This window comes from Rattus norvegicus, chromosome 11, assembly GCF_021556685.1.
Source record: "Rattus norvegicus strain SHRSP/BbbUtx chromosome 11, alternate assembly SHRSP_T2T, whole genome shotgun sequence".
In the NCBI taxonomy this organism is placed as follows: Eukaryota; Metazoa; Chordata; class Mammalia; order Rodentia; family Muridae; genus Rattus; species Rattus norvegicus.
The window spans coordinates 379,281-523,459 of record NC_141544.1 but is presented as its reverse complement, the minus strand read 5'-3'; the positions used below and the strand labels follow the sequence as shown (position 1 = coordinate 523,459).

Here is a 144,179-nt window from a genome sequence, read left to right as displayed (position 1 = left end):
ATTCAGAGCCTGCCCCACATGTGGCCCATACATATACAGCCACCCAATTAGACAAGATGGATGAAGCAAAAAAAAAAAAAAAATCCCTGTAACCATGGGATGAACTAAATTGTAATGAAAGATGTTTTAAATGTGTTCCTACATTAAATATTTTGGTGTTTTTTTCAATATGCAAAAGAGAAGTTCATTTTTTTACTTTCATTTTTTAATCCTTTTTTTACAGTTCAGATTTTATCTTCCTTCTGGTCTGCCACAAGACTGCTCCCTATCCTTTACCTCATACCTTCCGACACCCCATCTCCAAAAGGATGTCTTCACCCCATCCACAACCAACCATACCTGCCTATTACTTGTGGTCTCAAGTCCCTCAATGGTGAGGTGCATCATCTCTTACTGAGGTCAGTTCAGCCAGTACTCTGATGTCTGTATATCTGTGTGTGTGTCGGGGGGCTAATACTACCAGGTGGTCTATGCTGCTTGGTTGTTGATGCAGTGTCTGAGATATCTCCGAGTTCCAGGTAAGCTGAGACTGCAGGTTGTCCCACTGGGTTTCTTACCTCAGCTTTGCCCAGGTTTCCCCTAGTTTAACAACAGTTTTCCCTGGTCTGTGTCTATTGGTTGAGTGCTAGCATCTGCATTTGACTTACCTGATTTGGGCCTCTCATAGAGTAGCCATGCTATGCTTCTCTCTGCAAGTGCACCACTTTCTTTCCTGCTCCTCTCTCTTTTTGTCTGTGTAGTTCATTCAGACAGGCAAGTTTGTGTCAGAGCTTTTGACTGTGGGAGAGAACCACAGTCCTCCACTTGATGTTTAGTCCCTACACAAGAGGTGGAATATACAAGTTGGCCCTTCCAACCTTACAGTATTTCATACTAAGACCCTCCTTTTGAGTCCTGAGATGCTCTCAAATTTCAGTTCTCTGGTACATTCTAGAGAGTCCCTTACCTTCTACCTCTGGAGGTTGCCTGTTTCCATTCTTTCTGCTGAACCTCATGATTTCAATTCGGTTCCTTCCCCAATATCTGATAACGTTACCCCTTCCCCTCCCTGTCTCATCTCCTACTCAGGTCCCCCTCTGTTGAGCTATGCCCTATGTATACTTTCTTCTCCCTTGAAAGTGAGTTTAAGACATCCTTAATTGGGTCCTTTAGCTTGTTAACCTTTAGTCCTGTGGCTTGTGTCCTGGATATTCTGTAATTTTTTTGGATAATATTAACATATTAATGAGTACATACAATGCATGTCTTTTGTGTCTCAGTTACCTCATTATGATTGACACTTACTAGTTCTATTAATTTGTCTACATATCTCAGGACATCCTGATTCTAAACAGTAGTGTAACATTCCCTTGGGTAAACAAATAATATATTTCATATCCATTGTTTCATTGTGCTATATCTCTGTTATTCCCCTTCTGGATATCACAAATAAGGCCACTATGAATACAGTGGATACATGATCCTGTGGCTTGATGGGGCATCATTAGGTAGAACTATTTCAAATTATCTGAGGAATCTCCAGATTTATTTCCCAAGACATTGAAACAGTTTAAAATCCAATCAGAAATATACGAGTGTCCACTTTCTCTACATCTGCAACAGCATGTTCTATCATGTATGTTTTTGATCTTAGCCGCCCTGATTGGTGTAAGGTTGAATATCATTGAATCTTCTTTGTGAAAGAGTTTCAAATCTCTCAAGGAAGAAATTGAAGAAGACTTAAAAAAATGGAGAGATTTTCCATGCTCAAGGATTAGTAAAATTATCAAAGTAAAAATGCCTTCCTACCAAACACAACATACAAATTCAACACTAACTATCAATATCCCAACACAATTCTTCAAAAATTTGAAAAGAAATTCTCAAATTCATCTAAGATCAAGAATTGATAATTGGGACCTCATGAAAGTGGAAAGCATCTGTAAGGCAAAGGACATAGTTCATAAAAGAAATCAGAACCTTACATCTGATAAAGGGCTCATTTGTAAAATATATAAAGAACCCAAGAAGGTAACCACCAAGAATCCAAAGAAGCCAATCCAAAAATGGGCTATGGAAATGAACAGAGAATTCACAATAGAAGATACAGGAAGGGATGAGAAGCACTTCAAGAAATGTTCAACGTCCTTAGGCACAGGCAAATGCAAATAAAGTTCTACTTCTACAGTAATGTTTTGTTTAGTTTAGGGATCATAGTGAGTGCAGCTTAGGAGAATGAGTTCGGCAGAGTTCCTCCTGTTTTATTTTGTGAAAAGTTGTGGAGAGTTTTGTTATTAGCTCTTCTTTGACTGTTTGATAGAATTTTGCATTAAAACTATGTGGTCTGGTCCTCTCTTGTAGGGGGTGTTTAAATCTATTTCTTAGGAGTCATAGTGATCCTTTTATAATTTATATGATCTTGATTCAACTTTGGTAAATTTTTCTCTTCTGGAAAATCATTTATTTCATTAAGATTTTCCAATTTTGTGTTACACAGGCTTTTGAAATAGTATCATCTGATACTTTCAGTTTCCTCTGACAGTTCTTATGTCTCCCTTTTGATTTATGATTTCATTTCTTTTGATATTATCTGCCTGGCTTTTCAGATTTGCAAAGAATTTAATTACTATTTCAATTTTCTCAAAGAACCATTGCTTAAATTCATTGTTCCTTTATTTTATTTTCTTTCTTTTTTTTTTTTTGGTTCTTTTTTTTCGGAGCTGGGGACCGAACCCAGGGCCTTGCGCTTCCTAGGCAAGCGCTCTACCACTGAGCTAAATCCCCAACCCCTTTATTTTCTTTCTAAATGATTGATCCCTGGACTGCTCGTAATTATTTCTTCACTTCTACTCCTTTTGGCAATTTGGCTGCTTTTTCTTCTAGTTCTTTCAAATGTACTTTCAAATTTATAATAAGAGAAATTTCTAATTTCTTATTGATGCAATTACTGCTGTTAACTTTCCTGTTATCAATGCTTTCCATAGTTCTCCCATAAATTTGGAGACAGTGTGCCTTCATTTTCATTGAATTCGAAAACGTTGTTAATCTTTCTTTATTTCCTCTATGACCCAGAGATCATTAATTACAGAGATATTTCATTTCAATGAATATGTAGGTTGCCCAGTGTTTCTGTCATTCTTAAAGTCAAACTCTAATCAACGGTGGTCTTCTAACAGCAGATACATTATGTTTTTTAATTTCATTTTATCTTTTTAGTCTTGCTTTGTGAATAAGTACATGGTCAGTTTTGGAGATTGGCACAGAGGTGCTAGAGAAGTGACTTTACCTTTGTGTTTGGATGATTAAATCTTAGCAGTGTATCTTTGTACAATTTTAGATGCCCTTGTGATTGGGACATAATTGTTCATATTTGTAAACTCATCATTGTAGATTTTTCTTTTATTAGTTAGAAGTGCCCTTCTATGTCTCTTTGGATTAACTTTGGTGAAAACAATCTATTTTATTATATCTTAAAATTATTGCTAGTGCTTACCTCTTGAGTCCTTTTGCTTGAAAAACATGTTCCCAATCTTTGAGCTTTGCCTTTCTTTATCCAGCTTCCATATTCATCCTAAATAATATATAATTGGCAAAGCACATCCCTCATTCAGTAACATGTCTTTGTTTCCTTTGCTATTTTCAAATGCCATAATTTCATGTACTCCAATTGTGAATTCTTGTGAATAATGTCTGGGAAGAGCAGATATTTAAAATGTGATACATTTAAACAATGGAGTACTACTCAGCTATTAAAAACAGTGTCTTTGGGGTTGGGGATTTGGCTCAGTGGTAGAGCGCTTGCCTAGCAAGCGCAAGGCCCTGGGTTCGGGCCACAGCTCCGAAAAAAAGAAAAAAAAAGCCATAAAAACAGTGACTTCATGAAATACTTGGGCAAATGAATGGAATACATATATATATATATATATATATATATATATATTTCTATCTCCATCTATAAATCTATCTATCTATATCTATACATATACCTATCTCTCTCTACATATATATATATACGTATATATATGTATATACATATATATATATAAGTGTGTGTGTGTGTGTGTGTGTGTGTATAGGTAAATCAATCACAAAAGAACACACATGCTATGCATTCATTGAAAGGTGGATAGCCCCAAAGCTTGCAAAATCCCAGATTCAGTAAACAGACCATATGAAGCTCAAGATGGAAGATCAAAGTAGAAATATTTCAGTCCATCTTAAAAGAGGAAACGAAATACTCAAATAAAGACATACAGAGACAAAGTGTAGAGCAGAGCCTGAAGTAAAGGACATTCACAGGTGGATGCTCATAAACAACCGTTAGACTGAGCATAGGGTCTGCAGTGGAGGAGAGAAAGGACTGAAGAACCAAAAAGGGTTTTCAATCCAAAGCAGGAACAATATTATAAACCAACCAGAGCACCCTAGAGATCCTAATAACTAAACTGCCACTAGGTTTACAAAGAATCTACATGGAGGGAATCTATGGCTCCACTTGAATATGTAGCAGAGAATGGTCTTGTGGCACGTAAATGGGAATAAAGTTTCTTAGTCCTATGAAGGCTTGATGCCCCAGTGTAGTGGAATACCAGCACAAGGAGATGGGAGAGAGCATGCATGGGGCTGCGTCAGCAACATCATGGAGATGGAGGGAATGGGGTGTGGGGTTTCCAGAGGGGAAGCCAGGAAAGGAAATGCAATTTAAAATGTAAATAAATGAATGTCAACTAAAAATAACAAAAATAAATAAATAGATAAATGTCTGGTTCCAGTTTTCAGTACCAGATGAATAAATGAAAAACATAAAATAAAAACAAAATGACATACTATTTCATTAAGTTGTGAAAAAAAATAAGTGAGTTATTGACAAAATGGGGAACATAGAGACAGTCCTCTCTGAGAGATTCTAGAATGAACTTATAAAGATAGGTCGGAAGGAAAAAGAGATTCAGCCCAAGAAGCCCAGAGGATGAAGAATAAATGGAAAAAGCCAAATGATCAACAGTAGCACTATATAGAGGTGGATAGCTGGAGGAAGATCAGTCCAGAACCTAAGCTATATAATTTTAATTTAAAGTGTAGGGCAGTCTCTACAAAAGCTAGGGATTAAGTACTTAGGAACGAGATCTGCTTCGAAATGTTAATGAAAGCCTGAATTAAACCATTGCTTCTAGGTCCTACATATTTATTATTTCAGTAGTGCTCAAGGACTGTGATAAATCTTTTTTTTCTTTTTTTTCTTTATTAACTTGAGTATTTCTTATTCACATTTCGATTATTATTCCCTTTCCCAGTTTCCAGGTCAACATCCACCTATCCCCTCCCACTCCCCTTCTATATGGGTGTTACCCTCCCCATCCTCCCCCCCATTATCTCCTTCCCCCCAACAATCATGTTCACTGGGGGTTCAGTCTTAGCAGGACCAAGGGCTTTCCCTTCCACAGGTGCTCTTACTAGGCTATTCATTGCTACCTATGAGGTTGGAGCCCAGGGTCAGTCCATGTGGCTTAGTCCCTGGAAGCTCTGGTTGGTTGGTATTGTTGTTCATATGGGGTCTCGAGCCCCTTCAAGCTCTTCCAGTCCTTTCTCTGATTCCTTCAATGGGGGTCCGGATCTCAGTTCAGAGGTTTGTTGCTGGCATTCGGCTATATATTTGCTGTATTCTGGCCGAGTCTCTCAGGAGAGATCTACATCCTGTTCCCGTCAGCATGCACTTCCTTGCTTCATCCATCTTATCTAATTGGGTGGCTGTGTATATATGGGCCACATGTGGGGCAGGCTAAGCATGGGTGTTCCTTCTGTCTCTGTTCTGAACTTTGCCTCCCTATTCACTCCCAAGGGTATTCTTATTCCCCATTTAAAGAAGGAGTGAAGCATTCACATTTTGATCATCTGTCTTGAGTTTCATGTGTTCTGTGCATCTAGGGTAATTCAAACATTTGGGCTAATAGCCACTAATCAATGAATGCATACCATGTGTGTTTTTCTGTGATTGAGTTACCTCACACAGGATGATATTTTCCAGTTCCCTCCATTTGCCTATGAGTTTCATAAAGTCATTGACTTTGATAGCTGAGTAATATTCCATTGTGTAGATGTACCACATTTTCTATATCCATTCCTCTGTTGAAGGGCATCTGGGTTCATTCCAGCTTCTGGCTATTATAAATAAGGCTGCTATGAACATAGTGGAGCACATGTCTTTTATATATGTTGTGGCAACTTTTGGGTATATGCCCAAGAGAGGTATAGCTGGGTCCTCAGGTAGTTCAATGTCCAATTTTCTGAGGAACTTCCAGACTGATTTCTAGAATGGTTGTACAAGTCTGCCATCCCACCAACAATGGAGGAGTGTTCCTATTTCTCCACATACTCGCCAGCATTTGCTGTCACCAGAGTTTCTGATCTTAGCCATTCTCACTGGTGGGAGGTGAAATCTCAGGGTTGTTTTGATTTGCATTTTCCTTATGACTAAAGATGTTGAACATTTCTTTAGGTGTTTCTCAGCCATTCGGCATTCCTTAGCTGTGAATTCTTTGTTTAACTCTGAACCCCATTTTTTAATAGGGTTATTTGTCTCCCTGCGGTCTAACTTCTTGAGTTCTTTGTATATTTTGGATATAAGCCCTCTATCTGTTGTAGGATTGGTAAAGATCTTTTCCCAATCTGTTGGTTGCAATTTTGTCCTAAACACAGTGTCCTTTGCCTTACAGAAGGTTTGCAGTTTTATGAGACCCCATTTCTCAATTCTAGATCTTAGAGCATAAGCCATTGGTGTTTTGTTCAGGAAATTTTCTTCAGTGCCCATGAGTTCCAGATGCTTCCCCACTTTGTCTTCTATTAGTTTGAGTATATCTGGTTTGATGAAGAGGTCCTTGATCCACTTGGACTTAAGCTTTGTACAGGGTGATAAGCATGGATCGATCTGCATTCTTCTGTATGCTGACCTCCAGTTGTACCAGCACCATTTGATGAAAATGCTATCTTTTTTCCATTGCATGGTTTAGGCTCCTTTGTCAAAAATCAAGTGATAGGTGTGTGAGTTCATTTCTGGGTCTTTGATTCTATTCCACTGGTCTATCCGTCTGTCTCTGTACCAATATCATGCAGTTTTTATCACTATTGCTCTGTAATACTGCTTGAGTTCAGGGATAGTGATTCCCTCGGAAGTCCTTTTATTGTTGAGGATAGCTTTAGCTATCCTGGGTTTTTTGTTATTCCAGATGAATTTGCAAATTGTTCTGTCTAACTCTTTGAAGAATTGGATTGGTATTTTGATGGGGATTGCATTGAATCTGTAGATTGCTTTTGGTAAAACGGCCATTTTTACTATATTAATCCTGCCAATCCATGAGCATGGGAGATCTTTCCATCTTCTGAGGTCTTCTTCAATTTCTTTCCTCAGTGTCTTGAAGTTCTTATTGTACAGATCTTTTACTTGCTTGGTTAAAGTCACACCGAGGTACTTTATATTATTTGGGTCTATTATGAAGGGTGTCGTTTCCCTAATTTCTTTCTCGGCTTGTTTCTCTTTTGTATAGAGGAAGGCAACTGATTTATTTGAGTTAATTTTATACCCAGCCACTTTGCTGAAGTTGTTTATCAGCTTTAGTAGTTCTCTGGTGGAACTTTTGGGATCACTTAAGTATACAATCATATTGTCTGCAAATCGTGATATTTCGACTTCTTCCTTTCCAATCTGTATCTCATTGATCTCCTTTTGTTGTCTGATTGCTCTGGCTAGGACTTGGAGAACTATATTGAAGAAGTAGGGAGAGAATGGGCAGCCTTGTCTAGTCCCTGATTTTAGTGGGATTGCTTCAAGTTTCTCTCCATTTAGTTTAATGTTAGCTACTGGTTTGCTATATATGGCTTTTACTATGTTTAGGTATGGGCCTTGAATTCCTATTCTTTCTAGGACTTTTATCATGAGGGGGTGTTGAATTTTGTCAAATGTTTTCTCAGCATCTAATGAAATGATCATGTGGTTTTGTTCTTTCAGTTTGTTTATATGATGGATCACGTTGATGGTTTTCCGTATATTAAACCATCCCTACGTGCCTGGGATGAAGCCTACTTGATCATGGTGGATGTTGGTTTTGATGTGCTCTTGTATTCAGTTTGCCAGAATTTTATTGAGTATTTTTGCGTCGATATTCATAAGGGAAATTGGTCTGAAGTTCTCTTGCTTTGTTGAGTCTTTGTGAGGTTTAGGCATAAGAGTAACTGTGGCTTCATACAAGGAATTTGGTAGCACTCTATCTGTTTCCATTTTATAGAGTAGCTTGGATAGTATTTGTATGAGGTCTTCTATGAAGTTCTGATCGAATTCTGCACGGAACCCATCTGGACCTGGGCTCTTTTTGGTTGGGAGACCTTTAATGATTGCTTCTATTTCTGTAGGAATTATGGGATTGTTTAAATGGTTTATCTGCTCCTGGTTTAACTTTGGTACATGGTATCTGTCTAGGAAATTGTCCCACACTACGTCTCGCCAGCAAGAATGACGCAGGACACAAAGGATCCTTCTGCAGAAAATAGCTTTAATGCATCTTGAGAGCGAGAGCACAATCTTACAATACAGAGACCCCGAGTGAGGGAATGACCATCCCTTATATAGGAAACTATCCTCGCCTAGGACGTGTCACTCTCTGGCTGGTCACTGCCAGATGTGCCAGATGACGTACCACAGCATACGTGTCCCCCTGAGTGAGGAATTTACCAGGCGCTTGCGTATTGCCCTTTTATTAGGTGCATCCTGCCGGATATCGGCGCCATCTTACAATGGAGAATGTGAGGACGGCCCTCCACATCTCCCCCTTATCTGTTTTTAAGCAAATAGGACACCCATAAATAGGAGGGTGAAGGCAGAGGTCATATCCTCGCACAAAGTTGGTGAACCTGTACAAGACAGATACCCTTAAGCTGTTGTTGAGACCCAGGGCACTCCCGACCCGTCACACTGCCATTTTTTCGAGGGAGGGAAAACTGGGGCAGATACCCTCATGTAATATGACATGCCTTCCAGGGAGCGTGTTTGGTAGAGCTTCCCTGTGCGATGCTAAGCTCGTCATCCCTCATGGGCTGCTCAAGCCGGACACTGTAATCCTGTGCAATGAACCGAGGTTCTAGGAGTGCAAGAGCTGTCCAGCTGGTGACCTATTGCTTAAGCATGGTTAACCAAATATCGGCTGATGCTCCTTGTTCAAGGGCTATAAGCGCCTGGGCGATCACAATTTTGTCCCTCTTTGTTTGAAATCTTAATTTGCAAAGCAACCAGAGGAGTAACACTAATCCGCAGCAGAGGACTGCTCCAAAAAGTCCCACCCCCACCCATTCCTAAAAATAAGAGACTGCTGAGGTGATCCAGGATGACAATCCTTCTGTCAAAGACATATCCAGTCGGGTAGAGTTTACTTGAATGATGGCCGCTCTCAATTCCCTGAGCGTCTGTTCAAAATCCGAGGTCCAATTCTGTAACAAATGCTGTGAAAGGGTTTTACACAAATTGGCAGCTTTGGTAAATTGTTCATACTGTATAGACGTGACACAAAGGCCGGGGAGCTTTAGTTCACAGCCAAGCTGGGCCAGTTGCCATAGGATGTCTAGTTGCTCTTGGACCAGATCTATACGTTGGTTAACAAGCATGAGGCCTCCTTGTATCTGAGTATTAGCCGAGGCATGTCTGTCCAGAGCCACAGAGATGGTAGCCGATAAATCACTGATAGTTTGGGTTGTCTGTACTGTGTTTGACAAGGCCAATGCTGAAGCAGTAACTGAGGCAGCAACTGCCGTTGTAGCAATATTGCCAACAATGATCGCAGAAATGCCAAAATCTCTCTTTCCTCTAAATAAGGTCAGGGTCCCCGGAGTCTCAACAGGGACCGGGATAAAGCGAGGCATACGGGTAACTACCGCTATGGGATATTGGCTAGCATCCCAACACAGGGCATAAAAACATGAACCGTCTGTACAATTCAATTTAGAAACTTTAGTGGCATTACTTATAATCCACATAAATGGCGGCCAGACACAAACCGGAGCAGGGTTAAACCCCGTGCTCCAGTAAGGTTTATATTTTATATGAGTAGTTGTCCAGACAGCGGCTGAAGGATGGATATTCCCCGTCCAGGAAAATGATTACCGTCCCTTTTCGCCCTTTCCTCCAAGTAGCATCGCCATGGGCGTAAGATCAGTGCAGCTACCATTAACGCCACAAAGCATCCATTGATCAAAGGGATTATTATTGGACCGTCTAGGATCAACGGTGGTGAAGTTCACTCCACCTCCCAAATCAGGGGAGAAGGAGAAAAAATTCTGGACTGCCCAGGCAGAGTCCCGGGACTGGCAACCAGTCCACGGCAAAGTAAGTTTTTCATCCTGGGTCCCCCTACAAAAGGGTGCCAACTTTGGTTGACGGAGAGGGCAGGTGGACGAGTTAGTGTAAGGCCACCAACCATAGAGAACTGTGGCGTTAGCCACAATGTCTTCCTCACCAGTTCCCCATGTGGCCTCCCTTAACCAAGCAGAAGATTGATTACTCAACATAATGCAAGGAAGATCAGAAGATATTTTGTTGAATATGCCAAAACAAAGGCTGCCCTTAAGGGGAATAATCCGATTTTCTTTTACTTGCTCTATTTGGGAATCTAGTGGTAAATAGGCTAGTCCCAATTCTTTGTTGGTAGTAAAGAAACGTGGAAACACTTAGGCATTATACATCACCGGCATCGGGAGGGGGAAGGTTGACAATATTCCCCACCATAGTTTGCTCTGCACTTTTATTGGCACTCCCTGGATCAGCATGAGGATCACGAGAGTTGTCATCTTCTTGGTCCTCTGTCTTGATATTCTGAGTAAGTCGTCCCGGAACCCAAAACTGGATTTTCATTATCCTGTGGAAAAACACAAACAGCTCCCCTGGATCTTATCAAAACAGGATCCAGGCCCTTCCATTCGTTTGTCAATACATCCTTCCATTTAACTAATTCTTTTGTCCTTTTGGGCTCTGAGCAATGTCGCTCAGCCGCTGTTTGTCCAGCTTCATTAAGATTTAAAAAATTTAAGGTAAAAAGGGACAAAGCAGTGGCCACTCAGGGTGATGGGGGAAGTTCTATCATAATCCCCCCTCTTTGTTTTATTGAATATGATTTGAGCGTCCGATGAGCGCGCTCTATGATTCCCTGTCCTTGAGGGTTGTAGGGCAGGCCCGTCAGATGGGTAACTTGCATCTGAGCACAAAACTGACGGAATTTTTGAGATGTATAGGCAGGGCCATTGTCAGTTTTTACACATCTTGAGTTTCCCCAAGCACTCCATGCTTCAAGGCAGTGCTGAATGACATGTGTTGTTTTTTCTCCTGTAAGTGGGGTGGCATGTAGAATGCCAGAACATGTATCTATAGATACATGCACATACTGTAATTTTCCAAAAGTAGAATTATGATAACATCCATTTGCCAGATTTGCAATGGCTGTATTCCTCTCGGGTTGACCCCGATGTGAGGAACTGGGAGGAACTGGCAGCACTGTTGGCATTGGGTGACTATATCACGTGCCTCTTTTCTAGTTATAGAGAAGCGGCGGTGTAAAGTTTCCGAGGTAACATGGAAATTGCCATGAAAAGTTTTAGCGGCCTCTAGAAGAGAGGCCAGGGCCACAGCTATCATTTTTGTGGCTTTGTCAGCCAAATCATTCCCTGAACTCATTGGACCAGGGAGTCCAGAATGGGCCTGTATATGAGTAATATATACAGGGAATCTCCTATTTATTAAAATAATTTGGATTTTTTGGAAAATCTCTGCTACCTTGCTAGTTGTCTTAATTACGCCGGCAGTTTCAAGGATATTAACAGCATTGACCACATAGGAGGAATCTGAAACAATATTTAGAGGCATCTGGAATTTTTCAAGGACCTCCATGTCCACTAGGCATTCTACCACTTGGGGTGAAGTTTCAAAATATTGTTGTGAGAACACTTGGGAATTTACCACATATGCTCCCACCCCTGTTTTTGACCCATCCGTATACACTGTTATCCCTTCTTTTAACGGTCTGTGGGATGTGACGCGAGGGAAAACAACAGGTTGTGATCTAGCAAAACATAATAGGGGGTGTTTAGGATAATGATTATCTATCTGTCCAGCAAAGGAAGTAACTAACACTGCCCAAGCATTTGAGGTAGCAGCTAATGTTTGAACCTGAATGGCTGTATATGGTACTATCAAAGTTTTGGGTTCTTTCCCAAAATGAGTAATAGCTGCCTTCAACCCTCGGAGTGCAATCTGAGCGACCGCATCGGGATACCAGTCAATAATCTTAGCAGGAGATGCATTGGGATGGATCCATAATAAAGGCCCATTCTGCCACAAGACAGCTGTTGGTAATTGCATAGTTTTGAAAACGCCCAAATCAAAAGGTTTGGTTTCATCAATGCGCTGCAATTGAGCATCCTGTAAGGCCTTTTCTACAACTTGTAAGGCCCGGTTTGCGGCTGGGGTCAATGCTCTCGGAGAGGAGATATGAGAGTCCCCTTCCAAAATATCAAATAAGGGCTTCAACTCAGCAGAGGAAATCTTTAAAAATGGTCTCAGCCAATTTATATCTCCCAATAACTTTTGGAAATCATTTAAAGTATGCAAATGATCTCTGCGAATCTCTAATTTCTGGGGAACTATTTTTTCAGGATAAATGACCGATCCCAGAAATGAGCCAATTTCTGCAATTTGAACCTTTTCTACAGCGACTTGTAGTCCCCATCGTCCCAATGTTTTGAGTAAGATGGAATATGAGGTCTGTAAGGTTGTTAAATCTTTATCACATATTAAAATGTCATCCATGTAATGAGCCAAAAGCAAAGATGGAAATTGCTTCCTTATAGGTTCAAGGGCTCGTTGCACATATAGCTGACAAATAGTGGGGCTATTGGCCATGCCTTGAGGTAGGACCTTCCACTGAAATCTCTTATTAGGTTCAAGATGATTAGTAGGTGGTATAGTAAATGCAAACCTCTGTCTGTCCTGTGGACACAAGGGGATGGAAAAGAAACAATCCTTAATGTCTATAATTATTATCTTCCATTGCTTAGGTAAGGCGGAGAGTAAGGGTAGGCCTTGTTGGATCGAGCCAAATAAACGCATCTGTGCATTAATGGCTCTCAAATCATGGAGAAGTCTCCATTTTCCTGATTTTTTCTTTATCACAAAAATAGGAGTATTCCATGGTGAAATGGACGGTTCTAAATGACCAAGCTGCAATTGTTCATTAACCAATTTAGTGGCAGCTTCTAATTTTTCAGAGGATAGATGCCATTGAGGAACCCATATAGCTTCCTCTGTAAGCCAGGGTATGGGCATAGAACCCTCAATGGCACCTAGGAAAAACCCAGGCCTTGTTTATGGGGGTTTGCGACTGGTTCAATGGGCGTGAGACAGCCCTGTTCTAATCGCCCTAGGCCTTTCCCTTCCTTATAGCCCATCCTTGATATCATGTGGGCCACTTGTGGGGGGTATTCGTTAGATAAGGTTAGTTCCATGGTCTGCATAACATCTCTCCCCCAAAGATTAACAGGTAGGGGAAGTACATAGGGAACAAATTGTCCCTGTTGGCCATCGACAGTCGTCCAAGTTAGAGTGGCAGAGCTGATTTTAGGGCACGACTGGTAGCCTAAGCCTTGTAGCGAGTGAGAAGATCTTATGGTAGGCCATGATTGAGGCCACCATTTTGAGGAAATTATACTTTTATCGGCCCCAGTATCCAGAATGCCTTCAAATTTCTTTCCATTAATTTCTAAGCTCAATTTTGGGCGGTTGTTAAGATGAACCACCAAATATGCCAAATCATTACCAGTGGACCCCATGGGCCCCTTGGTTTCCTGTATTGTGGTTTGGGAGCACGGAAGGAGTAATAACTGTGCTATTCTATCTCCTTCACTTATGGAAAAAACCCCATTGGGACTTGAACAAAGAATCTGAATATCAAGAGAGTGCTGAGCTTCAACAAGGCCTGGATGGACTATCAGTCCTTGTAGGGTGAGAGATCCTCTCCCAAGGACAAGGCCTATGGTTCCTGGGGGCAAAGGCCCCACAGTCTGAGCAGGAATTGGCTGAATGCCCATCTGGGGCATTAGAAAGAAGTCGGAGGTGGCACACAGGTCCAATTTTGTGTCACCTCTTGGGGAGTCTCCTCTGTCAGGGTCATGGCTTTCTGAAAGCGGTTCCCATATCTTTGAGGGCCCTGGGACCGGGGGCCCAACGATCCGTTTTTTTGACGTCCCATTAGGCTGAGCTTCCAAAGGAGGGAGTAGTTTTCCCTTAATATCCCTCACTGAGTGGCACTGGTCAGGCCTATGGTAGCCCTTGCCACATCGGGCACAGATAGTTGCAGGCCTCCTGTCTCCCTTGGTTATCCTACAGTCTCTTTTTAAATGGCCCATTTTTCCACATTGAAAACATGATCTTGTATCTGTCCCTTTAAGGGGGCGTTGCCAGGACTGGAGAATGGCGGCCGCCAAGCCTGCGTTAGTAAGAGGCCCGCCGAGTTCTCTGCAGACTCTGAGCCAGTCCTGTAATCCTTTGTTTTTTCTGGGTGCTATAGCCGCCCGGCATTCCTGGGTGGCTTGCTCGTAAACGAGCTGTTCTATGAGCGGTGCTGCTTGCTCCGCATCACCAAATATTCGTCCTGCAGTTTCTGTCATTCTGGCTACGAAATCTGAGAACGGTTCCTGAGGTCCCTGGATGATACGAGTAAGTTGATTATCGGCCCCGCCTTTCCTAGTGAGTGCCTTCCAGGCCTTAATGGCCGAGCTGGAGACTTGAATATAAGCGCCCCAATGGTAATTAGCTTGGTCCGCTGCAAAGCGACCCTGTCCTGTCAAGAGTTCAAACGTCCATTCTCGCTGCTCAGGCGTTAACGCCGTGGCATTAGCTCTGGCCTGTGTTTGAGCCACCTCATACCAAAGCGCTTTCCATTCCATATATTGGCCCATGTTCACAAGGGTCGCTTTTGCAATCATCTGCCAATCGGCGGGTGTCAAATAATTTAGGGCCAGCCTTTCAAGAATGGTTAGGGTGAAATTGGCTGTAACTCCGTACTTTCTGACAGACTCCGCCAACTCTTTTATTTGGTTATATTTGACTGGGGCATGAACCCGCTCACCCTCCTGCGTTTCAAAGACCGGGAACGTCATCTGCAGCTTCCTTCTCACCCTATCGGGGACTAAAGAGAATGCACAAGAGCGCGCCTCATACGGAGGGGGTGCGGTTGGCGACTGCCGCGGCAGCTTTTTATTACCTTTCTTTTGTTCCTCGGGGTGATATTTCTCTTCCTCATATCTAGCTGCTTCCTCATCTAACTCGGCCTCCTCCTCTGAATCTAAGATTCCAGTCTCAGAGCTATCAGAACTTCTAGCTCTTTCACTGGGTATATGCTGGCTCCCCCTCCCGGTTGCTGTGTAGAGAGGGAAGTGCCGGAATCTGAAAGCTTTAACACTCCCTTATCCGCGGACTTAATGTGAGGGCTCTTTTTCTTTCTCAGGACGTCCTTTTTCTTACGCGCGCGCCTAATCTCTCACTACATTCAGTTTCTGACATACTCTCTCGAAATACCTCGAGTGTGGTCTGCCCTCCTACAACTGCTGCCTTGCACACTTCATCTGCTAGTTTTGGCTAGTTTCCATATGGCTTTAGTTCCTAGACGCAGATCTTTCTCCGCCAATTTTCTGTCTAGGTCCCTTCCAAGTTTGTCCCATGAGGCAATTGTAAACGAGCCTGAACAGGCAAACCACGGAGCCACCCTGTCCACTTCTTTCACAAAGTTTTTAAGTGTTCTTCCTCCAATTTTAATGTCCCTCTGCTTTAGCACCGTTTCCAGAGCCGTGATCACAGACTGTGAGGATCCCATGAGGGACCAAGAACGCCCAGCGGCTTATATACGTCCGACTGACAAGGCGTGAGTAGAAACAGACATGCCGCTCTCTTATATACGGGAGTCTTACGCGCACTTCCCGGGCGGTGCTATCGTGTCCCTGCTCCCCAACAGTAAAGGGGAGCTGCGCGAAGCTCACTTATTTACGAGAGACTGAGACGCGCCTCCAGCTGCTGTCCTTTTAGCAGCGGAAATGGTGAAAACAGTACATAATAATAAGAAAGAGTAGGGTGGCTCCGAGAACAAATACCATAGCCTCAACAAATCCTTCCCAAGGCGGCGACAACCCAGGCCAAAATCCAAGAAAGACATGCCTCTCTGAACGTATATTTTTTTTTACCTGCAGTTCTGAATCCTCCTTGTCACCAAGGAGTCTCCGGAGGTGCTGATGAGGTCTTTTTCCCGGGTTTCTGGCACCAAATGTCCCACGCTATGTCTCGCCAGCAAGAATGACGCAGGATACAAAGGATCCTTCTGCAGAAAATAGCTTTAATGCATCTTGAGAGCGAGAGCACAAGCTTACAATATGGAGACCCCGAGTGAGGGAAAGACCATCCCTTATATAGGAAACTATCCTCGCCTAGGACGTGTCACTCTCTGGCTGGTCGCTGCCAGATGTGCCAGATGACGTACCACAGCATACGTATCCCCCTGAGTGAGGAATTTACCAGGCGCTTGCGTATTGCCCTTTTATTAGGTGCATCCTGCCGGATATCGGCGCCATCTTACAATGGAGAATGTGAGGACGGCCCTCCACAGGAAATTGTCCATATCCTGCAGAATTTCAAGTTTTGTTGAATATAGACTTTTGTAGTAGGATCTGATGGTTTTTTTGAATTTCCTCTGATTCTGTAGTAATGTTTCCCTTTTCATTTCTGATTTTGTTAATTTGGACACACTCTTTGTATCCTCACATTAGTCTGGCTAAGGGTTGATCTATCCTGTTGATTTTCTCAAAGAACCAAATTTTGGTTCTGTTGATTCTTTCTATGGTCCTTCTTGTTTCTACTTGGTTGATTTCAGCTCTGAGTTTGATAACTTCCTGCCTTCTACTCCTCCTGCGTGTATTTGCTTCTTTTTGTTCTAGAGCTTTTAGGTGTGCTGTCAAGCTGGTGACATATGCTCTCTCCTGTTTCTTTCTGCAGGCACTCAGAGCTATGAGTTTTCCTCTTAGCACAGCTTTCATTATGTCCCATAAGTTTAGGTATGTTGTAACTTCGTTTTCATTAAATTCTAAGAAGTCTTTAATTTCTTTCTTCATTTCTTCCTTGACCAAGTTATTATTGAGTTCAACTTCCATGTATATGAGTGCATTCTTCCCTTATTGTTATTGAAGACCAGCTTTAGCCCATGGTGGTCTGATAAAATGCATGGGATTAGCTGGAAAGAACCCAGATGCCCTTCAACAGAGGAATGGATACGGAAAATGTGGTACATCTACACAATGGAATATTACTCAGCTATCAAAAATAATGACTTTATGAAATTGGTAGGCAAATGGCTGGAACTGGAAAATATCATCCTGAGTGTGCTAACCCAATCACAGAAAAACACACATGGTATACACTCATTGATAAGTGGCTATTAGTCCAAATGCTTGAATTACCCTAGATGCCTAGAACACATGAAACTCAAGAAGGATGACCAAAATATCCGTGCTTCACTCCTTCTTTAAATGGGGAACAAGAATACCCTTGACAGGGAATAGAGAGGCAAATATTAAAACAGAGACAGAAGGAACACCCATTCAGAGCCTGCCACACATGTGGCCCATACATATACAGCCACCCAATTAGACAAGATGGATGAAGCAAAGAAGTCCAGGCAGACAGGAGCCGGATGTAGATCGCTCCTGAGAGACACAGCCAGAATACAGCAAACACAGAGGCGAATGCCAGCAGCAAACCACTGAACTGAGAATAGGACCCCCGTTGAAGGAATCAGAGAAAGAACTGGAAGAGCTTGAAGGGGCTCGAGACCCCTTATGAACAACAATTCCAAGCAACCAGAGCTTCCAGGGACTAAGTCACTACCTAAAGACTATACATGGACTGACCCTGGACTCTGACCTCATAGGTAGCATTGAATATCCTAGTAACATCACCAGTGTAAGGGGAAGCCTGGGTCCTGCTAAGACTGAACCCCCAGTGAACGTGATTGTTGGGGGGAGGGCGGCAATGGGGGGAGGGTGGGGAGGGGAACACCCATAAAGAAGGGGAGGGAGATGGGTTAGGGGGATGTTGGCCCGTAAACCGGGAGAGGGAATAACACTCAAAATGTAAATAAGAATTACTCAAGTTAATAAAAAAAAAACACACATGGGATTGTTTCTATCTTTCTGTATCTGTTGAGGCCTGCTTTATGACCAATTATATGGTCAATTTTGGAGAAAGTACCATGATGTGCTGAGAAGAATGTATATCCTTTTGCTTTAGGATAGAATGTTCTATAAATATCTATTAAGTCCATTTGGTTCATGATTTCTCTTAGTCTGTCTACGTCTGTTTAATTTCTGTCTCCATGACCTGTCCATTGATGAGAGTGGGGTGTTGAAATCTCCTACTATTTTTGTGTGAGGTGCTATGTGTGTTTTGAGCTTTAGTAAGGTTTCTTTTATGTATGCAGGTGCCCTTGTATTTGGAGCATAGATATTTAGGATTGAGAGTTCATCTTGGTGATCTTTTCCTTTGATGAATATGAAGTCTCCTTCCTTATCTTTTTTGATGAATTTAAGTTGAAAATTGATTTTATTCGATATTAGAATGGCTACTCTAGCTTGCTTCTTCCGACCATTTGCTTAGAGAGTTGTTTTCCAGCCTTTCACTCTGAGGTAGTGTCTGTCTTTGTCTCTGAGGTGTGTTTCCTGTAGGCAGCAGAAGGCAGGGTCCTCATTGTGTATCCAGTTTGTTAATCTAAGACTTTTATTGTGGAGTTGAGACCAATGATTTTGAGAGATTTTAAGGAATAGTGATTATTGTTTCCTGTTATATTCATATTTGGATGTGAGGTTATGTTTGTGTGCTTTCCTTCTCTTTGTTTTGTTGCCAAGACGATTAGTTTCTTGCTTTTTCTAGGGTGTAGCTTGCCTCCTTATGTTGTGCTTTACCATTTATTATCCTTTGTATCACTGGATTTGTAGAGAGATATTGTTTAAATTTGGTTTTGTCATGGAATATGTTGGTTTCCCCATGTACATTAATTTAGAGTTTTGTAGGATACAGTAACCTGGGCTGACATTTGTGTTCTCTTAGGGTCTGTATGACATCTGTCCAGGATCTTCTGGCTTTCATAGTCTCTGGTGAGAAGTCTGGTGTGATTCTTACAGGCCTGCCTTTATATGTCATTTGACCTTTTTCCCTTACTGCTTTTAATATTCTTTATTTTCTGCACTTGCTGTTTTGACTATTATGTGACAGGAGGAGTTTCTTTTCTGGTCCAATCTATTTGGAGTTCTGTAGGCTTCTTGTATGTTTACGGGCATCTCTTTCTTTAGGTTAGGGAAGTTTTCTTCTATGATTTTGTTGAAGATATTGACTGGTTCTTTGAGCTGGGAGTCTTCACTCTCTTCTATACCTATTATCCTTAGGTTTGATCTTCTCATTGAGCTCTGGATATCCTGTACATTTTGGACCAGTAGTTTTTTCCGTTTTACATTATCTTTGACAGTTGTGTCGATGATTTCTATGGAATCTTCTGCTCCTGAGATTCTTTCTTCTATCTCTTGTATTCTGTTGGTGATGCTTGTATCCACAGCTCCTTGTCTCTTCCTTTGGTTTTCTATATCCAGGGTTGTTTCCCTGTGTTCTTTCTTTTTCTTTCTTTTTTTTTTTTTGGTTCTTTTTTTTGGAGCTGGGGACCGAACCCAGGGCCTTGCGCTTCCTAGGTAAGCACTCTAACCACTGAGCTAAATCCCCAGCCCCCCCTATGTTCTTTCTTGATTGCTTCTATTTCCATTTTTAATTCCTTCAACTGTTTGATTGTGTTTTCCTGGAATTCTTTCAGGGAGTTTTGTGATTCCTCTCTTTAGGCTTCTAATTGTTTTTTAATGTTTTCCTGCATTTCTCTAAGGGAGTTCTTCCTGTCTTTCTTGAAGTCCTCCAGCATCATGAGCAAATATGACTTTAAATATAGATCTTGCTTCTCTGCTGTGTTTGGTTATTCAGTGTTTGCTTTGGTGGGAGAATTGGGCTCCGATGATGCCATTTAGTCTTGGTTTCTGTTGCTTGGGTTCCTGCACTTGCCTCTCGCCATCAGATTATCTCTGGTGTTACTTTGTTCTGCTATTTCTGACAGTGGCTAGATTTTTCTATAGACCTGTGTGTCAGGAGTGCTGTAGACATGTTTTCCTGTTTTCTTTCAGCCAGTTATGGGAACAGAGTGTTCTGTCTTCGGGCATGTAGTTTTTCCTGTATACTGGTCTTCAGCTGTTCCTGTGGGCCTGTGTCCTGTGTTCACCAGGCAGGTCGCTCGGAGCAGAAAAGTTGGTCTTACCTGTGGTCCTGAGGCTCAGGTTTGCTCCTGGGGTGTTGCTTTTGAGCTCTCCGTGATGTCGGCAACCAGGAGGACCTGTGCTGCCTTTTCTGGGAGCTCCCGTGCACCGTGGTCCCAGATGGCATTAGGTGTTTTCCTCTGGAATCAGAAATGTGGGCAGATTGTAGTCTCTTCTGGCTTCCCAGGCGTGTCTGCCTCTCTGAAGGTTTAGCTCTCCCTCCCACGGGATTGGGGTGCAGAGAACTGTTGATCCAGTCCCTTCAGGTCCTGGCAGTGTCTGGAGCACAGGGTACTTGCAGCTCCAGTCCAGTCTCAGATTCTTAAGAGAATCTGACAGTACAAGTCAGTCATGTTACAGACAGCCTCCTGAGTTTCAGCTTCTAACCTTCTGTTAACTTCTATCATTTGCAATTGTTTCCCCTTGTGTATTTAACTGTTTTTTAATTAAGAATACTCAGGACTGGAGAGATGGCTCAGTGGTTAAGAATCACTGCTTTTGTGGAATGTTGACATTCAATTTCCAGCACTGAATGGGTGCTTCACAGCCACCTCTAACCCCAATTACAGGAGATCATACGTCTCTGTCTTCCATGGGCACTTTAAAGCATATGTATGTATACACTGAGATACACATGCATACAATTAGAACTAAAAATAAAATAGTTTTTGAAAAGAATCCACTTCACTAGGGAGTAGTTATACATGCGTTTAATCACAGTACTTATAAGGCAGAACCCGGTGGATCGCTGGGAGTTTGAGGCCAGCCTGGTTTATAGAGTAAGTTCCAAAACAAAAAATGATGCACACAGAAACTCTGTCTTAAAAAATTAAAAAATCAGTGCTGGAGAGATGGCTCAGTGGTTAAGAACACTGACTGCTCTCCCAGAGGTCCTGAGTTCAAATCACAGCAACCACATAGTGGCTCACAACCATCTGTAATGAAATCTGATGGCCTGTAACTCATGAATAATAAATAAATCTTAAAAAAATTAAAACTAAAAACAAAGAAACAAAAAGTATACATAGTAATATTTTGTTACTTAGATAGTATACGAAATAGTCTGTATTAAACATAATTCAAAAGGTAGTCACCCTTGGTTGTTTCTTCCTTATAAAGTGTGACTATTATATACATGATCAACTTGATCATGATCAACTTTGACCTATCTTTGAGGATTTCCCCAGAAGTCTAGCTGAAAAAGGAAAACTCACCATGATGGTTGGCATGGAGTAGGCACATAGGCTGAACTGAAAAAGAGAGGAAGATAAAGCCAGAGGAGTGGCCATATTCATTTCTTTCTCCTCCTTGACTGTGAATTCTACATGCTGTACTCATTTAAGCTCGTGCCACCATGTTTTCACCAGGATGAGCCAAAGGAAGTTCTCTTCTTTTTACTTTCTTCTTGTCAGGAATTTTGTTCCAACCAAAGAAACCACATGAAAAACATATATGTATTATACACACACACACACACACACACACACACACACACACACATATGTGTGTGTGTATACATGAGTATATACATCCTTCCATTCATTCATTTCTACATTCACTTTTTTGATTGACAACTGATTACATTCAGTTGCTCAATTACTCATTCTTCAAGCTTACATTGGGTGGTAGATTTTCTGCTTTCTGAAATAAAACAAAATTATGAAGTGGAAACTTTACGGTTCTTTGAAAATTCTTTTGGATGGTGTTTTTCTGTTTTCCAGAGATCATCATTTCAATTTGCCACAATGACATGGTGTCTCACAACCATCTGCATTTTGTCTGATGACTTTTTCTGTTGTGTCTAAAGAAAGTGACAGTGTACTCGTAGACATTAAATAAAAATAAATAAATAAATAAATAAGGCAAAGTCAAAATAAAGCTAGCTGACGTTATTTATTGCTCAGTTTTTATGTATTGAAAAAAGTTCATGGTTTTGCTGCAATGTTACTGAACAACCCATGTAAAAATGGTTGGGACCAAAGAGATGGCTGAGCAGCCAAGCGCACTGGCTTCTCTCTCAGAGGACTGTGGTGGGCTCCATCACCAGCACCCACATAGTGATTCACAGCTGTCTTTAACTCTAGTACCAGGAGTACCCAATGCTGTCTTCTAGCCTCTGTGGTCACCAGGCAAGAATGTGGTGTAGAGACATGCATGCAAGCAAAAATACCCTTAGACCTAAAACGATAACTAAAAAAGGATCATCAAAATGTTACATTTTTATCCTTTAAGCATTTTAGCACTTCACCACAGTTTTAAATGCTGTATTTAATGGCTTAAAAATAAAAGTGTGGATCAGAGACTGGCCACTAAGAGAATACAGAGCACTCAGGAATGGTTAAATAAATGGAAAACAAACCCAGAGGTCTAGGAGAATTTTGAGAGAGTCTGTACTGTTATTTTCTATCTTCCTTTCACACTTCCTATATCTTTAATAGGGTACAGAGTTGGGAACTATGAATTACATTTCCTCGGTGACTATCAAATCAAGAGTATGCATGTGACTAAGTTCTAGCCAGTAACATATGAACAGAGACCACAGTCAAAATGTCTGCCATTTTCTTCTTTATGTTTACCCTCCCTAGTACTGAGGATCAAATTCCTATATTCTTAAACATAGTTTCTTTATTCAGTGTTAAGAATGTATGTGTAAAGTACCAATATCTGGTGTTGGGAATTGTCTTATTTTGGCTCCCAAAAAGCCACACTTCCAGACCTGAGGGTCCCTGAGAGCTACAACTGATAATAAAGAGTTGCCATAGCTAATAGCTGGGCAGAAAGACAGAAAGACAGGGCAAGGGATTGGGAGAGAGGGGAGGATGAAGAGAATCACCATGATCCAGAGTTAAAAGGATCAGAGTTAAGAGCTACAGGAGAGAAAGCAGCCTACAATGTAGGTGAAAGAGAATAGAACCCTATTGGTGAGTGGGGTGTTTCCCAGAAGGTAACAGGGCAGCAAAGATAAAACATACATTTAAAAGGTGTTAAACCTGGGATGCTGGGTAGAAGGGAGATGTATGGTAGCTGTCAGGAAGATCAGAAATGTCCAGACATTAAGTGTGTGTGTGTGTCTGTCTGTCTGTCTGTCTGTCTGTCTGTCTGTCTGTGTCTGTCTGTCTGTCTGTCTGTCTGTCTGTCTGTCTTTCATCCTAGAAACAGAGAACTCTTGGGCAGGTGCCATGACTGCACTACAGAGCCAAAGCTCTTTAAATAATTCACTACAGTCTGGTACTTTGAGGTGCCAAGTGAGGGTCGCATTAACCTGGACACAGTGGTTACACAGCCCAGTCAGCCAATGCACAGTTTATTCAGTTTCAACTTCTTTTAAAGGAAAATCAGGATAAAAGTTTCCTACTGTTTCTAGTTGTCACCAGAAGCAGTTTTTCTAGCAATAGCACATCTTGGATCAAAGTGACGCAAACCGCCTTGCAGACTGAGAAATCTGTCAGCAGTCCAACTCTTAGACGTGTTAGAGTTGCTGCTGTCTAATTAAGCTATAAACAAAGTTACTTACTAATGAGAAAATGACCATGAAGGCCACGTCCTCAGGTTTACAGCTGACTTGGCAGACAGAGCACCAGGATCCTCTGTTTAAGGAAGTGTGTCTCCTCAGTATCTCAGTGTGGTGAGAGTGATCTTATCATCTTAGGGTGCACTGCAACTGGCAAGCTAGGAGCAGTCGCCTCATGACATTTCTCTAAATTAAAGAAAAATATGTCAACCCTAATCCCTAGAGAATGGCTAAGCAGACAGAGGGACCCGTGTCCCTGAATAGCCAGAGAAATGCTGCCCTCTGTGGATTGGCTGCCTACTTTTGGGCTTTCACAGGCAAGGGAAAAGTCTCAATATTTACACCAGATCCAGTCTTTTCCAATAGCTTGGTCTGTGCCCCAATTAAGTTAAGAACACTTAGTAATTTTAGTATTAGTAATTTGTTCCACATTTCGGCTACATAATTCAGACTGTCTTAAACGGGAAAAATGAAAGGAAGTAAATTCTTAGTAATCTTGGATGTAAGAATCAGGAACTTTAGAGAGTTATACAACCCTTGTTGTATAAATAAACCTTCAAGAAGATCCTCTTAAACCTTGAGTGTGATCAAGCAAGACTGAGCCGGAAAGCAACATGTTCATTCACTTTTATACTAGACTCACATACAATCATACACAATACACACATCAATCACAGACATTTTCTTCTGTCCTCTCCTGCTTACATGGAAAGCAATGGAGCCAGAAACTCAGATGATAAACTTCAGCCCAGACACAAGAAGCCAATTAAAATAACAACAACAATAAAGAAACCTGGTTTGGGGCACACACCTTTGCTGGGCAGAAAGAGACTCCATGTCCTCACTAGCCAGCCAGCCGAGCTGACCTGTCCTATTCCAAGTCAATGAAAACTCCCGTTTTATAAAAATGGTGGATGGCACCTGAAGAGTAAACCCCAAGGTTGTCCTCTGGCCTGCACACATGCAAACTCACATATGCAGAGCCATAGGACCAAATTAGCCTGTAAAAGGTTTTTCATGAGCCAGGAAGATATCTCAATGGGTAAAGGTTCTTGTGTGGCCAAGCCTGATGTAATCAGTTCAATACCTGGGACCTACACAGAACCCTGACTCCTACCAGATGCCCCTGACCTCCATGCTTTGAGGTTTGGTCTGCTGCTCTGTATTGTAATGCTAACTGCAGACCTCTACGGCCTGATTGTCCCAGAGACCAGAGACCTCACATGCAGACCCAGGTGATACTATGTAAACTTGTGTCCCCAAATTATTTCTGATAGGTGAATAAAGATGCCAACAGTCAACAGCTGGGCAGAAGACACACAGGCAGGGTTTAGCAGCCCAGGACTTCTGGCATCAGAGAAGAACCACGAGTGGTAAAGAAAGTGAAGGGAGGAGGAAGCCGCCATGGGTCACGTCGGTTGGCTAATTGGAGTTAAGAGCAGCCCAGATGAAACACAGCAAATTATATAGTGGGAACATTAGCTGGGAAACAGACATAACAGCCGCAGGATCAATATCTGCCCAGCTCCGGTGATGATTAAGGCTTAATGTAAACATAAAGCTTGTGGATGTCTTTTATCTGGGAACTAAGTGGTCAGAGACAGGGGAGAAACCCTGGGTTGGGATTAAATAATTTCTACAACATCTGTACACACAACTCCTGCCCCTCTACACACACAAATAATAAATTTAATTTTTAAAGGGGGCATAAGGAACTTGTCATCAACCATGAGGATCCAAGTTCTATCACTAAAACCCATGTGGTAGGAGGACGACCTCCTCGCTCATTGTCTTCTCACCTCATACACGCACACTAACACATATAGACATATGCACACAGAATATGATAATGCATTAATTAACAGATTAATTAATTAATTATTTAATTAAAGGTTTTTCAAATCATCTGTTCTTGGCCCCCACTCACTTCTGTCTTTGGTTTACCCAGCTCACTTCCCCACATCTGCCTCTCCTTCTCTCATGCCAGTCATGCTTGCATCTGTATTTCTCCTCCCTTAGTGTCTATGTTTAAATCTATGTTCACCTCTTTATAAACTACAGCTCTGATGACTAGACAGGTGGTTCCCAGGTTAAAAGAATTTGCTGTGCCATCATAAGGCCTGGAGTCCAAATCCCAGCATCCTGCAAACACCAGTCACTGCAGCTGCCAGGAATCAGACAACATCTTCTTAAGTAGAAATAATGAAATACTGCCAGTAATTTGAGGAACACGCACTTACAAATAAATGGCAAAAATGCAAAATTTGTCTGTTTCAAATGAAGTTCACAAGAGTTAGGACCTGGGTCATGAATCAAAGGGAAGTAGAAATTCTGGTTCCTTTTATACCATGTGAGACAACCAAGTAGTGTTATCTCTGTAAACCTGTTCCTTTCTCATTTGCCAAGTTTAAATAGTGCTTTGAGATGTTAAATGGGAAACCACTTAGCAGAGAGTCCAGGAGCATAGTCCATACACAGTAATTTACCAAATATTTTTAAATTTTGGAACAAATGTTAAAAAACAAGTAGTGTTTCATGTTCATTTTTAAGTGTCAGGCACAAGGCTTTCAATCCTATGACTTAAGGTTGAGACTGAGATATAAAAGGAATTACAAAACGCCATTTGCCAAGGCAAATGCTAAGTAAAAATACCCTCCAACTTGAGAACCAGAATATAACACATAGGAAAACTCCTTGTACAAAATGGTAGAAAACATCACACTAAAGATAATAAGACAGCTCTCATTCCTGAATGCTGAAAGAAACAAACTTCCCTCAGATCTTCTAGGGTTTTCCTGTCTGGATAAAGGAAGCCCCGGTAAGTTCTGTCATCACCACAATTCCATTTCCAGTAGAACATCAAAGCAAAACCTAGGAAAGGAAAGGCATCTGTAGCTTTCTCATTTTCAGCAACTCATTTTTATTTCATTCTAGACTTACAGAGAAACTACTTAGAAAGTCAAACAAATTTTGGTAGGCAACAAAATTTCACTCAAAAAATAAATATGAATTCTATTTTATCTTTTGACAACAATAAAAAATGTCAGAGAACAAGAAATGGTAACAAATCTTTAATCCCAGGACTCTGGAGACAGAGGTAGGTAGGCAGATTGCTTGACTTTGAAACCAGGCTGATCTATAGGCTACTCAGGAAAAGTTCTTGCATCACTGAAAAATCCAGCCTCTAGCAAAAGAGAGAGAGGGGGGAGGGAGGAGAGAGGGGGAGAGGGAGAGGGAGAGGGAGAGAGAGAGAGAAGAAGAACCAACTTTATTAAAATGTTTGGATTTTCTGTTTATGTTTCTTTGCCTGGGGACTGGAGTGCAGAGGGTTTTCTAGCAAAATAAAGCAAGCAGAATTTACTTATGAAGCCTGCAGTCTCATTTCCCACAGCAGTAGCTATCCACTCCACTGCTAAACTCGGTAGAGCATCAAAAGATTGGATATGAAAGACCTCTAGTTTTCTTTCAAGCTGTAAACTGCAGGCAAGTAGCATCCTCAACGCTGCCTCCCAAAATGGCATCTCCATCTTATACCATTTCATCACATTGGTTGGGGGAATGAGAAGGACACGCAGGCTCTGATGCTGTTTCCAATGTGTTTACTTTCCAAATCCTTTTATACCCTTTTTGTTTTCATGTTCCCCTTATAACAAAAGCTTCTGTGACACTATTTCTATGTAATTGTCTCTAGCTCTTCACTACATGAGTACATGGTGGCCAGACTCTGCTGATTTAATAGATACCAGAGAAAATTCGAGCTCCACACCCCAGACCCCTTCTGCCTTTATCTTACTAGTCTCCACCCCAACTAAGTAGTGCACTGTGAGAGGATTCTCACAGAGGTGTGTGGATAGTCTAGTTTCTGATGAACAAGCTCTGTCTTCTGACGAACAAGCACTTCCTCAATGACAACCCCTCAAACCCTATGCATCCTAGTAATATGAGACAGCCAGTATGAAGTCCCTAACCATTGCTTAGGGCAAACATTTAAGCAGGGCATCCCCTGATCTCAGGTGCAGGGAAGTTTGTCTACAGGACAGGTGGCTTTGGGTATTCATTAGTAATCCCTACTTAAAGGTGGATTTGTCACAAGAAAGAGACCAGAGTTGAGTCTTACAATTCTTAGAACTTCATATCTTACCAATTACACTTCTGGGTTGCATGCTTTCAGTTGCCACATATTCAAGTTACAATTTTTGTTTGTTTGTTTGTTTGTTTCTAGTATTGGAGAGAGAGAGGTAGCAGTTCTACAGTGTTCTGTGTTTCAGACATATGACTGGATGGTTGATTCTCTGTCTCTACTTCTGCAGTTAGACCATCAGGTTGGCTTAGTAAATTGAAATCCTCATTTTGTGGTTCAAAAATGACTTCTTCCCACTTTTAATTGTAGCATCAGCATCTCAGTACAAGTTTAGTTTATACATAGTCTAGAATTTAACAGAAAACATTGATACCCTCAATTTTAGAACTGAGACATAAAGCTTTGCTAATTTTCAGTTCCTGTTCTTGAGGCCATTGTGTTTGGGGAATATCATGTGATTAGTAACTGCATGTCAACTTGGTCAGACATGGGATGCCCAGGAGCTGACCAAACAGTATATCTGACTGTATCTGGAAGAGTGTCCTAAAGAGCTTAGCATCCACACTGGTGGACTGACTGAAGCACATAACTGATTCTGTGTGTGTGTGTGTGTGTGTGTGTGTGTGTGTGTGTGTGTGTGTCACAGCTGATCAGTTGCTGGCTGAATAGAATGAGGAATAAAGATGAAGGTTTATTCCCAGCTTGATTTGGGGAATTGATCTGTCAGTGACATTTTTGATTCTCAGGCTGATAGGCCGACTAGAATCTCAACTGTGAGCTATTCAGTTTTGAGATTTCTTTCAAATATAACACTGACTTTACATGTAGACACACATAGAGAGCCACATGTAAATCAAGGGCTGGAATACAAACAGAGAAAGCTGTTCCTAGGCAGTTTTGTAGCTTGAGTGTGAAATACACTATAGACAAATACATTGTGCATCATATGACTGTGTATACAGAGCACAGAGACAGAGACATATACAATTGGTTAAATTTCTTTGAAGAACTCTAATACTTATTACTTGAAATCTAAAATTCATAGTTTTCCTTTATGGATCTGTAAGTCAGAGTCTTTGGAAGGCAAGTTACTTGCTGTAGGTCACTCTTCAAAGGAAGGCAAAGATAAACGTGAAGGAAAGGAGAACTACGTGGAGGAAGCGAACACTGGACTTGCATCATTCCATTCGCAGGATTCCTGTCTTTCAAAACACTCAATCTTTACGTCTTGATTTCTACACATGTCTAAATGTTTTCTAAGAGAGTTTTCTACGAAGTCCATCTGTGCCTGGTAGTAAACTAGACAAAGCTCACACCATTCACTTTAGCAAACAGAAGTTGCTGAAACCTGGACATTAGATTTAAAGGATGTGGACTGTCATCCACACAGTCCTGTGAAGTTTCTATTTTGCTGGCTATTGGATGTTTCCTATCCTCCAGCACCATCAGTCACTTTCCTTGGTTCTCGTTTTGAGCCTGAACCTCATTGAGGACCTGCTAGAATGGCAATCAGAGTAGATCTCCAGTCATAGAGGATAGCAAGAAAGATCAGAACCAAGAAGGTAACCTAAAACACATTAAGGACTGAAGCCTTTGAGGACACACTGGATGTGCACATGCCTTACAGTCTCCAGCCTTAGTAGCACCAGTATCCTGCAGAGGAGTTCGATGATCTGAAAAGTACATGACATGAGACTTGAAGAACCGTTGATGAAGACTGAGGAGTTCCAATTACAGATGATGTCCTATGCAGCAGGATAAACCAGCAGGGGGAGTGTGGGATGCCACCAGCATGCCCAGAGACTTGCATTTTGTCTTTAGAGTAGGGACACCATGATGATGCTTCTCTACTGCCTTTCAGATGACAAACAACATGACACTTGTGACAAGCACTCGCCTGCGATTGAACAAGAATTCTGGATGGTATTTTCTTCTCCTCTGGAAGACACAGGAAACTCTACCATTCAGCTCCTCCAAGGCTTCAGGCATCTGCATCGAAGGCACAGCAAGAGGAGGGAGAGAAAGTGTCAGTGAATCCACTGCTCCACCACAGTCTGCTTCTCATTAGGAAAACAAAAGGCCTCCCAAGAATTCTGAGACCTGCAAAGAAGGAGGTAGAAACAGCTTTTGAATGACTCAAAAGCATTTTTAAAAAATCTATTGAGTGAGTTCTCATTTGAAGTTCATAGAACACTCACTTCCTAGTTTGAAAATTGGTATTTGAGGAGCAAATTAAACATCCAAACTTCCTAAAATCTTCCTAAAAATGTATCTTAAGGAAACCAAATAGATTCAAATGATGACTGTTCTACTGTATAGAACACTGTTAATTAAGAATATGGAAAGCCTTCCAGGGACTAAGCCACTACCTAAAGACTATACATGGACTGACCCTGGGCTCTGACCTCATTGATAGCAATTAATATCCTAGTAAGATCACCAGTGGAAGGGGAAGCCCTTGGTCCTGTTAAGGCTAAACCCCCTGTGAACATGATTGTTGGGGGGAGGGTGGCAAGGGGGGGAGGGTGGGGAGGGGAACACCCATAAAGAAGGGGAGGGGGAGCGATTAGGGGGATGTTTGCCCGGAAACCGGGAAAGGGAATAACATTCGAAATGTAAATAAGAAATACACAAGTTAATAATAATAATTAATAATAATAATAATAATAAAGAATATGGAAAGCAAGACAGAATCAGAGAAGCTCACATTCTGTAATTCCTATTAAATTTAACAATTTAGGTACTATGTTGAATTTTAGTTAAAATGTTTAGTTGTTGGGACCTAGAAAGTCACATAGGACCAAAAGTAACACTGCAGAGATTGTTTTCTTGTGACTGGTGGTGAAAGAGGGGCTAAGGGTTCAGTGAAAGCTCAGACTGGACCAACAAGCTCATCAGGTAAAGGAGCTTGCCACCAAACCTGTTGACTTGAGTGTGATCCCTGGAATCATGTCCAAAGAAGAGAACTCCTCCCTAAAGTTATCCACTGATGCCACACAGTTCAGAGTGGCATTCATGTGCACAAGTGCACACACACACACACACACACACACACACACACAGAGAGAGAGAGAGAGAGAGAGGCAGAGAGAGAGAGAGAGAGAGATGAATAAATAATATATTTTGTAAAGGCTCAAACGTCACAATGCTTAAGAATGAATCTTAGCCTCCAGTCAGTGTTGCTGGAGAAAGCAGAAGCAGGCCATTCATCAGGAGCAGCAGGGCAAGTCTTCAGCAAGCTAGCATGTTTCTAAGAAGGTGTGTCCTGAGGCAAAACAAGGTTTGGAACCTGGGTGTGTCTGAACAAATGGACCATCAAAGGATTTTTTGAGAACTTGATGCAGACATTTGCACTTGGACCAGAATTACTGTTAATATTGGCATTCATTCTACATTCCACCCAACAGTTACCTAGCAACAGCCAGGTAGGCCTGTCTTGGTATAAAAGGGACTATTTGGACTCTCTTCTGAAAGAACCCCAAAATTTGGGGAGACTCTTGCTCCAGTTTCGGGATGGCGGAGTGCCCCAGGAAACTCGAGAAGCCGATCTTGATGTAATAACAAGAGGCAGCTTTATTAACGAGATCTCGGGCCGACACCGAGGTCTTGGGCCAACAAACATCTCATGCAGGAGATAGAGGAGCCGACCACGAGCCTCTTCAGGCAGGGGTTTATATAGGGAAAGCCAGGGGATTTTGCACGTTTACACATGATTGGCTGATTCAAATGGTGCACAGTTACTTTTGGCTCGGAGTTACATCAGCAAAGCATACGTGCAACCTAGTCTCAGCAATGTGACTAGGTAGAGTGACTCATCTCACTCAGCAGGGGGATGACCCATCCTCAGGGAGTGAAGGAAGGAGAGGGGGCGGGTCTTTTTGAAATTTAACTCTTCACTTCCATTCTCTGATTCTCTAACCCTCATACTCTCCCCGACCCCTTTCACTTTTCTCTCCTTCCCCTCCCCCATCTCTATTCACATGTTCCCAGCCAGCTTCTTCTCCTCTCCTCTCTCTCTCTCTCTCTCTCTCTCTCTCTCTTTCTCTATCTCTCTTTCCCTCCCCCCTCAGTCTTTCAGTCTTTCTCACTTCTTCCTCTCTCTCTGTCTCCTCCTTTTCTCTGCCTGTACTCCCATCTCAACTCCCCTTCCCATGCCCCTAAATAAACTTTATTCTATACTAGTCCCCATCATATGACTGGTATCTGGGTGTGCAGGGGAGGATGCCTCAGCGTAGGCCGGCTGAGTTATGCCCTCCCTGTACACTCTATAAACCATACCCTTGGCTTTTTTGACCAAGCCAGCTCAGTCATTCAACAGGTTCTCCAGGGCAGGAGTGAGGATTAAAAAGAAAAGGACAATTAGGCAACATTTAACATTACTCCAGCCAGTTCTGAGGCTGAAGCAGCTTTATTTTTCTCAGTCTGCTTTTATGTCACTTTAATTACATGCAGAATGGTCAGATTAATTCTGAGTCAAGGTGATAAACAAAATCCTGTAAATACCTTTTGGGGACTAATCAGGATGACTAAGACAAAAGGACTGCCACACAAGCTTCAGCTGAGCATGCTCTGAGCTTTGCATTAACTCAAATGTAAATGTTCTTAATCAGGGCCTATTTTCTAAGTCCAAGCCCAGAGCAAGATTTCTGCCCCAGGCTTTTTCTTTTGTTCTGATAATATCAGATTCCTGCCAAGGGTCTACAAGCAAGTAGCAAGGAAAGGTTCTCTACACTTTTTATAAAACACATCAATTCTAACAGGTGGAACTGTGCTGTATGGAAAGTTAGAGAAGCTTGAGTGAAGCAAGCAGGTAACAGAACATTGTCATACTTCAGTGACACCTCACCCTCCAGTACTGAGGTGGAGCTGAGCTAAAGTGTCCATAGCAGTAATTTCTCAATGGTAGGGAGATACTATATCATTGGATTTCTCTTTATTTTAAACAGCCATGATTTTTTTTTCAGGATGTGCACATGATATTTATTTATTTGATTGTCAGTTTTTATTTATGTAATGTGTGTGGGTATTTTGTCTGCATGTATGTGGTGTCCACATGAATGCCTGATGCTTAGAAAGCCAAAGAAGGTGTCAGATCATCTCGGTTGTGAGTTGACAGGTACTTGCTAGAATTGAACTTGGGTCCTCTGTAAGAACAGCCAATGCTCTCAACCACTGAGCCAATCTCCCTGGGCAAGCCATCCCCAAATAGGACTTGGAAGTGCCATTTCCACATCTAGCTACTAGGATAATGAGTCCCACCTCTAAATCCCCTGCCTGTGAGTTCAGAGCACTCCAGGGGTATCTGAAAAGATCTTCCCAGTACAGGCCCAATACCTCTGAGACTTTCACATGCTCACCCCAGCTTTAGTCACCTTGATGGTGGCCTGAGCTGTTGAAAATAAAAGCAGTAAAAAGTTCTTAAGAAGCCGTGGCTTTTTGGTAAGCTTCTGGTTCTTAGTGGCTTTGATGAAAAGCTGGATTATAGGAAAAAGGTTTTGCACATTAATTTGGGATCATAGAATTCACATCCAACAAACTGGCGAGACTGGGCTCAGAGCTGGAGAGGGGAGACTCGGATGGAACTTGAGAACTGTCCAAAGCTACATCCCATTTCCCTTTGCAACTGCAAGAGCGGGAGAGACCCATTTCTGAGTTGTGCTGATCTGTGCTATAGTAGGCTTGGTAATGAGAAAGCACAGTGCCTCCCTTTGTAGCCTTAAACTCCAGGCTCTCCTGTCTCAGTTCCCCAAGCATCAGGAGGGCAGGTGTGCACTGCCACAGCGCTAGCAGGAACAGGAAGATTTCTGTGCTCTGTTATCTTCTTCATGGGCTGAGGCTCCATGTCAGTAGCATCTTTCAAGGCTGTTCCTCTGCAGCTCTGGAACCTTTTATAAAATGTAAACCAAGTTTATTTTGCCTTTTAAGTAGTGTTCTTAAACTACCACAGCTTGGTAAACAATGTGAATAAGTATAAGTCATCTTAAAAGGCAGAGTTTTGCTTTCGTTGTTCTTGTTTTTTAATGAGTTGTTAAAAAGATGCAGCCTATTCTAACAGGATAAGTATTTTTAACCATTTCACATTGAGTTAACGAAGGCTCACAAATGAGCAACAGTCCTCATTGAGGAAAACAAAAAGCTGTTGTTGACAAGGGACAGCTCACACACACAAACAAAAAGAACTGTGGAAAAATAACTAACTTATCTTGGACACATGGGCACTGGAGAAAATTTCCTGAACAAAACACCAATGGCTAATGCTCTAAGATCAAGAATCGAGAAATGGGATCTCATAAAACTGCAAAGCCTCTGTAAGGCAAAGGACACTGTTGTTAGGACAAAATGGCAACCAACAGATTGGGAAAAGATCTTTACCAATCCTACAACAGATAGAGTGCTTATATCCAAAATATACAACGAACTCAAGAAGTTAGACCTCAGGGAAACAAATAACCGTATTAAAAAATGGGGTTGAAAGCTAAAAAAATAATTCACAGCTGAGGAATGCTGAAAGGCTGAGAAACACCTAAAGAAATGTCTGATCTGGTCCCTTCAGGTTCCGGCGGTGTCTGGGGTGTAGGGGACCTGCAGTTCCATTGCCCCTATCTTCCGTTTCCCAGAGGCCATATACAGTTTCCTCTTGGGCCAGGGATGTGTGCGGGGGTGGGCAGTATTGGTGGTCTCTTCTGCTCTGCACCCTCAGGAGTGCCCACCTGTCCAGGAGGTGATCTCTCTTTCCCATGGGGTTTGGGAGCAGTGAGCTATGGGCAGGGATCAGCGAGGTAGGCCGACTGTGATAAATCTTAATGATATTATTTTTAACAGAGTCAATTTTTCAGGTTAACCTACAAGGTCTTGATCTAGTCTGCATCAAAGTGTATTGGGCTTAGAGACAAATTCTGCAGTTTTATATTTAATTTAGAGGACTGTAATGTAAGTTTTTGTGCTTCAAAGGATTCCCTTGTCCATGAAACTCTACTATCTGCAGAATGTATAAATTCTTAGATAAGCCTAGTATTTCTTTGCAATTTCCCCAATGGTATCTAAAGATTCCACCATCTAAGGCACAAATTTCAGACAAAAGCTATTTTCTAAATTTATAAAATATTTCATAACAGTGACTGTGTTGTCTCATTTAGGAAAACCAAATCCTATCTTTGAGATGAACTAATAGTGTAAATCTGCCATATTACTGTTTTTTTGGCAAATCAGAATATTTAGCGGTTTCTAACAATATAGAACATAACTATGTTTATAGAACCAATGATAATTATCACTGATAATCTTTGGATCCATCAATATAGATTAAATTTTTTTCTCCAGCATTCATAGTGAAAAAGCTAATCATTAAAGTCATTTTTATAAGACGTGGAAATTACTCCTACTGAATAACTTTAGTTCTCTAAACATATTTAAACAATATCACATAGAGTTTTCTTTAGAAAATTATATTTTCTGAAATAATGGAAATCACATTTTATTTTCTTCTTTTTTGTTATTTGGTTTATTTTTATGATGTGCTCACTGTAGTTCAGTCTGTGTTAGACCTGAGGAGAAAACTGTCTTATTCAAGAAAGCTATATTTAAATATGTGCAAGGCAATGGCCTGGTAACAGCCTCACCTAAGTCCAGGTTTCAGACAGCAATCCCTGACATTTGAGTGTTGATGTAGAGTTTATAAAAAGTAACTTTTGGGATAACTGACTATTAGTACCTGAACAGAAGAGATCCAGTCTAAGTCTCAGGTCTCAAGATTCCCTGTGGTGAAGGCAAGTGCAAATACACATCAAGTGCCAGGGCAGTCAAAAGACAATTGGGAAGACACTATTTTATAAGGCTTTGGGAAATTATATATCACAGGTTCAGTAATGTAACAAGGAAAGAGGGATGTGCATACTACATAGAGCTAAAAGTTGAGCAAGATATGAAAACACAGAATTTTCATGTTATTAGGCTCATGAAGCTAAATTCTTCTTGTATGATATAGAGATTTAATAATGAAGTATGATCCTGAGACTACTTAACAACTATTTGCCTCAGGATTATGCTTTATATCTGAAAACTAGGTGCTTAACAACATTGAATATAGTCCAACATCACAAGTTTCATGAAAGACCCTTTGAAAAGATATGTTTTTAAGAAATTTATTCTATCTTTATGAGAGTGTAAATGCATGTATGTATGTGCATTATGTTCATCCTCTTTATATCAACAGAAATTGGGGCTACAGATAATACTTATGTACTACGTAGTACTGTGTATCAGATTTTGAACCCTACAAACAAAAGTGGCATTAATCACTTAGAAATCTCTCTAACCCAGGAATTAAATTCCTTTGTCATTTAAACATTGTAAATATCCTAGGAAATGACATGATTGATTTTTTTGACCTGTAATAATAAGAAAACATCAATCAGAATAATTTCTATTCATTTATTTATTTATCTTACTGTTTTTGATAGGCTCACTGTTATTATTTCTGATAAAAGCATTTTAACTTCAAATAACTTTATTCCCTCTCAGCAAATTTGACTGCATCATCTATATTAAATTAACTTCTAACAGTTATGCTAATATATAACTCTCCTCGAGTGTCTAACAAAACCATGAAGTTCTTAAATATTTTGTATTCTATTTTTATGGTAAAATAGAGTTCTTATGAGATACTTCACATTGATTTATTTTTTTCTGATTTTCAATCTCTTTGTGTATGGAATGTTGGCTTGTTATTGTGTTTTGCTGTTCTTTATGTTCTTTAGGATTGTATGGCCTTTTTCAAATTATTAGTGTGTATAGGTCACTTGCTAGTACATGTGTATATGTTTATATTTGTATAATCTCCTGTCCCCTGCTCATCCCTTCTCAGGCATGTTGTCTGTGAGATGGGGTTTCATTTTATACATTTACCAATCTAAATCAGACTCCTTTGTTTTCATAATCCTGCCTAGAATATTACAGGTTCTTACTATGTTAACATCTGTGCATATTGTAGTCTTTCATATATAAGAGTTTTGTTATTGTAACTGAGAAGAGAATGGGAAATGGCAGCAGAAGTAAGAGCAGCTAAGTTCTCTGGGTGTATAATTTAGATTGTGGGTCAGGTAATTCTAGCAAGGAGGGTCATTAAAAGGGAAGGATTTGAGAATTGTGGGGAGAACCTTTTGGCCAGGTCTGCTTCTAAACATGAAATAGAAATCTAAACACTTTGTCCCATATTTTAGTCTTTAAATATCCCATACCCTATGGTTACTTTAACACATAATATTAGTAGTTACCTTTTATTTTATTTATTGCATGACGAATATGCAGTTGTAACAAAAAATGTAATGCTGTAGTGGTTTCTTATGGTACAGAGTGAAGTCAGATGAAAATTTTGCCATCATAATGTGATCATTACACAGTGCCGACCACACAATGGTCATCTAACTGGTGCCATCAACATTAACTATGTCTTAATTGGCATTACTCAATCGTCCTCCCTCAGATCATTACACAGGTACCAGCATATTGCTGGCCATCACCAAAGTGGCCAAGATTTAACAGTAATTACATTGTGACCATCCCTGTGTGACCTGTATACACATATACATCCCAACATGGGAATCACTATCTGAACACAGTGCCTGTTACCATCCAGCCACCACAAAGTAATCAACAAATAAATAACTGTTATGCGATGTCCACCACATTGCGACTATGACTCAGTGATAATCTCACATTGGCCATTTAATATGGCAATAATTGCTGCCATGATAATTGCTATCACTTTATGAATTCTATATGGTGACAATCAATGATCACATTCTGACCATATTACATTGACCGTCACATAGTGACAAACATATGAGAGTAATCACACAGTTGTCAGCCCACATTTGACAACATGCAGTGACCACCACATAGATACCACCACTTAGTGACTATCACAAAGTGTCCATCACAGAGTAGACATCAATTGGTGGTTATCGCAGAGTCTTTATCACTGATGTGCCATCATACATTGCCCATGAAAGAAGACCATCAAACAGTATCCACAACATAGGGTACTTCATCATTAGGCATTCCACCATGATACCATCAAACATTGGTCAAATAAATGTCAATATATATGAGTTGATATATATGTCTATCAAATAATGGCTATCAGATTGTTTCTGTAGCACTGTGGTCAATGAATGTGCTGCCACACACTTACCATCACACTAGGACCATCATACTGAGGTCATTATATTTTCAACATACCAAATGACCAGATACAATGACCATCATACAAGCTCCATCACAGATCAGACATCATACAATGATCATTATATGGTGAGTAACACAAAATCGGCCATTGTACTATGCCAAAGATAGAGTTTGATACTACCTTACACAGTGGACATCAACTATATTCTTCATTTGTTGGAGATCATATATGTATAGATATATATGTATATCTATACATATATATATATATGTGTGTGTGTGTATCCAATTTTATTAATTGAAATACAAATTTTTATTTCTATTAGATTTAGTCTACCTTTTTGCACTTGAACCCGAGCTTTGTTCACAAAGAGCATTATACTTCTATTTGCATTCTTCTACATACGGATCTTCAGTTAGACCAAGAGAGTTTGTTGAAGACGCTTTCTTTTCTCCACTTTTTGGCTTTGATTTCTGTGTCTAAAATCTATTGACCATAGCGGTGAGAGTTTATATCTGAGACTTTTATTCTACTCTATTGATGACCTAATTTTAATTAATACTATGCGGTTTTTGATCATGATTACCAAGTTGTTCTGTTCTTACTATAATATTGGTTCTTGGTGATCCTTATTAAATTCATTCCTTTAAAGGACTTGTAGTCTTTGATCCATTAATGGGTTTAAAACATGTTTCTGTATTCAAGTGTATATTAAAACTGAAGGACATATAATTTATACAAGTAGTTCATCATGATTATTAAGATAAGACAGAAGGCCTTTTGTGTTTCATTACACAATGCTACAATTTCATTAGCATCTTACATAATGATGTTAATTGTATCATGTGTAGGTTCTGGGAATGTGCACATTTTCTAGGATTGGTATAAGGCAGAAATTCTTACACCTATGTGCCAGCAGACTACTATGGATTGTGGCTAAAAACTTCTCTGCCCCTAGTTAGAACCTGAGCCCATTCCTGTTCTTGATAAATCCTGTGATTCCTTGTTCTATGGTATTATCACTAACTTTCTATAAATCTTTCTAAAATACAGAAATATTGGAATAAACAGGTTATATCCTATCAGATGAGCCTTGACGAAGGTAGATGTCAAAGTCCAAATAATACAAAACAAAACTAAAAAAAAAAACAAAAAAAAAATCTAGAAAGCCCACATGCCCATGAAAAGTGAATACTTATCTCTGATAACATTGTAAGGAAAGAAAAAAGGAAATTAAAAACTTTCTAAAATTCAGAGAAAAAGATAATACAGTATACACAAACAGAAAACACAAAGAAAGCCATGCCATAGCAATATGTGCCGAATTAAGCAACTGGAGAGATCCGATACAGGCAACTTAACAGCACACATGCAAGCCCTGGAAGAAAATAAATAGCAAACCCGTCCAAGAAGAGTAAATGGCAGGAAATAATTAAACTCACAGTTGAAAGTAAACAATTAAAAACAAGAGAATGATACAAAGAACCATCAAATCCAAACATGGTTCTTTTAGAAAAACAACAATATAGATAAAATAACTAAAGAGGATGACCTAATTTTAAAAATCCAAAGGGAAAAGGGAAACATAACAACAGGGACCCGGGAAATTCAAAAAGTAATTAGACTTTACTACAAAGCCATTTACTCAACAAAATTAGAAAATCTAGGTGAGTGTGCGGACAATCCTGGGACCTCAGGGTATACCACCACATTTGCTCACATTTCTGGTCAAGAGGAACCTGTTCGAGCTTTGTACATGGCTGTTAGAATAGCTGAATTTGCAGTCCTTTAGACGCTGATCACCAGGCAACCCAAACCACTGGTTGTAAATGCTATCTTTTTTCCACTGGATAGTTTTAATTTCTTTGTCAATGATCAAGTGACACCAGGCAGTTGCTGAAAGCATGTACTTGATGAATGGGAGTAGCTTCATCCACAATAGAAAAAGGTAGGAAGGGGCAGTGGCAATAGACTTGAACTTTGACACATGTACAACTGCTTTGTCACCAGAAACTTCGGTCCAGAAAGCAGTACTAAAGGCTCTTATGCAGGCTTTAAAATAGGCAAGGGAAGCCATCGCTAACATTTACAGTGACAGCAGATGGAACATAATGAAGGGAAAATTATACAGATTTGGGGTTTAAAAATATGGAGTTGGAAGAGTGTGTTTCAGGGTTCACAGACGGACTAAACACTGTGAAAAGCAAGTCCAGGCAGCCCCGCCCTGCCGCTAGAACTAACAGACCATAAAAGGAAAGGAATGCAGAACAGACCAGGAGTACCGGATCTGACTCACAGGCCACCTGGCAGGAAGAGATAAGCCCCCAGCCCCCGACATCCAGGACGCCCCAAACCTGCCAATGTGTATAGCTATACCTTATTACCTCATCATGTGAAATAGCCAATCATATGTGAACATGTCTATGTGCCTCGTTTGAATCCACCAATCCCCGTAACTATGCATCTGCTTCTGTACGCCCGCTTCTGCTTCCCCAAACCCTATAAAAGCCCCATGCTGGAGCTGCTGGGCGCGCAAGTCCTCCGAAGAGACTGTGTGCCTGCAGGTACCTGTGTTTTCCAATAAACCCTCTTGCTGATTGCATCCGAGTGGACTCGGCTCGGTCATTGGGCGCTTGAGACTGCTCCTGAGGGAAAGGTCCTCTCCGGGGGGTCTTTCAATATGACTGATGAAGGAAAAAGACAAACATCAAAAATATGAAAGTAATTCATTCTTTATTCGAGTCATTATAGTGCCCTCTTCATGTGGCCATAATTCATTGTTCTGGGCATCAGAAAATGACACCAATCAGAAATTGCCTAAGGAAACAGGTAAGCTGATTTGGCTGATAAAGCAAAATGGAAGGAGTACTTTTTGAGCTTCCACTGTCAACATCCTGGTTGGTTGGTAACTTCATTCTCCTCTGAGCTTCCCACCGTCCCTTTGTCTTTGCTAAAGACAAAGAGATTAGTCCAATTGCCACGGATACAGAGGACAGATGGCTGCTGGCCTCTAAAGCCTACACTGTCACACATAAGGAGTGAATTATTTTACATTTTCAGCAACTTTGGCAAATGCTCCTTCCACTGTGATTGAAAGAGTTGTGACAAGTACACACACACACACACACACACACACACACACACACACACACGAAAAAAAAAAAAAACTTTCTTCCAAAACACTGAGACTAATCGGTGAAAAATAATTAACAAAATAAAGGGAAGAATTAAGTCTCCCTGAGAATAATATTCACAGATAACATCTGGATCCTACAATCTGTGTGTGTGGGAGTATGAGTGTGAGTGTGAGTGAAAGAGTGTGTTTCTCAGTGTGAAGGTGAGTGTGAGTGTCTGAGTGTGAGTCAGTGTCTGAGATGTATGTGTGAGTGTGAGTGTGAGTGTGAGAGTCTCCATGTGAAAGTACAAGTGTGTGAGTGAGAGTGTGAGTGAGTGTGTGTGTCTGGCTACATCCCCTGGCAGTAGCATTGACACCTAGGCTTCAGACTGTGTTAGTATAGTAGAATGGAGTTATGGTCCAGAAGTTCCAATGTTCTCTTCTTTCAGGATCTGACTTAGCTAATATTAAATTCGATAATTATGTGATCCTAGAAAGAAATCTTGAATGATAAAAACCAGAAATTCTAATTAGCCAGACAGGTTTTTCTTTCTCTGTGGGAGTCAACTTCTCGGGGATAAAATTGACCTTTCACAGTTAACCCATAGTCAGGAAAAAAAAGTGACAGTATGATACATAGCTAGGGGCTAATCATAATAATTAAGTAGGACAAAATTTGGGCAGGGGGAGATTAATTGATTAGTGGATCTGATTCAGGATTATTTTCTCTTACAAATAAGTGAAGAAAATGGAGAATGGCAATCAATGATAGTGAAGGCTCAGACCCAGCACATAAAAAAAAATTGAAAAAGCATTTTTATCTTTATCTATTTAATTTTTTACTGTAAAAAGAAGAAAATACAAAGAAAAACAGAGAGAAAATGCACCTGCAAAGACTGGAATCCAAAGTCCTGTCTCTGGAAAACTGGTATTTTAGGGGTTTTGAGGTTTTTTATTTGGTTGTTTTGATGGTAGGTTGGTTGGCTGGTTGGGTTTATTTTCTGTTGTATTTTTTTTTTGTATGTTTGCTTTCATTTTGTGTCTGTGGATAAAACTCCATTACTTTGGTAAAATTATCTACCTCTGTCTTTGAGTGTGTCTGAAATTCTGAAATAATCACTAAGGAGGGATTCTGACAGGTAGGAAAAATAATAGCTTTTTTCTTTAAAAAAGAAAAGAGGGAAAAATATGTCATGTGTATTTGTGGTTCTGAGGCCAATTTATTTATCATTCTACATATTAGGAATCTAACTCCTAGTTCCTTACATGTAGACCAATGTTATAATTCTATTTTTGTACAACTACTATAAATGTTACATTAAGTATTCCAAGGTAATTATGAAATTTTCTCAAAATCAACGGCAAAGGGATATTGATTGGCTCAGTGATTTTACTTCTTTACTTACTTAATAAATTACAAGATTTCAAAATGGCACATTTACTTTTAGCTCAGAATGAATCATTCCATAATGGTTTAAATAGAATCAACATAGCAAAATATGCCTACATAAACATAAACACAAACACATACACATACACATATACATACACACACACATATATATATACATATACATGTACATACATATACACACATATATACATGCATACACGTATACACACATATATATTAATACATACACGTGTACATACATATGTACATATATACATACACACATATATAAATACATACACACATATATACATATATATTTGTGCATACATACACACATACACAAACATATGTATATATATCCATATACACATACGTACATACACACATACATATGTACATACATACATACACACATACACACAACAGTGATTAAAATGTAAATTGAGGAAAAGGTATGCTAAGTATTTGGTGATTTGATAACAGAAGTGAAAAAATCTAAAAACATAAAGCATCTGATTGTACAACTACTTATCTCTCTTTGATTTGATTTGTGCTTACCTATTACCAACTCTCTACCTGCTCACATATTATTCATCATTACATTCTATTACTGTGCGTATATTATCTCTATAAAGTATTTGTAGCTCCCTTTATCTGTCTTCTATTAATCATTTATTTTTATGAACTATTTTTGCCAATCCATTAATTTTCCTTTACATTCAACCATGAGAACTATGTGATGTTCATGTTACAATTTTTTGTGTTTCACCTCTCTGACATGACCACGTGTATGAAGACTGCACTTACAGATCATAGATATATAACAATATTTGAAGAGGATTTAGGACTTTTACAATAATGAATATTGGCCATGAGTGTGGATCCCTGGTATCAGTTTGTCTGAATTAAACAGGAGGCTTGCTATGAATCCCACTGCGTGCTTCTAATTATCTCAGTTTGATAATTTACATCATTTATACATACATGTAACAGAGATAGATGTGTCTCCTTGCTTTTCAAAAACAATGCAATGAAATACGTAGAAAAACACCAAACCATCTAATTTTGGTTCTGCGAGAGGTTCCTGTAAAATGTTTGGTCATAGTGAAGAGAAAGATTACTCTCATTACTGACATTACCGTTCTTTTGTCTGTTATAAATTGTTCACTATCCTGAATGAGTTTTTCAGTATTTATTTCATTTAGAGATTATAATATAATTACATTTCTGCATCCCCCCTTTCCCCCAGTCCCATTTAATAGACCCTTCCTTTATCTCTTTCAACTTTATGACTTCATGGTTTGTAAAGGAGAAATTAACTGATACTGTATTTTCAAAGAGTTGTGAGGCTATTTTGGTTTTGGAAGTAAAAATAATTATTTGCATACAATTGTAGCAATTCATGAAATTTCTGTGAGTTTATGATACATATAAATATTATTATAGTCAATTTTGTCTAAAATTCTTTTATTTCAGTGGTCAAATACAATGAATCTTTTAATGTCTTTTCACATATTTATTGGTTATTTTTATTACTTCCTTTGTGTATAATCTGATAAGTTTTTGAACGACTTTATGTGAAGCTTTGAACATTGTTCAGTCAATATTTAATGTGCTTTTTTACGATGTCTATCTCAGCCTTTTTATAAAACAACTGCTGACAGCAATATGTTTGTTTTTCCAAACCATATCCTGTCAGACTAGTTTGTATGGTTGTATCTTTTGCTGTGCCTAAATATTTTTTTCCATGATCAATTCAGTTTTTAACCCTAATGATTTTCATGGCTCTATCTCGAAACTGCACTTCTGTTTAAAATTCTTTTTTTTTTTTTGGTTCTTTTTTTTTTGGAGCTGAGGACCGAACCCAGGGCCTTGCGCTTCCTAGGTAAGCGCTCTACCACTGAGCTAAATCCCCAGCCCCTGTTTAAAATTCTTAATCGAATGGTGATACTTTAGCTGGAGGCAATGGCTGCTTCTTCCATAAAAATGGATAACAAATTATGACAGAAAACTGAGCTGTGGTACTATAAAACTGCTGTGAGAAAACCTGAGAAGGATTCCATTTACAGGCATAGGCAAGAATAGTCTGAATAAGTTTTCAAAAGATTAAGACATGAAACAGCTTGTCTTTCTTTATTAAGTCTTTCGGAGATCTTTGGGAAATTTTTGTGTTGACCTGTCTATGTGTGTATGAACCATTTGAGAGTGTGAGATCACTAGACATTGGCGTTATAAGCATTTTTCCCTTCCATAATAGTGTTCTCTGAACCAAAGTTGTGTCAACTAGAAGAGCAAATGTGTTCTTAGCTTCTGAGCTATCAGCATAGCCCCCTTGGTACATGTCTTAGCTCAAAAGATTTCTTCCTTTCTTCCAGTGTTTCAAGCTGGATATTTTTATTAAACAAGTACCATAACTCCGTTAATCTCAACATCTATTGTTAAATATCTGGTATTGTGCAATTTTAAAACTTCTGTACATAAGAGTCCAGTTTTGTTTTGATTTCCTGTTCACAAATCTTAGGGTATTACTATTTTATACTGCTTTACTATTGACACTTACATTTATTTTTATTTTATTTTTATTCAATATTTTAGGTTAGTGTATTTTTATTATATGCTTTCTTCTCCTCCAATACTCTACAGTTATATTTTGCCTTACAGATTTTTATTTATTCACATTCCAAATATTTTCCTCTTTCCCAGTCTGCCATCATAGAGGTTTCACAGCAAGCACCTATCCCATGGACTCTAAGAGGATGCTTACCCAGTCACCACCCCACACCCTTCCCACACACACTCACCTGCACTTAATCCTCATTCCACATGTGCTTCCCTGGGATATCAATTCCTTACATAATTGAACACATCTCCCAATGAGTCGAGATGAGAAATTGCTCTGTTACATATGGGCCATATGGTTTTCTTTTGGGGTTGAAATCCCGTCAGTGCACTCTATTCTTCCCCTAATTATTCCCGGGGGGTTCATGACCTCGTTCCATCTGCATCTGTCTCAATCAGCTGTTTTCTCACCAACGAACTTTGTCCTCAGTGAGGGCAAGTGGGTCAATCAGCTGTTTTCAAAGCAACATATACAAGCACAATATGGCATCAGTAATGGTGTGAGGGTTTGCTGCCTGCCTATGGGATGGATCACAAATTGGGCAGGTCACTGGCCTTCAACTGCGCTCCATTTTTTTTCTGCATTGCTTTTTGACAGGCAGAATTCAGGTTCGAATTTTGAAGATTGTTGTTCCAATCTACTCATTTGGGGACTTGTCTATCTACTGGAGATGACCACTTCAGTTTTCATCTCCCCATTGTTGGACATTTTGGCTTAGTTCACGTAGGCCTACTGAGGCATGGGAGACTTTCATTTCCCAGGTCTCTCGAACAATCTTGAGGTACCTCAGGCCACCAACCCCTGCAGCTGCCTGTTTCCATTCAATCTCCTGACCCTATGGACTTCTGTCTTCTTCACCCCCATTCCTAATCCTGCTCCTCTGTCTTGTCCCACACAGCTCTGTCACCCAGACTCCTCTTACTCCTCCCTCCTGTGAGTGCTTTGTTCCACCTTCTAGGTTGTATTGAAGCATCCTCACTTGGGTCTTTCTTCTTAAAGTTTTTTATGGTCTGTGGGTTGTACCCTGGGTATCATGTACTTTTTGGATAATATCCACTTATCAGTGAGTATATTCAAGGCCTATTCTTTTGCGTTTGGCTTACCTTGTTCAGAATGTTATTTTGCAATTTTTTTCATTTACCTGCAAAACTCATGATCTTATTTTTAATAGAGAGATAGTATTTCATTGAGTAAATAACCCACATTTTTTTTTATCTATTCTTAGCCTGAGGGACATCTGAGTCATTTCCAGCTTCTGGCTATTACAAATAAGGCTGCTATGAGCATAGTAGAGCACATATTCTTGAGGTATGATGGAATATCTTTTAGGTATATGTACAGAAATGATAGACATTGGTCTAGAGGGAGAACTACTTATAGTTTTCTAAGAAAGAGTCAGGTTGATTTCCAAAGTGATTGTAGAAGTTGGCAAACCAACCAGTTATGGAAGAATGTTCCTTTTTCTCCACACCCTTTGTAGCATGTGCGTTACTTGAGTATGTAACCTTAGCTATTCTGATTGGTGAAAGTTAGACTCTCAAAGTTATTCTGGTTTGCATTATTCTAATGACTAATAATGTTGAACATTTTTCTAAGCTTCTCAGTTGTCCAATATTTCTCCATTGAGAATGCTCTGTTCGGTCTGTGAACCATTTTGTAATTGGGTTATTTGGTTTTTGGAGGTTACCTTCATGATTTCTTTATATATTTTGAATATTAGCTTCTTTATTTTCCATTTATTATTGGATATTTTACTTATCTACATTTCAAATATTATCCCTCTTCCCTGTTTCCCCTCAGGAAACATCTCATCCTATACTCCCAATCCTGCCTCCATTAGGGTGCTCCTTCCACCTAACCATACTCTATCACTCTCTGCCATGCATTCCCCTACACTGGGACATAAATCTTTAAAAGTACCAAGGGGCTCTTATCCAATTGCTACCCAACAAGGTCTATCCTCTGGTCCATATGTGGCTGGAGCCATGGGTTGTTCCATGTGTATTCTACAGTTAGTGGTTTAGGCCATGGGGGCTTTGGGGTGTCTGGTTGGTTAATATTGTTATGCTTCTTAAGGGTCTGCAAATCCCCTCAGCTACCTCAGAACTTTCTCTAACTCATCAATTTCCAGACTGTGTTGTTTTTCCACTGATTAACTACAAGGATCTGTGTCTGTATTTGTCAAGCTCTGGTAGAGTTTCTCAAGAGACAGCTATATCAGGCTCCTGTCAGCATGAACATCATGGCAACTCCAATAAGGATTGGATTAGGTGACTGCATGTGGAATGTATGGCCTTTGCTTCAGTCTGCTCCATAATTTGTCTCCATATTTCTTTTTTTTTTTTTTTTTTTTGGCTCTGTTTTTTTTTTTTCGGAGCTGGGGACCAGGGCCTTGTGCTTCCTAGGCAAGCGCTCTACCACTGAGCTAAATCCCCAACCCTGTCTCCATATTTTTTTCTTTGACTATTTTTGTTCCCCCTTCTAAGAAGTCCTGAAGCATCCACACTTTTGTGTTTCTTCTTGTTGAGTTTCATGTGGTCTGTAAATTGTATCTTGGGTATTGTGTGCATTTGAGATACTACCCACTTACCAGTGAGTACATAGCACCTGTGTTCTTTTGTGCTTGGGTTACCCCACCTAAGATGCTATATTTTAGTTCCATCAACTTGCCAAGAATTTCATGGTTTTAATAGCTGAGTAGTACTCCATTGTGTACATGTACATCACCGTCTGTTTCTTCATTGAAGAACATCACAAATCTTTCCAGTTTTGGGTTTTAATAAATCAGACTGCTACGAACATGGTAGAGCATGTGTCCTATGTTTAAGTGTCTTTTGGGTATATGTCCAGAAATGGCATAACTGGGTTCTATATCCAATTTTCTGAGGAACTGCGAGAAGCTTCTGTATTTTTAGAGTGGTTGGTTCTACCACCTTGCACTCCCATCAACATTTGAGGGGTCTTTGTCTTTCTTCACACCTTTGCCAGCATCTGTTGTTTCCTAAGTTTTGGTCTTGGACATTCTAGCTGGTGTGTGAAGGAATCTGAGGGTTGTTTTGGTATGAATTTCCCTGATGACTAAAGATAATGAACATTTCTTTAGGTGCTTCATGGCCATTTGATACTCCTCTGTTGAGAATATTTGTTAGCACTGTACCCCATTTTTACTAGGGTTATTTAGCTCACTGGAATCTAACTTCGTGAGTGCCCTCTATCAGTTGTAAGCTTGGTAAAGATCTTTTCACAGTCTGTTCGTTGCTGTCCTATTGACAGTGTCCTTTGCCTTGCAGAAACTTTGCACTTTTATTAGATCCCATTAGTCGATTCTGGATCTTAGAGCATGAGCCATTCTTATTCTGTTCCAGAAAATTTACCCTATGTCTATGTGTTGCTTGGTCTTCCTCAATTTCTCTTCTTGTTTCAGTATGTGGTTTTCCCTGGAGGTCCTTTATCCACTTACACATTAACTTTGTAAAAGGTAATAAGAATGGATCCATTTTCATTCTTCTACATGCCGTCCACCAGTTAAACCGGCACCATTTGTTGAAAATGCTACCTTTTTTTCCACTAGATGATCTTAGTTCCTTTGTGAAAGAGAAAGTGACCATAATAGGTAGGTTCTGAGTCTTCAATTTCATTCCTCTGATTTACCTGTAGTCTCAGTATCTGTACCATGCATTTTTTTATCACTATTGCTGTGTAAAACAGCTTAAGGTCAGGGATGGTGAATCCTCCAAAAGTTCTTTTATTGTTGAGGATAGTTTTTTGTAACTCCAGTTGAGTTTGCAAATTGCTTTTTCTAACTCTTTGAAGAATAGAGTAGGAATTTTGATGGGAATTGCATTGAATCTGTAGATTGCATTTGGCAAAATGGTCATTTTTACTATATTAAACTTGTGAATCCATGAGCATGGAAGATCTTCCCATCTTCTGAGATCCTCTTCAATTTCTTTCTTCAGAGACTTGAAATTCTCGTCACAAAGATCTTTCACTTGTTGAATTAGAGTCAAACTGAGTTACTATATACAATTTGTGACTGTTGTGAAGGGTGTTGTTTTCCTAATTTCTCTCCTAGACTGTTGATCCTTTGAGTAGTGGAAGGCTACTGATTTGTTTGAGTTAATCTTATATCCGGCATATTTGCTGAAACTATTTATAAGGTTTAGTTCTCTGGTGGATTTTTTTGGGGTCACATAAGTATTCCATGCTGTCTTCAGAAAATATTGATATCTTGATTTCTTCCATTCCAATTCCTATCCCTTTGACCTCCTTCTGTTGTGTCATTGCTCTGGCTAGGAATTCAAGTACTATATTGAATAAGTAGGGAGAGAGTTGGCAGCCTTGTCCTTTTTCTGATTTGTGAGACTGCTTGAATTTCTCTCCATTAAGTTTGATACTGGCTAATCCTTTGCTGTATCTGGCTTTTACTATGTTTAGATATGGGCCTTGAATTACTTGAACTTTCCAAGACTTTCATCATGAAGCAGCGTTGACTTTTTTCAAATGCTTTCTCAGCATCTGAGGAGATGATTCTGTGTTTTTTCCCTTTAAGTTTATTTACATAGTGGATTATATCAATGGATTTCTGTATATTGAACCATTCACGTAAATCATCAGATACTACTACAAAAATATAAACTCAAAAATAACTGGAAAATCTGGATGAAATGGACAATTTTCTAAACATATATCAGGTACCAAACTTAAGTCAGGATCAGATAGATCATCTAAATTGTCCCACCACCGTGAAAGAAATAGAAGCAGCGTTAAAATCTCCCAATTAAAAACAAACAAACAAACAAACAAAAACAAAACAAAACAAACAAACAAACAAAATAAAACAGACATGCTTGGACCAGATTGATTGACTGAATGCAGAATTCTGTCAGACCTTCATAAAAGATCTAATGCCAATTGTGTACAAACTCTTCCACAAAATAGAAACAAGAAGAACATTACTAAATTCCTTCTATGAAACCACAATCATTCATATATTAAAATCGCATAAATAAACAAAAATGAAAGCAAACTTCAGACGAATTTCCTGTATGAATATCAATGTAAAAATACTCAATAAAACTCCCACAAACTGAATCCAAGAACACATCAATCTGCATTCTTACTCATGCAGTCCGCATTACCCCAGTACCATTTTTGATGTTGGCTCCCTTTTTCCACTATATGATTTTTCTTTCTTTGTCAAAGTTCAATTGTCCCATATGTATGTTGGTTTAATTCTGAGTGTTTACTTCTATTTCATTGGTCATACCGTCTGCCTTTGTACTTATTTCATGAGGTTTTTCTCATTATGGTTCTGTAGTGTAGGTGGTTTTCAGGAATGGTCATTTCCCTAGAAGTTCTTTTATTGTTGACAATTTTTTTTGACCATCCTTTATTCTTTCTTTTCCATATGAAGTTGAGAATTGCTTGTTACATGTCTGTGAATAATTTTGTTGTAGTTTTTATTGTAATTGTACTGAATCTGTCAATATTTTGCTAAGATATTTCTTATTTTCATATTATTCCTACTAACCTATGAATGTGGAAGACGGTTTCAACTACTGTGGACTTCTTCAATTTTGTTTTTCAGAAACTTTACATTCTTCTTATTCAGACTTTTCCCTTGCTTGGATAGCATTTCACCAAGAAAATTTATTCTTTTGTGGCTCTTGTGAATGATGTGATTTCCCTCAATTGTTTCTTAGCTCATCCATCATTTGTATATAGGATTGCTATGGATTTGACTTACTTCTTTTTTAAATCCAGCCGTTTTATTGAATTTGTTTATCAATGTAGGAATTCTGTGGTAAAATTTTTGGGATTGCTTACATGTACTATTATATCGTGCACAAATTATGATACCTTCATTTCTTTTTTCCAATATGTATCCATTGGTTCTCCTTTTGTTGTCTAACTTTTCACAGAAGAACTCTGAATATCATAGTGAGTATACAGGAACAGAATGTCCACCTTTTGTTGTCTTTTATTTTACTCGGATTGCTTCAGGTTTCTCTCCATTTAATTTGATATCGCCTGTTGGTTTGTTGTATACTGATTTTATTATGTTTAGATATGTTCTGTAAATTTCTGATCTCTCCAATAATTTTAACATTAGGGGGTGTTGTATTTTGTTAAAGGCACTTTATGGATGTAATGAGATGATCATGTAATTTTCTTCTTTGAAATTGTTTGTATAGAGGATTACATATTATAATGGAATGGATTTACATATAATGAGCCATCCGTGCATCACTGTAATTAAGCCCACTTAATTGTGATGAATTATTGTTTTGATGTGTTCTTGGATTTGCTTTGCTGTTTTCATGTTGAGTATATTTCCATCGTTATTTCTAAATGCAATGTGTCTGAAGTTCTCTTTCTCTGTTCATTTCTGTATGCTTTATGTCACAGGAAAACTGTGGATTTATTGATTTAATTAATTAGTGTTCCCTCTGGTTCTGCAACAATTTTAGGAGTCTGGGCATTGGCTCTTTAAAAAGTCTGGTACCACTATTTGCCTTTTTTGTTGTTGTTGTTCTGAAACTTTTTTAATGACTGCTTGCATTTAGTTAAGAATTTTAGCACACATTAGTCTTCATTTAATTTTAGCAGGTTATGAATATTTAGAAAATTATCCATTTCATCTAGATTTCCCAGTTTAGTTGAATATAGGCTTTTTTATTATGACCTGACAAATTTTTTTTAATTTTCTCAATTCCTATTATTAAGTCTAACTTACCTTTTCTGATTGTGTTAATCTGACACTGTCTCGTGCTCTTTAGTAAGGATGGCTAAAGTGTTTATCTATTTGTTGATTTTTTTCAAAGAATCAGCTCTTGGTTCAATGCATTGTTTTTATCATACTTTTTGCTAACTCATTGATTTCAGCCCTGTGTTTTTCTATTTCCTTCGTTATACATGTGTTTGGTATATTTGCATTTTGCTGTTGTAGAGATTTCAGATGTACTTTTAAGTTGCTAATATGAAATCCTTTCAATTATTTTATTAAGGCACCTAGTGCTATAAATTTTCCTCTTAACACTGCTTTCATTGTGTCTCATAATGATGTGTCTCTGCTTTCTTCAAATTCAATAAAGTCATTAATTCCTTTCTTTATTTCCTCCCTGACTAAGTTATCATTGAGCAGTTCAGTGTCCTCATCTATATTGCCTTTTTGTTGTTGTTTTGTTTGTTTGTTAGTTTTTGTTTTATTTTTGCTTTTTTTTGTTTGTTTTTGTTTTGTTTTGTATTAGAATGCAGGGTCTTATTTCACTCTTTGTGTATCTGGTGATGATTGTTATGTGTCTAACAATATGGTCAATTTTGGATAAGGTCCCGTTAAATGCTAAGAAGGAAGTATATTCTTTTGGGGTGAAAATCTCTGTAGATGTGTTAAATTCATTTGTTTCATAACTTCTATATGGGATCTCATAAAACTACAAAGCTTCTGTAAGGCAGAGAAAGCTGTTGTTAGGGCACAAAGGCAACCAACAGATTGGGAAAAGATCTTTACCAATCCTACAATTGATAGAGGGATCATATCCAAAATATACAAAGAATTCATGAAATTAGACTGCAGGGAGACAAATAGCCCTATCTAAAAATGGTGTTCAGAGTTAAACAAAGAATTCACAGGTGAGGAATCTGAATGGCTGAGAAGCACCTGAAGACATGTTCAACATCTTTAGTCATAAGGGAAATGCAAATCAAAACAACCCTGAGATTTCACCTCACATGATTCAGAATGGCTAAGATCAAAACCTTCGGCGACAGCAGATGCTGATGAGGATGTGGAGAAATAGGAACACTCCTCCATTGTTCGTGGGATTGTGGACTGGTACAACTATTCTGGAAATCAGTCTGGAGGTTCTTCAGAAAATTGGACATTGAGCTACCTGAGGACCCAGCTATACCTCTCTTGGGCATAAACCCAAAAGATGCCCCAACATATAACAAAGACACATGCTCTACTATGTTCAGGGCAGCCTTATTTATAATAGCCAGAAGCTGGAAAGAACCCAGATGCCCTTCAACAGAGGAATGGATACAGAAAATGTGGTACATCTACACAATGGAATATTACTCAGCTAACAAAAACAATGACTTTATGAAATTCATGGGCAAATGAAAGGAACTGGAAAATATCATCCTGATACTTTCCCAATCACAGAAAAACACACATGGTATGCAATCAATGATAAGGGGATATTAGCCCAAATGCTTGAATTATCCTAAATGCACAGAACACATGAAACTCAAGTAGGATGACCAAAATGTGCGTGCTTCACTCCTTCTTTAAAAGGGGAACAAGAAAACCCTTGGGAGGAAATAGGGAGGCAAAGTTTAGAACAGAGACGGAAGGAACACCCATTCAGAGCCTGCCCTAGATGTAGTCCATACATATACAGCCACCAAACTAGATAAGATGGATGAGGGAAAGAAGAGCAGGCTGACAGGAACTGGATGTAGTTCTCTCCTGAGAGACATAGAAAGAATACAGCAAATACATAAGTGAATGCCAGCAGCAAACCACGGAACTGAGAACAGGACCCCTGTTGAAGGATTCAGAGAAAGACCTGAAAAAGCTTGAATGTGCTTGAGACCCCATATGAACAACAATGCCAACCACCCAGAGCTTCCAGGACTAAGCCACTACCCAAAGATTATACATGGATTCACTCTGGGCTCCAACTATATATGTAACAATGACTATCCTAGTAAGATCACCAGTGGAAGGGGAAGCCCTTCGTCCTGCCAATACTGAACCCCCAGTGAATGGGATTTTTGGGGGTAGGGCGTAAATGGGGGAAGGATGAGGACCGGAAGACGATACAGAATGGTAGGGGGAGGGTTTAGGGGGATGTTGGCCTGGAAACCAGGGAAAGGGAACACAATTGAAATGTAAATAAGATATATTCAATTTAATAAAGATGGAGAAAAGAAAACAATTAGGAAATGTCCCTTAATTTTCTATTTTAAAATATAAAATTTCATATCTTTTGTGCATTTAAAATATTGTGCAACCGTATTATTTTATGTTGTTATGTGGGCCAAATACTTGTCACAGTATAAAAAATAATAGTCTATTGAATTTAATTATTTTTAATATTAATTTTATTTTTATATAATATATTTGTTTACTTTGTCCCTACTCTGCAATTGCACTAAGATTTTTGTCAAGTATATAGGCAAAGATTTGATGCAATCTCTCCCTCTAAATAAGTACCAAAACTATAAAAGTAAATAGAATGCTTATAAACCACACATAGTTTTACAACAGTACTGAAGATGCAGAAGCAGGCCTGATATTCATGAGGATTTACAAAACATCCTTGGAGAAATTTTGAAACATTGTCTCAAGTAAATGAAGAAAGGAAAATAATGACCATATATTCCACACCCAGTTTATGTATGCTAGTTAAAATACAATCAGTTTTGGATGTTCAAAATTTCACACATGCAAATGCTAAACAGTTCCTGAAGAATTGCAGCTTAAGGCTCTTTTCCCAAGGTAGACATTGTTAGACATTGCTAGAGGCATCCCATAAGACTCTGTTATTGCCCATTCTAGGAGGTTTTAGTAACATTATATAATGTTAGATAATCTACTCTTTAAATAGGAGGTTTTTAAGTAAGATCTGGTTTAAAGCTTCTGATGACTTAAGTAGTTTCCGCAATAAGGACTTAAGTTTTAATACCTGAAAAGCAGAAAAGGGCAATACCAATAACCTATCTAATTTGGAAGTTACTCCAACATGTTCTGCCTAGGGACTCAAATAAATGTTCCTTGTATAGATTGAAGAGTTTTCTTTTTCTTTTTATTTTTTTTAGAGTCTATGAATCAGCCCAATTGGTATAAAGTAACTCAATCTATATTAGAATAAAATATAAACCTCCATTTTTTTTAAACACAAATACATGCCTCTTTGTGGTGCATATGGCCAAGCATTATCCATTTCATACTAATTTTATAAAGCCAAAGAGTATCATGTTTAATGAATGTATAAGGAAGTATCTTAATAACATCTAAGTTAAAAGTGTCAATTACATACATTCATATGAACAATGTATTTTGATATATTATATATATTATATATGCTCCTATATGCATACTATATATCTATATATACATATATACATATATATGTGTGTGCTCCTGCATCCAGTTCTTGTTTTTGGATGGCATACTTAACTGGGACAAGGATATTATCAGAGGAGTCAGACTCCACATCTTTTCATCAAAGAAGGCTCAGTATATCCCAGCAGCTGTTAAGGGTTAATAACTTCTCATTCAATGGTGGAAGGCCCTTAGGGCATGCTATACATCCATGTTTCACATTTATATTTCCCTGACATTTTACATAACCTTTAAGAAACTTTGAATAAGTGTATGCATTAGTTATGCCACATCAGTAGCACAGCAAATTACCGCTGAGTTACCCATTTCCAGGTTTTTAAATTCTCTCGCCTCTCTTTTGATATGATCATGAAACAGTAAATAGGGACATGTTGATAAAGTTGTCTCCTAGATGGCTGAGCAAAATTCCTAACTTCTTCTAGTCTGACAAATTATAAAATTTGGCACAACCTAAATGAGAAGGGAGGCTTCTCACATAATGTGTATCAGCAGGTAAAACTGAGAACAATAAATTTGAATATTATCAAGGTAATTTGACAATATAAGTGAATGATTTGGATATAAAGAGGTTTCTATATTCTCCCTTGACCTGGACTTTTCTCTAAAAGATACTTACTGTTCAACAAGCCCCATACACGACAAAATGAAAGGAGTGAGTGATACTTGGGAACTATCATGTTACTAAGACTTCAGAGGGCAAAAGTTCCTTTTGACATCTGCAACATGTATATTTCATCATTGAGTAGGAAGGCAACTGATGTTTTCTTTCTCTTCCCAGAAAATTGTACTAAACCATGCATTTATTGAAATATTATTAAGTTCAAGGACACATATTTTCACTATATTTCTCAATTGTGGGACTCAAAATATAACACGGTTTACATATGGAAATATATTTTTGGATGCTATGCTCTGCAGATTGCTTTAAGATTCATGATACATAAAACTTACTGTGGCTTGAAACATGTGGTACCACAGTCTGACATTTCAAAACAAGATGCAGTATAAATAGAAATTCAATTTTATGAGGTTCAATATTTGAAGCACAGTTTGTTTAAAAGCAAAATGTTATAAAGGTTTCCAAAGTCAAACTATCACCAGATACTGAAGCACTGAGGTAATCAGAGTTTAATTAGAGAAAAAGACAACAGGCAGACCAAATAATGGATCTTTAGATAATTCAGAATCTGTCTTTGAGATTCTCTCTCTCTCTCTCTCTCTCTCTCTCTCTCTCTCTCTCTCTCTCTCTCCATGCACACACACACACACACACACACACACACACACACACACACTTATCAGTGAGTGCATGCAAATCATATAATGGATTGATGGATTGGTTTTTGATTGGATATTTTACAGATTTATATTCCAAATGTTATAAGCTTTCCTGGTTCCCTCCTCTCTCATCCCTCCTCCCCTTCTCCCCTTGCTTCTATTCTATGAGGATGCTCCCTCCTCCAAGGTACCCACTACTACTGCAACACCCTGGCATTCCCCTATGCTGGGGAAATGAGCCTTCACAGGACCATGGGCTTCTCCTCCTATGTCTGACCAGGCTATTCTCTGCTACATATGAAGCTGAAGCCATATGTCCATCAATGGTTGGTGGTTTAGTTCCTTGTACCTCTGGTAGGTCTGGCTGTTTTATACTGTTATTCTTCCTAATGAAATTGCAATCTGCTTCAGCTCCTTTAGGCCATTAATTTGTTCATTGGTGCCCTGGATAGCGTCAAGCATCATTATATATACTAGTAAGGCTCTGGCAGAGCCTCTCAGGTGACACACATATCAGGATCCTGTCAGTAAACACTTTTTGGCATCAGAAATACTGACTGAGCTTGGTGGCTGACATGGGATGGATCCCCAAGTGGGGCTGTCTCTGGATCACCTTTCCTTTATTCTCTGGTCCACTCTTTGCCTCTGTATTTCCTCTCATTAGTATTTTGTCCCCCCCTCATAAGAAGGACTGAAACATTCACATTTTGATCCTAATTCTTCTTGAACTTTATGGGGTCAGTTAATTTTACCTTGGGTATTCCAATAGTGAATGCATACCATGTGTCCCTTTGTGATTGATTATCTCACACAGGATGATATTTTCTAGTTCCATCTATTTGCTTAAGAATTTCATGTAGTCATTGCTTTTAGCAGTTGAGTAGTACTCCATTGTGTAAATTCTTTATATTGTTTTCATCCATCCCTCTATAGAAGGATATCTGGATTTTTTTTCCAGCTTCTGGCTCTTATAAATAAATATGCCGTGAACATAGTGAAGCTAATTGTACATTTTTCTTTCAGAAAGGAAAGTCCCAGGAAAGACAAAAGAACTTTAAAAATATATTTGACTGACACATAAAAAACAACTACAAGGCAATGGTGATTAAATATCTCCAAGTCAAATACATGATGTTTATAAGCATGGATTGAAATATAAGTGTAAATCTAGTTATATAAAGGACACTCCACTTCTGGGGTGACTGCTTGACTCTGGGGAGGCCAGTTCTTGCTAGGGACAAGGAGATGGAATCAAAAAGCCAAAATCTTCTGCCTGCTCCACCCCTAGCAAGGCCAACCATCATTAGGTCTGCTGTGGCCACTCTGGACTCTTCCAGGAAACACTGGTCAACACAACCCTAAATATACAAAGCCAAAAGCATCCTCCCCCACTTCCCAACCCATTCCTATGCACTGAATTTCCTGCTGCTTTCTAGGACAGAACGAGCATGCTTTCATCAGGCACTGATGCCAAGCCAGAGCACAGCTATTTTTCTATTACAGCCCTCAGTAGTCTAACACACTTGAATAACAACAACTACAACAATAAAAAAATTAAATCTAATCTTATGAAACTAATAAAGGTTTCTACGTGGAGAGAAATAATTTCTTAATTAAATTCAGGAAACTCTAACCAAACATGGGTAGACTTTTAAAGCGAAATGAATAGATATTAGAAAGTATAATAAAAACAATCAAAGATGTAAAATAAATGAACAAAGTTATTCAAGACCTGAAAATGTAGTGAGAAGTAATAGAGAAAACAAAAACTGAGCCAATTCTGGATATAAAATGGAAAACCTATAATAAAGAACAGCAAATACATACACAAGCAATACAAACATAGTGCAAGGGAGAAAAAGAGAGAATCTTGGGCATATGAGACATAATAGAAGAAATTGAAAAATTTGACAAAAAAAATGCTGAATCTGAAATGTTTCTACAACAACTCATCCAGGAAATTGAACACTATAAGAAGACCAAACCTGCCTTTCATCCTGCATCTCTGCTGGGCTTAGATTTCATGCTTCAGCTCCCACTGTCCAAGATTGTTGGCCTTGCTAGGGGCTGAGCAGGCAGTGGATTTGGCTTCTTTATCTCATTTGGCTCTTCCTGATAACAACAGGCCTCCCAGGAGTCATCCCTGAGAGACAGGATGACTCCCAGGAGGACCATCATGATGAGGTTAACAGGTGAAATCACCCTGCCCAACACAATATCTAACCTTATTGGTACCCTCACAGTGCCCAGTAAATGCAAGACTTATTGCCCTCACAGAAACAGATCATCCTTCCAGTCTACAACTGTGCCTGGAGTCAAATTGGGTACTATAACCACTATTCTCCCCAATCATACCCAGCAAGAGGATGACACTCTGGAGGTCATAACCAGAGGCAGACTTCCTCTGGGAGGTCCATTATAAGGAGGATCACTGAATGGACAGGGTCCAGTCAGAGCCAACATGCTAGTTATATCCAGTTGGAACCTGATGGCAAGGGGCAAGCAAAAGAACATAAGCATCAGATACCAATTTCACCAGTTCCCCTATCCTGTATCCCTGGATGAGCAAAAGAATCTGAAAAGTAAGATTCTGACCTGAAATACCATTTCCTAAAGATGATAGTGGACCTTAAGGAGGTCATAAATAATTCCATTAAAATATATAGGAAAAAATAGGTATACATGTAGAATTCCTTATACAGGAAATGCATCAATCACTTTTAAAATGTAGGGAAATATGATCAAACAGGGTAAGAAACTGAACAAAATATCCAGGATCTAAAAATGAAAATAGAAACCGTGAAGAAATCAAAAAGGGTGACAACCCACAAGATGAAAAGCATAGAAAAGAAATTAGCAGTTACAGATGCAAGCAATATTGACAGAATACAAGAGATACAAGAAAGAATCTAAGGAATAGAAGATACCATAGAAAATATTGACACAATAGTCCAAGAAAATAGAAAGTACAAAAAGCTCCTAATTCAAATATCGAGGATATGCAGGACACAATGAACAAAAAGTATCTAACAATAGTAGTAATAGAAGAGAGTGAGGATTCCAAATTCAAAGAGACAGAAAACATCTGAAATAAAATCATAGAAGAAAACTTTCCTAACCTGAGAAAGCAATGGCCATAAACTTAAAAGAAGCATAAAAAATACCAGATACATTGGACCAGAAAAGAAATTACTCCCATCTTATAATAATCAAAACACTAAATGCGCAGAACAAAGAAAGAATATTAAATGACTTAAGGGAAAAAGGCCAAATAACTTATAAAGTCAGACCTATAAAATGATACCAGGATTCTCAAAAAGCCAGAACTTTCATAGGTATCAGGAAGTCCTTAAACAAACACAAGTGCCAGGCTATGATGCTTAGCAAATCTCTCAATTGCTATAGATGGAGAAAGCAATATATCACATTTCAAAACCAATTATAAACAATTTATATCCATTAAGCCAACCCTGCAGATGATAATAGAAGAAAAACTCTAACCCAAGGCAGAAAATGTCACACAAGAAAAACCGAGAATTTAATATTCTCACAACAAACCCAAAAGAAGAGAACCACACAAACATTATTCCACCTCTAAGCACAAAAATGAAAAAAAAATCATTGGTCTTTAATATCTCTCAAAATCAGTGAACACAATTCCTCAATGAAAGGACATAGACTACCAGAGTGAATATGTAAACAGAACCCAACAGAACCCAACAGATTCCCGCATATAAGAAACACACCTCAGTGACAAAAACTCATATTACTTCACAGCAAATGTCTGAAAAATACTTTCAAGGAAATGGTCCAAAAAAAAAAAACTGGAGTAACCATTCTAATATCAAATAAAATTGAATTTCAAACAAAAGTTTTCAAAAATGATGAAGAAATTCACTTCATACTACTCAAAGAAAAATTTTACCGTGAACTCTCAATTCTGAGTATCTATGACCCAAATGCAAGGGCACCCCATTCTCAGCATTTCAAAGTATTTTATCAAAAATGGACCATATAATCAGATGCAAAATAAGCCTCAATACATAAAAATATATTGAAACTATCCAATGCATTGTATCGGATCTTCACTGACTAAGGCTGGTCTTATATAATAACCAAAAGAACAAGAACAACAACAACAATAACAACATCCACAACAACAGAATTAAATTTCACATATGCACAGAAGGTAAGCCTCAACTCAACGAAGAAATAAATTATTTTTTTAAGAATTTAAAACACAATTAAAACAAAATGTAAGCAGTACCAAGAGGAAAACCCATCTCTGTCTGCTTCCATAAAGAAATTTGAGAGATCATACACTAGCAGCTTAAAAGCATATCTGAAAGTTCTAGAAACAAAAGAAACAAATATACTCAAGAGGAGTAGATTGCAGGAAATACTCAAACTCAGGAATGGAATCAAACAAGTAGAAACAAAGAGATTTTTTTATAATCAACAAAACTAGTAGCTGGTTCTTTGAGAAAATAAAGAAGATAAAGAAACCCTTTGCTAAGCTAAATAGAGAGCACAAAGACACTATCCAAATAACATATTTAGAAAAGAAAAGAGGAAATTCAAATAAGACCTTACAACAGAAGACTAAACTCAACAAAACTGAAAAATTTAGGATGAATGTACAATTTCTAGATAAATAAAAGGTATCAAAGTTAAATCAGGATCAGATAAGCCATCTAAACTTTCCCATAACTCCTAGAGAAAAAGAAGCTGTCATAAAAGTCTCTCAACCCCCCCCCCCAAAAAAAATCCTAGGGCTAGAAGGTTTTACTGCAGAATTCTCAAAGACTTTCAAAGAACATCTTATATCAATACTTCTGAAATCATTCCACAAAATAGAAAGGAAGGAACACTGCCCAGAAGCTAATGCCTAAACAACACCAAGATCGAAGAAAGACAACTTCACACTAATTTCCCTTATGAGTATTGATGTGAAAATAATTAATTTTTTTCAATACAAATCTAAAAACACATCAAAATAATCATTCACCCTGTAAGCTTCATCCCAGGGATCAATAGTTGTTTCAATATGTGGAAATATGGCAACTTAATTTGCTTTATAAAGAAATACAAAGAAAAATATATGAACAACTCATTAGATTCTGAAAAAGCCTTTGAGAAAAATGCCTTTTCATGTTAAAATTCTTCAAAAGATAAGAAATTAAAAGTTTATACCTAAGTAAAACCAATATGCAGCCAACAAAGAGTCAACATTAAATTAAATGGATAAAATTTGTAACAATCCCACTGCAATCAGAAACAAGAAAGGATGCTCATTATTTTCCTATCTATTCAATATTGTACTCAAAAGTCAAGCCTTACCAAGTATATAACAAAAGGCAGTCACAGCAATACAAGTTGGAATGCTCAAAGACACAATATCACTATTTGTGGTTGATATAATAATATGTGACTATAAAAATTCCACCTGAAAACTCCAACTGCTGATAAACAGCTTCAGCAAACTGTCTGGATATAAAATTAACTCGAACAAGTCAGCAGCCTTCTTCTCCTCAAAAGAAAAATGTGCAGAGAAAGAAGTTAGGGAAATAACACACACACCAAAATAGTCATAAATAATATAAACTGTTTTGGTGTGACTCTAGCCAAGAAAGTGAAAGGTCTGTATGACAAGAACTTCAAGTCTCTAAAAGAGAAATCAAAGAAGTTCTGAGAAGAAAGATCGATCACCCGTGTCCATGAATTGGCATAATTAACATATTAAAAGTGGACAACTTAACAAAAATAACAGATTAAATACAATCCCCATCAAAATGCCAACTCAATTCTTCACAGAGATAGAAAACCAATTCTCAAAATTAATAGGTAATAACAAAAAACCCAGCACAGCTAAAACCATTCTCAACAATAAAAAAAATAATAATAATCTGTGGGAATTGCTATCTCTGACTTCAAGCTCTACTACAGAACTATAGTGAGGGAAACCAAATGGCACTGGTACAGAAAAAAGCAGTTAAATTACATGGAATAGAATTGAAGGCACAGAAATGAACCCACACACCTATGGTCACTTGATTTTGATAAAGAAGCTAAAACCGTCCAGTGGAAAAATGAAAGAATTTTCAACAAATAGTGCTGTTTCAACTGGTGGTCATCATCTAGAAGAATGCAAATTGATCTATATATCACCTTGTACAAAGCACAAATAAACTGAATCAAGGACCTCCACATAAAAGCAGATACAGCCAGACAACTAGAAGAGAAAGTGGAGAACAGCCTAGAACACATGGGCACTGGGGAAATTTTCCCAAACAGAACAGCAATGGCTTATACTCTAAGATCAAGAATGTACAAAGGGAACCTCATAAAAATGAAAACTTCTGTAAAACTAAAGACACATTCAAGAGGTCAAAACAGCAACCAACAAATTGGGAAATGATGTTCACCAATCCTACATCCAATATAATGCTAGTTTCTAATATATACAAAGAACTCAAGAATTTTTCTCTGGAGAAACAAATAACCCAATTAAAATTGGATTTCAGAGCTCTTCAGAGAATGCTCAATTGATGTATATTTGAGAAGGGCCTAAAGAAATGTTCAACATCTTTAGTCATCAGGGAAATGAAAATCAAAACAACCTTGTGATTCCACCTCACACCTGTCCGAATGGCTAAGACCAAAAACTCAGGTAAGAGTAGCTGCTCTACAGGATGTGCATTTGTGGAATTGCAAGCTGCTACAGCTCATTTAAAAATCAGTCTGGATTTTCCTCAGAAAATTGTACCTAGTTCTACCTGAGGACCCAACTGTACTAGTTCTGGGCATATACCCAAAGGATGTTCTTCTGTATAACAAGGATACATGCTCCACTATGTTCATAGCAGCCTTATTTATAATAGTCAGAAGCTGGAAAGAACTAAGATGTCCTAAGCAAAGGAATGGATATAGAAAATGTTGTATATTTACACAAATGAGTACTACTCAGCTAATAAAAGCAATGACTACATAAAAATTTTAGGTCAATCAATGAAACTAGAAAATATCATGCTAAGTGAGGTAACAAAGTCACAAAAGAGCACACATGGGGATGCATTCACTTATAAGGGGATATTAACCCAAAAGCTCAAATTATCCAAGATACAATCCACAGACCACATGAAGCTAAAGAAAAAATACCACAATGTGGATGCTTCAGTTCTTCTTAGAAGGGTGACCAAATTACTCATGGGAAAATTTACATTGACACAGACTGTAGCAGGGACTGAAATAAAGTTCCTTCGGAGATTGCCCCACTTGGGGATCCATCCCATATGCACTCACTATATTCAGTCACTATTGCTGATGCCTAGAAGTGTTTGCTGAAAGGAGCCTGATATGGATATCTCCTGAGAGGCTCTGCCAGAGCCTTACTGATACAGATGAGTGTAAACAATGGGTATTGGGTGTACCTGGAAGAGAATGGGGGACAAAAGACTCGAAGAAGGACACCAAGACAAGAGTCTGATCAAGGCAACAACTTTATTTTTCCCCAAGGCTGAATTTATACCATAACATGGGTAACAGAGGGAAGGTGGAAGTAAGAAACATTTATGCAGGCCAACGACACAGTATTCCTGTGGTCAGGGAATTGTCTGATGTTGACAGTATGTCAGAAAGGTCACAGGTTTGTCATATTATTAGTCAGGAGGACAACTTTATCATATTATTATTTTTCTTGACCACCAGATTTGTATTAGTCTTCTGCAGCTGGCTGGGGATTTTCCATGAACCTAGTCATACTTAATTCTAACATCAACAATGGAGGGCTTCAAGGGCATCGCTATCATCAGACGAGGATGCTCAGAGCTAAACTTCGTACTGGACATGGCGACTACAATGGAGGAGTTAGAGAAAGAACTGATTAGCTGAAAGGGTTTGCAACTCCTTATGAATAATAAAACTATCAACCAACAGACCCCCTTCAGACATCCCAGGGTGAAAATTACCAACAAATGAGTACAAAATGATAAACCCAAGACTCCTTCTGCATATGTAGTAGAGCATGGCCTTGTATTCTATGAATAGAAGGAGAAACCCTTGGTTCTGCGAAGGCTTTATTTCCCAATGTATTGGAATGCTAGAGCATTGAGTCAGGAGTGGGTGGTGGATAGTGGGAACATCTTGATAAAAGCAGGCCAAAGGGGTGAGGAGGTTTGGGGGAGCCTGAAAACAGGATTATACTTGGAAGGTAAATACATAAAATATTCAATAAGAAATATTCGACATCCTTACTCATCAGAGAAATGTCAATCAAAACATGTCTGAGATACCACCTCATACCACTCTTGAATGGCAAAGATTAAAACACATGTGACAGCAGATACTGGACAGAATGTGTGGAAAGGGGATCACTCCATCATTTTTGGTCCTATCATCATTAGCTGGAATAATTATTCTGACAATCACTCTGGCCATTCTTTAGAAAATTGGACATAGTACTACCTGAGGAACCAGCAATAGTAGACGTGGGCATACACTCAAAAATGTTCCACCGGAGAGAGAGATCAAAAGCCAGACAGGTGGGCACTCCTGAGACAGCAGAGCAAAAGAGACCACCAATACTGCCCGCCCCTGCCCACATCCCTGGCCCAAGAGGAAACTGTATACCGTCTCAGGGAACCTGAAGATAGGAGCAATGGAGCTGCAGGTTCCCTGCACCCCAGACACCGCCAGAACCTGAAGGGACCGGATCAACAGTTCTCTGCACCCAAATCCCGTGGGAGGGAGAGCTAAACCTTCAGAGAGGCAGACATGCCTGGGAAGCCAGAAGAGACTACAATCTGCCCATATTTCTGATTCCAGAGGAAAACAGCTAATGCCATCTGGGACCCTGGTGCACGGGAGCTCCCGGAAAAGGCAGCACAGGCCCTCCTGGTTGCCGCCATCACAGAGAGCTCAAAAGCAACACCCAAGGAGCAAACCTGAGCCTCGGGATCACAGGTAAGACCAAATTTTCTGCTCCAAGCAACCTGCCTGGTGAACACAGGACACAGGCAGACAGGAACAGCTGAAGACCAGTATACAGGAAAAACTACATGCCTGAAGGCAGAACACTCTGTTCCCATAACTGGCTGAAAGAAAACAGGAAAACAGGTCTACAGCACTCCTGACACAAAGGCCTATAGGACAGTCTAGCCACTGTCAGAAATAGCAGAACAAAGTAACACCAGAGATAATCTGATGGCGAGAGGCAAGCACAGGAAGCCAAGCATCAGAAATCAAGACTACATGGCATCATCTGAACCCAATTCTCACACCAAAGCAAACACTGAATATATAAACACACAAGAAAAAGCAAGATCTAGATTTAATCATATTTGATCATGATGCTGGAGGAATTCAAAAAAGACATGAAGAACTCCCTTAGAGAAACACAGAAAAACATAAATAAACAATTAGAAGCCTAAAGAGAGGAATCACAAAATCCCTGAAAGAATTCCAGGAAGACACAATTAAACAGTTGAAGGAATTAAAAATGGAAACAGAAGCAATCAAGAAAGAACACATGGAAACAATCCTGGATATAGAAAACCAAAGGAAGAGACAAGGAGCTGTGGATACAAGCATCACCAACAGAATACAAGAGATAGAAGAGAGAATCTCAGGAGCAGAAGATTCCACAGAAATCATCAACACAACTGTCAAACATAATGTAAAACAGAAAAAGCTACTGGTACAAAATATACAGGAAATCCAGAACTCAATGAGAAGATCAAACCTAAGGATAATAGGTATAGAAGAGAGTGAAGACTCCCACCTCAGAGGACCAGTAAATATCTTCAAAAAATCATAGAAGAAAACTTCCCTAACCTAAAGAAAGAGATGTCCATAAGCGTACAAGAAGCCTACAGAACTCCAAATAGATTGGACCAGAAAAGAAACTCCCCCTGTCACATAATAGTCAAAACACCAAATTCACAAAATAAAGAAAGAATATTAAAAGTAGTGAGGGAAAAAGGTCAAGTAACATACAAAGGCAGACCTATCAAAATCACACCAGACTTCTCGCCAGAGACTATGAAAGCCAGAGGATCCTGGACAGATGTGATTCAGACCCTAAGAGAACACAAATGCCAGCCCAGGTTACTGTATCCTGCAAAACTCTCAACTACCATACATGGAGAAACCAAGATATTCCATGACAAGACCTAATTTACACAATATCTTTCTACAAATCCAGCACTACAAAGGATAATAAAGGTTAATGCCCAACATAAGGAGGCAAGCTACACCCTAGAAAAAGCAAGAAACTAATCGATTTGCAACAAAACAAAGAGAAGAAAAGCACACAAACATAACCTCACATCCAAATATGAATATAACAGGAAGCAATAACCACTATTCCTTAATATCTCTCAACATCAGTGGTCTCATCTCCCCAATAAAAAGACATAGATTAACAAACTGGATACGCAATGAGGACCCTGCAATCTGCTGCCTTCAGGAAACACACCTCAGAGACAAAGACAGACACTACCTCAGAGTGAAAGGCTGGAAAACAATTTTCCAAGCAAATGGTCAGAAGAAGCAAGCTGGAGTAGCCATTCTAATATCGAATAAAATCAATTTTCAACTTAAATTCATCAAAAAAGATAAGGAAGGAAACTTCATATTCATCAAAGGAAAAGTTCACCAAGATGAACTCTCAATCCTAAATATCTATGCTCCAAATACAAGGGCACCTATATACATAAAAGAAACCTTACTAAAGCTCAAAACACACATTGCACCTCACACAAATATAGTAGGAGATTTCAACATCCCACTCTCATCAATGGACAGGTCATGGAAACAGAAATTAAAGAGACGTAGACAGACTAAGAGAAGTCATGAACTAAATGGACTTAACAGATATTTATAGAACATCCTATCCTAAAGCAAAAGGATATACCTTCTTCTCAACACCTCATGGTATTTCTCCAAAATTGACCATATAATTGGTCATAAAACAGGCCTCAAAAGATACAGAAAGACAGAAATAATCCCATGCGTCCTATCAGAGCACCACGGCCTAAAGCTGGTATTCAAGAACAATAAGGGAAGAATGCCCACATATACATGGAAGTTGAACAATGCTCTACTCAACGACAACCTGGTCAAGGAAGAAATAAAGAAAGAAATTAAAGACTTCTTAGAATTTAATGAAAATGAAGGTACAACATACCCAAACTTATGGGACATAATGAATGCTATGCTAAGAGGAAAACTCATAGCTCTGAGTGCCTGCAGAAAGAAACAGGAAAGAGCATATGTCACCAGCTTGACAGACACCTAAAAGCTCTAGAGCAAAAAGAAGCAAATACACCCAGGAGGAGTAGAAGGCAGGAAATAATCAAACTCAGAGCTGAAATCAACCAAGTAGAAACAAAAAGGACCATAGAAAGAATCAACAAAACCAAAAGTTAGTTCTTTGAGAAAATCAACGCGGTAGATAAACCCTTAGCCAGACTAACGAGAGGACACAGAGAGTGCGTCGAAACTAACAAAATCAGAAATGAAAAGGGAACATAACTACAGAATCAGAGGAAATTCAAAAAATCATGAGATCATAATACAAAAGCCTATATTCAACAAAACTTGAAAATCTGCAGGAAATGGACAATTTCCTAGACAGATACCAGGTACCGAAGTTAAATCAGGAACAGATAAACCAGTTAAACAACAGCATAACTCCTAAGGAAATACAAGCAGTCATTAAAGGTCTCCCAACCAAAAAGAGCCCAGGTCCAGACGGGTTTAGTGCAGAATTCTATCAGACCTTCATAGAAGACCTCATACCAATATTATCCAAACTATTCCACAAAATTGAAACAGATGGAGCACTACCGAATTCCTTCTATGAAGCCACAATTACTCTTATACCTAAACCACAAAAAGATACAACAAAGAAAGAGAACTTCAAACCAATTTCCCTTATGAATATCGATGCAAATATACTCAATAAAATTCTGGCAAACTGAATCCAAGAGCACATCAAAACAATCATCCGCTATGATAAGGTAGGCTTCATCCCAGGCATGCAGGGATGGTTTAATATATGGATAACTATCAACGTGATCCATTATAATGATAAAGTGAAAGAAGAAAACCACATGATCATTTCATTAGATGCTGAGAAAGCATTTGACAAAATTCAACACCCCTTCATGATAAAAGTCCTAGAAAGAATAGGAATTCAAGGCCCATACATAAACATAGTAAAAGCCATATACAGCAAACCAGTTGCTAACATTAAACTAAATGGAGAGAAACTTGAAGCAATCCCACTAAAATCAGGGACTAGACAAGGCTGCCCACTCTCTCCCTACTTATTCAATATAGTTCTTGAAGTTCTAGCCAAAGCTATCAGACAACAAAAGAAGATCAATGAGATACAGATTGGAAGAGAAGAAGTCAAAATATCACTATTTGCAGATTATATGATAGTATATTTAAGTGAACCCAAAAGTTCTACCAGACAACTACTAAAACTGATAAACAACTTCAGCAAAGTGGCTGGGTGTAAAATTAACTCAAATAAATCAGTAGCCTTCCCCTACACAAAAGAGAAACAAGCCGAGAAAGAAAATAGGGAAACGACACCCTTCATAATAGTCCCAAATAATATAAAGTACCTCGGTGTGACTTTAACCCAGCAAGTAAAAGATATGTACAATAAGAACTTCAAGCCTCTGAAGAAATTGAAGAAGACCTCAGAAAATGGACAGATCTCCCATGCTCATAGATTGGCAGGATTACTATAGAAAAAATTGCCATTTTACCAAAAGCGATCTACAGATTCAATGCAATCCCCATCAAAATACCAATCCAATTCTTCAAAGACTTAGACAAAACAATTTGCAAATTCATCTGGAATAACAAAAAACCCAGGATAGCTAAAATTATCATCAAAAATAAAAGGACTTCAGCGGGAATCACTATCCCTGAACTCAAGCAGTATTACAGAGTAATAGTGATAAAAAACTGCATGGTATTGGTACAGAGACAGAAAGATAGACCAATGAAACAGAATTGAAGACCCAGAAATGAACCCACACAACTATGGTCACTTGATTTTTGCCAAAGGAGGCAAAAACATCCAATGGAAAAAAGATAGCATTTTCAGCAAATGGTGTTGCTTCAACTGGAGGTCAACATGAAGAAGAATGCAGATCGATCCATGCTTATCACCCTAAGCTTAAATCCATTTGGATCAAGAACCTCCACATCAAACCAGATACACTCAAACTAATAGAGAAAATTTCCTGAACAAAACACCAATGGCTTATGCTCTAAGATCAAGAATCAACAGATGAGATCTCATAAAACTGCAAAACTTCTGTAAGGCAAAGGACACTGTGGTTAGGACAAAACGGCAACCAACACATTGGGAAAAGATCTTTACCAATCCTACAACTGATAGAGGGCTTATATCCAAAATATACAAAGAACTCAAGAAGTTAGACCTCAGGGAGACAAATAACCCTATTAAAAAATGGGGTCAGAGCTAAACAAAGAATTCAAACCTGAGGAATGCCAAATGGCTGAGAAACACCTACAGAAATGTTCAACATCTTTAGTCATAAGGGAAATGCAAATCAAAACAACACTGAGATTTCACCTCATACCAGTGAGAATGGCTAAGATCAAAAACTCAGGTGACAGCAAAAGCTGGTGAGGATGTGGAGAAAAAGCAACACTCCTCCATTGTTGGTGGGATTGCAGACTGGTACAACCATTCTGGAAATCAGTCTGGAGGTTCCTCAGGAAATTGGACATTGAAATACCAGGGGAGCCAGCTATACCTCTCTTGGGCATATACCCAAAAGATGCCCCAACATATAGAAAAGACACTAGTGAAGTGCTCCACTATCTTCATAGCAGCCTTATTTATAATAGCCTGAAGCTGGAAAGAACCCAGATCCCCTTCAACAGAGGAATGAATACAGAAAATGTGGTACATCTACACAATGGAATATTACTCAGCGGTCAAAAACAATGCCTATATGAAATTCATAGGCAAATGGAGGGAACTGGAAAATATCATCCTGAGTGAGGTAACCCAATCACAGAAAAACATACATGGTATGCACTCATTGATAAGTGACTATTAGGCCAAATGCTTGAATTACCCTAGATGCACAGAACACATGAAACTCAAGAAGGATGATCAAAATGTGAATGCTTCACTCCTTCTTCAGAAGGGGAAAAAGAATACCCTTGGCAGGGAATAGGGAGGCAAAGATTAAAACAGAGGCAGAAGGAGCACCCATTCAGGACCTATCCCACATGTGGCCCATACATATACAGCCACCCAATTAGGCAAGATGGATTAAGCAAAGAAGTGCAGGCCAACAGGAATCAGATGTAGATCTCTCATGAGGACACAGCAAGAATACAGCAAATATATAGGCGAATGCCAGCAGCAAACCACTGAACTGAGAACGGGACCCCCATTGACGGAATCAGAGAAAGGACTGAAAGAGCTTGAAGGGGCTCGAGACCCCATACAAACAACAATGCCAACCAACCAGAGCTTCCAGGGACTAAGCCACTACCCAAAGACTATACATGGACTGACCGTGGGCTCCAACCACATAGGTAGTAATGAATAGCCTAGTAAGAGCACCAGTGGAAGGGGAAGCCCTTGGTCCTGCCAAGACTGAACCCCCAGTGAACGTGATTGTTGTGGGGGGGTGGTAATGGGGGGAGGATTGGGAGGGGGAGGGGTTAGGGTGATGTTGGCCTGGAAACTGGGAAAGGGAATAACATTCGAAATGTAAATAAGAAATACTCAAGTTAATAAAGAAAAAACAGAACAAAATGTTCCACCATATAACATGAGCATACAGTACATTATGTTCATAGCAGCCTTATTTGTAATAGCCAGAATCTAAAAAGAGCCCAGATGCCCTTCAACAGAGAAATGTATACAGAAAGTGTTGTCCTTTCATACCACACAGTTCTTTTCAACTATTATAAACAGACTTCTTGAAATTCTTGTGCAAATGGATGGAACTAGAAAATATTATAAGCAAGGAAACCAGTCACCAAAGAACATACATGGTATGTACTACAGATAAGTGGTTATTGGCCTAAAAGCTCTGTAATACCCATTATATAATCCACAGACCACATGAAGCTCAAGAGGAAGGAAGACCACAGTGTTGATGTTTCTGTTCTTCTTTGAAAGAACAGAAGATAGAGGGTAGAAAGGATTTGGGAGAAAGAAATGAGGGATTGGGGAAAAATGGGGCCAGAATCAGGTATGTGAATAGATGAGAATAATATACAGAGGGTTAGGAATTTAAACAAATGTGTGTAGCAATGGGTGAAGAGTAATGGGCAGTGGCCACCAACAATCCCAGATTTCACGAAAGCAATTGGCTCTGAGGACCCGAAGCAGATCAAATTCGTTAAAATGCTCAACAAATATAAGGAAAAACTTGTAGAAACCATAAAAAGAGGTTAGGCAAGGCCCCCAGTTGGGGGATTGGGACACCTCTCATCTCCAAATTTTTTACCTAGAATGGCTCCTATTGAAAAGAAGTATGGCTACAAAGAGTGGAGCACATACTGAAGAACACATCATCCAACGTCTGCCCGCCCCCCTTGGGTCCTTCTTCCATTTAAAGAAACCAAATGCAAACACTATTGCTGATGCCAAGAAATGCTTGCAGATAGGAGCCTAGTATAACTGTCTCCTGAAAGGCTCTGTCAGAGGCTAACAAATACAGATGTGGGTGCTCCTCACCAAACATTAGACTGAGCCTGGGTACCCAGCGGAGCTATTCAGGAAAGGACTGAAGGAGCTAAAGGGGTTTTCAACTACACTGGAAGAACTCCAATATCAACCAACCAGGCCTACTGTGGTTGTGCACAAAGAAAATGGAAGGATGCTGGGCAGGAAGCTTTTACTGGAGTTTTGGTGACTAGTGTGGCCTTTTGACTATGGGGACTTTCTCCCTGAACTACAAACTAGGACAAAGCATCAAAAGAGGAGGAGTTGTTGAGGAGAGAGTGTGAAAAAAACTGAGAGTGGAGGAAGTCTTTTGGCAGTAGCAGACTTGGAGTTCTGTTTGGTAGCATGTATTTCAGTTACAGCAGGGTTTATCTGTAATCTGAGTTGGAAACTTGGACATGAGTGAAGAAGAGGGAGGGAAGAATGTCTTTAGGGCCGAGGAACTAGAGAGATAATAGAGTACCTTAAGCAAAGAAGACCCCATGTCTTCTGGTAGACATAGTCAAGCTTGTGTCATAGGTTTTGCTTGAGATGTATGGAGAATTTATCAGCAAGGTGGGAAGGCAAGCTAAATATTGTATTACTTAGAGAGTGAGGAAAGTACACAAGCATGCAGTCTACCTTGCTTTCTGGCAGGCATATTCTGCATTTTGGCTGCTGTTGTCTGCTAGAAGGAACCTAGAAACAGGAAAGGAGACATTTTTCTCACCTTTCTTTGCTACAATACTCTAAAAAAAGGTTTAGTTTTTCTGTGCAATATAACAATACCTGTTATGAATTTCTTTAAATTTCTTAGAAGAATAATTGCTCCTAGTTTTTGATAAATTTCTCTAGATTTTATATTGAACATAGGAATTTACATTTATACCAAACATGTTTATATGCAAAAGTTCTTCGAATCACCATCAAAATTATGTGTGTATACCTATAGCAACCCTAACTGCGAATATCAACTAGCAATCAACATACAAAATGTTTTTGAAAAAGTATGACCATGTTATTGGTGTATTGTGGTTCTAGACCTTGTCCCATAACCGCATATGATCCAAAGTGCTGAGAAAAAAATAACTTACCTTGTTGTATGTTATACACTTTAATTTAGAATTTCAATCAACTAATCAAACAAACTTTGTGGTACCTTGTAAATTTCTAGGCCTCAACCACATACTGAAGATAAAAGTCATTAATACTTTGCATTATTTCTATCTCTGGTGGATAGTGTTACCCCCAGACTTCACATAATACTTTGTTTTTGTTTGATTTTTTTGTTTTTGTTTTCATTGCCTTTCAAGGAATTCTTCAGTTAGGGGGATTTTGAGATACTTTTTCTAAACACTACTGACTATCCTAAAACTAACTCTCTTGAATCTAAAGGCCTCTAACCCTCTGGGGATTGGTCCAGGTATAATATTCTGTAGATAAAGAAAGAAAATCAGCCTAAGTTTGAAGACTCTACTGCTAGGTTTTGTAATTCCTCTTACTTAAAGTGAACATTAACTTCAGTGAAACAGCAACACAGGGTGCATCCCAACAATAACAGGATTCCTTAACATATTGATTAGGGAAACCATCCTTCATTATAGGAATGGTGAAACATCTATTGCATAAATAAAAAGAAACTAGAATCACATAATAACAATCCTCAGAATGTAAGATATATAAGAAAAAATTTAGATCCCATGACAAATTTATATTTAAAAATAAATAGTAGACCTTCAAAAATACTTAAGGACAATATTCTAAAGTATTACACAAAATAGAAGCAAAAGGAACACTACCGAATCATTCTATGAAGCCACAATTACACTTGGACTCAAACCACAGAAACATACAACTAAGTTAGAGAACTTCAGAACAGTTTCCCTTATGAATATTGATGTAAAAGTACTCTATATAATTTTTCCAGACTGAATTCAAGAACACATTAAAGCAATCATCCACAATAATCAAGTAGGCTTCATCTCAGGGATGCAGGGATGGTTCAGTATATGGAAACCCATCAACATAATCCCTTATTGAAACAAACTCAAAGAAAAAACCACATGGTCATTTCATTAGATGCTAAGAAAGCATTTGACAAAATTCAACACATCTTTATCATAAGTATCCTGGAGAGCTCAGGAATTCAAGGTCCATATCTAAACATAGTAAAAGCAATGCCCAGCAAACCAGTAGCCAACATCAAACTAAATGGAGAGAAACTTGAAGCAATCCCACTAAACTCAGGGACTAGACAAGGCTGCCCACTCTTTCCCTACTCATTCAATATAGTCCTCGAAGTCCTAGCCAGAGCAATCAAATAGGTAAAGGAGTTCAAACGGACACAAATTGGAAAGGAAGAAGTCAAAATATCACTATTTGCAGAAGATATAATAGTATACCAAAGTGACCAAAAATATTTCACTAAAGAACAACTATATCTGAGAAATAAGTTCAGCAAAGTTGTTGGATATAAAATTAATTCAAACAAACCTGCAGCCTTCCTATACTCAATGAATAACAAGACTGAGGAAGCAATTAGGGAAACAACATCCTTCACAATAGTCACAAATAATGTAAAATACTTTAGTGGGACACTAACCAAGTAAGTGAAAGTCTGTATGACAAGAATTTCAAGTCTTTGAAGAAATAAATTGAAGATCTCAGAGCTGGAAAGATCTCCCATGCTCATGTATTTGCAGGATTAATACAGTAAAATGGCCATCTTTCCAAAAGCAATGCACAGATTCAGTGGAATTCCCATCAAATTTCCAACTCAATTCTTTATAGAGCTAGAAAGAGCAATTTGCAAATTCATTTGGAATAACCAAAACCCAGGATACTGAAAAATATTCTCGATAATAAAAGAATTCTGCAGGAATCACCATCCCTGACCTAGCATTGTAGAGCAATCCTGGTAAAAATTGCATGGCGTTGGTATAGAAAGGAGATGGTAGATCAATGGAATATATTTGAAGACCCAGAAATGAACCCACAAACCTATGGTCACTTAAACTTTGACAAATAAGCTAAAACCATCCAGTGGAAAAAAGACATAGTTTTCAAAAAGTGGTGCTGACTGTTAAGTAGGTCAGCCTGTAGAAGAATACAATTTGACACATTCTTATCTCTTTATACAAAGCCCGACATAAGTGGATCAAAGACCTCCACCTAAAACCAGATAAACTGATACTAACAGAAGAGAAAGTGGCAAGAGTCTTGAACACATATGTAAAGGGGAAATTTTTCTAAACAAACACAAATGGCTCATGCCCTTAGATTAAGAATCAAAAGTGGGACCTCATAAAACTGCCAAGTACTGTAAGGCAAAGGACACTGTAATAGAACCAAACAGGAACCAGCAGATTAGGAAAAGATCTTTACCATGCCTACATTTAATAGAGGGTAATATCCAGTATACATAAATTTGTCAAGAAGATACATTCCATAGAATCATATAACCCTATTACAAAATGGTGTACAGAGCTAAACAAAGACTGAGAGTCAAATGAAAATTGATCAACATCCATAGTCAAATGCAATTCCAAAGAACTGTGAGATTCCACCACTCAGAATGGCTAAGATCAAAATCTCAGGTGACAGCAGATGCTGAGAAGGATGTCAAGAAAGAGAAACTCTCCTCCATTGTTGGTGGGATTGCAAGCTGGTACAACCTCTTTGGAAGTCATTCTGGCAGTTCCTTGGAAAATTAGACTTAGTACTACCTGAGGACCCAGCTAAACCATTACTGTGCATATACCCAAAAGATGCTCCAACATATAACAAGGACATATGCTCCACTGTGTTCATAGCAGCCTTATTTATAACAGCCCAAAGCTGGAAAGAACACAGATGCCCTTCAACAGAAGAATGTATACAGAAAATATGGTGGATATACACAATGGAGTACTACTCAGCTATCAAAAACAATGACTTCATTAAATTCACAGGGAAATGGATGGAGCTAGAAAATATCATCCTGAGTGTAGTAACCAAATCAGAGGAAAGCACACATGGTATGCACTAAATGATAGGTGGGTATTAGCTCAAAAGCTCGAAATACCCAAGATACAATCCACAGACCACATGAAGCTCAAAAAAAGGATGACCAATACTCACATACTTCCACCACTTCTTTAAAAGGGGAGCAAGAATACCCATAGGAGGTGATAGGGCGGCAAAGTTTAGAGCAGAGACTGAAGGGATGGCCACTCAGAGACCGCCCCTCCTGGGGCCCATATATACACAGCCAGCAAACCTAGGTAAGATGGATAAAGCTAGGAAGTGCATGCTGACAGGAACCAGATATAGATTTCTCCTGAGAGACACAGCCAGAGCATATCAGAAACAGAAGAGAATGCTAGCAGCAAACCACTGAATTGAGAATGGGGTTCTTGGTGGAGGAATTAGAGAAAGGACTGAGAGAGCTGAAGGGTCTTGCAGCTTCATAAGAACAGAAATACCGACATCCAGACGCCAGAGGAAAAGACCAGACGCCATCTGGAACCCTGGTGCACGGAGGATCCCGGAAAGAGCAGCGCATCTCTTCCCGGTTGCTGCCACAGCGGAGAGGACTTAGGCAGTACCCCACGAGCAAACTTGAGCCTTGGAACCGCAGGTAGGACCAACTTTTCCCCCGCAAGAAACCTGCCTGGTGAACTCAGGACACACAGAGGCAAAATTCCTCTAGGACCGGGCACTTCCTGTGTTTACCAGAAGTCCCACACCCGCGGATCCCGGCCCGCAGCAGCTCTCTGCTCCCAAACCCCGTGGGAGAGAGACCTCACCGCCTGATCAGGTGGGCACTCCTGAGGCTGCAGAGCGGAGGAGACCACCAACACTGCCCACCCCTGCCCACATCCCTGGCCCAAGAGGCAACTGTATAAGGCCTCTGGGTTCCCGTAGGGGAGGGCCCGGGAGCGGCAGGACCCCTGCGCGTGAGACACCGCCGGAACCTGAAGGAAACAGACCGGATAAACAGTTCTCTGCACCCAAATCCCGTGGGAGGGAGAGCTAAACCTTCAGAGAGGCAGACACGCCTGGGAAACCAGAAGAGACTGAACGCTGTGCACATCCAGACGCCAGAGGAAAACACCAAACGTCATCTGGAACCCTGGTGCACGGAGGCTCCCGGAAAGAGCGGCGCAGATCTTCCCGGTTGCTGCTGCCGCGGAGAGGACTTGGGCAGTGCCCCGCGAGCAGACTTGAACCTTGGAACCACAGGTAGGACCAACTTTTCCCCTGCAAGAAACCTGCCTGGTGAACTCAAGACACAGGCCCACAGGAACACCTGAAGACCTGTAGAGAGGAAAAACTACACGCCCGAGCGCAGAACACTCTGTCCCCATAACTGGCTGAAAGAAAACAGGAAAACAGGTCTACAGCACTCCTGACACACAGGCTTATAGGACAGTCTAGCCACGGTCAGAAATAGCAGAACAAAGTAACACTAGAGATAATCTGATGGCGAGAGGCAAGCGTAGGAACCCAAGCAACAGAAATGAAGACTACATGGCATCATCGGAGCCCAATTCTCCCACCAAAATAAACATGGAATATCCAAACACACCAGAAAAGCAAGATCTAGTTTCAAAATCGTATTTGATCATGATGCTGGAGGACTTCAAGAAAGACGTGGAGAACTCCCTTAGAGAACAAGTAGAAGCCTACAGAGAGGAATCGCAAAAATGCCTAAAAGAATTCCAGGAAAACATAAATTAACAAGTAGAAACCCATAGAGAGGAGACACAAAAATGCCTGAAAGAATTCCAGGAAAACACAATCAAACAGTTGAAGGAATTAAAAATGGAAATAGAAGCAATCAAGAAAGAACACATGGAAACAACCCTGGACATAGAAAATTAAAAGAAAAGACAAGGACCTGTAGATACAAGCTTCACCAACAGAATACAAGAGATGGAAGAGAGAATCTCGGGAGCAGAAGATTCCATAGAAATCATTGACTCAACTGTCAAAGATAATGTAAGCAGAAAAAGCTACTGGTCCAAAACATACAGGAAATCCAGGACTCAATGAGAAGATCAAACCTAAGGATAATAGGTATAGAAGAGAGTGAAGACTCCCAGCTCAAAGGACCAGTAAATATCTTCAACAAAATCATAGAAGAAAACTTCCCTAACCTAAAAAAAGAGATACCCATAGGCATACAAGAAGCCTACAGAACTCCAAATAGATTGGACCAGAAAAGAAACACCTCCCGTCACATAATAGTCAAAACACCAAACGCACAAAATAAAGAAAGAATATTAAAAGCAGTAAGGGAAAAAGGTCAAGTAACATATACAGGCAGACCTATCAGAATCACACCAGAATTTTCGCCAGAAACTATAAAGGCCAGAAGATCCTGGACAGATGTCATACAGACCCTAAGAGAACACAAATGCCAGCCCAGGTTACTGTATCCTGCAAAACTCTCAATTAACATAGATGGAGAAACCAAGATATTCCATGACAAAACCAAATTTACACAATATCTTTCTACAAATCCAGCACTACAAAGGATAATAAAGGGTAAAGCCCAACATAAGGAGGCAAGCTATACCCTAGAAAAAGCAAGAAACTAATCATCTTGGCAACAAAACAAAGAGAAGAAAAGCACACAAACATAACCTCACATCCAAATATGAATATAACAGGAAGCAATAATCACTATTCCTTAATATCTCTCAACATCAATGGCCTCAACTCCCCAATAAAAAGAAATAGATTAACAAACTGGATACGCAATGAGGACCCTGCATTCTGCTGCCTACAGGAAACACACCTCAGAGACAAAGACAGACACTACCTCAGAGTGAAAGGCTGGAAAACAACTTTCCAAGCAAATGGTCAGAAGAAGCAAGCTGGAGCAGCCATTCTAATATCAAATAAAATCAATTTTCAATTAAAAGTCATCAAAAAAGATAAGGAAGGACACTTCATATTCATCAAAGGAAAAATCCACCAAGATGAACTCTCAATCCTCATCTTCAGTTGGTTTATATACAAGTGTGCAATTTCTAGGCTTGAAAGTAAAATGATGCTATCTGGTGCAGGATAGAGGAGCCTTATTTTTCATTATGGCAGCTTGCTATTTTTGTAACATGGTGATTTGGTTGACCACAATAAAGTACAGTAGTAACTGATCTCCCCTTCTTCCTGGATGAGTGAGGAGATGATTAAATGTTGATGTCAGCATCCTTGAGCATATTCAGATGAGCTTCTGCTTCTGTTGAAAAGGATGCTGTGTTTGATTGTGGTCCGAAGCTTTGAAGCACTACTTGGCATCTCCTTCCTTGGAGGTCTCACTGTTTAAACATAACAGATTTGATAGCTTGTTGGTAAGGTGAGGTCCAGCTTGTCTCCACTAGGTCATCTTCATGTGAATCCGGTGGTTATACGGTTTTGTTCTAGGGATATTTCATTTTATTAATAACGGTTTTAGCTGACATTCATGGAGAGAATGAATCCTTAGAACTGTGCCACTAGTGAAAGGAAATCCTGTCTAGAGTATGTTTCTTTACAAAGCTGTGTCACACCATCCTTTGGGCCCTCTGCTGGAAAAGTAGAATCAAGTCTCAAATAATGCCTTTTAAATTGTATCCTCTAGTATTATAGATGTAGGACAGTACTGTATCATACCTCTGTGGATGTAAAATAGCTTGTACCTGCTTTATGATACGTAGTAGTGACCGTGCTTTATCAGAGCTGTTTTTTTTTTTTTATTAACTTGAGTATTTCTTATATACATTTCGAGTGTTATTCCCTTTCCCAGTTTCCGGGCAAACATCCCCCTCCCCCCTCCCCCCTCCCCTTACTTATGGGTGTTCCCCTCCCAACACTCCCCCCATTGCCGCCCTCCCCCCATAGACTAGTTCACTGGGGGTTCAGTCTTAGCAGGACCCAGGGCTTCCCCTTCCACTGGTGCTCTTACTAGGATATTCATTGCTACCTATGAGGTCAGAGTCCAGGGTCAGTCCATGTATAGTCTTTAGGTAATGGCTTAATCCCTGGAAGCTCTGGTTGCTTGGCATTGTTGTACTTTTGGGGTCTCGAGCCCCTTCAAGCTCTTCCAGTTCTTTCTCTGATTCCTTCAACAGGGGACCTATTCTCAGTTCAGTGGTTTGCTGCTGGCATTCGCCTCTGTATTTGCTGTATTCTGGCTGTGTCTCTCAGGAGCGATCTATATCCGGCTCCTGTCAGTCTGCACTTCTTTGCTTCATCCATCTTGTCTAATTGGGTGGCTGTATATGTATGGGCCACCTGTGGGGCAGGCTCTGAATGGGTGTTCCTTCAGTCTCTGTTTTAATCTTTGCCTCTCCCTTCCCTGCCAAGGGTATTCTTTTTCCTCATTTAAAGAAGGAGTGAAGCATTCACATTTTGATCATCCGTCTTGAGTTTCGTTTGTTCTAGGGATCTAGGGTAATTCAAGCATTTGGGCTAATAGCCACTTATCAATGAGTGCATACCATGTATGTCTTTCTGTGATTGGGTTAGCTCACTCAGGATGATATTTTCCAGTTCCAACCATTTGCCTACGAATTTCATAAACTCGTTGTTTTTGAGAGCTGAGTAATATTCCATTGTGTAGATGTACCACATTTTCTGTATCCATTCCTCTGTTGAAGGGCATCTGGGTTATTTCCAGCTTCTGGCTATTATAAATAAGGCTGCGATGAACATAGTGGAGCACGTATCTCTTTTATATGTTGAGGCATCTTTTGGGTATATGCCCAAGAGAGGTATAGCTGGATCCTCAGGCAGTTCAATGTCCAATTCTCTGAGGAACCTCCAGAGTGATTTCCAGAATGGTTTTACCAGTCTGCAATCCCACCAACAATGGAGGAGTGTTCCTCTTTCTCCACATCCTTGCCAGCATCTGCTGTCACCTGAGTTTTTGATCTTAGCCATTCTCACTGGTGTGAGGTGAAATCTCAGGGTTGTTTTGATTTGCATTTCCCTTATGACTAAAGATGTTGAACATTTCTTTAGGTGTTTCTCAGCCATTCGTCATTCCTCAGCTGTGAATTCTTTGTTTAGCTCTGAACCCCATTTTTTAATAGGGTTATTTGTTTCCCTGCGGCCTAACTTCTTGAGTTCTTTGTATATTTTGGATATAAGCCCTCTATCTGTTGTAGGATTGGTAAAGATCTTTTCCCAATCTGTTGGTTGCCGTTTTGTCCTAACCACAGTGTCCTTTGCCTTACTGAAGCTTTGCAGTTTTATGAGATCCCATTTGTCGATTCTTGATCTTAGAGCATAAGCCATTGGTGTTTTCTTCAGGAAATTTTTTCCAGTGCCCATGTGTTCCAGATGCTTCCCTAGTTTTTCTTCTATTAGTTTGAGTGTGTCTGGTTTGATGTGGAGGTCCTTGATCCACTTGGACTTAAGCTTTGTACAGAGTGATAAGCATGGATCGATCTGCATTCTTCTACATGTTGCCCTCCAGTTGAACCAGCACCATTTGCTGAAAATGCGATCTTTTTTCAATTGGATGGTTTTGGCTCCTTTGTCAAAATTCAGGTGACCATAGGTGTGTGGGTTCATTTCTGGGTCTTCAATTCTATTCCATTGGTCTATCTGTCTGTCTCTGTACCAATACCATGCAGTTTTTATCACTATTGCTCTGCAATACTGCTTGAGTTCAGGGATAGTGATTCCCCCTGAAGTCCTTTTATTGTTGAGGATAGCTTTAGCTATCCTGGGTTTTTTGTTATTCCAGATGAATTTGCAAATTGTTCTGTCTAACTCTTTGAAGAATTGGATTGGTATTTTGATGGGGATTGCATTGAATCTGTAGATTGCTTTTGGTAAAATGGCCATTTTTACTATATTAATCCTGCCAATCCATGAGCATGGGAGATCTTTCCATCTTCTGAGGTCTTCTACAATTTCTTTCCTCAGTGTCTTGAAGTTCTTATTGTACAGATCTTTTACTTGCTTGGTTAAAGTCACACCGAGGTACTTTATATTATTTGGACCTATTATGAAGGGTGTCGTTTCCCTAATTTCTTTCTCGGCTTGTTTCTCTTTTGTGTAGAGGAAGGCTACTGATTTATTTCAGTTAATTTTATACCCAGCCACTTTGCTGAAGTTGTTTATCAGCTTTAGTAGTTCACTGGTGGAACTTTTGGGATCACTTAAATATACTATCATGTCATCTGCAAATAGTGATATTTTGACCTCTTCTTTGCCGATCTGTATCCCTTTGATCTCCTTTTGTTGTCTGATTGCTCTGGCTAGAACTTCAAGAACTATATTGAATAAGTAGGGAGAGAGTGGGCAGCCTTGTCTAGTCCCCGATTTTAGTGGGATTGCTTCAAGTTTCTCTCCATTTAGTTTAATGTTAGCAACTGGTTTGCTGTATATGGCTTTTACTATGTTCAGGTATGGGCCTTGAATTCCTATTCTTTCCAGGACTTTTATCATGAAGGGGTGTTGAATTTTGTCAAATGCTTTCTCAGCATCTAATGAAATGATCATGTGGTTCTGTTCTTTCAGTTTGTTTATATAATGGATCACGTTGATGGTTTTCCGTATATTAAACCATCCCTGCACGCCTGGGATGAAGCCTACTTGATCATGGTGGATGATTGTTTTGATGTGCTCTTGAATTCGGTTTGCCAGAATTTTATTGAGTATTTTTGCGTCGATATTCATCAGGGAAATTGGTCTGAAGTTCTCTTTCTTTGTTGTGTCTTTGTGTGGTTTAGGTATAAGAGTAATTGTGGTTTTGTAGAAGGTATTCGGTAGTGATCCATCTGTTTCAATTTTGTGGAATAGTTTGGATAATATTGGTATGAGGTCTTCTATGAAGGTTTGATAGAATTCTGCACTAAACCCGTCTGGACCTGGGCTCTTTTTGGTTGGGAGACCTTTAATGACTGCTTCTATTTCCTTAGGAGTTATGGGGTTGTTTAACTGGTTTATCTGTTCCTGATTTAACTTCGATACCTGGTATCTGTCTAGGAAATTGTCCATTTCCTGAAGATTTTCAAATTTTGTTGAATATAGGTTTTTATAGTAAGATCAGATGATTTTTTGAATTTCCTCTGAATCTGTAGTTATGTCTCCCTTTTCATTTCTGATTTTGTTAATTTGGACGCACTCTCTGTGTCCTCTCGTTAGTCTGGCTAAGGGTTTATCTATCTTGTTGATTTTCTCAAAGAACCAACTTTTGGTTCTGTTGATTCTTTCTATGATCCCTTTTGTTTCTACTTGGTTGATTTCTGCTCTGAGTTTGATTATTTCTTGCCTTCTACTCCTCCTGGGTGTATTTGCTTCTTTTTGTTCTAGAGCTTTTAGGTGTGCTGTCAAGCTGCTGACATATGCTCTTTCCTGTTTCTTTCTGCAGGCACTCAGCGCTATGAGTTTTCCTCTTAGCACAGCTTTCATTGTGTCCCATAAGTTTGGGTATGTTGTATCTTCATTTTAATTAAATTCTAAAAAGTTTTTAATTTCTTTCTTTATTTCTTCCTTGACCAGGTTATCATTGAGTAGAGCATTGTTCAATTTCCACGTATATGTGGGCATTCTTCCCTTATTGTTATTGAAGACCAGTTTTAGGCCGTGGTGGTCCGATAGCACGCATGGGATTATTTCTATCTTTCTGTACCTGTTGAGGCCCGTTTTTTGACCAATTATATGGTCAATTTTGGAGAAAGTACCATGAGGAGCTGAGAAGAAGGTATATCCTTTTGCTTTAGGATAGAATGTTCTATAAATATCCGTTAAGTCCATTTGGCTCATGACTTCTCTTAGTCTGTCGACATACTGTTTAATTTCTGTTTCCATGATCTGTCCATTGATGAGAGTGTGGTGTTGAAATCTCCCACTATTATTGTGTGAGGTGCAATGTGTGTTTTGAGCTTTAGTAAGGTTTCTTTTACGTATGTAGGTGCTCTTGTATTTGGGGCATAGTTATTTAGGATTGAGAGTTCATCTTGGTGGATTTTTCCTTTGATGAATATGAAGTGTCCTTCCTTATCTTTTTTGATGACTTTTAGTTGGAAATTGATTTTATTTGATATTAGAATGGCTACTCCGGCTTGCTTCTTCTGACCATTTGCTTGGAAAGTTGTTTTCCAGCCTTTCACTCTGAGGTAGTGTCTGTCTTTGTCTCTGAGGTGTGTTTCCTGTAGGCAGCAGAATGCAGGGTCCTCGTTGCGTATCCAGTTTGTTAATCTATGTCTTTTTATTGGGGAGTTGAGGCCATTGATATTGAGAGATATTAAGGTATAGTGATTATTGCTTACCTTTATATTCATATTTGGATGTGAGGTTATGTTTGTGTGCTTTCATTCTCTTTGTTTTTTTGTCAAAACGATTAGTTTCTTGCTTTTTCTAGGGTGTAGCTTGCCTCCTTATGTTGGGCATTAACCTTTATTATCCTTTGTAGTGCTGGATTTGTAGAAAGATATTGTGTAAATTTGGTTTTGTCATGGAATATCTTGGTTTCTCCATCTATGTTAATTGAGAGTTTTGCAGGATACAGTAACCTGGGCTGGCATTTGTGTTCTCTTAGGGTCTGTATGACATCTGTCTAGGATCTTCTGGCCTTCATAGTTTCTGGCGAGAAGTCTGGTGTGATTCTGATAGGTCTCCCTTTATATGTTACTTGACCTTTTTCCCTTACTGCTTTTAATATTCTTTCTTTATTTTGTGCGTTTGGTGTTTTGACAATTATGTGACGGGAGGTGTTTCTTTTCTGGTCCAATCTATTTGGAGTTCTGTAGGCTTCTTGTATGTCTATGAGTATCTCTTTTTTTAGGTTAGGGAAGTTTTCTTCTATGATTTTGTTGAAGATATTTACTGGTCCTTTGAGCTGGGAATCTTCACTCTCTTCTATACCTATTATCCTTAGGTTTGATCTTCTCATTGAGTCCTGGATTTCCTGTATGTTTTGGACCAGTAGCTTTTTCCGCTTTACATTATCTTTGATAGTTGAGTCAATGATTTCTATGGAATCTTCTGCTCCTGAGATTCTCTCTTCCATCTCTTGTATTCTGTTGGTGAAGCTTGTATCTACAGCTCCTTGTCTCTTCTTTTGGTTTTCTATATCCAGGGTTGTTTCCATGTGTTCTTTCTTGATTGCTTCTATTTCCATTTTTAATTCCTTCAACTGTTTGATTGTGTTTTCCTGGAATTCTTTCAGGGATTTTTGTGTCTCCTCTCTATGGGCTTCTACTTGTTTATTTATGTTTTCCTGGAATTCTTTCAGGGATTTTTGTGTCTCCTCTCTATGGGCTTCTACTTGTTTTTTTATGTTTTCCTGGAATTCTTTCAGGGATTTTTGCGATTCTTTCAGGCATTTTTGCGATTCCTCTCTGTAGGCTTCTACTTGTTCTCTAAGGGAGTTCTTCTTGTCTTTCTTGAAGTCCTCCAGCATCATGATCAAATATGATTTTGAAACTAGATCTTGCTTTTCTGGTGTGTTTGGATATTCCATGTTTGTTTTGATGGGAGAATTGGGCTCCGATGGTGCCATGTAGTCTTGGTTTCTGTTGCTTGGGTTCCTGCGCTTGCCTCTCGCCATCAGATTATCTCTAGTGTTACTTTGTTCTGCTATTTCTGACAGTGGCTAGACTGTCCTATAAGCCTGTGTGTCAGGAGTGCTGTAGACCTGTTTTCCTCTCTTTCAGTCATTATGGGGACAGAGTGTTCTGCTTTCGGGCGTGTAGTTTTTCCTCTCTACAGGTCTTCAGCTGTTCCTGTGGGCCTGTGTCTTGAGTTCACCAGGCAGCTTTCTTGCAGCAGAAAATTTGGTCTTACCTGTGGTCCTGAGGCTCAAGTTCGCTCGTGGGGTGCTGCCCACGGGCTCTCTGCAGCGGCAGCAACCAGGAAGACCTGTGCCGCCCCTTCCGGGAGCTTCAGTGCACCAGGGTTCCAGATGGTCTTTGGCTTTTTCCTCTGGCGTCCGAGATGTGTGTGCAGGGAGCAGTCTCTTCTGGTTTCCCAGGCTTTTCTGCCTCTCTGAAAGTTTAGCTCTCCCTCCCACGGGATTTGGGTGCAGAGAACTGTTTATCCGGTCTGTTTCTTTCAGGTTCCGGCGGTGTCTCAGGCAGGGGTCCTGCCGCTCCTGGGCCCTCCCCCACGGGAGCCCAGAGGCCTTATACAGTTTCCTCTTGGGCCAGGGATGTGGGCAGGGGTGGGCAGTGTTGGTGGTCTCTTCCGCTCTGCAGCCTCAGGAGTGCCCACCTGACCAGGCGGTTGGGTCTCTCTCTCACCGGGTCTGGGAGCAGAGAGCTGCTGCGGGCCGGGATCCGCGGGTGTGGGACTTCTGGTAAACACAGAACATGCCCGGTCCTAGAGAAATTCTGCTTTCGTGTGTCCCAAGTTCACCAGGCAGCTTTCTTGCAGCAGAAAATTTGGTCTTACCTGTGGTCCCGAGGCTCAGGTTCGCTCGTGGGGTGCTGCCCAGGGGCTCTCTGCAGCGGCAGCAACCAGGAAGACCTGTGCCGCCCCTTCCGGGAGCTTCAGTGCACCAGGGTTCCAGATGGTCTTTGGCTTTTTCCTCTGGCGTCCGAGATGTGTGTGCAGGGAGCAGTCTCTTCTGGTTTCCTAGGCTTATCTGCCTCTCTGAAGGTTTGGCTCTCCCTCCCACGGGATTTGGGTGCAGAGAGCATCAGAGCTGTTTTTAATGATGTTGCTCAGAATGTTTTCTTTCCAGATGATGATTGAGAAGCTAATTTAAAAAAAAAATGGTGCCAGGTACCACAAGAGTAACAGAACTGTGCTGTTTTCTCAGGTTTTTTTTTTTTACTTTTTTTTTTAATGGAGTGTGCTGGATGTCTCTACAGTTTTGTTCAGATGACTGCAGAACCTGGAAAAGCTGTTGCTGCTGTTGATGCATAACACACTGCTATTATTGGTCTTTTTATATAAATATAAATATATATACAGATATATAATTTGAATTTTTTGAAACTTTAGCTGTGCTGTCAACTTTGGAAAAAAGTATCCCCGTTTACTGTGTTGAGTTGGCACTGTACAGAAATTAACAGCCATATTGGTCTGGAAATGTTGAACTTAAGTTTTTTCCATTTGTACAGGGGTAACACACTGTATTAAATATGTAAGGTCTTATCTACGTGGGTTTAATTACAAAAACTAATAAAGTATTCTCTAAATTTAAAAAAAAAAAAAACAGAAATACCAACCAAACAGCTGCCAAGGAGTAAACCACTACCAAAATACTACAGATGGGCTGACCGTGGGCTCCAACTGCATATGTAGCAGAGAATATCCTTGTTGGGGCACCAATGGAAGAAGCTCTTGTTCCTGCCAAGGTTGGGACAACCAATATCGGGCAATGTTGGGTGGGGCAGGAAGGGGAAGTGTACAGGGAAGGGAACACCCTTACAGAAGAAGAGGAGGGGAATGGCATAGGGGGCTTATTTCTGGGAAACCAGGAAAAAGAATGATATTTGAAATGTAAATTTCAAAAATTCCGTTAAAAAAACTAAAAAAAAAGAAAACAAAAAGCAAAAAACAAAAACCAAAAAAGGATACTTTTAAAAATGAAGAAATTTTAATTTAAAAACTATGAAGTTCAAACTGAAGTATGAACTTCAAAACTTATGTATTTGAATATTTGCATTCATTCAGAAATGCTTTACTAAAAACGGTTTTACAGAATTGTTCTATTGTTAGTAAGATTAAAAACTGTCCTGGATATCTAATTACTCTTCTGGATGTTTAATTTGACACAAAATTCTTACTAGATCCTATAAATATCAAATATAAGACTGTAAATTGATGATGTCCACATTTCGGTCTTAAATCTTCTTTTTCATATTGTCTGTGAGTTGTATTTTGGGCATTCTGAGCTTTTTGCCTAACGCAACTTATCAATGAGTACATACCATCTGTGTTCTTTTGTGAACTGGTCACCTCATTCAGGTATAATATTTTCTCAATCCATTTATCTGTCTGCAACATTTATACAGTCATTGCTTTTAATATCTAGGTAGTATTCCATTGTGTACCACCTTTTTTGTATCCATTCCTTCAGTGCAGAACTAATGAGTTGTTTCCAATTTCTGGCTAAGTAATGTTATGAACATAGTGAAATATTTGTCCTGGTTTTATGTTGGAGCATCTTTTGGTATATGCCCAGAAGTGGTATAGCTGGGTCTTCAGAAAGTCCTATGTCCAGTATTCTGAGGAACCAGCAGACTGATTTTGATCGTGGTTGTACCAGATTGAAAATTTTTGCCTACAATGGAGAAATGTTCCTTTCTCCACATCCTCTCCAGCATCTACTTTCACCTGAATTTTTCATTCTATCTCATATGTTGTGCTTCCATTTTCATTAAACTCTAGAAGTCTTTCCAATTCTTTCTTTCTCTCTCTCTCTCCCCCTTCCTTCCTTCCTTTCTTTCTTTCTTTCTTTCTTTCTTTCTTTCTTTCTTTCTTCCCTGACCAAGCAAACATTAAATAGATAGTTGTTCAGCTTCCTTGTACATGTGGGCTTTTTGATATTTTTGTTATTCCGAAAAACAGCCTTAGCCTATGCTGGTCCAATAGAATCCATGGGATTAATTCAATGTTTTATATCTGTTGAGGTTTGTTTTATGTCTGATTACAAGGTCAGTTTATGTATAGTAGTAGGAGGTGATGAGAACATGGTGTACTCTTTTGTTTTAGGGCAAAATGTTTTGTAAGTTATCTGATAAATCAATGTTTTTTAGAACTTCTGCCAGTTATACTGTGTCTCCGTTTAATTTCTGTTTCCGTGATCTGGTGAGAGAGTCTGGTGTTAACATCTCCTAGTATTATTTTGCAACATTCCATACAGGCTTTGAGCTTCAGTATTTTTTTTTAAACAAATGTAGTTGGCCTTGCATTTGGGGCATAGATGATCAGAATTGAGAGTTCAGCTTGGTAAATTTGTAGAGTGTCCTTCCCTGTCTTTTTTTGATAATTACTTCTTGAAAGAATGTTTTATAGAATATTAAAATGGTCATTCAAGCTTGTTTCTGAAGGCCCTTTGCCTGAATGTTTTTACAGCCTTTTACTGTAAGGGTAGTGTCAGTCTATGAAACTGAGGTATGTTTCCTTCATGCAGCAAATAATGGCTCCTGTTTATGTATCCAATCTGTTAGCCTATGCCTTTTTATTGGGGAACTAAATCCACAGATACGGAGGGATATTAAGTACCAACAATTGTTGCTTCCTGTTATTTTTGTTGTTAGAGGTAGGAATATATTTCTGTGCATTTGGTTTCTTGTGAGATTAGTTTTTTGCTTTTTGGGGTGTGATTTTCCTAATTTTGTTGAAGTTTTCCTAATATTTTCTTCAGTAGGACTAGTTTAGTGTAAATTTATTGTATAAATTCGGTTTTATCGTGGAATATACGGATTCTTTAACTATGGCAATTGAGAGTTTTGCTTCATAGAGGAGCTTGACCTGGCAGTTTTCTTCTCTTAGGGTCTGTTTAATGTCTTTCCAAGATCTTCTGATTTTTTGTGTCTCAGTAGAGATACCTGGTTTAATTTTGATAGTTCTGACTTTACATGTTACATAACCTGTATCTCTTACTGGTTTCAATTTTTTCTTCATTCTGTGCATTTGATTTTTTGGTAATGTGATGGGAGGAACTTCGTTTCTGGTTCCATCTGTTTGTAAGATTTTGTACATTTGTGGGCATCTCAATTTTTGGCTAGGGATATTTTGTTCAATAATTTTTTGCAGTTGTTCACACATCCTCTGAGTTTGGAACCTTCAGTCTCTTCTATACCTATTATTGTTTGTTTTGGTCTTTCCATTCTGGCATGAATTTTTTGAGTGTTTGTGTTAGGAATTTTTGCTTTTTGAATTTTCTTTGTTGTGTCAATATGTTTTTAGTGCATTTTCTACACCTGCAATTATCTTTTCTTCCACTCATATTCTGTTGATGAAGTGTGCATCTGTGATTCCTGCTCTTTTTCCTAGCTTTTCCAACTCCAGGTTTGTCCCCCTTTCTCTCTCTTTTTTTAAATGCTTATATTTTCCTTTTTTAGATCCTGGATTGTTTTATTTAATTTCTTCCCTTCTTTGAATGTATTTACCTATATTTCTTTAAAAGATATATTTGTTTCTTCTTTTACTTATTGCTGGTTTCTCTTGCATTTCTTTAAGGGAGTTACTTATGTCCTACTTAAAGTCCTGTATCATTTTCATGAAATGTGATTTTTTATCAGAATCATGTTTTTTCAGGTATGTTGGGGTATTCATGTCTTGCTGTAGAGGCAGAACTGGCTTATGATCATGCCATGTAGTCTTGATTTCTGTTGCTTTTGTTCTTTTCTCATCACTTGGTTTACTCTGTTGTTAACTCCCCTGTCTATCTCTGACTGGAGCCTGTACCTCCAGTGTGACTGTGATTCTATGGTCATATGATCCTGTACTCCATGATGTCTCAGAACTTCTGGCAGTCAAGTTTCATATGAGTGTAGGCTAAGTGGGTTGGGTTCTATAAGACAGGGCAAAGGCTAAGGTTCAAAATGGAAGAAACTTGAATCACTGGCTGCTTGGGGTCCCTGAGTCCCTGTGTTCTGCACATCTCAGTTAGAACCATTATTCTTTTAATTCAAGTTATAGCAAAAAACAAAAACAAAAACAAAAAACCCTGAAATTCTAACATGACACTTACAAAATCATTTTATTCTATAATTATAGACACTAGTAAGAAAAATCCAAAGAAATTACAGAAAATCAATTCAAATGTAGAATTGTAGCAATATTCAAAAAACTCAAACCGACGAATAAACTAGAAAGAAATAAAATGAAATAATAGAAGACAATGAGGAAATTAATACAAGTCATTAGCAGAGTGATAAGACAGAGACTGAACTATTGAACAAAAGCCAAACCAAGAAGATTCTGAACGATAAAGCTCAGTAAGTGCAATATGACCACCCTAACTAGCAATAAAATTAATCAAATGAAAAACAGACCTGGAAAAATGTTAGTTAAATTTGATGACTTGGCAAAGTTCAATAATAAAATTTCATAAATATAAAATATATATGAACAGGTGTTTAAGCCTGCAGGAAAATGTGAATATAGAATTCTAAAATGAATGCTTTATTCAAGGAGTAGGGCATGAAATCAATAAAATAATATTCGGGAGTTTCAAAACCTGGAGAAATATCTGCCCATCTAGTTATAGAAGACTCATTGAACTCTGAGTAAAGAACTGCAGTAAAAAATTATAGTAGACTGCAATTAACAGTGTAGAGATAAAGAAAATATAAAGCAATTTAAAACTGCTTAAGATCAGATTACTTATAAAGCTCATCAGAATAACACTAGTTTTATGAAAGATTTTTAAAGCAAGTAGTTCCAAAGTGATATATCAAAATTCTAAGGTATCTCAACCTCTGTCCAAATTTATTTCACAATAGTCTTGGTACAAGAAAAGGAAGAATAAAATAAATTCTCCTCTTGGAAAAGCATATTACAGAATCCATCACAACTTAGCCAGCTCTATGAAATAGTAAAATTAAATATATATATATATATATATATATATATATATATATATATATAATGAAACTATATAAAATCCACGAAAGAGGAAATCATAAGCTTCTTTCCATTTAATGCTTTCCCAGCAGAAAGCAAAGATTACAAGATTGAGAAAACTAAAAAAATAAAAATAAAAAAATCCAATGACTACACAGATCAAATTTCCTTACATATTTACATAGTACTCTGCCAATACATTAAGCCATACAAATTATTTATACAGGATTGTGACATTCCTTCAAAACATTCAACAAACTAGAGGCTACAAAGTATGTCTCACAGTATCTCAAATAATTAAAATAGAGCCCTATATTATTGCTAACTCCAATGAAACAAATATCTCAAGAAGATATTTTTATAGTAAACAGTTTTTCTCAGAGCAATTAATCAAATATTGTAGAAAAAATCATAGAAAAAGGACATCATGGTTCTCTTCCAGCTTTATTAGTACCTCCGACAGTCTTCTGCAATGACTCTCAAATGTGGGTGAAGTAATGTAAAAAATCCTCAGACTGATAATGTGATCATTTCTTCCTCTGAATAGAATGGGACTTGGAAACCTAATAGAAATATTTATACCACAAAAAAAGGTTTAAAAAGATGCATTATTCCTTAAAAAAACATTATTAAATATTTACAGTAACACAATTATCTCAACGTCCTCTAAATGTTTTTGAGTGGAATATATAGTAGTTGTCTAAACAATTGATGGGTCCAATTATTTTTATTTACGATTCATTATGAGTAGAAAAATACATTGGAGAAATGTTTATAAATACATTCTAGGCTAAGATAAAAACTCAGGTGACAGCAAATGCTGGCGAGGATGTGGAGAAAGAGGAACACTCCTCCAGTGTTGGTGGGATTGCAGGCTGGTACAACCATTCTGGAAATCATTCTGGAGGTTCCTCAGAAAATTGAACATTGAACTACCTGAGGACCCAGCTATACCTCTCTTGGGCATATACCCAAAAGATGTCCCAACATATAACAAAGACACATGCTCCACTATGTTCATAGCAGCCTTATTTATAATAGCCAGAAGCTGGAAAGAACCCAGATGCCCTTCAACAGAGGAATAGATACAGAAAATGTGGTACATCTACACAATGGAATATTACTCAGCTATCAAAAACAATGACTTTATGAAATTCATAGGCAAATGGTTGGAACTGGAAAATATCATCCTGAGTGAGGTAACCCAATCACAGAAAAACACACATGGTATGCACTCATTGATAAGTGGCTATTAGCCCAAATGCTTGAATTACCCTAGAGGCATAGAACACATGAAACTCAAGACGGATGATCAAAATGTGAATGCTTCATTCCTTCTTTAAAAAGGGAACAAGAATACCCTTGGCAGGGAATAGAGAGGCAAAGATTAAAACAGACACAGAAGGAACACCCATTCAGAGCCTGACCCACATGTGGCCCATACATATACAGCCACCCAATTAGACAAGATGGATGAAGCAAAGAAGTGCAGGCCTACAGGAGCCGGATGTATCTAGACACAGGGATTTCTTGCATGGTTTCTAATGATCTACATCTCTATCTCTTCTCTGCATTTTTGCTTGGTCCCTATTTCATGATTTCATGCTTTCATTGTAAGAGTATTCTCACCCAGAAGGATCAAACTCTGTACAACAGCTTTAAGCAGAGAAGACTCTGTATTGAGGGAAGGATAGGGTTTTCTGTTCTTGTCTCTCATATCTCTCTTCTGAGGAGGAGCTTCAGAAATTTGAATTGTGGCCCTCACTTCTGTCATGAACAGAGGAATGTTTCATATCTGCCATATTCCTTTGCATTTTCTGCTGTCAGTTGAACCAATAAATAAGATACTCCAGGTTCTTTCAAGTGTCAGATACTCAATAGTCTGAATTTATTGACAGATTTCTTTTTCTGTCTTCACACGTCACCCACAGCTCTACAGAGGAAGTTCCAATGGTGGTGTTTTATATCCAGAATACCGCAATGCCCCTAAAATATTGACAGTGTAAAAACAGTTATCCTTGGCAGAAAGTAAATAACTCAGTGAACTTAAAAAAAATCTAGATATAGTATTATACAATGATTATCAAACTGGAACATTAACTTAGCATGTACCCTGAGGTCCCAGAAGAAATCCCAAGTATACCAATATGAAAACCATAACACTGCTATAATGAAAATATGTTTTTCACATATGTGTAGTGGATTTGTTTTGAGTTTTTTTTCAGCAAACAGGAAAAACAGTATCTATTGACTTTCAATAATGTTTGTTACTGGTAGTGAAAATTCACATAACTGGTATTTCTTTGACATTATTAAAACATTACCCATGATATACATAGAACCTAAGAAGTTAGACTCCAGAGAGCCTTGTAACCCTATTAAAAATGGGTACAGTAGCTAACATTAAACTAAATGGAGAGAAACTTGAAGCAATCCCAGTAAAATCAGGGACTAGACAAGGCTGCCCACTCTCTCCCCACTTAACCAATATAGTTCTTGAACTCCTAGCCAGAGCAATCAGACAACAAAAGGAGATCAAGGGGATACAGATTGGAAAAGGAGAAATCAAAATAGCACTATTTGCAGATGATATGATAGTATATTTAAGTGATCCCAAAAGTTCCACCAAAGAACTACTAAAGCTGATAAACAACTTCAGCAAAGTGGCTGGGTATAAAATTAACTCAAATAAATCAGTAGTCTTCCTCTACACAAAAGAGAAACAAGCTGAGAAAGAAATTAGGGAAACAACACCCTTCATAATTGTCTCAAATAATATAAAATACCTCGGAGTGACTTTAACCAAGCAAGTAAAAGATCTGTATGGTAAGAACTTCAAGTCCCTGAAGAAAGAAATTGAAGAAGACCTCAGAAGATGGAAATATCTTTTATGGTCACGGATCAGAAGGATTAACATAGTAAAAATGTCCATTTTACCAAAAGTGATCTACAGATTCAATGCAATCCCCATCAAAATACCAATCAAATTCTTCAGAGAGTTAGACAGAACAATTTGCAAATTCATCTGGAATAACAAAAAACCCAGGATAGCTAAAGCTATCCTCAACAATAAAAGGACTTCAGGGGGAATCACTATCCCTGAACTCAAGCAGTATTACAGAGCAATAGTGATAAAAACTGCATGGTATTGGTACAGAGACAGACAGATAGACCAGTGGAGTAGAACTGAAAGACCCAGAAATGAACCCACACACCTATGGTCACTTGATTTTTGACAAAGTGCCAAAACCATCCAATGGAAAAAAGATAGCATTTTCAGCAAATGGTGGTGGTTCAACTGGAGGTCAGCATGTAGAAGAATGTAGATCGATCCATACTTATCACCCTGTATAAAGCTTATGTACATGCCTCTTATCTTAAAGGAAAAAAACTTCATTACTGGAATCTATAGTGGAATATAATAAGGGAAAAGAAAGATATTCTTGTTTCTTTTGTTCTTCATGTAACATGTATCATCATCAATACCTGGAAGATACTGTAGAGCTATTTAGAGTAAACATTCTTTGAAGAAGAAAATATTAATACAAGAAGTGACAAGAAATACATATCCTGTAGGGATGTGTTTTCCACTCTGTATCTGTTACATAAAATGTTAATCTTTGATATCCTGAAAACAATTCCTAGATTCCTCTCTCTCATGTATATATGTCAACAATAAATGTCATATTAAACTTTCCATAAAACTTACCATGTTCTGTAAGTAAAGTAATGTTAAAGAGATTGCCGATCAGGAACATGGAAGAAATACAAATACAGAGGAGGAACAATTCTTGTTTCATTCCATGCTTTGATAACAGAAGAATAGTATAGTCATTCCTTATTTCTGATTCTTTAAACCATTGAAATAATCAGAGTTTCTGTAGAAAAGGGAAACAGCAAGAAAATGGTGATCCTTCTGCCCTTAGTTCTGGCATACTTGGTTTGCACTGCCAGTCAACATTCATCTGAAATGAAACTTCAGAATGACAAAGGCCACTCAGAGGTAACGTGTGTAAGATAACCAGGGAATGAAAAAGTGCTTGTGAGAGGTGTTTGTTGTGTGTCCATATTTGTATTTTCACAAACCTTGTTCTTTCTCATACATGTATACATGTTTCTTGCTTAATAAAATGTGTTTACATGTTTTGTGCGACTTAAATAAACAGTTCTCTGTCTTTCTCAAATCACAGGGTTTTTAGTGTATGGAACTGTGAATTATACCTCAGTGTTTCCAAAATATATTGACTCTCATTGATTTAGTTTTCCATTGGATAAAAATATCATTGTTTTATAAGATTTCAATTGTTACATTATCTTAAACATCGTGTACTGTAGTTAAATATAAATTGACAATATATTATCTATTTTCTATGTGAAAAACCAATGTGATGAGTATTACAGGTATTGAGGAAAAACAAAACCAAAATAAATTCAGAGAAACAACTCTTAGTATAAGGAAAAGACCCTAAAATCGGAACCTCAGAATTTTTGTAAAATGCTTACCACCCTAACATTCGTCTGTAGTCCCCAGTGCAGAGATGGAAGAGACAAGAATGTGCTTTGGGTTCACTCTGCACATAATATAATGAAATTGTGAGTTCCAAAACAGATAGATAATCTTTGCTAAACATTAAAGTAGATACCTAGCCTGGTGGAACATGCCTTAATTCATAAAATAGTAAGGCAGAAGCATGTAGATATGTGTGAGTTCAAGGACAGCCTAGTCTACAAAGTAAGTACAGGATAAATAGGGCTCTATTCCACATAGAAACCCTCTCTCAAAACAACTTTTTTTAGACAGTGATTAAGTAAGAGACCCAACTTTGATTTTAAACTTACACACACACACACGCACACACACACACACACATACACACACACACACACACACACACACACATACACACACACACACACACACACACACACACATCCTCATAAATACTATTCTACACAAACAAACGTCTACACCAGAACAGGGCTTTATGAAAAACAAACATACACATACTCTCCCTCACCTGCAAAGAAAATGTGCAAAAACCTTCCTAACTTAGCTTTCCCCTTTTAGACTTTAGGGTATTTTCACTCAGTTTACTGAGTGATGAAGTAAGGAATAAGAAAATGCACTTCTGAGAATGTATATTTGTAATATTAGGTATTCTGATAATGGCAATCATCCCAGGCAATTATCTGTCACATTTTATCCAATGTACTTTTTTTTAACATTAAGATAAAAAATATGGAATTATTACCAGAAAAATACATTAACCATGTTGCAGGATATGTGTTCTACTATGAAAATTTAATAATATTAATATAGTTAGTCATGTTTTTAAGGTCATGTGAGGATATCAACATCTACGTGAATAATTTTAGAATCTCAAAGTAAATTTTTTAGTATCTGGATGTAAATTAAATAGTAATATAGTAAGAATGGAATCAATACTACAGTGACATTACTTTTGTATATACAGTTCTTTGTTGTTCCTATTTTGAATTCTTTTCTGGAATTAGAATTAGACATATACCAAACAATCATTGATTTCCCAAGACAACTCCAGATGAGGCAGAATGTGTGTTTCATCTATATCTATATCCTCCTCTCTATCCATGGTATTGTAAGACATGTCATGTTGTTGAATTTATCTTAGATTTGCAACATCTATGATTTACTGAAAAGAGTCTTTAGAAACACAAATGAAGCAATACATGGTGACATCTGTTTGAACTTTCAGCACCTAAATCTACAAATGAATTTCTACATGATTTCAAAGCAGATCTGATTTCAGTACTGAATTACAATACTGCCAGAGCTTAAAAAAAAATTGTCTCAAAGAAAATATCAACCCATGAATATAAACAAAAGTTATCATAAATCTGATATGGTTAAAAAAAAAAACACTGCAATGAAAACTGAAAGATATCTTTCAATACAGAAATAGTGGCAATCAAAATGCAAATATTTGAAAATTTTTGAATATACCTGTTATATTTAACATTCATTTGCTACTTAATATAGGCTAGAATCAACAGGGAAAAAAGCAAAAGAATTAACAATTGGGTAATTGGCATTACCAAGTCGGTCTGTGGGTGTGTTTATGTAGGAATGCTTTAAATTCTGTTGGTGGGAAGAGCAGAGCACTGAGATACCATCCGCACTACAATGAGGTCATGGGCTAGATGTGTTTAGTTATAACCTTCATATACTGAAGAGTAGGATACCATTAAAACAGCAAAATATAACTGGTCTAGGAAGTAGCTCTAGAGATTCAGTAAGTGAAGAAAAATAGAAAAATATTTACTACTCATTTTTTTTAATTTAAAATTTACCCAAAAGTTCTCATGTAACAATTTAATATGTACTCTTAGGCAGCACAGTGGAGAAATCTTTGTTATTTCTATACTACTGTAAATATATTCAGTTGTTCAGGGATAACTATCAAATTCTGAAATTACTTAAAATTAGAATCTCACATAATAATTCTCTGTATATAATATTTTATAAACATTGGTTAATATTTTAAATGTCTTCTTTCATTTTGTATTTGAAATTAAGTTTTAAAGACTCAAAAAATTAGAAAAACATTGATTTTATTGAAATCTAAATTTACAAAGAAATAAAAATCCTCTAAAAATTCTAACTTCACAATATAAACATAAAGAGTAAGAAATTTTGTGTCTATGGGTATGTGTGAAGATAAAGAAAGATATTTTCCTTAAATAATATTGAATTTTAAATTAAGTAATTAGAATTCCTCGATTTCTTTTCCCTATAAAACTTTGAAATTTACCCTAAATAAAAATCACTTAAAATTTTTTAGCAAACTCTAGGTTTTTTGCAATCTTGTAGCTTTTATTATATAATTTCTGTCTTATTTTTGCAAAGAAAGTGAAATCAAAATATTAAGCTCTAGAAATAACTTGTAAAACTTAAAAAAATCAGGTAATATTTTAAAATATTTTAATTTTATCTGGCACCCACTTTTTTCTTTGTCACACTAATTTAAAAAATGTTTTATGACAATTCATATAGGAAAGTAAACTTAATTATATTTTTTTACCAAATTAAAAATAACTGGATGCTCATCTTGAAACTCATTATGAGAAATGGATACAATAATTTAAAATTTAATAGAATTTTATCAAGTAGCATCCATCTTTAAGTATTGATTACTTTTAAGTAAGTACTTTTCCCTTTAACTGGTTTGAGTTCAAATTTATTTAATGTACTTCTGATTAAAACTGACTATCTGTAAGATTCATTTTATTCATGTCTATTATTAATAAAATAATTCTAGCATAAAATTAAAAAAAGATTGACTGTGATGCATGTGCTTATGAGAAACGTTTACAGCATCCTTTTGACCAGCACTTCACCATGGTTTCTCACTTGCCTATGAGTCAGCACGACTTATAGAAAACCAAAATTCTGTTCTCCACCATCTTCCCTTTCATCAGAATGTTTTATGTTAGAAACAATAAAAATGGAAAAAATTCTGATGGTATTGTGCTGGATATAGAGGGAAAAATATAGATGTTTCAGAAAACACGTGCATTATCTTTAATGTTCACTAAGTGAGTGGGAACAAACTCAAATGTATATAAAGAAGCAAAAACACAAGCAAAGATAAACATTTATGGCATATGACATTATACAGGGTCTTGTTGATAGAACATGGACATTTAAATTTATAAATGTAGATTTACATTCTAGAAACAAGAGCTAATTTTAATGTGAGAGTCCGATAAAAGCTGACTGTGCTTATGTCAGACTGAGCCCAGCCCAGTAACTGAAGATTTGAGTAAGTTTGTTTAGGATTTTGTGGGTCACCATAGCTTTAGAATAAATCAAGGATTATCCTGAGTTTTGTGAACCCTGGTCTTCAGTGGAAAATAAAGAAATCCAAAAGACAGGACAGAAAGTATAATACTTTTATGGAAGCCTTAGATAACATTAAGACTTTGTCTCTATATTCTTAGTGTGGTCACATTGAAATCATTGGAGAACTTGACAGAACACAGGGAATGAGCAGGAAAGATTTTGTGGACTATGCAGAGTATTATGCACCATTGAAAAATGAACATATGTATCCACTGAAAAGGAGGAATGCTAACATGTGTTTTAGAGGTGAATCTGGAAATAGAAAAAGACAGACATTGTTTTTTTAAATATTTTATTTATTTATTTATTATATATGAGTACACTGTAGCTGCCTTTAGACACACCAGACCAGGGCATCAGATCTCATTACAGATGGTTGTGAGCCACCATGTGGTTGCTGGGATTTGAACTCAGGACCTCAGGAAGAGCAGTCGGTGCTCTTAACCACTGAGCCATCTCTCCAGCCCGACAGACATTGTTTTGTCAATGAAAGATTTGACTATATATATAATTTGGTAAGGATTAATGCATTAAATTATATTTGCTTTTCAGATTAAGGACTACTGGTCAAAATTGTTCATATTGAACATATCATTCTCTTAAAATACTCATAATACAACTCAGATATGAAGATAATAGAAAGAATGTCCACAAAATATTATATTAAGGAAGGGAATGTGATGTGTAAATCACAACATGACTGTAGTATTCAGATGGAAAATATGACAATCTAATTGTCAATTATGTCATCCTGTATGCAAAATCAATTGCAGATTTAACTGCCATCCTCAATTAAATGTTGATATGAGGAGAAGTGGGCCTTGAAGCAATTTGAAACTTTAGGACACCACTGTATATCATAATTTCCTGAAGTAAACTATGTATAAGTGAATTGAAAAAAATCAAGAAAAAATAAATTGTAGGAAAATACATTGTATCTGAGATACAAAGTTCTGATTTTTGTTTGTTTTACTGTTGTTGGTGGTGTTTTCTTTTTCCCCATTTTGTATGTTAAGACCCTACTAGACCTCAATGTAGATCGTCACCAATATATGAAGAAAATTTGTCCAGTTTTGTTTATAAGGCTGGGCCTCTTGACAAACATCACTTCAAGTTGAAAGCCTCAGGTTTTATTTTAATTTTTTCTTTGCTTTATTTTTCATATACCAGTTTCTTTGTATGGTAGTGCTGTCATAGAACTTGATTTGCAGGTCTCCATGCCTCTGACTCTTGAGTACTTTTTTAAGGGCATGCAACACCACTTCCCAGCTCAGCCAGAATTTCATACTATAGAGATACTTTCATTTTGTATTATAATGAACCATGTCAAAAACAGGTAATTTTAAATTTACTATTAAATCATGTAAAACTCCACATTGGAAAAGTTACTGGTCATGATGAATATAAAATTGAGAGGAAATTTTCTGGTTCATTTGGAAACTGTATTGTCATGTGTTTTCCTTCGTGAAACTGACGAGTGGAGAGGAGGTTTTTGCTAAAGGACACATGGGAGGATGTTTTGCTAAGAACAGACATGCTGGTTTTGTGGAGACAGCCTGGAAAATGGGAATATGGTTTTACCAGAGAAGATGCTTGGGAGAACATGTGAAGTTTGGAAAGGATATACATATTGCAACAGACAATAGACAGTGGTGAATGGTATTTTAGAATGCCTTTTCATTCTCTGCTGGGCAATGTTTGCCATGATGTTGTAGAGAGAAATGCACTAAACAATATCTGTTGGTGTTCCAGTGGCTTCTAAGGACTTGGAACAAATGCCATAGCATTGAGATTTCTTCTGAATTATACTGCTTTGTAGATTTGTGAATGGTGGTTGCAGGTGCATCTAGCTACTGCTGATGATTGGTGTGAATTGAACTGCTGATATTCTCTCAGGCAGATTCTATTTGCTCCAAAATATTTCTAAACAGGTCCACATTCTCTTTTGTACTTCATTTTCTCTTCTTTTGGGGAATGGTAGGCTAGAAGGGATATAAACACATTTAAGAACCCTTATTAAAAGTGGATTTGAACCATCTAAGCCTAAAAAGTGCAAATGGAATTCTGGTATTTGCCAAAACCTAAAAACGTGTCTTTGAAATAATGACTGGTGAATAAGAAATGATGCTTACCATCTCGAACACATGGGCACTGGAAAAAATTTCCTGAACAAAACACCAATGGCTTATGCTCTAAGATCAAGAATCGATAAATGGGATCTCATAAAACTGCAAAGCTTCTGTAAGGCAAAGTACACTGTGGTTAGGACAAAACGGCAACCAACACATTGGGAAAAGATCTTTACCAATCCTACAACAGATAGAGGGCTTATATCCAAAATATACAAAGAACTCAAAAAGTTAGACTGCAGGGAGAGAAATAACCCTATTAAAAAATGGGGTTCAGAGCTAAACAAAGAATTCACAGCTGAGGAATGCCGAATGGCTGAGAAACACCTAAAGAAATGTTCAACATCTTTAGTCATAAGGGAAATGCAAATCAAAACAACCCTGAGATTTCACCTCACACCAGTGAGAATGGCTAAGATCAAAAACTCAGGTGACAGCAAATGCTGGCGAGGATGTGGAGAAAGAGGAACACTCCTCCAGTGTTGGTGGGATTGCAGACTGGTACAACCATTCTGGAAATCAGTCTGGAGGTTCCTCAGAAAATTGAACATTGAACTACCTGAGGACCCAGCTATACCTCTCTTGGGCATATACCCAAAAGATGCCCCAACATATAACAAAGACGTATGCTCCACTATGTTCATAGCAGCCTTATTTATAATAGCCAGAAGCTGGAAAGAACCCCAATGCCCTTCAACAGAGGAATGGATACAGAAAATGTGGTACATCTACACAATGGAATATTACTCAGCTATCAAAAACAACGAGTTTATGAAATTCGTAGGCAAATGGTTGGAACTGGAAAATATCATCTGGAGTGAGCTAACCCAATCACAGAAAGACATACATGGTATGCACTCATTGATAAGTGGCTATTAGCCCAAATGCTTGAATTACCCTAGATCCCTAGAACAAACGAAACTCAAGACGGATGATCAAAATGTGAATGCTTCACTCCTTCTTTAAATGAGGTAAAAGAATACCCTTGGCAGGGAAGGGAGAGGCAAAGATTAAAACAGAGACTGAAGGAACACCCATTCAGAGCCTGCCCCACATGTGGCCCATACATATACAGCCACCCAATTAGACAAGATGGATGAAGCAAAGAAGTGCAGGCCTACAGGAGCCGGATGTAGATCTCTCCTGAGAGACACAGCCAGAATGTGGCGAATACAGAGCAAATACAGAGGCGAATGCCAGCAGCAAACCTCTGAACTGAGAACAGGACCCTCGTTGAAGGAATCAGAGAAAGAACTGGAAGAGCTTGTAGGGGCTCGAGACCCCATTTGAACAACAATGCCAAACAACCAGAGCTTCAGGAACTAAGCCACTACCTAAAGACTATACATGGACTGACCCTGGACTCTGACCTCATAGGTAGCAATGAATATCCTAGTAAGATCACCAGTGGAAGGGGAAGCCCTGGGTCCTGCTAAGACTGAACCCCCAGTGAACGTGATTGTTGGGGGGAGGGTGGCAATGGGGGGAGGATGGGGAGGGGAACACCCATAAAGAAGGGGAGGGGGAGGGATTAGGAGGATGTTGGCCCGGAAACCGGGAAAGGGAATAACACTCGAAATGTAAATAAGAAATACTCAAGTTAAGTAAAAAAAAAAAAAGAAGGGGTTGGGGATTTAGCTCAGTGGTTAGAGCGCTTGCCTAGGAAGTGCAAGGTCCTGGGTTCGGTCCCCAGCTCCGAGGGGGGGGGGAGAAATGATGCTTACTTTACATTGAGGGAGTAATGTGATTGTGGAAATCTCATTGTTTTAACAGAATGCGTTTGAGATTTGATGGTTTACAAGTAAGATAGGTGGAGATGAAATCTTTCAGGAAGAATGAGGACAACAAATTCTGTAATGAATGCAGCTTCTTTGCAAAATCTTCTTGAAGTTCTTATTAATTTTTGGAGGAAGTAATGTATAGAATAGACATTCATTTATCTCACCCTCTCAGGGAACATCAGTGGAGCACTGGAGAAAAGGAAATGGAGACTGTAATCGCCCCAGTGGTTTCTGGGCCTTAACTACAAAGTTCTGTACCTTCTGGATATATTCCCTGGACCTTGGAAAGAGAGGTTTGTAAAATCTCCAAAACTGACACTTAGAGGTATATGTCTATTGTGCAAGTCATTCTTTTTTAAATAGGTCAAAGGCTTATTATAACATTACAAACATATGAGAACATAAAATATTTTACATATTCAAAATTAAAAATTATCCTATTTCTTTAGGATATAAAGCAATACTTGCCTTATTTTTGAGTCCATAATTATATACCATTCTCCTTAGCTTTACTCTATCAAATACATTAGCAAAACACATATTGCTCCTAGTTTTGTTTCAACATTATGGAATGCTTTTCTCTTTTTTTTTTTTTTTTTTTTGGTTCTTTTTTTCGGAGCTGGGGACCGAACCCAGGGCCTTGCGCTTCCTAGACAAGTGCTCTACCACTGAGCTAAGTCCCCAACCCCTGGAATGCTTTTCAATAACTTGTTGTTACATGAATACATAAAGTTTTCTAAGCTCCCGAACTCTCAAAATAATTCAAGTGTTTTATTAAGAATTAGTATAAATTGACATAATTTCTTACCCATCGAGTTTATGAGAGTAGAAGCATCAGTTAGACTATTTTTACTCTCCTTTTTACATATGTTGTATATGACATAAAACCAAGGACTAAAAACACAATCAGAATCATAAAGTGAGAACTAATGTCTAACATATTTTTCAAATATCAAACATTGAACTCTGAGGAAGAGGTTGGAATAAGTAATATTTTAAAATGTCCACCATATTTTAATTGATTTTTAATTACAGATACGTGTCCTCTAAGTCTTTTAGTGCTTGTGAAGTTGTTAGATTAATTGACACATTGAAGAAACTGACAGTTGAATCGGGAATATTTTTATTAAAGTGCAATGAGTCAGTTGCTGCTTCTGTTTCTAAGTCACTGAAAAGGGATTACGATAATGTATACAATTGAGTGGTTACTAAATATATTAATAGGGCATACTTAGGTGTTTTCGCTGCTGTTTTCATTTGAGTGTTCCATTCAATATCTGTAGGCACTGTTTCAAGTTTTGTGGTAGTTGCTAACATAATATTTGGTAAAATTTATGGGAGAATGAAAAACTTGAAAATTTTAGATTATTTGATATTTTCCCACATTTATACATTTTTTAAAAGCAAATCTCTTTATAAATCTCTTTATGGCCTACTAGTCCATTCTTTCTCTTAGCACACATCTTTTCATGAATTTCTTACTTCATTTAGTACTGTAAATGTGTGCAAGGTTTGGAACCAGAACGTGCAAAATGTGTATATTACTAAACAAAAAATGTGATTTTGTCTCTTACTTCATCCATCACTTCCCTGCTCCTTCCCAGTTTTGAGCAGATATCAAATGCTCCTCTGGTGTTTTTAATAGAATTTTGTTGGGCAATATCTCATAGGTGTAGACAATACTACGATTACTTCTTAAATATAGAGGCCCTATCATATTCACAGAATCACTTTCAAAGTAACATTTAAAAACCTCTAGTGCTCACAAGGTTGGAAGACTAATTATATAAAGATTATTGATGCTTTATAGGAGTATGTATATTATAAATATCCCCTTTGAAAATGAAAATTACAGTCAGTTATTTGTTACATGCTAATTAAATCTGCATCTCTGGATTAATCACATTTTATTGAAAATTGTTTTTCTTACATTAACTGAAACTTCCACTAATTTTTGAGTGCAAAGATAAATATTTTGTTATTAATTCAACTCCATGTAAATTTAGTATATGTCCTAAGCAGCCAGGGGTTGTCACCCATTTAAAATTTAACTGTGTCTAGGAATGTTTTCTCTTTTATATAAACAGTGTATTTCTTCCTTTACCCAGTAGACATCAAGTAGAGAGTTAATCTGGTTCCATGAGACTGTAGGGTTTCTGTTGCTTCTGATTTGTTGAAGTTTAGGATTAATCCATTTGGGCCTAAGAGGATACAGGAGTTATTTCATTTTTTTTCTTGTATCTTTTGATGCTTGATTTTGGGGGAAAGTTCTGTGAGGTGGTGAGAAGGCATATCTTTTACTTTAAAGGTAAAATGTACTTTATGTGGCACTCATATCCATTTGGGTCCTAATAAGTTTCGGTTCAGTTTTTTTATGTGGATGACCTGTTAGTTGTTGAGAGTGCTTTATTGGAGAATTCCACTAATAATGTGTGAGGTTTAATGTGTGATTTAAGCTTTATCAATGTTCTTTTATGAATGCATCCCCTTGGTTTAGGGCACATAGATACTAAGAATTGAGACATCAACTTCAAAGATTTCTCTCTTGATGAATATAAAGTGTCATGTATCGTATCTTGGATTTATTTTTGGCAGTTTATTTTGCCACATATTAGATATGTAATACCAGATTGTTTCTTAGGAAATTACTTGGAAAAGTTTTCACAACAGTTTATTCTGAGGAAGTATCTATTTTGGGTCTTGAGGTATGATTCTTGTATGCAGCAGGAGCATAGATACTGGTTTTACATCTTTTCTATTAGCATGTTTCTTTCATTGGCATGAAGATGGTAAATGATTTCATTCATATTGAGACAATAATAACCAGAGATTATAATTTGTGCTATTTTGTTGCTTGTGGTGGTGGTGGTGGTAGTGTGTGTGTGTGTGTGTGTGTGTGTGTGTGTGTGTGTGTGTGTGTGTTTGGAACTGTATGCGCCAATTCTTTTGGTGTTATTGGTGTAATATTATGTATTTCTTTTGTTTATTGTCGCAGTTGACATCCTTGAGTTGAACATTTTCGTCTAGTACCTCCTGTGGTGCCAGATTTGAAGAAAGTGATTGCTGAAATTTGACTTTTTATTTATAATAGAATATGTTGTTTTCTCTATTTGCTGTGATTGAAAGTTTTGCTGGATATAGTAGTCTGGTCATGTTTCTGTGTTTTCTAAATGTATGCACAGAATCTGTTCAGGTCTATTAGCTTAAAACTTCAGCTGAGAAGTCAGGTTTTATTATAATAGTTCTGCCTGCATACAGCAATTTTTTCCTTGCATATTTATATGATTTTCTTTGTTCTCTGTGTATAATGATTTGATAATTTTGTGAAAATAAAATTCTCTCCTGGTCCAAGCAATATCATGGTATGTAATCTTCTTGTATATTTAAAGCTAGGTAAATTTTCTTTTGAGCATTTGAACTGAGGTTCTACTCTTTCATCTATTGTCATGCATAGGCCTGTTTTTTTCAGAGTGTCCCAAATTTTCTGGATAAATGTGATAGAAATTTTTTTAGATTTCACATTTTTTAGCAGATGTTTGACAAATGTAACAATTTCTTCTATACTGTTTTCCTAAGATTCTTCCTTCCATCCCTTGTATTCAATACAAGCGAATACTTGTCCCTTTCAAGAATAGAAGCATTTTATCAATTTTTCTTCACCTGTTTGCTTTTTCTTTGTTTTCTTTGTTTTTCTTGGGTTTCCATAAGGGATTTATTAACTTGTCAATTACTTTTTCTTTGTTTAAATTTTCCTGGATTCCATCATTGACCTCTATTATTGTGTTCTCTCTTGTCTCAAGTTTATTTGTAAAAACAGCATAGGACACTGGCCATCTGCAAATAGTGTATAGATAGGTATATCACAGCAGTGCATCTGTCTTCACACTGTCAGGAGCCTTTTCTATAGGGCCTTCACAGGGGCCTGGGCACCCTTGGGAGTCTGGGCTGGAGTTTTTGCCTGGGCCTTAGCTGGAACTTTGGCCTCTGCCTTGGTTTGAACCTTGGGCTTTGGTTGGCAGAGCCTATGACCTTTGGCCATATAGCTTGGAATCTTCTTCACAAGCTTGGGGTGAGCGATGAAAGCCAGATGGCTGAGTGTGCGAGTGGCCTCTATTTTTGTGTCAACGTTGGTTTTAAGTTCATTTCCTAGTGTTTCTGCTATTTGAAATACATAGGTCTGAATCTAGTAGGCTTGTTCAGCTCTGGCGGCAACATATTGCCCTCTCACTTTTGTTCTGTTCTTAAACTGGTGTTTAGGCATCTGGGGTTGGAATGAATATCAGTTTAGGAGCTGATTTCTTAAATTGTTTCCATTGGATTGGTGTTTTAATACTTGGTTTCTGTTTTGTCTTTTGTCTTCAGATATTTTGTGCATGTGTGTGGTGTTTATTGAGGAAAGCATCACCTCTTCTTCAGCAGGGAGTCCTCATCAGAGTTGTGGACTAGAGTTCTGATGGCTACCTTGGAATTTCTTCTAGCAGGATGTTTCTGTTCTTCCTAGTGTTTTAATCTCAACTTGTTCTGGCTGTCATGACCAGACATTTTGCAGAAGATATCCATACATGAAGAGTGTAGGTAGGGGCACTCATTGGTCCCTGGGCTTTTAACACATGAAACACAAAAACATTAAATGTCAGTTGAAATTTCTTAATGGTTTGAATATTTGTGATATCATCCTTGTCAGCAAAACCCTTTTATGTTACTAGCGTTATTCACTCCATGTCAAAGTTTAAATTTGTTTCACAAAAATTGAGCTGCTCCTAAGATTTAATGCTCATTCACATGGTTCTAAAGCCTGTTATTTTATTTGACTCATAGTTATTTCCAGAAGCGTATAAATATAATTTTATTCATTTACATTGAATCCACATTATTGAAGAGGATTAATATTTGGTCCACTAGTGGAGAAGTACAATTTTAAACACCATTTTTTGCGTATTTGACATCTAAGTTATCTATGCTAATATGTTGATGGATTTAGTCTTGTGCACATAACTTCAGTGTAAAATTATAATAGAGTTATATTATTTTCCCCTTTCCGTTCCTTTTCCCATGCTGTCCTAGAAATGTAACTCTCCTGGTCTTTTTGAAATTCTTCCCTCAATTTCTTTAACTCAATTTAATTATTAATTATTCACATGCAACCTAATTAATATGAATAGTTTTATTTGTGTGTATATATTTCCATGGGTGACCATTAGATAGTAAATCACTAATCGATTTGTTCTTCCCTGGGGATTTTTTTCCCCTCAAATCGGAATTCCTTCTTCCCCACATTTCTCTGCAGTTATCCTCTTTTATAACTTCTTCCTTTAATTTTAGGATGTTTATTGAAATAATTCTTTTTCAGGTCGTTTATAGGCAGCTATTTTGTTGAGGCTTCCTGTGTGTACCTTCTGACATTTTTAACAGGACATATATAAGCTTTTAGTTTTTGTTCATAGCAGCAGAGATGGACTAAGTAAGAAGCAATTCAGATATTTTCTCCTATTAACCTTGAGGTAAAGAACACTATGACTTCTAATTCTACATCTAAAATGATAGGCAAATATGGTATGGTATGGTAATATGGGTGAAATCAAGATAAAATTTGAACCCAGAATTTGTTTTTTACATAATCATATATTTTCAATGTGTAAAAATATCAGAAATAATTGTCATATTTGATTTAAAGGTTGTAAAAACTGGAAAAAATAAAAGAAGGGTAAGGTTTTGGACCCCATTCAATATTTGAACCTAAGTTGAAATTAAACTTGGTCTGAACAGTCAGATTCCTGAAATTAAATTTGGTAGAATGTATTGTAGAAATGTACAACCACACAACAAAGTTTGATTACCACATATTAGGAAAGAACCTAATACACATATCTTCCAATTATTTTTTCATGAAATGCAGCAACATCGTCCACTGTGGATAATGACTCAAAGGAAGAGTTTTTTAAAGTAACCGATCTCTACCATATTCCATCTGAAAATATCAAAGACATGGCGCAAACAGGTAATTGTACTGCTCCACTAACTTGTAGAAATCAGCTTCAAATAAAGGCAATAAACACTGTGATTCTTTATTCTCATCTATACTTTAGAAAAGATAGAATCAATACTCCTTAAGGATAATTGCTTCTTTGATCTATGTCATAGACTAAGGTCCATCCTGAATGAAGATACTGATTGGGTGAGTATATATAATTATAACTCTAAAGTCGAAAAATCAATCCATTAACACAAAACAATAGTCTCAGGCAATTGAATCTTTGGTGTCTTAAGTACATTTCTACTATGGAGGAAGACCATGACTATGACAAGTTATAAAATATGTAAATTTGTGTCTCCTGGTTTCAGTGACATGGAATATAACATGGAAAATGACAGTAGACCTACAGTCATGGTGCTGGAGAAGTAGTTGTGACTTTATATACAGATCTGCACACAGCAAGTAGAAAAATAACACTTAATTATGTGGTCTTTTGAAATGTTAGCGCCTACCCACACTAACCTGCTTCTCCATTTAGAAGAGAAGCCACTCCTAATAATCTTTGCCAAATATCTCCACCATGTGCGGAATAGTATTCAAATATGTGAACTCATAAGGGCATTCAATTATAAACTACTACAAATGCAAAAACACTACCACTTAGGTCAAGATTTGTAACACATAAAAAATAAATTCATCTAGTGTAAAAAAGGCAATAATTTTATATGCCAAGGAAAATTTAATTGGTGAAGAATATCTATCATAATTCATTAACTTTCTGGATTTGCTATATATGAGATACTTTGAATTGATAAACATTTCACAAATTTCAGGATTTTCTTCATTGTCAGGATAGTATCATTCATATATACGTTTAAAATTGGTTTGTACAAAGAAACTCAACTCAAACGTAGAAAGTATAATAATCATAGTAAACATCAGAACATATATAAATTAAAAAAATCATCACCCTAAGGTATAATTGCATGATAATTTTATGCCAAAGAATTCAATATTTGAATGGCTAATCATATGAATATTTTTATTTTCTCCCAATCATCACATACTTACCAACATGTCACATATAATTTAAGTTTCATTTATAATTTTTTAGGTTACATGAAGAACAAGACACTATTCACCCATATTTCCTTTATGTAATAAAAATCATAGACATAAATTTAAACAATATATATCTTCAAAATTGAATGTTCTTTTCTAGGAAAGTCATGATGTTTCCCTTAGGTGATCACTTCCATTATCTCCTCATGAAATGTTTAGCGATACTGGTTTCTGTTTGATTAATAATTTTTATATAATTGCAAATGTCTTGTAAATAAAAGTAATATATATTACATATACATATATATATTACATATACATATATGTCACATATACATGTTATATATATGTATATATCTATTACACTGAGTGATATCAGGGATATTTCTGATAATTTTTTCAACCCCTAACACTATGCAGTTGTATTTTTTTCACTGCATTGTATGTCCCAGAAAACACGTTTATTAATGGATAAATACAGTACAAACATCAGGAAATGTAAACGCAGCAAATTCTTAGATATTACCATATATCATACTGGACATGTATTTTTACATTTTCATTATAATTAAAGAATGTAAGACACCAGATCAACAAGTATTATTAGTGATAAGAATATTGAAGGAGGATGAAATAGTCTAAAGTCATGTAGAGGACATCACTTGATATTCTTATACCAAATAATTAGTTTGAAAATACACATTCAGCTAGCATTATACAGACTGAGCAGGTTATATTTAGGAATGCACATCAAACATGCACTCGTAAGCAAACACACACACACACACACACACACACACACACCATGCCCCCCCTACACAGAGAGAGAGAGAGAGAGAGAGAGAGAGGAAAGAGAAAGTCAGAAAGACAGAGACAGACACAACAGTGAATTCCCATTTTCTAGGTTTTGTGAAGGTGAGCATAAAGGATGCTTTTAATAAATATGATGGAGAATGCAATTTTGAAACTGTCATTGTGTTGCTTGATGATAGACATGTTCAGGTTACAAAATGTGAAAGTGTTTAAATGAATTAAGCTAAATGGAGCTCCTGTCTGTAGACATACAAAGTTGTACATTGTCAATAAGAATTATTTCCTCAATGCTAGTGTGTATGTGTGTGTGTGTATGTATGTATGTATGTATGTATGTATGTATGTATATATATGTATGAATGTATGTATGTATGTATGCATGTATGTATGCATGCTTTTAAGTGTTCGTATGTGTGTGCTTTTTTTATGTATCAGTCAAATTACCTCAAAAATTCTCCTAAATGTAATGGCAAAAGTGACAGGATATTTGAAAATCAATTCCATTTATTTATTTATTTTTTTAAAGTTAGTGAAATGGAATCAAAATAATTATTTTAGATCCATAACAGGTTGAGTAATGAAGATTAGACTCCTGACTTTCTATATATAAAAAAGTTTTAACTTTTATTAAATACCAGAAATATTTATCTATTTAAATTTAATAGGACAAATCTACAGGAATCATAAGAAAGAAAATGGCAACTGTCACAACTATACCAATTCCTTTTAAATGCAATTATTTTGCTCTAACCAAAGTTAATATGTTAATGATATTTGATTACCAATTAAAAACAAACAAAAAAATTCAAAAGTACTAATGGAAGCACAACAGGTCAAAATGCCACAGCCATTTTGAGTCACATGTGAGAATTGTGTTTTTGTTAAGAATACCAAAGTAAGGAGAAGATGAAAACAACGTTTTTGTGTTAAGTAAATAAATGGAATATAATGTAAGTTTATTTATTCAAAATTAATGTTGTTTACAAGAATAGCACATTTATTATTGACTTAAATTTATTTCTATAAATATATTTATTTATTCACTTTATATGATGATCAGTGCCTTTGCTTAGCCAAGCCAATCGCTAACACAGACACTCCCACATCCTTTCTTCCTGTTCCATTTTAGAGAATAGAATCTGCCTGGTACATCAAGTCTTTACAGGGCAAGTCTCTTCCTCTCGTGCTTAGGCTAGACAGGGCAATCCATATAGGGGATCAGGATCCACACTCAAGCAACAGCTTTTGGGACAGCCCAAGTTCCAATATTGTGGGTCCTATAGGAAGACTCTTCTGGGTATAGTTATAGGTATACAGGGCTTTGGGGGTAACAGTTTAGCTCTCTGGAGGCATTTTGCTTGATGGTTCATTCTCTGAGAGATGCCAAGGGTCTAAGTTAGTTGCTTCTTTTGGTCTTCCTAGGAAGTACCTATATTCTGGGACCCTCAATCTTTCCTTGAAGTGTTTCTTAAGACGCTCTGAGATCTATCTAAAGTTTTTGATATAGATCTCTCTGTTCAGTCAGCTGCTGGGTGGAGCCTCTCAGAGATGAGTTATACTAGGTGCCTGTTTGCAAGCATAGCAGAGAATCTTTAATAGGGTCAGAGAATTTGTCCATGGAATTTGTCCCGAGTTTGACTGCCTATTGGTTGGCCATTTTCTTAGACTCAGCTCGATCTTTGTCTATGCATTTCTCTTGGACAGAAGAAAGGTTGGATCAAAAGTTTTCTGGGTGGCTTTGTGTCCTTATCACTCCCCAGTGGTTTCTCCCTGGTTACAGAAGACGGCCTCTTCAGGTTCCATATTCCTATGGATAGGAATCTCAATTAAGCTTAACCATATTGATTCTGAGGAGTCTCCCACATGCCAAGTCTCTGGCACAGCCTAGAGATGACAACTCCCCTCCGACAATTAGATTTCCATTCATCATCCTCTCATTCTGGCTTTTTCTGTCCTATCTCTCCTGACACCTGATACTGAACTTTCTTTTTCTTCAAAGTATGGAAGGTATTGAAATCTAATGTTCAGTGATTCAAATATCATTTTGCAGAAATTGTCATGGTGACTCTACTGCTGGGAGCTTCCATGCAAGAAACTCAGAGGAGCAACATAACAAATTGTTGGACCACCACCAATGGTTCATATGGCTTCACAATATAACAAAGGATAATACTCTATCATTTCATTTTCCTTAATTCATATTAATCATGATTGAGAAAAGTAGAAAAAATTAATTGTTGGTTTCATGAGTTCAAGGAACAGGGATTATTTATTCCATTATACTAAGATTTCAAACCTGGGACAAATGGTCCAGGAGCCTACTTAATGAATGAAAACAGACATCTCCATCATTCTTTATGAAATACCTCAGTCCTAACTTTCACAAGGCTTTGCTGGCTAATATACCCTGCCCCTCCTAATTTCTCCAACTAGGGGTCTGTGCTGCCCTGCCTCCACAGGCACTTCTCTATATAGTCCAAAGAGTGTGTTACTCAGCCCTATTTATTCTCTATTTGGTCTCCTGGCTGTTGCACCTGGTTCAGCTTCCTCCCCATTCGTGGACACTCTCCCTTTCTCCACATGCCCAGACTGATGATCATATCCACTTTAAACTCTACCAGATGACCCTACATCTGGATATGCTCTCTCACATATATTCAGTGCACTTTCTTCTTCAATAAAAATAGTAGCATTCATGTCCCTTCCTCTTTTTCCTCCATTTATCAAGTAAAATGTCAAAACATGGTTACATATTAAATAATACAACAGTCGCAAACAGTCGCAATTTTCAGAGTAAACCCTAATAATATTCCAGCCAACTGTGACAAAACTCAGAAAGCTGAGTGGGAATGTTGTGTTTTAAGCTAGACTGTGGTAAATAGTGAAAAGTCATCCCAAAACAATGGAATGACATGGTAGAGAAGGTGGCTCAGTAGGTTAGAATTTGTTCCTGTTTCATAATTGCAGCTCACAACAATCTATACCACCAGTGCAAGAAGTAAATCCGTGTTTTAGTCTCTAGTTTTTGACCTTGGGAATTTCATGCAAAGGTGCAGATACAGATGCTGGCAAATATCACAAACAAATATAATAATCTTTTAAAAATATTTAAAACAGGCAGCAGCTCTCTGCTCCCAGACCCCGTGGGAAATAGACCACACTGCCTGGTCAGGTGGGCACTATTGAGGCTGCAGAGCAGAAGAGACCACCAACACTGCCCACCCCTGCCCACATCCCTGGCCCAAGAGGAAACTGTATAAGGCCTCTGGGCTCCCGTGGGGGAGGGCCCAGGAGCGGCAGGACCCCTGCCTGAGACAACGCCAGAACCTGAAGGAAACAGACCGGATAAACAGTTCTCTGCACCCAAATCCCGTGGGAGGGAGAGCTAAACCTTCAGAGAGGCAGACAAGCCTGGAAAACCAGAAGAGACTGCTCTCTGCACATACATCTCGAATGCCAGAGGAAAACACCGGGGGCCATCTGGAGCCCTGGTGCACTGAGGCTCCCGGAGGGGGAGGCGCATATCTTCCTGGTTGCTGCTGCTGCAGAGAGCCCGTGGGCAGCACCCCACGAGCGAACTTGAGCCTCAGGACCACAGGTAAGACCAACTTTTCTGCTGCAAGAAAGCGGCCTGGTGAACTCAAGACACAGGCCCACAGGAACAGCTGAAGACTTGTAGAGAGGAAAAACTACACACCCGAAAGCAGAACACTCTGTCCCCATAACTGACTGAAAGAGAGGAAAACAGGTCTACAGCAGTCCTGACACACAGGCTTATAGGACAGACTAGCCACTGTCAGAAATAGCAGAACAAAGTAACACTAGAGATAATCTGATGGCGAGAGGCAAGCGCAGGAACCCAAGCAACAGAAACCAAGAGTACATGGCATCATCGGAGCCCAATTCTCCCACCAAAACAAACATGGAATATCCAAACACACCAGAAAAGCAAGATCTAGTTTCAAAATCATATTTGATCATGATGCTGAAGGACTTCAAGAAAGACATGAAGAACTCCCTTAGGGAAACACAGGAAAATATTAATAAACAAGTAGAAGCCAACAGAGAGGAATCGCAAAAATCCCTGAAAGAATCGCAAAAATCCCTGAAAGAATTCCAGGAAAACACAATCAAACAGTTGAAGGAATTAAAAATGAAAATAGAAGCAATCAAGAAAGAACACATGGAAACAACCCTGGATATATAAAACCAAAAGAAGAGACAAGGAACTGTAGATACAAGCTTCACCAACAGAATACAAGAGATGGAAGAGAGAATCTCAGGAGCAGAAGATTCCATAGAAATCATTGACTCAACTGTCAAAGATAATGTAAAGAGGAAAAAGGTACTGGTCCAAAACATACAGGAAATCCAGGACTCAGAGAAGATCAAACCTAAGGATAATAGGTATAGAAGAGAGTGAAGATTCCCAGCTCAAAGGACCAGTAAATATCTTCAACAAAATCATAGAAGAAAACTTCCCTAACCTAAAAAAAGAGATACCCATAGGCATACAAGAGGCCTACAGAACTCCAAATAGATTGGACCAGAAAAGAAACACCTCCCGTCACATAATAGTCAAAACACCAAACGCACAAAATAAAGAAAGAATATTAAAAGCAGTAAGGGAAAAAGGTCAAGTAATATATAAAGGCAGACCTATCAGAATCACACCAGAATTTTCGCCAGAAGCTATGAAGGCCAGAAGATCCTGAACAGATGTCATACAGACCCTAAGAGAACACAAATGCCAGCCCAGGTTACTGTATCCTGCAAAACTCTCAATTAACATAGATGGAGAAACCAAGATATTCCATGACAAAACCAAATTTACACAATATCTTTCTACAAATCCAGCACTACAAAGGATAATAAATGGTAAAGCCCAACATAAGGAGGCAAGCTATACCCTAGAAGAAGCAAGAAACTAATCGTCTTGGCAACAAAACAAAGAGAATGAAAGCACACAAACATAACCTCACATCCAAATATGAATATAACGAGAAGCAATAATCACTATTCCTTAATATCTCTCAACATCAATGGCCTCAACTCCCCAATAAAAAGAAATAGATTAACAAACTGGATACGCAACGAGGACCCTGCATTCTGCTGCCTACAGTAAACACACCTCAGAGACAAAGACAGACACTACCTCAGAGTGAAAGGCTGGAAAACAACTTTCCAAGCAAATGGTCAGAAGAAGCAAGCTGGAGTAGCCATTCTAATATCAAATAAAATCAAATTTTGACTAAAAGTCATCAAAAAAGATAAGGAAGGAGACTTCATATTCATCAAAGGAAAAATCCACCAAGATGAACTCTCAATCCTAAATATCTATGCCCCAAATACAAGGGCACCTACATATGTAAAAGAAACCTTACTAAAGCTCAAAACACACATCGCACCTCACACAATAATAGTGGGAGATTTCAACACCCCACTCTCATCAATGCACAGATCATGGAAACAGAAATTAAACAGTGATGTCGACAGAGTAAGAGAAGTCATGAGCCAAATGGACTTAACGGATATTTATAGAACATTCTATCCTAAAGCAAAAGGATATACCTTCTTCTCAGCTCCTCATGGTACTTTCTCCAAAATTGACCACATAATTGGTCAAAAAACGGGCCTCAACAGGTACAGAAAGATAGAAATAATGGCATGCGTGCTATCGGACCACCACAGCCTAAAACTGGTCTTGAATAACAATAAGGGAAGAATGCCCACATATACGTGGAAATTGAACAATGCTCTAGTCAATGATAACCTGGTCAAGGAAGAAATAAAGAAAGAAATTAAAAACTTTTTAGAATTTAATGAAAATGAAGGTACAACATACCCAAACTTATGGGACACAATGAATGCTATGCTAAGAGGAAAACACATAGCGCTGAGTGCCTGCAGAAAGAAACAGGAAAGAACATATGTCAGCAGCTTGACAGCACACCTAAAAGCTCTAGAACAAAAAGAAGCAAATACACCCAGGAGGAGTAGAAGGCAGGAAATAATCAAACTCAGAGCTGAAATCAACCAAGTAGAAAAAAAAAGGACCATAGAAAGAATCAACAGAACCAAAAGTTGGTTCTTTGAGAAAATCAACAAGATAGATAAACCCTTAGCCAGACTAACGAGAGGACACAGAGAGTGCGTCCAAATTAACAAAATCAGAAATGAAAAGGGAGACATAACTACAGATTCAGAGGAAATTCAAAAAATCATCAGATCTTACTATAAAAACCTATATTCAACAAAACTTGAAAATCTTCAGGAAATGGACAATTTCCTAGACAGATACCAGGTATCGAAGTTAAATCAGGAACAGATAAACCAGTTAAACAACCCCATAACTCCTAAGGAAATAGAAGCAGTCATTAAAGGTCTCCCAACCAAAAAGAGCCCAGGTCCAGACGGGTTTAGTGCAGAATTCTATCAAACCTTCATAGAAGACCTCATACCAATATTAACCAAACTATTCCACAAAATTGAAACAGATGGATCACTACCGAATACCTTCTACGAAGCCACAATTACTCTTATACCTAAACCACACAAAGACACAACAAAGAAAGAGAACTTCAGACCAATTTCCCTTATGAATATCGACGCAAAAATACTCAATAAAATTCTGGCAAACCGAATTCAAGAGCACATCAAAACAATCATCCACCATGATCAAGTAGGCTTCATCCCAGGCATGCAGGGATGGTTTAATATACGGAAAACCATCAACGTGATCCATTATATAAACAAACTGAAAGAACAGAACCACATGATCATTTCATTAGATGCTGAGAAAGCATTTGACAAAATTCAACACCCCTTCATGATAAAAGTTCTGGAAAGAATAGGAATTCAAGGCCCGTTCCTAAAGATAGTAAAAAGCCATATACAGCAAACCAGTTGCTAACATTAAACTAAATGGAGAGAAACTTGAAGCAATCCCACTAAAATCGGGGACTAGACAAGGCTGCCCACTCTCTCCCTACTTATTCAATATAGTTCTTGAAGTTCTAGCCAGAGCAATCAGACAACAAAAGGAGATCAAGGAGATACAGATTGGAAAAGAAGAGGTCAAAATATCACTATTTGCAGATGATTTGATAGTATATTTAAGTGATCCCAAAAGTTCCACCAGAGAACTACTAAAGCTGATAAACAACTTCAGCAAAGTGGCTGGGTATAAAATTAACTCAAATAAATCAGTTGCCTTCCTCTACACAAAAGAGAAACAAGCCGAGAAAGAAATTAGGGAAACGACACCTTTCATAATAGACCCAAATAATATGAAGTACCTCGGTGTGACTTTAAACAAGCAAGTAAAATATCTGTACAATAAGAACTTCAAGACACTGAGGAAAGAAATTGAAGAAGACCTCAGAAGATGGAAAGATCTCCCATGCTCATGGATTGGCAGGATTAATATAGTAAAAATGGCCATTTTACCAAAAGCAATCTACAGATTCAATGCAATCCCCATCAAAATACCAATCCAATTCTTCAAAGAGTTAGACAGAACAATTTGCAAATTCATCTGAAATAACAAAAAACACAGGATAGCTAAAGCTATCCTCAACAATAAAAGGACTTCAGGGGGACTCACTATCCCTGAACTCAAGCAGTATTACAGAGCAATAGTGATAAAAACTGCATGGTATTGGTACAGAGACAGACAGATAGACCAATGGAACAGAATTGAAGACCCAGAAATGAACCCACACACCTATGGTCACTTGATTTTTGACAAAGGAGCCAAAACCATCCAATGGAAAACAGATAGCATTTTCAGCAATGGTGCTGGTTCAACTGGAGGGCAACATGTAGAAGAATGCAGATCGATCCATGCCTATCACCCTGTACAAAGCTTAAGTCCAAGTGGATCAAGGACCTCCACATCAAACCAGACACACTCAAACTAATAGAAGAAAAACTAGGGAAGCATCTGGAACACATGGGCACTGGAAAAAATTTCCTGAACAAAACACCAATGGCTTATGCTCTAAGATCAAGAATCGACAAATGGGATCTCATAAAACTGCAAAGCTTCTGTAAGGCAAAGGACACTGTGGTTAGGACAAAACGGCAACCAACAGATTGGGAAAAGATCTTTACCAATCCTACAACAGATAGAGGGCTTATATCCAAAATATACAAAGAACTCAAGAAGTTAGACCGCAGGGAAACAAATAACCCTATTAAAAAATGGGGTTCAGAGCTAAACAAAGAATTCACAGCTGAGGAATGCCGAATGGCCGAGAAACACCTAAAGAAATGTTCAACATCTTTAGTCATAAGGGAAATGCAAATCAAAACAACCCTGAGATTTCACCTCACACCAGTGAGAATGGCTAAGATCAAAAACTCAGGTGACAGCAAATGCTGGCGAGGATGTGGAGAAAGAGGAACACTCCTCCATTGTTGGTGGGATTGCAGACTAGTAAAACCATTCTGGAAATCAGTCTGGAGGTTCCTCAGAAAATTGGACATTGAACTGCCTGAGGTTCCAGCTATACCTCTCTTGGGCATATACCCAAAAGATGCCTCAACATATAAAAGAGACACGTGCTCCACTATGTTCATCGCAGCCTTATTTATAATAGCCAGAAAATGGAAAGAACCCAGATGCCCTTCAACAGAGGAATGGATACAGAAAATGTGGTACATCTACACAATGGAATATTACTCAGCTATCAAAAACAACGAGTTTATGAAATTCGTAGGCAAATGGTTGGAACTGGAAAATATCATCCTTAGTGAGCTAACCCAATCACAGAAAGACATACATGGTATGCACTCATTGATAAGTGGCTATTAGCCCAAATGCTTGAATTACCCTAGATCCCTAGAACAAACGAAACTCAAGACAGATGATCAAAATGTGAATGCTTCACTCCTTCTTTAAATGAGGAAAAAGAATACCCTTGGCAGGGAAGGGAGAGGCAAAGATTAAAACAGAGACTGAAGGAACACCCATTCAGAGCCTGCCCCACATGTGGCCCATACATATAGAGCCACCCAATTAGACAAGATGGATGAAGCTAAGAAGTGCAGACCGACAGGAGCCGGATGTAGATCGCTCCTGAGAGACACAGCCAGAATACAGCAAATATAGAGGCGAATGCCAGCAGCAAACCACTGAACTGAGAATAGGTCCCCTATTGAAGGAATCAGAGAAAGAACTGGAAGAGCTTGAAGGTGCTCGAGACCCCAAAAGTACAACAATGCCAAGCAACCAGAGCTTCCAGGGACTAAGCCACTACCTAAAGACTATACATGGACTGACCCTGGACTCTGACCCCATAGGTAGCAATGAATATCCTAGTAAGAGCACCAGTGGAAGGGGAAGCCCTGGGTCCTGCTAAGACTGAACCCCCAGTGAACTAGTCTATGGGGGGAGGGTGGCAATGGGGGGAGGGTTGGGAGGGGAACACCCATAAGGAAGGGGAGGGGGGAGGGGGATGTTTGCCCGGAAACCAGGAAAGGGAATAACACTCGAAATGTATATAAGAAATACTCAAGTTAATAAAAAAAAAAAACCATTCTGGAAATCAGTCTGGAGGTTCCTCAGAAAATTGGACATTGAACTGCCTGAGGTTCCAGCTATACCTCTCTTGGGCATATACCCAAAAGATGCCTCAACATATAAAAGAGACACGTGCTCCACTATGTTCATCGCAGCCTTATTTATAATAGCCAGAAGCTGGAAAGAACCCAGATGCCCTTCAACTGAGGAATGGATACAGAAAATGTGGTACATCTACACAATGGAATCTTACTCAGCTATCAAAAACAACGAGTTTATGAAATTCGTAGGCAAATGGTTGGAACTGGAAAATATCATCTGGAGTGAGCTAACCCAATCACAGAAAGACATACATGGTATGCACTCATTGATAAGTGGCTATTAGCCCAAATGCTTGAATTACCCTAGATCCCTAGAACAAACGAAACTCAAGACGGATGATCAAAATGTGAATGCTTCACTCCTTCTTTAAATGAGGAAAAAGAATACCCTTGGCAGGGAAGGGAGAGGCAAAGATTAAAACAGAGACTGAAGGAACACCCATTCAGAGCCTGCCCCACATGTGGCCCATACATATAGAGCCACCCAATTAGACAAGATGGATGAAGCAAAGAAGTGCAGACCGACAGGAGCCGGATGTAGATCGCTCCTGAGAGACACAGCCAGAATACAGCAAATACAGAGGCGAATGCCAGCAGCAAACCACTGAACTGAGAATAGGTCCCCTATTGAAGGAATCAGAGAAAGAACTGGAAGAGCTTGAAGGGGCTCGAGACCCCAAAAGTACAACAATGCCAAGCAACCAGTGCTTCCAGGGACTAAGCCACTACCTAAAGACTATACATGGACTGACCCTGGACTCTGACCCCATAGGTAGCAATGAATATCCTAGTACGAGCACCAGTGGAAGGGGAAGCCCTGTGTCCTGCTAAGACTGAACCCCCAGTGAACTAGTCTATGGGGGGAGGGTGGCAATGGGGGGAGGGTTGGGAGGGGAACACCCATAAGGAAGGGGAGGGGGGAGGGGGATGTTTGCCCGGAAACCAGGAAAGGGAATAACACTCGAAATGTATATAAGAAATACTCAAGTTAATAAAAAAAAATATTTAAAACAACAATGAAATCAACAAAATAACAACAATGAAAGAACAAAACAAAACACAAATCCCCATTTCTCCACTCAGAGATCAAATATCAGAAAAACAAAAACATAAATGTGAATTACCATATAAGAAAAACATTTTTCATAAAGATTGACTTGCAACCAGTTAAGTTTTCCAGGGGTTTGTCTGCCAGTCAACGGAAGTTATATATAAGTGTGACAAAGTAGCAGTTAATTATATTTAGATTATATTTACAGATCTGATTAAATATAGTTAAACATAAATTTTTGGAGAGTACAGTTGTTTTCATCAGAATTGTAAACATGAGCCCAGCATCAATACTAAAGTAAAAATTAGTAGATATTATTTTAAGTTCTTTTAGGTCAAAAACATTATCAATAGTGTGTTGTCCAAGGCTATAAATGGACTCACACAATTTGAAGTGTTAAAACTATTTAAATTCTGTTTTGGAGAGATAGGTTAGTGGGTAGGAGTATGGGGTTATTCATGCAGATATCAAAAATTCTATATTTAGCATAAACATAGTGACTGAAAACCTTGTGTAACCCAAATTCTATGGGACCCAATAGATATGCACACACTACATATACATGTATTCAGGTAAAAGTTAATACATGTAGAAGAATAGTGTTAAACTATTTCATGGAGTCTCACAAAGAATTTCTAATATAAGACTATATTTAAAGGTTATGAGAACCATTTTGAGACAAGATGTAATTCAAAACAAGACTCATTTATTTAAAGGAACCGCAGCATTATACATTGTTATTCAGTCTCCATACCTTCTTAAAAGTTTGTTTCCTAAGTCTAATGTATCCTAATACCATGTTTATCAAACTGTAGAAAACTTGTTTGTTCATGATATATACTCATCACATTTGCCTTGTTTTACCCCTGTACTCATGATATATGTTATCCTTTTGCATTATGTAATAGTGTCTTCCCAGATACCTTTATGACTCCCATTCCACATAAGATATTCTTCCACTTAGGAGCTTTATGAACAACTTTTAACCCTGAGTGCCCCCACACATCTTTCCAGGTAGTATTAATCAGTTATACGAATTGCTGTTTTCTATCAGTCTTAACTCTTCCCCATATGAGAAACCTTAAAAGTAAATAAGGGGCTTCTCTCTTAAACCTTGAATGAGGGTCGATTTGGCCATTTCCTGGTACATTTCTAAATAGACCTTGCATTAATCAGACTGCTATAAAATCTTTCTCCTTCAGGTCTACCAGAGACTATGTTCCGATGAGTCATCCTTAAAAGTAAATCAAACAACAAAGAAGGTGATAAAACATTATGTCAATAGAACCTATAATAGAATGTACTTAAGCAAATTTTATCTGATATTGACCAAAAATTGTATAGGGAACTTAAAAGGATTTACAAGCCATATGTATGTATATATGCAGTGATGATTATCATTTACTTGTATAACCTTAATCAGTAAAATTCTATCTTTTCAGAAACAGCTAAATATCTAGATATACAAAAGTATTGCAATGTGACAGAGGAGCATTTATGTTCTATTATGTCATTGTTATGATTAATTTTATTCTGAAGGAGACAGTGCAGCCAGTTGCCAAAGAATGATGTGCTTTGCAGATTTATACTTAAGATGATAACTCACACTAAGTACAACAACGTAATTTTAACACCTAAAATATATAAATAACAAAAAGCAAGTGGTGTTTGTACACTGCTTGTCCTATCACATCATCACAAATAAGATCTGGAATTTTGTACCTAGATTCTCATTTTTATGTATATGTCTGTGAGAGTGTATACTCCTTTGTGGTACCAGAAATGATGGACTATGCTCTGGAGCCAGGATTTACTGATGGCTAATATCAGAAAGTATATAATCAGGACTACAGATCATAGAATAGTCCAGAAACAAAGAAAGGCAGAAATGTCCATTCCAGTACTAGTGTGCTCATGGATAGCAACTTACTGATAGAAGTCATTCTCCTTGAGTGTCTTGAGATTTTCTGAGGCTTCAAGGTTGTCGTTTTATAATCTCCAAGCCAAATATAACTTACTTATGATGCATTTTCTGCTTCCCATATAAAAGGATTTATGCTACAATAGGCCATGGCTCAAGGAATGTCTTACTACCTGAACACAGACTTGAAAACTCCTGTGAATTCAGGCTGTGTGCTTGATTACTTCAATGCAGGAAATCCCATATTCTGGATTCTATGTACTGAAAAATTATTATAAAAATGAAACTTGTTATCCTGATTAAAGATTAGCAAAATCTCTGCCCTGGATGCATGAGCTCACTCAGAAGGCCTGGCAGCCAAGCCTATCCTACTGAGTTCTCAGGAGCCTGTGCTACAGGTCATGGCCCAACAAAAACTGGGGTTTCACTTCTCTGCTTCTCATCAATAGGGTATATAGTTTCTATGTAAGCGTCACTGCAGGATCAGATATTGCACATAATTATGGATGTGTGCCAAAGTAGGACAGTTATGTAAACTGCCCAAAAGTTCATAAAGTATATCCAAGGGGATAAAAAATGCCAAGAACGGTGCCATTTAAGTTTAAGGTGGGCTTCCTAGACCTCACCACTGGCAGTACCTTGAAAAGTGAAACAGAGAGATACACAGACAAAAATATGGGAGCCCAGGCTTCCAGAGTCTGAAGGGACATATAAATATGAAAATGTTCATGCAAAAACACAGGGGAAAGAAAAAAGAGTAAAAGGCAGAAATAGAGAAATGGAGAGTCATGTATGAGGAGAGAAAGAACAAAATAGGATGCAGAAGAAATTAATTGAGCAATGTTGACTTAGAGTATAAGGAACACAGACAAGTATGACCCACGGCCTCTCAGTCAAGCATTTAGGTGGGAAAGGTGTATACCAAGCCTCATGAGCTGCTACCAAGATAATCTACGACTTGATTGCCTGCCAGGGAAGTACAAATACCCATCACAAACTCAAAACAGTTACAATCTTACAAAGTCAACACCTCTTGAGACCCCCCTTTTTTAATGTAATGAGCAATTCTGCTTTATCTTTTTTAAAATTGGATATTCCTTTATTTAAATTTCAAATGGTATTCCTTTTCATGATTTCTTGTCCATAAGACCCCTATCTCCTCACCCTCCTCTTCTTCATTAAGGGTGTTACCCTTCTCATCCATCCCCCTTACTGTTCCCACCCTGACATTCCCTGGCACTGGACCTCCAACCTTGGCAGGACAAATAGCTTCTCCTTCCATTGGTCCCCAACAAGGCTGTCCTCTGCTACATATGCAGTTGGAGCCATGGGTCAGTCCATGTATAGTCTTAGGGTAGGTATTTAGTCCCTGGGAGCCCTGGCTGGTTGGCATTTTTGTTCTTATGGGGTTACAGCCTCTTCAGCTCTTTCAATCCTTTCTCTAATTTCTCCAATGGGGACCCTGCTTTCAGTTCCATACTTTGCCCCTATCATTCCCCTCTGTATTTGACATGCTCTAGTTGTGTCTACATCCGGTTCCTCTCAGCATACACTTCTTATCTTCATCAATCTTACCAAGTTTTGTGGCTGTATATATATGGGCCACATGTGGGGAAGGCTGATTGGTCATTCCTACAGTCTCTGCTCCAATTCTTGCCTCCATATCCCCTCCTAAGAATAGTCTTGTTCCCCACTTTAAGAAGGAGTGAAGCATCTGCACTTTGGTCATCATTCTTCTGCAGTCTCATGTAGTCTGTGGATTGTATCTTGTGTATTCAGAGCTTTTGAGCTAATATTCACTTGTCAATGAGTGCATACCAAGTGTGTTTTTCTGTGATTCAGTAACCTCACTCAAGATGATATTTTTTAGTTCATTCCATTTGCTTATGAATTTCATGAAGTCGTTTTTGATAGCTGAGTAGTATTCCATTGTGTAGATATACCACATTTTTTGAATCCATGCCTCTGTTGCAGCACATCTGGGTTCTTTCCAGCTTCTGGCTCTATAAATAAGGCTGCTATGAACATAGTGGAGGATGTGTCTTTGCTTTAGGTTGGAGCATCTTTTGGGTTTATGCCCAAGAGTGGTATAACTGGGTCCTCAGATAATGGAATGTCACATTTTCTGAGAAACTTCCAGACTGTTTTCCAGAGTGGTTGTAAGAGTTTACAGTCCCATCAACAATGGATGAGTGTTCCTCTTTCTCGACATTCTTGCCAGAATCTGTTTTCACCTGAGATTTTAATCTTAGCCATTCTAACTTGTATGAGGTGGAAACTCAGGGTTGTTTTGATTTCCATTTCCCTGATGACTAAGGATGTTTAAAATTTCTTTAGGTACTTCTCAGCCATTTGCTATTCTTCAGTAAAGAAATATTTTTAGCTCTGTATCTCATTTTTAATAGAGTTATATCATGCTCTGTAATCTAATTCTGGAGTTTTTAGACTATTCGATATTAGCTCTCCATTTGATGTATGATTGTTAAAGATTCTTTCCAAATCACTAGGTTATGGGTTTTTCCTAAGGACAGTGTCCTTTTTCTTACAGAGGCTTTTCAGTTTTATGAGGTCACATTTGTCAATTATTGATCTCAGAGCTAAAGCCATTGGTGTTTTGATCAGAAAATTTCCCCTAGTGCCCATGTATTTGAGGCTCTTTCCCCGTTTTTATTCTACTAGTTAGAGAGTATCTGTTTTTGTTGTTGCTGTTGTTGTTGTTGTTTTTGTTGTTGTTGTTGTTGTTGATATTGTTGTTTTATGTTTTGGTTTTTTGATTTTTTTGTTGTTTTGTTTTGTTTTTTTGTTTTTTTGGTTTTGTTTTTGAGGTTCTAGACCAGCTTGGACTTAACCTTTGTACAGGGCAATAAAAATGGATCAATTTACTTTCTTCTATTGCCTTCCAGTTGAAAAACACCATTTGTTGAATAGGCAATTTTTTTCCCTTCTGGATGATTTCATATACTTTCTCAAAGATCGAAAAACCCTCGGTTTGAGTTTTCAGTTCTAGGACTTCAATTATAGTCCTTTGATCTATGTGCCTGTTTCTTTACCAATATCATACAGTTTTTAATCATTATTGTTCTGCAAGACTGCCTGAGGTCAGGGATGGTGATTCTGCAAAAAGTACTTTTATCATTGAGGATAATTTTTCCTGTCTTTTTTTTTCTTCAAAATAAATTTGCAAAGTGCTGTTTCTAACTCTATGAAGAATTGAGTGGAATTTTGATGGTGATTGCATTCAATCTGTTGACTGCTTCTGGCAAAATGGCCATTTTTACTAAATTAATTCTGGCAATCCATAACCATGGGAGTTCTTCCCATCTTCTGAGATCATCTTCAAATTCTTTCTTAAGGTACTTCAAATTCTTGTTATACAGATTTTTCATGTTTCTGGTTTGAGTCATGCCAATGTATTTTTATGTACATTGTGACTACTGTGAAGGTGAAGGAAGTCCTTTAATTTCTTTCTCAGGGTATTTATCCTTTGTGTAATAGAATGCTACTGATTTGTTTGAGTTAAAGATATTCACAGTCACTTTTCCTAAATTGTTTTTCAGACTTGTACATTTCTGGTGGGACTTTTAGGGTCAACTAAATATACTATTATACCATCTGCCAATCGTGACAATTTTGTTTCTTCCTTTCCCATCATTATATATTTAACTTCCTTTTCTTAACTAATTGTTCTGCATAGGAATTTAACTACTATACAGAATAAGTAAGGAGAGAGTTAGAAACCTTTTGTCATTCCTTATTTTACAGTTATTGCTTCAAGTTTCCCTACATTTAGTTTGATATTGGCTACTGGTTGGCTGTATATTACTATTTTTATGTATGTGCATTGGGTTCCTGATCATTACAAAATGTTTAAGGGGAATTTTTGTTGAATTTTGTCAAATAATTTGTAAGCGTCTAATGATATGATCACGTGATTAATTTTATTGTATTTTTTGTCTTTGAGTTTTTTATATAGTGGGATATGGTTGTGGATTTCTATATATTGAACCGTCCTGTCATCACTGGGATGAAGCAAGTTGATCATGAAGGATGATCATTTTGATGTGCTCTTGGTCTTTGAATGTGAGAACTTTGTTGACTACTTTTGTATTCTTGTTCATAGGGAAATTAGTCTGAAGTACTGTTTTTGTGTTAGGTCTTTGTGTGGTTTAGACATAAGCATAATTGTGGCTTCATTGAACGAATTTGGTAGAGTTCCTTCTTTTCCTATTTTGTGTAATAATTTGAATAGTATGTTATGAGGTCTTTTATGAAGGTCTGATAGTATACTGCAAATAAATCAATTTTGTCCTGTGCTTTTGTGAATGTGAAACTTTTAATAATTGTTTCTCTTCTTTTAACAGTTGTGAGAATATTCACATGGTTTATATGATCCGGATTTAATTTTGGTACCTGGTATCTGTCTAGAATTTAGCACATTTCATTGAGATTTTCCATTTTTGTTCAACATAGGATTATGTAGAAGGATCTGGTGTTATTTTTTTTAATATCTTCAGATTCTGATCCGTCCATCTACAATTCTGATATTGTTAATTTGGATACACACTCTGAGCCCTCTGGTTTGTGCAGCTAAGGGTTTATCTATCTTTTTGATTTTCTCAAAGATTCAACTAATCCCTGATTTTGTTGATTCTTTGTATAGTCCATTTGTTTCCACGTGGTTGATTTCAGTCTTGAGTTTGTTTAATTCCTGCCTTCTACTCCTCCTCCTTGGTGAAGTTTTTCCTTTGATGACTATAAACTGACCTTGATTACCCTTTGTTAATTTTTGTTTTAAAGACTATTTTAATCCATATTAGAATAGTACTCCAGATTGTTTCCTGGATCGTGTGCTGGAAAACATGTTTTCAGCATTTTTCTCTGAAGTAGTATTTGTATTTCTCAGTGAGGTGTTTCCTGTATGAAGCAACACACTTGTTACTGTTTTCGTATTCAGTCTGTCAGACTACTTCTTTTTATTAGGGAATTGAGTCAGTAGATGTTCAAAAATATTAGAAACCAATAATTGGATTTTTTTCTTTTTGTTGTTGTTGCTGTTGTGGTTGTTGGTGTTGTTGCTGTTGTGGTTAGACATGAAATTATGTTTATGTGTTAAGTGCAATTAGATTACATTCTTGATTTTGCAGAGAATTATTTCTCCCCTTGTGTTAGAATTTTCATTCCATTATCTTTTGTAGAGCTGGATTTTTGTAAAGATTGTATAAATTTGGTTTCACATGGCATATCCTGGTTTCTCCATCTACGTTATTTGAGATTTTTGCTAGAGCTATTTGTCTGGACTAACATTTTTGTTCACTCAGGGTCTGTATGGCATCTGCCCAGGCTCTTCTGGGTTTCATTGTTGCTTAAGAGAAGTCTTGTGCAAATGTGTTAGGTCTGCCTTTATATGCTACTTGACCTTTTTCCCTTACTGTTTTTAATAGAATTTCTTTGTTTTGTTCATTGGTGTTTTTATTATTACGTGAAGGGAAAAAGTACTTTCAAGTCCAATTTAGTGGTAATCTGTAGGTTTTTTTAAAATATTTCTGGGCATTTCTTTCTTTAGGTTAGTGGAGTGTTCTATAATTTTGTTGAAGATATTTACTGGTCCTTTAAACCTCCTAAGTCTTAATTCTCTTTTATACAGATTTTTCTTTTGTTTGACTTTTGCTCTTTTGTCAATGTAGCAATGTATCTTCTGCACCTGAGACCCTCTCTTTTATTGCTTTTTTATTTTGGTTATGCTTGTTTCTATGACTTCCAATATCTTTCTTGTGTTTTCTATATCCAGGGTTGTCTCAATTTTTTTATTGTTTCTATTTACATTTTAGGTACTGGATGGTTTTGTTCAACTCTTTCATCTATATGGTTTTGTTTTCATGTTCTTTAAGGGATTTTTATGTTTCCTTAGTAAGGGCTTCTACTTGTTTTCCTGTGTTGTCCTGTATTTCTTTAAGTGAATTATTTATGTCCTTGTTAAAGTTTTCGAGCCTTAACATGAGTGTGAATTTAGCATGTTTTTCAGGTGTGTTGGAATATCCAGGGCTTGCTGTGGTGGGAGATCTGAGTTCTGATGATGGTTTTTGTTGCTTAGGTGCTTACCATTACCTCTTGCCATTTATTTCTTTTCAGTGTCAGCTGTTCTTGCTGTCTCAGCAGTGCTTTCCCCTTACTGCAAACCTTTGTGTCAGCACTTCTGGAGACTAACTTTCTCCCTCCCTGCATGATCTGGGTACACAGTGCTGATTTCCAGGATCATTTCTGCATGCAGGCAGAAGTCAAAATTATTCTGTCCCAGACTGTTCCCTCATTGGTTTCTCTTTCTAGAGTGTTCCAGACAGGTTTCTCTGGGTCCAGAGATATGAACACAGTATGGGTTAGTCCTGTGCTCTCAGGATTGTCTGCACTTCTGAGACTCTCTCTCACCCCTTCATCTGTACAGAGAGAAGAGACACTAGGTCATCTCCAGACAAAAGCCAATCCTTATTTTTAAAATAGTGGCATAGGCACAATGCCTATCTAATAGTAAGCAAATCAATCGATTTTTTATCACCATACAAAATTCATGCCAAAGAAAATCTTAAATTTTATCAACATACAAATATAATTTCCAGTGTAAAAAAGTAAAATGTCATTTTTTTAATAAAAAAAATGAGGATTTCTACAAATTGACATTGTGGCTAGAATGTGTTTTGCATTAAATGTAGATATAATAATCTATCCAGTTTTGCAATGTTTTATGACTTTGCTACTTCTTCCTACATTCTCATTAATCATAAACCCATGGCAAATATAAACAACAAATATCTAAGGTATACACAGTATAATAGTCATGCCAAAAAATTATTCTTCTAATTAGTTTAGGAAGGCATAAGCAAATTCTTAAGTCCACAGTACCAGAAGAAAGTCAATATGAGTCCATGATTTTCCAAAAGAAATATGAATATTCACCAGCCCTTGAGTGTGAAGATTGTGGGAAACAGAAAAAAAGTAACAGGCAATTAACCTCAACGTAGCACAGGATATCCAAAGAAAGGGCAATGTAACTCTCCATTCCCAAACAATCGGCAGCCCGAGATTCCTCCCATACTATGAACCACTTTAAAATCTACAGTTCCCAAGGCTGTTGGGACAATGCAGAGAAGGGTGTCAGTCTTTTTACACACAGCAAAACTGAGTCTAAGTCACTCAAGTAAATTTGATGGCTAAAGAAAGAAGGTATTGAAACAGAGGTGCACAGATACCTAGTTCAGAGAGAATGAAGGGCAGTAATCGTTATTCCCCAACTGGCAGACTCTCTAAGAGCCAAATACCTTAAGGTGCTTTCCCAGTTTGTTTACTTTGTTAAACTGTTTTACCATTCGAAGTATAATAATAATAATAATAATAATAATAATAATAATAATAATAAAAACAGTAATAATAATTAATAATAATAGTAATAAAAATATTGCACTGAACAAATAAATAACAGTGATGAACGTGCATGAGTATGTCAGTGGAAAGTCTGTCATAACTGAGCAATTGGTGTCAAGTATTCTGCTCTGGAATGTGTGGGTATAGATCTGTTTCATAGGCAGGTTATGCACATTTTTGAACCCTCTGTAGAAACAGCGAAGTGTAATGGACAATGAGCTGTCTTAATATACATGCTGTTAAGGTACCTATATTCAGGTAACAGATTCCTTATTCCCCATCCAAGAAACTCCTGCTGAGACCATGAATATTGGGTGACCATTGTAAGGTCTTGAAGGCATATCTTGAAAAACCAAACATGTTTAAAATAGCAGCATATATGATATGGAGCTCTGAGAGTATGCACCTCAGGGGAAATGATGTCTATGGGTTTATGACAATATCCTCTGATCAAGAATGTTTTGATCATTTCTTAATAAAAGTATAGTTTTGCACTTGTTATTAATTTTCCTATATTCAATTTTTTATGATGGGAATAGAGATTGCATGTTTTGTATTTTGTGCTGTGATATGTATGTGTTTTGAATGAATTTTTTAATAATTCATATGTGTGGTATCCAACAGCTGTATGTATGCCTCACTACCCAAGAGATGGAATGAAAGAAATATAACAATTTTTTGACATGCGATAAAAATTTTGTAAGCAATCTCACAACATCTGAGGTTTTACCTGTTAATCACAATGAAGGCACATCACTCAGTTAACATAATAAGACAGTCCTAGAAGCTTATCAAACCCACAAATTCTATAGTGTAATAAGAAAGGAAGAAATGCCTATTCCGTGACTAGGTGGGAAACTTGAGAGGAGTTTCTTTGGAGAAGCCACTTTCATTCTTTATCGCATTGAGTGCTTTTTGGGGGGGAAGTACTTATGATCTTCTGAGGCCTGCGTGTTATCATTTTCATGTTCCGTGGTCCAATATGAATTAACTTTGATTTACATTCTGTTTCTCATAAGAAGGATTTGTCTTGTTTTAGAACACTACCATACAATAATAATCCTATAAACTTGTGATTATATGTTCACATGAACTCAACCCATGTTCAGAACAACCATAGCTCAGGCATTGCCAAATTCTGGATTCTGTGTACTGAGACATCTTGGCAGTTTTAAAAGTTTTTTATCTTGGCAGTAGGCCAGCAGTGTCTTGGATTCCAGCCTGAGGTTAGCTTGACTATAAGAGCTCACTCATCAGGCCTGGAGGAACAGTTAAGCATGTTACACTCTATGGAACCTGTGCCACATATCTTAGTGTACCAAAAACCTGAGTTTTCTCCAAACATCAAACAAAGATTCTAAGTCTGGTGTAATCATTTCTTCAGAGTCAGACATTGTACCAAATTCTGGGAATAAGGACACACATCATGATAGCTTCCTATAATGTTCATTGGATTCCAGTATGCATCCAGACCACATACGTCAAAAGAAATAGTACTTAAAGTGGACCCCAGATGTCAGCACTGGCCTCACCTTGAAAGAATGACAGATACATATCCTTAGAAAGAAAAGGAGGAGTTTAGTTCCCGCATATTAGAAGGATACAAAAAGACACAAATGTGTATGCAGAAATACAGAGGGAAGAAAAAGATACAGGATGAAGGAAAGAAAGAATGTAAAAAACATGGCAAATACAAACAATCACACTCACATGAAACAGAAGGAAAGAGAGTAACAGAAAAAGACAGAGAAAGAGAGAGAACAAAGTACAGAATTGTATATGGTAAAACATGCATGAATCAATATTATCTCAGAGCATAAGGCACAGGGAACAAGAGGAATGGTAATGACCTGGGGACTATATGTCAAGTAGTGAAATGATGTGTGAAGAGTTTTCTAGAACTGCTAACAAAGCCTTTTGTTACCAAGCACCTAGAAGGAAGGAAAAAGTCACCACCAGTCACACCAACTAGAATCTCACACACCTCATAAGAAAAGGTTATTTCAGAATGCATCATAGAAAAACAAATTCCATTGCCTCAAGCACTGAGTTCTGCATTCAGTACCCAGGCTCTTGTATTCATTTGGATAAATCATGTTTTATTTCTGGTATTACTCTTGCCCAAGCTTCTCATTCTTCCTTCACTGTGAGATGCCTTTAGGACCATGAGCTTAGCACAGGAACACACTGTAAGTATGTTGTCAGTCACTCCATTTCTTTCTTCTACTGCTGCTGGTGAGGAAATTTATGGAAAACAGTGGTTGTTCATCAGCCTCTGTAGGTAGAAAAGTACAACTGAACTTACAATTCATGGAGGCATAGAAGGTCAACACATAAACCTAATTTCCAACAGAAAAAGAACATGCCTCACTCCCCCAAAGGTATAGGCCCAGGCTTGATCTGCTTGCTTTGTGAATTTATGTTCTTATATGTCCCTGCCAAGAAGTGTTTATATAAGAAGCTTCAAATTTCCTCTTCTCCCCTGCAGATAATCACAGAAATATCTCATCAAGCTTATTTCTAACTGCACCATAAATAACTTTTCTTCAGAAGTTTCAAGGCATGATTTCTGAAGCTAGGGTTATAAAGAGAGTGATCTCATGATTTCTCATTCTAGGGCCATAAATATTGTTTAAAAAGTCAGGCAAAGGAAGTGCATGGTCTACACACCAATCGATTTATATCACTAAATTACAAAAGCAACATAGAATTGACCAAAAGGTTTCTGTGGGTTTTTTTTTGTTCATTGTCTGTGATAGTTTCTTGTCTGCACTAGACATTTTTCTATATTCTTATGGAATCTTTATTCCCAATTACACCCCCAGGGTCTGGTTAAAGAAAGAGGCAAAATGGGCAACAAAATAGCTTTGAATTGTCACCTCTTGGCTTTGAAAATAGGCAAACTAATATTCTTCAATCCTTGACTGTCACAGATTATGGCAAGGAGGAATGTTCCTTTGCTACCCAATATCTGAAATTGTCATGCCTCAGGATTAGAATGCCCATCTCAAGGAACTCTCCTTTGGGAAGCACCATATTCCTACTCAGCAATCACTCATCCTTTCCTGGTCCATTTTTTCTTGTTGGTTTACACTGAGTTGTAATTTAAGCTTTCTTCTGCCCCACTCTCTTCTCTGAAAACTCCAAATTCTTTCTGCAAAATAGAATCAGGAATCATCCCAATATATACATGGATGTATCCAACAGGCATTGTCTGAAAATTAGAAGAACTCTTGCTGTAGTTATAACACTTGAGACATCACACAGAATGACAATGACTCTCAAAATTCAACAGGATTATCAGAAAAGGAACAACTGACAACATCAGGAATGGTCTTTGACTGTTTTTAATCAACTTGGTGTGTTGATGAGAATTTAAAATTCCCTTTCCAAGATAACTTACACAAATATGCCATTGAGAAGCTCCATATTCCAAATCCAGTGAATTTTCTAGGCTTGAATGGAAATAGCTAAGCTCTTACACCTTGGGGAACTTTTGTCTCAAAGTCTGTTTAGGAATGTTGCATCTTGTCTTCAAAATGTTCCTACTTATCACCAAAAGGAATTACGTAGTCCTGAGAATGCTCACCAGGATGAATGAACAGGAGGAAAGACAACCTGCTTCACCACATACAAGTGCCTGTAAGGACAACGAGGAAGAGTAGGCAGGTTTGGGTCCAATGTGGGATTTTTGTTAGGGGTACAGTCATAAAAACCATGATTTTAAAATTTGCCACAATATGCCATAGCAAACATACAATGCAACCATGACGGTGGTGGGAGCAGTGAAAAACTGTTGGCAGACATAATAAAGTAGTGTAAGCAACAAAAGAGAAAATTCTTATTCTTAGTATGATGTTATCTTCTTTGCATCAAGTAAACCAAAGCATGATAGGATATACGCCTCTGAAAGTTAGTGAGATTCAGTTAGAAGAAAGAAAAAAATAAATGGTGGCACAGGAAATTGTAGTAGAGTTGGCATAGGTCAGTTGACAGAGTTAATGCTTAGCATGTAGGAAGACAGAGTTCACACTGGGGCTCTCCTCATTGGCTTCTGTGACGCTGTTTTTCATCATAACTATTGGGAATGGATAGCAGGATGATTTAAACAAAAATATAACAATAAAAATCAAGGAACCAATCCACTCTTTTCAGAGCAGAACAATTAGGTAATTTTTAAAATTTGATTTAACATATATTATTTCTAGAATACATTATTTTTGCCTGTGTGCGCACATCCACATGTATGTGGACAAACACTTGCCAAGATTCCATTGGGAAGTCAGAGTACGACTTGTAGAAGGTGTTTTTTTTCCTTTTTCCTGTGGTGTATCAATACACACTTAACAAAAAAACCAGCACAATAGTCCCATCAAGAACTTTCTAGAACAAGGTCAGGACCAAAGATAATTTGATTTCTTTTCATCAAGTAATGACATAGAAATCTAAATAGATTGCTCTTTAAAAAAGGTCAACTGTACAAACCCCATAAGCTGAGCTAAAAAAGGATATGTTCTCCCCTGTGCTTTTCTTGTCAAATTTTTACACTAAAGCTACCATCATACAGAGCTAACTAATATATCCCTAGATGTTAACTTTTTAGCATATTCTCTCATATTATATTCCATTTCCATATCTTCCCAACCATGCAAACCACCAACATCTCCATTCATACTTTTATTATACTTTTAGAAAATGTTAAGTATTTCAAAGGTATCAATCAAGTTGCAATGAAGCTAGGCATATGCCTTCACATTGAGCCTAGGCACAAATTCTAGTAGGAGGTCAAAGATACAAAAATGGAAGCAAAATCACCAGGAACATTTCCTGATTCCTGTGTTAGGAGACACACATAAACACAAACTACACAACTATAACACATAATTAGAAATTGTATGTGCAATCCTATGCCCTGCTTGTTTGGAAAGTCTCAGTGGGCCACTGTGAGGCTTGTTGAATCTGTGGGTTTGGTAGCCATGTCCTCGAAATCTCTGCCTCCTAAAATCTTGCCTTCTCTTCAGCAGAATTCAATAAACTCTGCCTAATGTTTGGGTATAGTTCTCTCTTAATCTAAGTACATCAGTTGCTGGGTGATGCCTCTATAATGATAATTTGATGAAGCTCCAATCTATAAATATAAGAAAGTGACATTACAAATTATTTCATTCACTTATTTTTGCCATACAGTTTTGAGTCTAGTCTCCTTTTTTGGGTCATCTAACATACATTACTCTCTCTCAAGATGGTGTCAGGAGTTGACATTTTTGGCATAGGACTCAAGACAATCTATGTGTTTCTGAACAGAATAGTGTATAAAGACAGTAAGTTGCATTTACACAAAACAGTATTTAACAGCTGATAAAAATATGATACCATGAAAGTTTAAACAAATGGATGGAACTTGAAAAAAATTCATCATGAGCAAATTGCTCCAGAATCACAAACCTAAACATTGTATGAACTGACTCATAAGCAGGCATTAATTTCTCGATGACATATTTCTCAATAATTTCCACAGGACAAGTAAAAATTTTGTATGTCCAGATTAATATTAGGTGTTAGATGATGTATAGTAGAATAATATAGTATGTTACTGATCATGTCCTAAAGTATGTGTCTGTGGAGCAAATCACACTATAAACCAAAACACATATCATTTTACTATCTATCTTTTGCTGCCTTCAATATATGACCTAGGTTGCTTAGGATTTACAGAGATGAATCTCTGCTTATGAGTTCTGCGTGTATAGCAGTGAAACATCACATTGAAAAGAAAATTGTCTCAAAAGTAAAGAGTTGTTAATCGAATTCTCTTTTATAAAATATACATTTATAAAACAAGCTTTAAAGAACAGTCAATATGAACACTAAAGAGTAGACTTTCCAAATTTCAATTAGCTGTAATAAGATCATGTATCATCATATAACCATATGAAGTCAAAAACAAGAATAGAAAATTAGAAACCAAAAAGCAAACAGAAAATTATGCTAAAAGCCATTCTCTCACCTCACATGTAGCAGCACAGGCCAACAACCTGTTGGTGCTTTTGACCACTTAGAGGCAAGGAAATCACCAATATTCTCTTATACTTTGTTGTCAAGGAAAGAAATCAAGCCTAAAAGCAGTCTAGTTTGTTCACTGGATGTATGATATTATGGCCTGTTTACATTTTAAAAATGAAACATGAGAAACAAAAATCATCCAAGGAATTCTGTGATTTCCGGGCTTGGAGATTATGAAGTGACTAGTGATGCAGAAGCTTCATCTGTTGGAGGCTCTCCCACTGGTTTATTGACCATTCTAAATCATAGAGCTATTTTGCATATATGAGTGATGAATGCAGTTAAGACACATGCCCAGAGCAGACCTTTGAAAAGTCACCTCTCAGGATGCAGTCTGCCACATCCTCATCCTTGCTGGAAACTCAATATTAATATTTAATTGAAATCATTTTTTACCCCCAAAGTAAAATACGCAAATAGTATCTGACCCAGAAATTTCTCAACCTTAAACAATGTTAGAAATTTTTCTAAGTACTATATGTTCTTTGTTCTACTAAAATAAATAAGTGTTTTTCTCTTAAGATCCAGGGCAATCATTTTGTACAATTAATCTACCATAGTCAACAGTATAGGAGTGATATACATGTGATCCATGATGACTTTCTGATGTATCACAACATTTTAGTGAAAGACACAAGAAAGCATTGCAACCAAACCACCTGAAAAAGTAAATGATGGAAGATTTGTCTTTGTGTTCGTGAAAACTGCAATTTGTACTCAAGCAATGTTAAAGAGTGAGCCCATTATGCTGAAACATAATTTTTGGAGTTGAATGTCTGAGAATATACATGCGCAAGGATCTGGAACCAAACATAAACCTGATTTTCCATAGGACTAGTGCTGGGAAATTGCATCATGGCTCTTTATATGATTAGGCTATAGAATACTTCCATGAAAGTTCATATCATCTCTTCAACAGAGTCATCTGCAATGGACTCATAAAGAAAACCATTTCATGTACTCTGTGCAGAAATAAAAATAAAAATAAAAATTTTCAAATAATATATTATGAGTAGAGAAATTTCAGCTATAGCAGTACAATCTAATTTTTTCAGGGAATGTATATTAATAAAGATACAATTTCAGGTACAAATGACTCTGTGTAACTTGAGATCCCATAATTAGAATTCAGAAGCAAGCAGAGCTCAATGCATTCAAAGGCCGTCTACCAGGAATTGATTACAATTCACACAAGGGAATGTTAATGTGTCAGACAAATAGAATAGCAAATATATGTTTTCCCTGAAATGCAGTACTTTTGACTAGATGAGAAAAATATTTTGACATATTCCTTCTCTCCCTAGGGCTTATGCTCTTGCTATTGAGGAAAATGTGTAAGAGACAAGAAGAGAACTACAAAGACCCATGTGATTCGACTGTCCATTCCCAGCCTAGTTTCCTTCATCATCTGGAGTAGTTCAAAATGATGTTGTGTCTTTTCTGTTCAGTCCTTTTAATGAATGTCAAGATACTTCTGTTTCTTTATGTATTGGAACTTTCCTCCAGTCTTTCCTAATGGCATACATTAGCATATGGTGTCTTTAATAAAGAGATATGCATGGACATGCACAGATGTTCAAAAAAGGGAAAAACAAAATCAGAGGATTTTTGAGAGCCAGGGAAGACAGAACCTTCCCTACACGTTTCTGAGTAAAAGCACTGTTTTCAGATAGTGAGTAAAGTAGGGAAACTAAATCCACACCATTAGCCAATGTATACATGTGACTGAATCTACCTACAGAACTCACATTAAAATTAGACTAAGCACACCAGATTGTAGGGAGCCGTATTGGATTTGGGCCTGGCTGCTTTGTGGCTCAAAGTGTCTACATGATTCTTGGCTGCATGGCCACAGATGTTCAACCTTGAAATGACTGTCATAAGTCTTGAGAGTGTTGGACAAAAGCCTCTCCCATGAATTTACGGCACAGGAAGATAACATTCACAGGATGTTTCAGTCTGAGCAAACACCAGATGTCTCCGGCGTCTCTATCGCATGACCTCTTCATCTTCTGCTCTTGGTGCTGGGATGCCCTTCTCCCTCCATCCTTTGTGTTTCACTAAGGACACTCCCCCTACCTGAAAGCCTTACAAGCTCTAACGTTCGCCCCAATAAATGAGACCTTGACAATAGAACTTTTGCTTGGTCTCCTTCTTCTCTTCACCCCCATTTGATACACAGGTAGAAGGCCTCTTCGGGACCCTGAATAACTGGACCTGCTGGACGGGTCACCAGATATTTCTGAAGTGGTTGACAAGTTTTCTATCCATCCCTAGGAAAGTCGAAGTGCAGTGCAGAGTATGCTTATTGTGGGTAAAATCAGAACATACTCTGCTTAGGAAGAATCAATACTCTGACTCTGTAGCCCCACCACTAAAGTGTCCTTTCCATATCCATGGTCATGTTTTCCATTCCAGAATATATCCTCTAGTAAAGAAAAACTCTCCAGCAACACTCACAGAAAACAGGGCAGACAAAGTGCATCTTAAACTATTATCTGTAAGAACCAAGAAAAGTCTGAAAGGATCAATCCTCTGTGTATTACAAGAAGTAAAAAATGCCATGACTCACTCAGAGTTCTGAGAATAGCACCCACTTATGAGGACATGTAGGTTTGTGACACATTGTTCTTTTAACTCTAATATTTAACTGTACCTTCAAGTCGAACAGCAACATGATTGCCGATAATTACGTTTTACAAATGTAGGTAATTTGCTAGAATACTTGTGTCTGGAAAGTCAGATAAACAATCATGTTAGGTGGATGGCTGGATGGGTTTGTGACTTACTAAGGTTATTAGTGAAAGCAGAGAATTGTGGATGAAAAAACAAAGTACAATTGGCAAATTGTTATACAAATTAGCCTGATTTGGCTGTCTACCTCTACATAATGCTATGCGTATGACGTTCACTACAGGCCATTAGAGTTTGTTTTAAAGTTCCAAAATCCCGGTGAAGCAAGATGGAATACTTTTGAATTATTTATTATCCTCTTTAGGAGTGTCCAAATATTTCTTCAACAGAGTCTTTTCCATTGGTTAAATGTGAATGTTATTAGAAACAGAATCTCCGTAGAAGCTGACTGCCAGATTAATTTCATGTGCCCTTTCAGAGGGTCCCAATCCTCTGTAATTTTTTAACTCTAATGCATCAGCCTATATAGCTTCTTCTTTAGCTGAGTCTTCTCCATTAGGATCCAACAGATCAGGTTGATAGAAACACCCTAAGCAGTTTTAGACTCTGGCTATCTTCTCCTGAATCCCCTACTTCAAGCCACCATTGACACTGTATGTATAGTTTTCCATGAAGACTTAGGAAAAAACCCAATACAATCATGATAGCTAATACCACAACACAAAAAAATAAATACAAGCATCTCAGTGAAGTACAAAAAAATTATAAGTCCCCAACTTTGATAAGGATCCATGTACCTCCAAAAGAGAGCACAATCTGCTCCTGTCCTTAAACTGCCTAAAGTATTAGGAAAATTCTTAATGTAGTGCCAAATAGAGTCATGTTAGTACAATAGAAAAGCAAGTGGTGGATACTCCATCTTCGTGTTCAAATCCAATCAGCACTGGAAAACACCATTGACCTCTTCAGACCCACTGCTGCCTAAAAGCCATCTCATGATCTGAAGCATTATTCTAACTAGAAGCTCCTAAGGATAGAAAAATGCTCTTCTTTTCTTTCTTTCTTTCTTTTTTTTTATTAACTTGAGTATTTCTTTTTTTTTTATTAACTTGAGTATTTATTATTTACATTTCGAATGTTATTCCCTTTCCCGGTTTCTGGGCCAACATTACCCTGACCACTCCCCCTCCCCTTGTATATGGGTATTCCCCTCCCCATCCTCCCCCCAACACCACCCTCCCCCCAACAGTCACATTCACTGGGGGGTTCAGTCTTCTCAGGACCAAGGGCTTCCCCTTCCACTGGTGCTCTTACTAGGCTATTCATTGCTCTCTATGAGGTTAGAGTCCAGGGTCAGTCCATGTATAGTCTTTGGGTAATGGCTTAGTCCCTGGAAGCTCTGGTTGCTTGGCATTGTTGTTCTTATGGTGTCTAAAGCCCCTCCAAGCTCTTCCAGTCCTTTTTCTGATTCCTTCAACAGGGGTCCCGAACTCAGTTCAGTGGCTTGTTGCTGGCATACTCCCATGTATTTGCTATATTCTGGCTGTTTCTCTCAGGAGAGATCTACATCCGGTTCCTGTCAGCCTTCACTTCTTTGCTTCATCCATCTTGTCTAATTGGGTGGCTGTACATGTATGGGCCACATGTGGGGCAGGCTCTGAATGGGTGTTCCTTCTGCCTCTGTTTTAATCTTTGCCTCCCTATTCCCAGCCAAGGGTTATCTTGTTCCTACTTTTAAAGAAGGAGTGAAGCATTGGCATTTTGATCATTCGTCTTGAGTTTCATGTGTTGTGTGCATCTAGGGGAATTCAAGCATTTGGGCTAATGCACTTATCAATGAGTGCATACCATGTGTGTTTTTCTGTGATTGGGTTTCCTCAAGCAGGATGGTATTTTCCAGTTCCAACCATTTGCCTATGAATTTCATAAAATCATTGTTTTTGACAGCAGAGTAATAGTCCATTGTGTAGATGTACCATATTTTCTGTATCCGTTCCTCTATTGAAGGGCATCTGGGTTCTTTCCAGCTTCTGGCTATTATAAATAAGGCTGCTATGAACATAGTGGAGCATGTGTCTTTGTTATATGTTGGGGCATCTTTTGGGTATATGCCCAAGAGAGGTATAGCTGGATCCTCAGGCAGTTCAATGTCCAATTTTCTGAGGAACCTCCAGAGTGATTTCCAGAATGGTTGTACCAGTCTGCAATCCCACCAACAATGGAGGAGTGTTCCTGTTTTTTCACATCCTTGGCAGTATCTGATGTCACCTGAGTTTTTGATCTTAGCCATTCTCACTGGTGTGAGGTAAAATCTCAGCGTTGTTTTGATTTGCATTTCCCTTATGACTGAAGATGTTGAACATTTCTTTAGGTGTTTCCCAGCCATTTGGCATTTCTCAGTTGTGAATTCTTTGTTTAGCTCTGAACCCCATTTTTTAATAGGGTTACTTGTCTCCCTGTGGTCTAACTTCTTGAGTTCTTTGTATATTTTGGATATAAGCCCTCTATCTGTTGTAGGATTGGTAAAGATCTTTTCTCAATCTGTTGGTTGCTATTTTGTCCTAACAACAGTGTCCTTTGCCTTACAGAAGCTTTGCAGTTTTTTGAGATCCCATTTGTCGATTCTTGATCTTAGAACATAGGCCATTGGTGTTTTGTTCAGGAAATTTTCTCTAGTGCCCATGTGTTCAAGTTGCTTCCCCATGTTTTCTTCTATTAGTTTGAGTGTATCTGGTTTGATGAGGAGGTCCTTGATCCACTTGGACTTAAGCTTTTACAGAGTGATAACCATGGATCGATCTGCATTCTTCTACATGTTGACCTCCAGTTGAACCAGCACCATTTGCTGAAAATGCTACCTTTTTTCCATTGGATGGTTTTGGCTCCTTTGTCAAAAATCAAGTGACCATAGGTGTGTGAGTTCATTTCTGGGTCTTCAATTCTGTTCCATTGGTCTGTCTGTCTGTCTCTGTATCAATACCATGCAGTTTTTATTACTATTGCTCTCTAATGCTGCTTGAGTTCAAGGATAGTGATTCCCCCTGAAGTCCTTTTATTGTTGAGGACAGTTTTAGCTATCCTGGGTTTTTTGTTATTCCAGATGAATTTGCAAATTGTTCTGTCTAACTCTTTGAAGAAATGGATTGGTACTGTGATGGGGATTGCATTGAATCTGTAGATCGCTTTTGGTAAAATGGCCATTTTTACTATAGTAATCCTTCCGATCCATGAGCATGGGAGATCTTTCCATCTTCTGAAGTCTTTTTCAATTTCTTTCTTCAGGGGCTTGAAGTTCTTATCATACAGATCTTTTACTTGCTTGATTAAAGTCACACCGAGGTATTTTATATTAATTGGGGCAGTTATGAAGGGTGTTGTTACCCTAATTTCTTTCTCAGCTTGTTTCTCTTTTGTGTAGAGGAAGGCTACTGATCCATTTGAGTTAATTTTATACCCAGCCACTTTGCTGAAGTTGTTTATCAGGTTTAGTAGTTCTCTCGTAGAACTCTCAGGATCGCTTAAATATACTATCATATCATCTGTGAATAGTGATATTTTGACTTCTTCTCTTCCAAACTGTATCCCCTTGATCTCCTTTTGTTGTCTGATTGCTCTGGCTAGAACTTCAGGAACTATATTGAATAAGTAGGCGAGAGTGGGCACCCTTGTCTAGTCCCTGATTTTAGTGGGATTGCATCAAGTTTCTCTCCATTTAGTTTAATGTTAACTACCATATCCATTTTTAATAAGGTTACTAGGCTCTCTGGAGTCTAACTTTTTAGGTTCCATGTATATCATGTGTAATGTTTTAATGATGTCAAAGAAATACCAGTTAGGTGAATTTTCACTACCAGTAACAAACATTATTGAAAGTCAATAGTTA

General features: G+C 38.1%; 1 protein-coding gene and 1 long non-coding RNA gene across 6 annotated transcripts; one reads left to right on the top strand and one right to left on the bottom strand.

Annotated features, from left to right (window-relative positions):
• Positions 1-8,503: 8,503 nt before the first annotated feature.
• Positions 8,504-16,439, bottom strand: LOC148002395 (uncharacterized). The gene is made up of 3 exons (XR_015632875.1): positions 16,243-16,439; positions 10,742-10,874; positions 8,504-9,465 (listed from the first exon to the last, which is right to left on the bottom strand). It is a non-coding gene; the product is annotated as an uncharacterized LOC148002395 (long non-coding RNA).
• Positions 16,440-40,699: 24,260 nt separating this feature from the next.
• LOC148002394 (uncharacterized) lies at positions 40,700-140,628 on the top strand. Of its 5 annotated transcripts, XM_087577190.1 has the most exons (5): positions 40,700-40,998; positions 103,911-104,031; positions 109,635-109,736; positions 109,880-109,913; positions 138,967-139,796. In XM_087577190.1, exons 1-4 carry the CDS (start codon positions 40,966-40,968, stop codon positions 109,882-109,884), a joined length of 261 nt encoding a protein of 86 aa, XP_087433316.1. In that variant the 5' UTR covers positions 40,700-40,965; the 3' UTR covers positions 109,885-109,913; positions 138,967-139,796. The 5 variants fall into 5 exon arrangements, with proteins under 5 accessions (XP_087433316.1, XP_087433311.1, XP_087433314.1 ...); XM_087577185.1 differs by lacking the exon at positions 109,880-109,913 and having other exon boundaries at positions 138,967-140,628; XM_087577188.1 differs by lacking the exons at positions 109,880-109,913; positions 138,967-139,796 and adding an exon at positions 123,468-123,527.
• The last annotated feature ends 3,551 nt before the right edge of the window (positions 140,629-144,179 follow it).

Excerpts from the sequence above, each read along its gene's own strand:
- LOC148002394 (XM_087577185.1), top strand. The coding sequence starts at position 40,966 with ATGACACCAATCAGAAATTGCCTAAGGAAACAG. Across the intron at positions 40,999-103,910 it reads GAAATTGCCTAAGGAAACAG|GGAACATCAGTGGAGCACTG; the intron begins GTAAGCTGATTT and ends TCACCCTCTCAG. Across the intron at positions 109,737-138,966 it reads CAAAGACATGGCGCAAACAG|GGCTTATGCTCTTGCTATTG; the intron begins GTAATTGTACTG and ends TTCTCTCCCTAG.